We start from the raw sequence: 144,179 nt of genomic DNA on the forward strand, positions 1-144,179 counted from the left end.
TTAGTCAAAATGGATGATTAAGTTCAGAATAAAGGCAACTGCCGATGAGGACAGTGTGATACAGTCGAAAACTGTAGACCAAGCAAGTACGTGGATCTTTGAGTTCAATGTTTTTCAACTGTTGTTTCCAAGGATTCAAGCGTAACATGTATTAGAAGTTTCAAAAGAAATATCATCAAAATAAATCCCTTCAGTATTTCTCAGAATATTTCTGGATTAGAAAAAAACTCAAAACTCTTTATATTATATATATGTAAACTATATATATAAACTTTCGCAAAACCCCCCACTGGATAAACTTGAAAATGCATGCTGATTCATTCAGCTTGTTGCTGAATAGGTACAAGGTCCTCCTTAATCAACATGCTCAGTAAGTTGAAATCAGAGTCAACATTCAGTCAAACACAAACCCTCCACTGATTGCTGAGGTGTGAGAAAGTGGCTGACTTTGACATCTTCTCTCACCTTGCTAAAAGAGTAACATGACATCTGAACGTCTGTGTCTCAGTAACCATTGCAGGCTGATGTAGAAGCCTTGAACCCAATGATATTGTACTTTCAGGTGAGATGCCTGAGGCTGCATTTCTACAGGAATTCTGTGCAATACAATTATCTTATCTGTGCATAGAAAAAGAGAGTACACTCTGATGTGTCATCTAAAGACAACATGTTTAGAACCAGGGTTCCTCAACAATGTTTTTATGTAGTGCATTATGTAAAACACTTTGGATTGCCATTGTGCTACACATGTGCTGTACAAACAAACTCCGCCTAGTGCTCTGAATAGCCTTGTGGAGTGGGTGGACAAAATGACAAAAACACACACAATAGCCAACATAATTTATGAGACCATTATACTGTGATACATTTCTACCTACCACATAAATGTCTACCATCAAGTGTGATGACTCAACAAACCGAAAATGAAGATGCTTAGATGTTAATTATTGCGCTGTTGGGCTTGCTTTAATTTCTGAAATCAAACAATTGAATTGCTAAGTAAATACCAAGGTAGTAAAGGTGGGAACATGTCATTGTAATAAGTACGTGTTATGACTTGACACTCTCAACCAAAGTCAAGTCCCAAATCCTTCACTTTAGGTTCTAGCTAGAATTGATCATGTATATATAAATAATCATCTTTTTTACACAAGGTTTACACAAGACAAACAAGGATATTATCCCACAGTAACCAATCCCTATTGTTTCACACCATCCCTCTGTCTTTATACCCCTAAATTAAGCCATAACATGATGACAATTAATATATTATTAAAAATCAATATGTTAGTCTGTTTCACAACACTTGGACTTCCCTACCCTGGCTGTCTGTGACACTGAGCCCCAAGCCCCATTCACTCCTTCTGCTGATGTAAATCTTTTTAAACAAAGGCAGTCTTCAAATGATTAATAAATGTCTGTTATAATATAACAGTTACCACCCCAAAAAATAATATTACTTTTGTAATCCAATCACATCCTTGGATTAATTGTTGTAATCGTGGAGGAAACTAGTTTGGAAGATGGAAACGCTGGAAATATTCCCATTACTTGGGATTTTAACAAACAAAAATGGATTTAATCATTGTAAGTCTGAATTTGGGGAGAATTACCATTTTCTTGGGAAAAGTTTTATAACTAGTGGTGTAACTAATTACTTTTGGCAAGGAGTAATAAGTAAAGTTATAAAATTACTTTAGAAAAGAGTAATTAGTACTAAGTAATAAATTGCTTTTTTTGATAACTAGCCCAACACTGATCACTGATATGTTTTTTAATATTTCTTGGACATCAGTGGAGCATGGAGGTCTATGCCGCAAAGGAATAGGCTAGCCTTTAGCTACACAGGCAATGCTGTTCAATAGGATCAGTTCATTGGTGACCTTGGTCTTTTCATTGAAGTTTAACAATAAGAACAATACAGATTATTAAGCTTATGCTTTAAGTCCAAAATTGGAAGTCTTTATTGATCTGGTCAAGTTTGATGCCATTAAATTTGTGACTTTAGTTTGACTCAAGTCTAAGTCACATTACTTGACACCACACCTCCTCAAAGTACAGAAACATTTATTTTGAAGTGTCACAGCAACTAAAACATTATGTAAAATAAATCCTAAAGTGAGGGAGTCTCACTCACCGCGTGTTGCAGTTGCTGCTCATGTTTTAGCTGACTGAGCACAGTGATGAGAGTCGGCCAGTGAGCCATTGTAATTGGTTCTCTCCTCTCCCGTTCTCTCCCTCTGTCTCCTTAGCTCAGCACTGCAGTGTTGTCAGTCCCACTGGGACTTGTTTCATAGCTGTTCTCCCTCCCACGTACACCAGGACACACACACACACACACACACACACACACACACACTCACACACTAACACAGTACTGTACGCACAAACAAACCAGAAATACACACAACCTTACACAAAGCCACCCCAATCACTGGCACGTGAGGGTGTGTGTGCGCCCCACTAGATTCTCATAACTCTTTCCTTCTTTGGCAAACACTATCACTACTAACTCCCACGCATCTCAAACACACACACACACACACACACACACACACACACACACACACACACACACAACACACACACACTGGCACCAGTGGGCACGTGACTGTGTGTGCTGCTCATTAGGCGATGATAGATTCAGTTAGCTTGACTTTAGGCCCTGGGAGAGCCTTGAGGTAAAGTACACCTAATAAGAAAGTATGACTGAAACACATACACATATACACACACCACACTCCAATTCCCAAAATGGTGTTCATCACTCTATTCATTAGTCAAATGTGGGTGTCAAAGGGAATTAATGTTGTTTACTGCACCTGTCAAAAGTCTGCATTTGCTCGCAGGTGGCAGTCCTTTACTAACCCTCACTCATCCTGATACCATCATACACACACAGACACACATTTTTGTCATCAATTTATAGCTTCGTCCTCAGCCGTTGCAACATATTTGCTTCCTGAGATTATTCACACTAAACAAATCCTGTCAGTTTGCATAAATGCTAACAATCTCACACGCAAACACCTGCACAATGCACACACACACCTATACAGACTCAGATATGGACACTTTTTTACTCAGTGACTAATTAGAAGGAATCGGGAGCTTTGTGGCAACACGTGTGCAAGGCAGGGATACTTTTTCAGCATGGGAGAAAACTTACCACTGTTGGTGTATGAGAGAAGCACTTTTCCCTATAGATGCTCTTTGCTGCAGCTTGTGGAAGCAGAGCAGGAATATGTTTAATTTATGTCAAGAACAGCTTCTGTGGACATGGAAGACAGTGGGAGAAGACAGTGAATGTGTCTCAGAAATATAGAGATGCCTGAAGTCAAGTACACATGGTGGAAGAAATTCCTAGTGATGAGGTCACCTCTGGGTGACAGGGGCTAGTCTGTCCCTGTTCCCTGAAAAACCCTTGGCGAGACGACCACCCATGACCCTGCCTTTCTGAGCTGACAAGGAAAGCTGAGAAGGACAGCAGCAATCAATTGTGTTTGATACAGTGGAGACAGGTCAGAGGGCAAAGACAAAAAGAGTGAGAGAGTAAGGGGAAGATAGGCTGGCAAAGACCCATCTTTTCATCATCTTCTCATCTGCAAAGTTGATTTGCGCTCGTCTTGCAAATGAAAGGAAGGATTAGCAATTTGTTGTAAATGTGAATGCTGCACTGTGTATGGCCTGTAGAGCAAGGATCAACAGAAGCATGATGATCATATTTAGCTGCTCTTTACACTATGATTCATCTTTTGGCTGCATAGAAAAATCTACATTTTTATATTGCAGTGGGTTTTTTTTTAGGAGTTTTAAAGGTTTAAAAAGACCAAATAATGTCATAGAAAAATATCTTCTCACTGCATTTATTTAGTTTTCTTTGCTATATCTCAGTGCACTGGTATCATCAGAGAGTCAAGTACATTCAGGTTGTTATTTTTTCTTTCTAAAAGGGCTGAAAAGGATTAGCATTAGGATTTTTTTCTTTTTTTTTCTTGTTCGGTATACGATCAAAACATGCCCAGTGGACCTCATTAGCAGTCTGAGATATAATACCTCTGACCATCACATGGGCTTAAAACAGCCTCACTTGGCTTTCTATTAGAAGTTCCCGGTCTGAAATGTACTGTCTGATTATTCTGGATAAATAATAAGCACAGAAATACATATAAACACCAACCCCCATGTGGTTGTTACAGGCTTTTTAAAAAAAGAGGGGTAGTTATATATGATACTTTACTGCATGTAGCCCACTTTGAGGAAAATCCATAATTTATTGACTTTGCGATCATTTTGGCAATTCTCTGAACCATTTAAAAAACCTTGTTATTAAATATTTATTGGCTGCATTTGAATCCACAAGAGCAGCGGAGAGAGATCTTTTGGGAGATCACAGAATAATTTATGTGCCATAGAGCTATATATTTGAGTGAGAAATTGTTGCAGTTATGTAAGGGTGTTGCTGCTGTCAGACTATATAATAGCACCCTGGAGCCCATGCAGCTCTATGAGGAGATATTTTGCCAAACTAGGTTTTTGTCTTCTTTTAGTCGTATGACTGAATTCAACAATGCAAACCACTAGTGCTTAAAAGCCAAAATAAGCTCTTCTTTCTTTCTATTCTACTGCCCAGATGCAGTGAGGCAAGCATTAAAAATCAACTTAATAGCTCAAACAATCTTTTATATATTTTGCGCTATTTATGTATAGCCCACGAAATTAAGGCCACTGGAGCGCTGAAGTTAAAAACAACTCTAAGGATTAAGGATGTTGTCTTGGTCAACAGTAAAAAAGTTTGAAATAATATTTTATAGGCAAATTAAACTTTAAGAGATGCTGGTAAAACCAAATAACAAAGAGAGCTTCTGTGGGTTAAGTGCAGGCCGCCCTCAGTTTTCATGCAGCTGGATGCAAAGCTGATTTCACCAATCATTGTTCCGTGTCACTACCGCTGAGTCACTGTTGATTGGGCCTCTGACTGATCTTGATTACAGTGAATACTGCACAGTCATTGTTTCCCTTTCAAGGAGAACTACATCTTTCTCAATATGGAGCTGAGGCAAACCTACTTGCTAACTGTGTAATATGAGTAATTTCTGAATGCTTACCACATATGCCGTGGAGTGTTATCAAGAAATACCTTTTAATTTACACAGCGAGTGGAGGTGGTGTCTGTTCCCATTGAATTATGAGGTTCTTAACCTTTCCTTTAATTGGTTCTATCTTGATCAATAGGCTACCATAGCTCCAAATGTAATTGCATTGTACTAAATAAAACACTCCAGCAAACTAATTTATTTCAATAGGCTATCTTTAATTTCATTGCATTTCAAACAAATTGTGGATTTTCTGTTGTACTTCAGTAAGTTAACTGACACTGGAGCACATCTTTTCACTGAACTATTCCATACGGATCAAGTAGCCTTGGTACATGGGGGCATCAGCTCAACCAGGTGAGCTATCCTGGCGCCTAGATGAGAGATAGTTGATCTGGTAGCAGGCAGCTAGAAAGTTACTACACCCTTGTAGTTCTCACCTTAAAACCACAACTTGTTGTTTTTACACTTTGCTTTTTTTAGAACGAGAATATGAAACTTAGATTCCACTGAACTAATGCTGAACTCAACTCAACTTTTTTAGCATTTATCTAAAATGAGATTGCGATAATAGTACAAGCATGGATGTATAAAGAGAACTGGAAACAGCGTTGGAATGAAAGTTGCTCAGTTTCACATGAAGTCAAAAAAGCCACCTCTTCCACATGAATGCATATAGTGCATGCTCTATGGGCCACTGATGGAAACCATTGCTGTAATTATATGGTTCGGCCACTATGTCAAATTGGCTTGAAAACCCGGCACTCTTTATGGGCACTTACAAGTACAAGCGGAGAAAAGTTGGTGTTGTCCATATTACAGCAATATTTACTTAAAGCTTGCTTACATTAGCTAACATTAGCCTACATAAGCTACTAGTCATACTCTGATACAGAATATATTGAGACCTGCTTTAAATAAACAAAATATTAAGGCTGTCCCTGACTAAAGATTTTTGTAGTCGACTAGTAGTCATTAAAGTCAACAGCGGACATTCATTGATTTAATGACTTAGATATATATATATTTTAACAGCCGCTTGTTAAACGATAACGTAACGGTTATAATTTTGAATGTGTCAGAACGACCAACAAGGAGACTGAACATTTAGTTAATTTATTTAAGTATAACATCACACAAGTAAACGTGTAAATGACAAGTAAATCATCACACAAGAGTCGTTCAAAACACGGAATAAATAACTTCCAACTTCACTAAAAGAAATACTTGCAGACTTATTGATATGATGGATGATATTTAATGTTAACACTAACTTACACATGAACTGGCTACAAATTCACCCCTTCTCCCCTCACACCTTTCCTCCCCTGGCTGTCTTCTGTCCCAGTGTGAGCCTGGCTCCATTGTCCCACTCAGGCTAAGCTTCCGGCCCCACACCCCAGCAGTCCAAAACTCGTGGTGTAAACGAATGTCCTCCGGTACTTCGAGCTCGCAGTCCCGGTACAGTCAGCTGATAGGACCCATACACTAGTGGCAGAAGCTCATTCGCAGTTAGCACATGCAGCAGCACAACATAACACAGTTACAAGAGAAAAGGTCTGTTTGATTCAGTTTTTTTTTACTGTGAATGTCAGGGCTAATGAAAAGTGCGTTGATTAAGACTCTTCTCGCTGACTAACAGTTTACTCGATTATTCGGGGGCAGCCCTCCAAAATATAATGTCAAGAAAGCGTTAATATTTCCCTAAATGTCAAACAATTCCATTAAAAATTCTGACATTTTTGGGCTAACTCTTAGTTTAAGCCATAGCAAGTCTACAGGTTTTCACTCCAACCAGTTATGATTAAAACTGATCTCAGTGACTCATACCAAACAAGAAGAAACTAGAAGTTTGTTATATAAACAATGCCTTGGATCTAGCTCCAATTATAATTCAAGTCACACTTTGACATTAGCTGCTAGAGATGCCTCAGGCCATTTGAGTTTGTTAGCTACAGCAGGCAAAGGTCAAGTTCAAACTAATTTCCTCATCATGGGTGAAATCACGTCAGTAAACATCCGCATTTAATTGATTTGTGAAGAAGACAGACATAATACAAGAAAAACATTCCAAACTTGCAGAATTTCCTTCAGTAATATAAATAAGTGAATATGAAGACTAAAGGGTTGTAAAAGAATGAAGCTGTTATTTCTTTTGGCTTAATATTTCATGTGTTACTATTGATTTTAAGGCAATAAAGCCAGCTCACAACTAGGAAGATTATTTTATTTTTGTTGCCACACTCACTGCACACGTGTGGTGCATGGATTCATAAAAGGAACGTGATTCAGCTTTATAGTTCATGGATGTCACATCAGGAAATTAAACTAACCCTGTGTTATAGGTACAGAGGCAAGGGCATACACACAAATATGATGAGATGTGTGTGTGTGTTTGCTTGTGTGTATCAAATCCAGCTGGACCAAAGCTGTCAGGAAAGATTGTACACTACATTAAACCCTCACACGCTTACTGTGGTGGAGACACATATTTTAGGTGTCCTCTTCAGTCCTCACTGGGACAATTTCAGAGGGATGAACTGTGAGGTGAGGTAGATTGAAGGAGGGATACAGAGAGAGGGAGAGAGAGAGAGAGAGAGAGAGAGAGAGAGAGAGAGAGAGGAGGTGCAGCCGTCAACTGCAGCAGAAGAATGAGCGAGCAGAGGAAAAGGGGGAGGGCAGAGTAGTGATGAGGGACAGAGAGGGAGCTGGAGAGAGAGAGAAGGGAGAAGAGAGAAGGGGAGGGGAGGTAGCATCTGCTCACTGCAGAGCCTTTCATTGATAAAGTAGCGCTGGTGTGAGCCAGAGGACTGCAGCTGGACACATCACACACACCTCATCATGCTCTCACGCACACTTCCCGGGTGTTTGTTTACAGACTGACAGCGAGGCGGCATCAACGCTTTCACTCGCAGTGCACTCCACACAACTGCACCACTGAGGACACACACACACACACACACACACACACACACACACACACACACACACACACACACACACAGAGACACTAATCATACAGTGACATGCTCTTATTGAAACGGACAGCAACATCATCGCAGACTCCCCTCTTTTTTTCTCCTCCCTCTTTTGTGGGCTTAGTTCAGTGACAACAGGGGAGGGACACCTGTAACTGAGGAGCAGGAGTGGGTGCATCTCATCTGGGACCAGTTTTTCTGAGGAGTCCTCGGGTGGAAACAGGCTGTTAAAGCTGCAGCGGAAGCAGGCAACGCACTGGCATAAAGGTAGGGAAGGATGCATTTATATACACACACACACACTTTGGAGGGATATGTAAACATACACAGCATGCAAATGCACATACACATGCGTGGATAAACTTCACACACACACACACACACACACACACACACACACACACACACACACACACACACACACACACACACACACCAGGCAGTTCAGTGAGATGCTTTCTGTGAGACTGTAAACAGTTTCCTCCTCACAGCAACAGGAGCTGGTACCTTCCTCCTCCTCTTCCTCCTCTCTCCATCTGTTTTTGTGCATCGCTCTCGCCCACTTTCTCTCTTATTTCCACCCTATTGTATCTTCATCTCCATCCTGACACCTAGTTGTTCCAGTAATCTCGTTCCCATTGCAGCGTCCTGCCTCTCTCCCTCACATTTTGGTCCATCTGCCTCCTCCACCTCCACCTCCTCTCTCACCCGCTCTCACTCGCCTCCTCGCATCCTCTTTTTGCCACCTCTCTCCCTCAACACAAAGGCATCTCTCACATTTGCTGTCCTGCACTTGTCTCGGCAAAAGCTACAGCTCTCTCCTCATGCCATAGACAACTCTGTCTCTCTCTCTTTTACTCCCTATCAGTCTGGCCGTCATCCTGGGATCTACAGAAGCAAGCGGAGTGCCGGTGTCGGCCATGAAGCTGGTGAACGGGGGAGGAGGAGGAGGAGGTGGCGGGGGAGGAGGTGCAGGAGTGGGAGGAGGAGGAGGAGGAGAGAAGACTGCCTTTTCCTTTAAGAAGTGCTCTGCTTTCCAGTTTGTCAAGAGGAAGGTGAGTTTGGATGAGACACACACACACACACACACACACACATTTTGGGATGGATTCACATGCACCTACACAACCACAGAGGTATATTGGCTGAGAGAGGAGGTGTCACAGCCGGAGTGTTCCCTCTTCTCTTTGTATGTGTGTGTGTGTGTGTGTGTGTGTGTGTGTGTGCCAGAGATGATGTCATTGTGAAAGCTAAGCCGTGCTAATCAGGCCCAAGATTCAGCTCCCTGCGTATCTGTGTTTACTGTGTGTGTGTGTGTCTTTCTCTGTGTATGTGTGTATGCTCCAAAACACTGTTGCATTACAGAACCTACAAGTGTCTGCTGTGTAGAAAACATGACATCATTGAGCTGGCAAGGTCCTATAGTTTAGGATCTACTCAGCATATCCTGCATTTTGCTGCAGTGCTGTCACAAGGCTCATTCCCTGTATAATGTTAATGGTTTGCATTAAATGCCTTGGTTGGTGTGTTTGTGTAATGAGTGTGTGTGTGTGTGTGCTGACTTTTCCAAAAACAAAAGTACAATCCTGTGATTTAATGGACTACAAAACTGCACTTTGGAGGACATTTGGTGCAGCCCATTGTCTTAACTAAGACTTGTTTGCCCCCCCAATCCCAGCCAAATAATAATAATAATAATTTATTCTAATAACAGTAACATAATCCCCCAAAAAAATCCATTATAATGTTCATCTTGGTGACACACTGGGAATCATTGTGCTCAATGCTTATATAAGCAAATTAAAAACATTAAATCTATAAATTAGAGAAAAAGAAAAGAAGAAAAGCAACAACAAATTGCTGCAAAATTGGCTGACACAATTGAGGCTTTGTTGGGCTTCAGCATATGCTGTAATCTGTCTAAACCTCCACTAGCGTTTGTTACAGTCACTCAAAACATGCCAAGCTTGACAAACAGTTCAACTTGTGCTTCCTCAAATCTGAATAATTTGTAGACGATTTACATGAGATCAAAAGAAAACGTGGAGCAATATGACTGTGGGGTATGACAGGAAGGAAATGACTAACATTACTTCCAACTTATGGAGGAGAGGTGGGTTGATGCATTCACTCAGTAATCACTGTATTGCTTTGGGAATATGGGACAGCATTATTTTTCCCATTACCCAAACAGCGTAATATAATAATGATAAAGTAAGGGTTTATTGCACACGTTATTGTGTTCAAGTTACCACATTTTCAGCCTTAGGAGTGAGTATTTTCCAGGGTAACAACAAATAGGGAACAATCAACAATCATGAATGTATTTATTCTATAGCTGTAGGTTGCTGGGTAGATACTTTTGTAGTCTGGCTGTGTCATCTATGGGTGATCCTGCTCGCAGTCGGGTTTTCCAAAGTGTGTGCTATTGTGTGTGTTGGTCAGATGGCGTACAGTATGGTGTGGATCACTGATGACTCGGCTTGTTAATATGGGCAGATTGTGTTGTGTTAACACCCACGCACAAACACACATGCACTCCCACAGGCACATTCTGCTGCGATCCCATGGGATTTCTTTAAAAAATGTATTAATATTAATCAGTAATTAAGAGCCTGAGGATCTATCTATCTATCTATCTATCTATCTATCTATCTATCTATCTATCTATCTATCTATCTATCTATCTATCTATCTATCTATCTATCTATCTTTTGCATATTTCTGTATAAAACTGGCTTTCCTTCCACCATAGCAAGAATAAAAGCTTCCAGATATGCATCAACACACAGCCCCAAGAATTAATGCCCGCTGCTGCTGTTTCAGGGTTTATTTGTCTCTCTATTTGTGTCTAAATAAGCCTAATCACATAATGGGGACCATGGAGTCCAGACAGAGCACTGTGTTATACAAATGAGTAAGGGAAATGATGGTAGGAAATATAAAATCAATGGCTCTGTGCTTGGGTTTATGTCTGTGAGTTCGGACATTTGTACATTTCAGCTGACGTCTGATGTGAAGATACACCACCTCAGAACAACATGAGTCTTCTTCGTATCAGACTTTGAGACATGCCATTTGGGCAATCAGGGAAATTTTGAAATGAAGTTTTGGGATGCAACACGCCTTAAAAGTGTTACACACGGACAAGCAGACCTGTCAAAAACATGATGTCATGTATAGCTTTTCACTGAGTTTCAAAAAAACACACTGCTGTGAGCGCTGTGTTTTTGTGCCTGAGGTGAATAAGTGTTAAGCATTCGGGTGACACCTCTCATCAGTTTCATCGTCAGCGTGACATGTTAAACAAGAGGTATGACAGCTCAGTGTTTGATCCATGGGGTAATGCCGTAACATTTCTCTCTCTCCGCTTTGAACGCGATGGCAAATAACAAAGGAAAAAATCCTCTAATTGGATGTAACGTCAATCACTCAGTTCATGTTCTGTGTAAAGAAACTAGTGTTCTTATTTTAACTGTGTGTCATCGGACTTCTGTGCTAGTCCTACAGTGGCTGGTTTGTTTTTGCTTTGACCTGCTGGAATGTTTTTCCAACTCTGTTTTTCTCTAGACCCTACATGCCTTGACATGCTGTCTGGCTACCCTTCGACTTAGGCATTCAATCCAGTGTGTGTGTGTGTGTGTGTGTGTGTGTGTGTGTTTGTGTCACAGCTGTCTGGCTGCTCAGTCACACAGGCTAACTGCCCCACGGTGTGTGTTTGTTAAATGTTGGACCCACGCAGCAGGACAAGGTTTTATAGGGCTTCTCATGAAAATGTTGCCTGTCTGTCTCCCTCTGTCTCTCGTGTGTCACTTCTTTCTGTTTCATCTCCACTTTCACCACCTCTCCTGCATGTTTCTTTTCCACACACAAACACACACATAGACCGGATTTTACGGTTAGTGACGGTGCATTCCTGGGAAGTCTTAGTCACTGTAGGAGCGATGTGTTTATGCAGTGTGTTTGCATGCACCAACTTGCACATGTGTCAGTGATTTTTCACCATTAAACATAATGCCTCTCTGTTTGTTGGTACTGTATGGCTGCATAATATCAAGATCTGTTAGTGAGAAGGAAGTAGAAGGGTTTTAGTTTGTGATAATTCATCATAATAGTCACACATGGATTAAAGTCCCTTTCTGCGGAGACTCTCCTCCATGTTTTTCTGAAGTATTGTTGACATTAAAGCAAGTCAAGACAAAGAAGAAACAAAGATTAGACAAGATAGACCTCATTTTTCATCATATTTGAGGATCAGCTTTGTCTCATCAACATGCAACAGATGTATGTGTGCATGTGTGTGTCCCCTCACTGATTCATGTGTTCAAAGTGTGGCTGAGCGGAGAATCAATCTGTGCCTCTTTGAAGTGCAACTGTGTGTGTGTGTGTGTGTGTGTGTGTGTGTGTGTCCCATCTGAGCTGTCATGTAATCAGGGATAACATGAGAAACTCTTCTTTCTCTGATCAAAGGTGCAGCTGGCAGGGTTGACAGTGTGTCTGTATATACTGTATGTGTGTGTGTTTGTGGAGCACCTGTGCGAGTGATCCCAAAAACATGTGAATAATAATATGAGTAAAGTAAAAGTGAGATTAAACCAACCATTTTTCTTCAAACTGCTTCTGACATTTCTTTGCCGCGCAGGTACGAAGATGGATGAGGAACCCCAAGGTGAGCGTGGAGAAGGCCCAAGGGAAGGGCCTCCTTTACCCCTGTCCAAAGTGTCCACTGGCCGATGACCTGTGGTACACACACTTCCCCTCGCCTTACGGCTGCTGTCACTATGGCGGTCTGCAGGGTGGCCAGTACTACCACCAGGAACCGTGCTCACCATGCCCTGCCAGTGGGCAAACCAGTGGCCATGACAAAAGCAAAGGCTGCAAGGTAAAGGGAAAAACAAATAGTGAGAAAGAGTGTGTGTGTGTGTGTGTGTGTGTGTGTGTGTGTGTGTGTGTGTGTGTGTGTGTGTGATGTGTGTCTGTGAATGCATTTGTGTCACTACTTGTTCAGTCACATTCAGCCCTGTAACCTCTACCCAATCAACTGCCTGTATTTGTCACATTCATCATACACACAACTGTAGGCAGTGAATAATATGCTCACACTCTGTATGGAAAATAACAACATTGTTATTGAATTATAATAAAGATCACGTCAGATTTATCTTGTGATTCCTTCGATCTGACAGATGTTCAAACAGGTTTGACAAATTATAAACCATGTTATTCTGAAAGGTCTAACAGCTGCAATGTTACCGATAATTTCACAGAAATAATACTGCACATCAAAGTTGAAACTCTTTCTGTAAACTCTGATGTATATTTACATCAGAGAGCTTGGCTCCTAATTTCAATGTTCGTCCTTGATTTCTTTTCCAGCTTGCCAACCTTAGAGTTTGTTCAAAAACATCAGACTTCTTTTAAGCAATGTTGTCACATTCCAAGCAATTAATTTAATACAACAGTATTATTACCAGTAGGAATGATGTTTAGGACAATGAAACTAATACAAATGTCTTTTATATCTCAAAACCCTGCTTGACAAGATATTTGTAGTGGATATCTCAAACTCTGCAAAGATGCCAAATATGAAGAAATATGTATAGAATATTGCCAAGACATAGAGTATTCCATCTAATGTAATTGCACAATCAAGCCAATGAAATGAAATACACTCTAATTACATTAACCTCGTCATACTGTTTAGTAAGGTCATAATATTTCTCATGTGGTTTTGAATGAGGTTTTCTTACCTCTTGCACAGAAGTTCCAGTTTCACTTCAGCTTCCTATACTGCAGCCTCAGTGTTGGAAGTCCAAGAAACTGCATGTGATGTTCTTATAAGGTGTAAAACAAAATTTTCTACATTAAGTCCATCCCCTCTATCCTGCCATCCTCTCACCACAAATCTCCCCCTCTGGCCTGCAGGTGCAAGTACATCCACACACTCCATAACATCACTTGACTCATTTTACAGACCTCCCTCTGTTTGCCCATTAGCGCTCATTGAGGGAAGTCAAAAAAGCAAATTAACAGGACCCTAGACATTGTTCTGTTTGTCTTTATTCCCTACTTAAGCTCTACCATGAGCGTTGTCTCCTAACATAAACACTAAGGCGACTGAAGACTGGGGCGCTTTTTTTCAAAGACCCCGTTGTTGCTCACCACAGGCTGGTGTTGTTGAAATTAAAGCAGAGAGCATGAGCATTGTATTAAAAATTAAACAGAAATGAACAGCATGCTGTCAACAAACGCCTTGCCCTAACACACACCGGTCCATTCGCACCAATGCTGCTGTAGGTTGTCCTTGGTTATGCAACTGCAATCATAATAGCTATCCTACTCCTATCAATCATCATACCCATCAATTGGTTCCCCACTCATGGGTGTGTGTGTGTGTGTGTGTGTGTGTGTGTGTGTGTGTGTGTGTGTGTGTGTGTTTCTCCAGTCCCATGGGCGAAAGGAGAGAATGAGTCATCACTGTCCCAGCGAGACAAAGCCACTACTGTGTGTGTTGGTGTGTGCACTGAGAAACCATGTTGAAGTGTGTAAGAATATAAAACAGGACTGTGTTGTTACTCCATCACCCCATTCTCTTTCCTGCAGCCCTATAGTTTTTTTTTTTTTTTTTGTTTCATTTGCTGTTCTGTCTCACTCTATCTCTCCATCAATTCCACCTCTTGCCTTCACAACCAATAGATCTGTCACTAATGTCTCACTGGAGATAACCGGTGTGTGCGTGTGTGGAATTAATGGGTGTTGCTGGTGAGGTGGGAGCAGGCTAGGGGGGTTAAAGGCGGGCTCTGTGGTGAGTCATAGCTAGTTTTTTTACTGCGGAGAGTGTGGTGTATGTGCATGTTTAAAGTCAATGCAATGCCAATGTGGAGTTAAACAGGACTGACCTACAGTGGCTCTTCGTGTCTCATATGTGTTTTGTGATCCCAGACTCCATAAATGATTGAAAACTTAGAACATACAGTAGCAGGTGGATGCATGTTCTAAATATGGACAGACTCTTCCTGTATTTGACTTTATGTGGCATTGCCAAATTGCCAAATACTCCATGACAAAAAAATTCAGCACACAGACGTCATGTTCTGCACTGTTCCCATACTGTACTATATCTCGGCACACTGTGTCCAAACACTTACGTGTAACAACTCAGGTCCTCAAAGTTGGCCTGCCAAACACTTGCAAAGCGTGACACTTGTTTAACAAATGGAACAGTAACAGAAACATTTCCCTTGCATGCCAAACACACTGCTCTGTTCTCGAGGGGGCCACCCACAGCCTGACTCAAATGCAAATGAGCAAAGCCACACTATGAAATTTGTCAGCCCATCAAAGTGAACAGTATCAGTCGCCGTCTAACAAGTGTCTGAGACTTGGACTTAAGAAAGTGGGGTGATGACGCCGAGAGGCTGCTTCTTCAGTTCTTGTGAAGAGGAGATGAATGAGACACCAGACGTTGACAAGAATGTGTCAGCTTAATGTGCAGAGACAGAAGGGAAAGCTCTGGGGACATTTCTCATGGTCTGATACAATGCTCTTTACTTTTTATGCAGTTGTAAATGTAGAAGTATATTAGTTTGCCTTATGTGTCCTGAATTGTTTGAATAATGAATGCTCAGCTTTTTGTCCTTTTGTGAGCAGACTCTTTTGAATTTGTTCATCTGTACTTGGCTGCAAAGTTCTCACCAACCCTTTAAAGGCTAAAAATTAATAAACTCTCCAATATTTGAATTAATATGGGAACATATTTTGTTTGCTTTTCAAAAAGGCTTCCATGACAGGGTGCCAACCCCCTCCTCCTCCTCATTAAAAATACATCACAGCACCTTTTTTATAATTACAAAGCATCAGCACCATTTAGATTGCAGGTGGCCTTGACCTAGTGCTTTGCATAGCCTACCCAGCTTCTACTTTTGATGAGTCTATCAGAGCCAAAGTTAAATATAGACCAAGTTTATGGCACTGATCTTATTATATAATATGAAATGTATGAAATCGGTGTAGTAAATTTATGACACTTGCATTTTTTCCATGGGGTGATAATTGCAGACAAAACACGGGAGGAAAGTAGGCTAGGAGGAACTAGGGGGAAACGGGAGATTAAAATTAAAAAAGGACAAAGGGCAAACAATAATGACTGGATAGGAAAAAATGAGAGCACTTGAGGGATTGGTGGAGCTGAGGGGAAAGACATAAAAAGGATAAACAGCCGTGATAGAGAGAGAGAGAGAGAGAGAGAGAGAGAGAGAGATGAGAAGAGCTGAGAGGACAGTTTTATTAGAAGATAGAGGATGAGGTCAGAGCATCTGCCCAACTGCCTGAGCATGACCAGAAATCAAAAGCATATAAATCCTCCTGATAAGGACGTCCTGTACTGTCCCATGTGCACAAGACCAGACACACACACGCACACACACACACACACACACACACACACACACACAAAGCTAATGCAAACGCAGCCTTTCCACTAATCTCTTACATCAAGCGTGTGCTGTTCTTGATGAAGACTTAATCAAAAATGAAAAGAACATGAACTTCTGCTGACTGCTGGTTGTCCTGGCATGTTATCTCTCTTGTCATACAATTTTAGAACTTTTCCTGAATCTTACAGGAGCTTCAATGACACTTTATATTACAGCCTAAATCACAGTGCAAATATTTTGTACATACAAGGTACCAAGGAAATACTGACTGGAAACTAAAACAGTGCAATAGGGACAGCTTTATTTGACAGACCACAGACTTACACCATAATAAAGGAGCTTTCTCTTTTAATTTATTAAATCATAATACTATTAGCAGTTCCTGTTAATAATAAGCAATAGTACCGATGGATCTACATACAACTATCACAAGATACTGAAGAAAACTTAAAAACGTGAAAATTCTCAGGCAAGTTAAAATGGTGTAAGTGTAAATCACACTGAATATGTGTACCACGTGTATCAATAAAAATATAGACTACAGTGTAATTTGTATGCTGTAATCTAAATTGTTCACTTTTCACAACGTCAGATACAACAAACACTTGAATTATAAACAACACATAACAGCCAAATGGCTCTATTATATTCTATTTTTATATTGTGTATTATATAAGCTCATAGCCATTACTTAAGTTGCTTACTGGCATTATTCCCATTCCCCAATGGCCTGTTCTGGGTACAGGTCAGGTGATAGTGTTGTTAATCAGTCAGTGTATTCAGTATGGTTTAAACACCAACTTTCCACCAGAAAGACCTGACCCGCTCTGGTTCCATTTGTGTTGACTGTCCCAAACTCATTCATGCAGGATAAAAAAAAAGAAAAAAAGAAAAAAGGCAGGAGAGAGGAGGAAGGAAGGAAAGCAGGAAGTGAAGACTGGGAGGTGAAGAAATCTAAAGAGATGAGAGAAGCCAAGCGTGTCCAAGAAGAACAGCGATTTTTATCTACTCCTGTGCAGCCTGTGAGATGTCGTTGACTATTGATTAGATCTCAGCTGAAGAAAAGTTGTGGTACAAAGTAGAGGGTGAAAAACTGCATATGAATTTTTGGAAATTTGCTTGGATGCAGAAAGAAGGCTTACCTCATTTGTCAGTGAGGTAGGCTCACCTTGTTAATGTTTTGTTAAAGTCAGCATCAGTGAGGTAACCTTACCTTGTTAATGTTTTGGTAAAGTCAGCTGGAACAAAAGCTTGATCATACTGCTTTTTGTTTTTTACTGCACCTTTGTCACAGTCAAAAACGCCCAGCTCAGATGATCAGTTGGTCACATGTTTCTCATGTGTAAGTTGTCTGTTTCCGTTTCATTCTCAGCAGAGACAAAACAGAGGGAGACGACCTGTGAAATCCACCTCTCTTGTTCTCCCTCAGCAGTGACAGGCCCTGCAGGCTAAGCTCTGCTCCACGAATGCTAATGCTTCGTGTCTGAGTTGGTGAATGAAACCGGGAGGAGGCACTGATGTTGGGCTGATTTCATTCAAACATCCTTTCAAGTGAGACTGCAAGTCGATGACAAGTACAAACACAATTTGGCTATTTCATCGGACAAGTCAGCAGGGTTTTTAGAAGGAATGGCCAAACCTTTGGCCCGCACATTGGCTTACATTGTATTCTTCAAAAAAGATTTCCCACTTTTATGGTGAATTATGTTTTCTCTACAATGCGAGAATAGATTTCTGCTGGACTCTGAACTCCAGACTTTGGTTTCTTGACATAGTCTTATCTGTGATCTTAGCTGTGTATTCTGAGAAGCAGTAGATCTCAGGCACTTCACTTCTTAATGGAGCTAATGGTTAATGACTTGTGTGTCATATTTGAAGATCGCACCACTTTACTGGTGACCTTTAACTGGATCTCCACTGACGTTTTAGAGCCAAGGACACGAACTCTGGACTCCAGCCATCTCCCACGCAGCTGTTTAAATTTAAACTGTGACCACTGGGTGGAAAATCTTGATTTTCAGCTGATTCATCCAAAGAGTTGACGGTTTTTCACCAATATTTAGGTCAATATTTTGGAGACTTATTTCAGCATAATGAAATCCAATACCACACCACAAATTGTGCACAGCCGGATTACTACAGAATCTGATACAGTCTCAGCAAAAACACATGATTTATTGCAGGTTGTATTGGATGACTAGGTGCATTCAATGAACTGGTGAACTTTGTTGCCCATGTGTCTCCTGACCAACAATTGGTCCTGTCCTCACTTTCCAAACAGGTTGCACAGCCTTCTTGCATACTGTAGTTGTGTTTTCCATGAATTTCATTACAGTCAAAGCAGTTTTTAGCTTGTATTGGGAATAACAAGGAAATAAGAGGAACAGCCCACAGGTCCAGTTATATTTGATACAAAGAGTTAAACAGAGAGTACTGGGAACCAAACAGTGTCATGTTGTTGGCTTGTGTCATGCATACAGTACCAATACCAAAGGAGAAATGCCTCTCATTCCAAACTTCTGCTTGTACTCTTTTGAATAGTAAATTGACTTTACTCCTTGTTAAAGACCTCAGCACATATCCACATTCACTCCACATAAAGTCAGAAACACAAGTCAGAAACACTTGAGTCTTTCAAATTCTCCGCTAAGTAATGAAACTGGTGAGGTGCCAGTTGGTATAAAGCCAGTTTGTATCAGTTGCAAACTTCCAGCTCCTACTTGTCCTCCTGGCAGTGATTAGAGTCAGCTGGTTAGTTGTTAAGAACCTTGACTTGCACTTCATCCCTGTTGAGGTTCCTCTATTAAAATCATGCCCTATATCCTTTACAACCTTGTTATTTCCCTGCCAACATCCATTGCCCTACCTATTGTTGTGACTCATATTTTTCCCTCCTCTGATTTAAACATATTTAAGAAGCATTTAAATGAGGGAACTCTTCCAGGGTCTGGAAAGTAGTCCTAAGCTACCGCTGTTTAGCATACACTTAGCAATGGAAAACTTCTAATCCTTTGCTATTCTTTTGTTCCAAAGCCAAGTTCTCTGGCAGTGGAAGAATGTGGTTGAAGTAATAAACTTGGAATTGCTTTTCTTGCATGATCTCTCCTCTTTGCTCACAGTGGATGTATACACACATCCTAAAATGGCACAGTGCATTTGTTCCCATTGCCACTGCAGCGTTATACAGGCTTTCTCTGCCAAAGCACAAAGAAGAAGATAAATAAGCATAGAGAAGGCACTTCATACCTTGGCTGTGGTTTCCTGGATTTGTCGTGATACAGAGGGATGTGTAAATTAGCTTTGTAGTGTTTCACCCAACCCTAGCTATAACAAGCAAGAGGGGAGCTGAAGAAGGAAAAGTAAGGCAGGTTTTTTTCTCATCCTGACTCATGTGTGTCTGGTTTCATACAGATAACAAAGGCATTCAACACAGATATATGGACAGGTATGACTACAAGGAAGTAACACAGCTTTATTTTTGATAATACTTTCAGTGTTCCAATGCAAGAGTGATTAAATAAAGGTGATGAAGACAATTGATAAAGAAATAGTAATTTTGACATTTTGAGATGTTGAGTGTTTTTCTTTTACCAGTTAAAATATAAGGTTAGGTATATTAACTGAAACAAAATGGACTATTCAGTGTATAATCAGTGACTTGAATGTACAAGACTCAAAATATAGGTAAAACATTCTGTATCAGTACCTACACCTTCTGTGGAGGGAGATCCGCTAGCATTGATACATCTCCCTCATACTCCCCCTCTCCTCCCTCCCCTTTCTCTCAGCTGACCTTGGCACACTCGAAAAAAGGGGAGCATCCTCTCTTCTCCGAGTCTCATTGTGAGGGAATTTGGGAATTATTGTTGTTCTAATCTACCCTGAAAGCCTGGCTAATCCCTTCTTCCATCTTGATGTTCCAGAGCTAATGCCAAAACTGCTGTGCCACAGAGGCTCAACGTCACCCTGACCATGGATTGCAACTTTTTTTTTTTCTATTCAAACTCAGCTCTATTGAATCTGCTTTGTGCACTTGGGGTTTTGGGGTTTATGGCTCACACTTGACAACTAAGCTTAGAGTTGACCTGATCTGCTTCCACATGGACAATACACTTACTCATGGCATTACTAGTGCACAACAAGCAACTGTAGATACGGTTTGTGACTACATATTGCATTCTGTTGTACTGTAAAAGGCTCTGATCTGTTGGTTTTATAATTCTGTTTAGTTTTGGGTGTCTAAATCCTTGAGATCCATGAACAAAATCCAGTGTGATGCACTAACAAAAAAAGTAAATACTGTAACATTAATAGTCAAGAAGCAAAATTAGTGGCATGCTGTGAAATCCATGTTATGAATGGACACTTAGCACTGGTATCCAGTTGCAGAGATGACGCATCTGTTTTGGGCCAAGTTTTGGTGTTCATATTTGGTGGTTTGTTTGAGCTGTTGCTTCACCACTTGGATCCAGACTGAAATATAGCTATGAAATTTTGTACAGACATTCATGTTCCCCAGAAAATGAATCCTATCTACTTTGATGAGTCCTTGATTTTTCATCTAGCACCACCAGCAGATTGATATTTGTGGTTTTGAGTGAAATTTCACAACTAATGGATGGATCACTTTGAATAATCTCTTGCATAGGTAGAAAAAGTACTGTCTCAGCTAAACTGTATGTTTAGTAGCACTAAACAGCTGATGTTAGTATGAGTAAAGCTAAACTAAGATGTTGAACATGCTAAATATACCATGCTATACTTGCTATATATATCTGCATGTACAGTATTATCATTGGGAGCATGCTATCTCACCCCTGCTCACTACTATGTCTACAGCCTCACAGACCTGCGATCATGGCTGTAAACTAATTTAAGAGCATTGTCACAGATGTGTGTGAAATGAATATCGTTTTTTAATATACAAAAGAAAGCTGGCTTCCAGTAACTTTTGTCACATTAGGTAGTCAAATAACTTGAACCTCAAACATGTAAAATATCATGAACCAGATCTGTGAATATACTTAGCCATGTTTTTAAAGTCAGTCCTCCAGTGTTTTCATCTTTTATAAATTTTAGTCAAACTGTGCTCATGCGATATGAAATGTTTGGTTTGTTATGACTATCTCAGTGAGACACAAGGTGATCTAATAGGCCCTGCGCTACATAGATATATCCTAAGAAAAGGATAGAGAGTAAAACATAGGGGAAGATGGTACGAAAGTCCAGGTGAAGGGCCGCTTTTTCATTTCCAGGAAACTGGCAGGGGTTGAGGCACAGTGGATGACCATGAATATTAATGTTTTGCCAGGAAGTCAAGATTCACAGACCTCAGTATTCCTCAGGATTTAGAGATGAAAAGAGTCAGAGTATGACCCCAGTGGATGAAAATGGCCACAAACCTGGAAAGCAGCTTAGGTTCAATATCTCAATCTTGAAATCCCAAACTTACCCCTCAGTCTGTTTAACAATAACATTACAGTTCCCCCCTGTCCTGCTGTTTTGTTTTTTTTAGATACTCGCTCTCATTTTTCAGGTTGACTCTCTCTCTCTCTTTCTCTGGCTCTGAACAGTATTTCTGAGGCTTAATCTCCCATGAGACACACTGTAGTTGGCGTTTGAATTCCATTTGGACGGCCTGAATCATAGCTCTTTGCCTCTCTCCCCGGTTGGATCTGACTTTCCCCACTCCCTCATTCATTTTAAGACCTGTGCTTGCGATCTTGGAACAGAAGCACAGAAAAACAAAGGGAGAAGAAAGAGCAGTGACCTTGGTGTTAATGAGCAAGTCTTATCTCTAACAGAGAATGCAGTACGTATCTCACACTCTCATTCTCTCTGTTTATCCTTTTCTCTTTCAAAAATATTGTCCTTTTGTCTCCATATCTCTGCTCGCGCCTCATTCTCTTCTTCTACTTCATGATTCCCCCCCACCGATGATCTCTCGCCTCTTCTCATTTCATTACTCTTTGATGCTCAGACATATGTGGGACATCACACAGCCAGTTAGAGGTAGAGTAACACACCAAGGGTAGCTGGTAGAAGGACAAGAACAAGGCCAAAAGGGGGTTACCAGGAAAGAGTGCAATAGGCTGGCTAATGACACCACCATAAACACTGTCCTTATCTTCTACGTATTGTACAAAGGCCTTAGGTGGAGAGATTGCTTGTATTGGAAAGACAGAATAACAGAAACGCCCTATAACGCAGTAAAGCAGCTGTAAATAGAGGCTCACTGTAATATTTTTTGCTTTAATTTTCAAGAGAATGGTTTGTTCAGCAAATATCCTATTACATGTCTTTCGGTCACTGATGGTCTGTTTGTGACCACAGTAACTCTCTGTCAGTGCCGTTTTTCTGTTCCTGCAAATGTCATCATGATTTTTCTGTCTGTAAATCACAATTATAAAGACATCTACATATTCGAGTCATATTTTTAAATGTATTTGGACTGCCCAACTCTGAAACTCAACCTAGTCTTTTGTTGACTTACATCAGTCTATTTTGACAGCTTAATGTCCAATGATTATTACCACTATATAGCCACCCATAACTAGCATTAGCCAGTGCCTTACGGTACAGAAACACTGGATCTGTTGACTGATGTCAATGGATCCTTCTAATTTTCTATGGAGAGCAGGAGATCCAGCCACATAGCACATGATGGATACACCGAGGCAGGTTGAGTCAGTGTTCGCAGTATCTGAATGTGCATAAACATGACTCCAACTTTATGCAAAGGAGGTTCGTCCTGCCCAATCAAACTGTAAAACTAGGCAGTGCTGATGAAATATGAATCAAGATTCTGTTACTGCATTGTCTATTACTCGGCTCAAATGTTTGCAGAAACATACTTTAGTGTTCTGTTCAATCATAATATGTAAAAGTTTCTGGGAAGGCAATTGCCTGACAGTAATACTTAACAGGGTAGTCCCAGTGATTTGGTATCGCACTTTGATAAAGTTGGGAAACCCACAAGAGACAGAATGAATGAAGAATGATCAAAATCAGCAGAGGCCTCACCTGATCTTTAGCCTGTATATAATGGGTTAATCTCCAAAAACACAGTATCTTACAATTCCCATAATGCACCTCAACATTATCTTCCATTGATCCATTGATCTTCTATTAGATCAATGCTTCTGTATTGTACTCTTAAGTTTCTGTTATTTTGTCTAACCCTGTATGGAGGGACTTGTTATGCATATGTTTATCATTACATGTGTTTGCAGTGTACTCAGTGTTGTGGTGAGCAGAAGTGTGAGTAAAGTGGTGTTTTCCTACAATGATTGTTTTCATGTTATCATACAGTACTGTACTTTATGGCTGGGTCCACTGTATGAGAGTTTTACGTAACAACGCTAATGTGTAGCCTACACAGACAGGCAAAGGGGAGTTAAAGAGGTTAGCATGGAAGAGGCAGAGGAAAAGGGTCTGATTAAGTGTGGATATGGTGCATGTGATGTTTTTATTTCTTGATTTATGAGACTGTGTGACTGATGTGTACATCCGGGCCTTATAGTATGAGGCTTTCCCTGGTCTATATTACATACTGAGTTTATGAGGTGAAAGGACAGCTCTTATAGGAGGGGCCTTATGTAACCTAACTAATAGCAGAACCACTGTTGTCTTAAAGGGTCGTGGCACAAAACCAGGTCAAAGGGCAGGGATGGGTTGAGAGGAAGGGGAGTCTGGAAATGCCATTTGTGTGTGTGTGTGTGTGTGTGTGTGTGTGTGTGTGTGTGTGTGTGTGTGTGTGTTTTGTAATACTTCCTGTGCACATATTTTCTTTACCACTGAAGGAATGCATGGCACCTTCTCTGGAACAAGGTTCAGTAAGAGTCCATACAATAAATTATCATTTGTATGATAAACATGTAGTTCAGCTGCTGGGTCTCTATATACATAACTATGATGAAATGCTGCCTAAAGAAACAATGTTTATGACCCACATACCTCCACTCTGTCTTGGGAGGTTCCTCAGTAGCTCACCTGGTAGAGCTGGTGCCCCATGTACCAAGGCCATGCACAGAGTCCTACCTATGGCCCCTTGCCATCTCTCTCCCCCTTACCTGAATCTCTTCAGCTGCCTCTATCCATTAAAGGCATAAATAAATGTTGTAATGTTTGCATGTTTATAAAATGTCAGTAATGTCACAACAAAAGTCTACTGGGTGTGATATTGATTCAAGTATAGTAAGATACAGCCAACAGCTGGTTTGCTTAGTTTATACTGGAAAAGGGGAAAACAGCTAGACTGTTTAATATACAATCTTTTTCATGTTTAAGGAAAAGATTGTATGTTATGTAAGGTACATAACCTAAAAGAAGTCAACTTTGATTTTTGCTTTTAAATGGGACACAAACAAGGTTCTCCTGGAGTCCTGTGTTTGTTTGAGCCATCCATCTACCCAACCTCCTCATTATGAGGACTTTGTGGCTCTTTATACAACATCTAAGTCTGGTGGGTGTGTCCATAACGGATGCTCAAGGCTGGAGCACCTATGGGTCACTTTTTGAGGTAGAGGGTATTTGAGTTGGGAGTGAGACCAGGCTGTGTCAATACAATTTTATCAACTTTGACTAAATGATACAATAACAATAGGTGACAATTTATTTTTTATTTTATTATAGTCCTTAGACACACACACACACACACACACACACACACACACACACACACACACACACACACACACACACACACACACAGTGTTATGACAGAATGATATCATATTGTGTTTGACACTGTCAGTAATTGTTTGGATCCATTCTGTCCTTCCAGCACTGAGCTATAATTATAGTCAAGGGAGCAACCATTCACACAGGAGGAAAGTTTTTTTGCCGAGCTGCAAGTTTGGACTCTAACACACACACAAACACACACACACACACACACACACACACACACACACACACACACAACTACACACACAGTCTCACTCACACACATTTCCCCCCTGCCAAGCTGTGGCAATGTAGAGGCAAGCAGAGCAGCAGCCACTGATAGAAGCCTTGATAAGACTCATTTGAAATGGCTGCAGTCACTGAACCTGTCCGCTCTGTGTGCCAAGGACACCATTTACCTTACATAACAGCCATTCTGGGTCACTGACACATCCATCTATGCAATTTGTTTTCCTCAAGAACTATGTGCACCTTGACCTTAGCTTCCATTGTCCAATGTATCTCATGTTTCTCTCCCACACCTTCTCTCTCCTGGGCATGCTTTAAGAGTATTTGTGCTTTTTTCCCTATGATATGTATTCAGGCAGTGTTGCTAGACACATGCTAAATGATGATTGAGAAGAAGTATTTGTGGTGAAATGTCTTCAAGAGAGTGTGTCACTGTGCAGCTGTCACATGAGAGAAGATTACTGCTAAAGCTAAGACTAACTCACTCTTGTGAAATGCTAACGTGACCCTCAGATATTTTACTTAAAAAGTGATGATGAAGACTCTAGCTGTGTTATTTATTCATTTTAACTGATGTGACATTCAACTCTTTTGAAGGATTAAAATGGCCGTCATATAAGTATGCTACAGAACTTCCATATGTGTTTCCCTCAGCTTGGCTCATCACTTGTCACTACAATGAAAATAGTCCAAATTACTAAAATAAGTTTTTACATAGTTTAATGTTCAAAATTAAAAGATAGAATAAAGACTTTGAAGGCTTTGAAATCTCCAAATAAATTGCAGTGTGTATTAGATTTATGAATCCACAGCAAGACCAGTTAATACCGTAAAATGCTGAGGTTATGAAAAGGCTCAAGAACAATACTTGTTTATTATTTAGGTATTAGCTGTTAAGAGAACAGCTTGAAATGTTAAGTTTAAGAAATGTATCAGTTATAGGGTTATGATATATGGTTGTTGTTTAGGACTCCTCCAAAATCACCATTTTTGAAGATACATGGTAGATGGTAAATGTTGATAATTAGCTTAATAAGGTATTACACCACCTAAACAACATGTCACTAAATTCAATCTCTAACAGACACTTTGGATGGATGATAAGGCTCAGCGTGGGTTATGGTTATGGGTTTAACAGAATGATTACATAATTAAATACTGCAGGCAGACAAATGACCCTTTCTCAAAGAGGCTTTTATTACATGTGATGTATTTGCTTTGAAACTTTAGGCTGAATGAAAAACAAGTTATCCTTCACTTACAGGTCAGGAAGTGGAAGATGCTGGCTCGCCATCATGGCGACGGTACAGGCAAGCAGAAGGAAGCAGAGTCAGATGTTCACCTGGGGGGTTGTCAGTCCTGGGGGATCCACGCCTCGCCTCTCCTGGCCAGCCCTGTCATGCTGGAGTGCTCAATCTGCAGTGGTCCCTACATCAGCTACGCCCTAGAGGATACCTGGCAGCCACGTCAACGCACACAGGCAAGTTCATTCTGCCTACAGTTAATTTAATTAAAGGTAGCAAACATTCATTTATTACAGTAATCAGTAGATCCAGGTGTGGAAGATTTCAGGAAATTGTTAACGTCTTTGTTATATTATACAATAGATATTCACAACAAACAATAAAAGATTATTATCGCTCAGTTTTCTCAGATGGTTAATTATATGATACTGGAAGTTGACAAAATAATGAGTTGAGTAAATTGTTATGATTGGAAACACAAAAAAGGTGTACAAAAGGTAACATGACATTTGTAAAGCCCAACATGCGGGACAGTTTGTGTGTGCCATAAGTTGTCGTGATTTTAGAGGACTACTCTATACACATTTTTTTCTTTTCCTAAAGCACCTACAGTTTAGCCGCAGATCATTTGGCTCTGTAAACTGCAGTACAAAGTGCTGACTGCCACATCGATTTTATTGCTGACCAACGCTGTTAATTGTATTCAACATAAAATGACCCACTTTTGTAGCAATGCTTGTAATTGTCCTGCAGTTACTTCAAAGTTCATTTCGGATTTCAAACATTTTATACAATATTCTAGACCCAATGGTATTATTGTGGCATCAACATTTTTGAGTGCCATTGAAGCAAGCCAACAGTTGCACAAGGTAATATTTATTATGCCTGCACCTTCTTTTTTCTTAGGATCTTATGTCATAACATAGGAAATCCTTTACAGTTCAGTTGCTTTACACAAATGGTTTTTAATGGTTATTCAAAATATAACATCAAAATAAACGATATTATAACGCACTATGATTCGATCTTTGTTGTAAATATGGGAAACTTCGGAAAAGCAAGAATTTTAACATTGAAATTAATAATATATGGTGAATAATATTATATTTGTATTTTGGTGCACAGAAACCAAGGAAAAACACCCAGAGCAACATACTAATTTCTTTGATGTTAAAGGCAAAATATTCCGAGCCCTTTCACTGTCAAATTCTTTCATCTTATGACTCACAGCCAAGTCATACAAGCCTCTACCTCTCCTTGACCCTTACACAAACTAAAAGTCTCTCTCTCTCTCTCTCTCTCTCTCTCTCTCTCTCTCTCTCTCTCTTTACCTCTGCTTGAACAACCAAAACTTTCTGACTTATTTTGGAGACATAAATCAGTCGATGAAATATTAATGAACCGAAAGCCTAGATTTACCATCACTATGGATACAACTCCATCAGGTCTCTATAGTGAATCAATGCACAACCCGAAGATAGGGAGGGAATGAGCATAGGAAGAGAGGACAAAGGGGCATGAATGGTAAAGTTTTTTTGACTGCAGAGAGACATTGACAGTATAAGAGGATATGAACAGCAAGCAATATGTGTATGTGTGTGTGTGTGTGTGTGTGTGTGTGTGTGTGTGTGTGTGTGTGTGTGTGTGTGTGTGAGAGAGAGAGAGAGAACAAACTGAGAACAAAAGATGGATAGACGAGGCTGCTGTCAGCTATATTAAGACTTATATGGAGATGAAATGACCAGCATGATAGGCAGATTGTTGAGAGTATTGCCTCTGAATGAAGAAACAAACTGATGAGGTTGAAACACACACACTCACACACACAAACAGACATGCCTCAGCTTGTCTCGTTCTCAGAAAACACCCATGGGAGAGTACTGAGAGCTGCGATAAGTTTTCAGAGCTGCAGCGTGGAATAGCAAACTAGGCTAAGACTGTATTTAATAGACACTTTGAAAAGTCGATGACTGACAGCGACAATCACTAAAAGCCAAATATCTGACACGACAGCGCAGTTTCATGGGAACGTCCTGAGATGCAAATGCTGCCGGTCCTGTGACAGCTGCCAATTATAATGCTACTGTATGTGAAAAGACAAAAGCGGGACAGTCTTGACTTTGTGCGCGTGTACGTTTGTGCACATTCACTTACACGTTGCTGAGCCGTTCACCCTGCCACATACAGAGCCATGTATTGACTTTTCTAACCTGATGTGGCAAGTCAAAGGTCAGCACTCACAAACAATTACATAAACAGCCCTCCAGTGATGGAAATCTACTCAAGTGCTTTACTTTGATTGTACTTTATATGAGTATTTCAAATTTATGAAATATTGTACTTTCTACTCCTCTGTATTTGACAGCATGAGTTACTAGTTCCTTTTCAGATTAAGATTTTACATTAAACAACATTTGATACACTTATGAAATTAAATGCCTTGTTAAAGATTAAACCATGTGGTTCCCAGCCTTTATTGTTTGTGGCATCTTACAAAAATCTGTATCTTGGGCTCCCTTATTATCAAACATTTAACCATAAAAAGCAAACCTGATAGTACCCCTAAGTAGGATTCTGTAATGGAGTATTTTTACATTCATTTATGGGTAATTTTACTTAAGTAAATTATCTGAATACTTCTATGTGCTGTTATCAATTCAAGGGAATGTTACATTTTGCAGTAGATTCCTAATTACTGAAATAATTGTATGTTTAAGTTTGCATTCAATTATATGTTGCAGTTAACTTAGGCCAGCTTAGCAAGAAGCTGTTCCTTAATAGACAGAAAGTGTGGACAAGCACACACTGTAATGTCAACAGAGCAGAAGTCATTTCTTTGCCCAAGGTAGAGTAAGATCAGTTTCATCCTGACGTTCAGTCTCACTAAAGCACAATAATACTCTGTTGTCATGTTGTTAGAGCAGAGCTTTCTCACCACTTTCTGCACAGGACTCAAGTGATTTAATGCAGACTCACCCTGGAAACTCAGCCCCATTAAAAGACGTCATGTGGGGGACCAACTGAAAACTGGGGAATGAACAAGTCTGGGTCAGAACCAGTGCTTTAAGAAATGCTGATTTAGAGTGCTGCTGTTCAAAAACATCTCTTAAAGTCATTGTACTCTTTTCAAGAGCTAAGAAAAGCATCAGCGGTTTCTAAACTTTTTTGCTTGTAACCCCTTTAAAACAAATCAATATTTGCCTTATTTGTTTATCAGCAGTTCAACCAAGAAGTGCTCTCCTATCCTACAAATCATCTTGCAACCCCTTAGACTTGTCTTGTGACCCCTTGTGAGGGGTCCTGACCCCAAAATTGGAAAAGCACTGACCCTGACTGTATCTTGGCCAATTGTATCTTTGAATTTGTCTAATCCACTTTAAAGAAAGTCATAAGCCAAAGGGCTGTATAGTTTTCACAAGATGTCAAACACCCATTATCACTCAACTGAACTGAAACAAGAACTAAAGAACAAGAACCAATACTGGTGTTACAGGGTTGCTTGAATACAGTTCATGATAAGTATGTTGTATTTTCTGCAAGTCATTTTTACTGTATATGTATACTGGAACATGGACTTTAGAACACTTGCATTGAGGAAAATCAATCTGACTTTACATTTTATACTTTCTATTTGCATTTCTTTGTTGCAGACATATTCACATTGCTTTTACTAAGTGATGCCATATTTCTCCCTCAGGCGATGGACCTGTACTACCACAATGAGTCAGACCCAGACAGCTACTGTTGCCCTGGCGACAACGGTAAGTCACCAGCAACTAAGCCTGTTGTTTTGTATTCCTCTACTTCCTCCTGTCTTTCCTTCTTTCCCATCAGTCTTTCACAAACTCTCATTGCTCTGTTACCTTTCTCCATCATCCATCCCTCGCCATCAGCCTCACATCGTTTTATTATCTGCACTTTGGTTTATTTTCTCCATCAGTCCAAAAATTATCTTCTACCATTCATTTTCTGTCTATTTTTTTTTCTTGTTTGATGTTTCGTTTCCATCCAAATCTTCTGGCTGAATGATTCAGCCTGCACACACACATTGTAACTTTACCTTACCACTTGGCTCTCTGATCCAACCTCTAAGCTCCCAGGATAATAACTGTTGTTCATAAACCAAGATGACTATTTTCTGTCCTGTGGAAACTGACTTGGAAGGCAAAACAGTAGTTACAGACACAGTATTGATCATCATACACATGACACAGTGACCTTTTCGGCGTCTGTGTACAACTTTTGCCACTCTCTGCAGCAGAAATACGAGTGTATGATTCTGTGCTTGTTGCATACTGTACATGCGTGCCACTGGGTCAGAGTCCAGTATGAGTTTATAGCCGACTGTAAGTGGCTGTGCTTTAATTTTCCGTCATGCCCTTTATTTCTGCCACAAATCACGGTCCAATCCAAAGTACACAACATGTGTGCGTGTGACATTTTGGCATAAGCCTATCTATTCCCTTTTTTATTGTTACCTTTACCTTTGCTTGGAATCTTTCATGTACCAAGACAGAAGCTCTTCTCGTGAGTGTGTGAGTATTTTTAGTAACAACCTTAATATGTCCTTTTACTTCAGGCTCAAAAACATTATCGAATTCTGTGCATTTTAAAATGTAAATCATAATAAGCAGATGAACACTTATATTTAACATATTATAATTTGTGATGCATTGCATTGTTGTAACATTATTTTACTTTCCCATGTAGGAACTATTCCTTTCCACTCTTGGATAGTATGCACATATTTGTCACTGGTGGGGGAAGTATTTAAGTAGAAGTAGCAATACTGCAACATAAAAATACTCCTTTACAAGTAAAAGTCCACTGAAGATCATCTATAGAACATCTATAATATTGCATCGTATTTTATAAGCTATGTTTTTGTATGTAACGTCTTCATCTGTAAAAATTGAAGTAACTAGTAAGATGTATGGAGCATAAATTGAAAATACTCAAAGTACATGTGCTTCAAAATAGTACTTGAGTACAGAACTGGAGTAAATGTACTTAGTTACTTTCCACCACCGCTGGTCGTTCTGCGCTACTGCAGTAACACTTTGTGGCAGATCTGCAGGTACCTGCTGCCTACTGGAACATCTCCAAGAAAGAAATGTGACAAGAACCATATTGTGATGAAAATGTTTTTCTCTGGGAGTAGTCTGCCTGTTAATTATGGGAGTTTTCGGCATACGGAGAGAAATCTGAGCAATTAGCCGAGCTGGTGACAAGCTGTTCCTGTGGTCTCGGCCATGATGCTGTTACACCCTGTTGTTCCTAGTTCAGCAATTAGTGGCTGCAGGAGCGCTTAAAAGTTAAAATTTGTCACATATGAGTCATTTACAGTGATGCAGCGATGTGTGCGGAGGGACCAGTAGAGAGCAATGATGGAGAGCGAAGGATAGATCCAGTAGTAATAATTATAGTGAGCAGAGTTCTGACCGTCTAATTTTACAGAGGAACAAAATGGCAAACCATGTCTATGTTATTTCACTCCTCTCAGAAAAAGTGGTCTTATGTAACAAAGAGCATCTGCTGAGGATACCCTTATTAAACGCATTAGTCTGTTCATCAAGTTGCTGCAGCGCAGTTAATCAGCATTTACACACCAACATATGGAGCTTTCCTTCCTGAGACGCCAACAGGTTTATATAACGTGTGATTACAAAGCCTGAGTGTGTGTGTGTGTGTGTGTGTGTGTGTGTGTGTGTGTGTGTGTGTGTGTGTGTGTGTGTGTGTGTGTGTGTTCTCAAACTTAACTCTTTTGTTCTCAGTGACGCAAAATAATATCAACATTGCAGCTCCATTTCTGAAGCTGTTATTTACTCTTTTCTCGTACCATTCATAACGCGTTGCTCACCTGTGTCAACCTGCCCTTCAAAGCTAAACAGGCAAACATACACACCTACACACTGACACGCACATATTCAGATACAACACAAACAAATGCATAAACTTTATAATCCATGGAGACACTCCCAAACCAGAGACTTTTGACAGTTTGGAGAAAAGTGTGTGAACGTGTTTGTTTCCATTATATCTTGACGATTTACAGTAAGTGCTGTAATTTAGACAGATTTGGGTGTGTGTACTACATTCAGAGCCAGGAATGCCAACAACATAATGTACTCTTTGTCCTCTAAACCTACGTTTGACCATCACAGCCTCGACCTAATTCTAGCCTTAATCCAGAAGCTAAATCCGAGCCCTTGAGTGCACCACTAAAAGAACGTGGATCATTCAAAATCTCTTCTCTTTTTATGTTATTTTCTAAAAGTCACTTTTTCTGTGACCTAGAAGGCAACTTTCCCACTTTCTGACGGGGACCTGTGTTGAATGTCATTCCCTATCTTTCTCTCATTTCCTGTCATATTTCTACTGTCACTATCTAATCGAGGCATAAAATGCAGCCCCAAAATACTTGCCATTGTCTTTTGATCTTTAAAAGCCAAAAGAGTTCCTTCAAAGACAGAAGTACTAGAACACACTGCAGAGCTTTATTTTATGAATTCGTAATTTCCTGATAATTTCCACAACCCATAAAATATTTCCCGGAAAGAACAGCAACTCAGTATTAATTAGAAAAGTTTGATCTCTAGAGGACGTTCCTTAAAAGAATCATTCTATTATAACCTAATTCTCTACACTCTACACATTTTTGCATTTTAGTTGACCTGCTTTGCACTAGTTGTAGGTTATGCTAGCAGTTAACTGGAATGTGATAATATGATCCCTTCCAGGAACTTTACAAGGAACTGACAATTATGTGTCAATTAATTTCTGGGAAATTATTATGAAACGGGGACCTACAAAATGAACACACACGCGCAGAGTCCACTACAATGGTGATCGATGACAGTCTATGGAGGTAGCTGAAGGCATAAATAGGATTGGTAGTGCCAAACACTCCACACACACACACTGACAGTCCACCGTGGCAAAATAAAAGCCTGGCTGTCCTCTTTGAATAGCCGAGGCCTTTATGTAACAGTGTCATTTGGTTCCTCACCACCGAGGCTCATTCACATTCATCGCCAGATCAACTGTAGCCACAAACCCCCTCATCATCCCCAGCACAGAGCGCGGACATTACAAGATGGAGGCATGGGAGAATGAAAGGGATGAACCGCTTTAAGGGATGGATGTCATCTTCCGGAGACAGCGTGAATATGGGCATACGTTGGTCTTTGTGTATGTGTGGGTACACAGTAGGTGGGTGGGCTGAGGGAGTGTGTGTGTGAGTCTTTATGTGTGTGTTTGTGTTTGTAATACAACTGTAATATCAAACTCTCTTTTGCACTGCCTCGTGACCCTCCTCCTGTCCTTTCACGAAATGGCCCCATAAGAGTGTGTGTGTGTATGAGTCAAAGCTGCCTTTGGCAAAGATGGCAGTCCCACTAGTGGGTTACATAATGTACTAGTGTCTCTGTCACACATACATACACACACACACACACACACACACACACACACACACACACACACACACACACACACACACAAAGGCAATAAACACACAGCTTGAATATTGTGGAGGCTCCTCTTGTTCAGGGCCCAAATGTGAGCCTTTTAATCCAGACGGGAACGAGGGCCAGATAGGAAAAACACTGAGTGGACTTTTTGTTAGTATTGCTCCCTCTCTCTCCCTCTTTCTTCCTCTCTCTCCTGATCTTCTCTCAACGCTTCTCTCTCATTTCATTCAACTCTGGGCTATGACCGCAGATGCAGGCGCAAGAGCTGCACTTACATCCCAGCGGAGGTAAAGTCTTCTTCATCCCTTTTAATCCTCTCCTCTTACGTGTTTGAGTTCTTATTCCTTGGATGGAAATGCAAAGTAGCTGCTCTTCACTCAGAGTTTAAAATCAGTCTCCTTGTGTACATTTGTGCAAAAGACTGCAAAGTTTTCAAGGTCAATGTTTTTTTGTTTTTTTTCTGTATATAGCACGTGATTTCCCTGTATTCTTTTTATCTGAGAAAGCAATATGTGAGGTTTCACTTGTTTGGCGTGTGATGCTTTCAAGTGCTGATAAGAGATGTCGGTTTTTGTCCCACGTGGAGCGCTGCTGTAGTGTCAGTGGTGACATATTGTAGATTAAATGCCTCTTGAAGGATGGCAGTGCTGCGGCCTATGCTGTCTCAAGGAGAAATATCTTTTTCTAACAAACTGCGCAAAAGTTCTCAGTGCTGCAGTGAGGGAGAGGCACGTTGGACACCTTCAGGGAATTAAGGAAGTACCTGATGTGCCCTTTTGCTCTCTTGGTGTGCATGTTCTGTCAGTCTCTCTGCAGGTTTGTTTTTGCCCTCCAGGTTGTGCGTACGTGTGAATGCGTGTGTGTGTGTGCTGTCAGACTTCCTGCAGGTTTGTTTTGCCCTCCAGCTCTGCGTGTGTGTGTGTGTGTGTCCCCGTGTGCATCAGGTGGCTATGGGGGACAGATTAATAATAGATTTGACCTGAGTTAAGGGAGAGACAGAGACAGCAGTAAAAAAGTTGAGGCTATATTTAAAAACTGCAGCATCACACATGAATGAGCACAAAGACGTTCTCTGAGAGAGGCCAGGGGTCAGGAGCAAAGCACTTTCTCTCTCTCTCACACACACACACATATATAGAGGCATAATCCTGATTCTTAGTAATTTGTGGATGAGCCTTAATTGCTGCCTGTCTTTGGCTCTGTGTTTGCCTAAAAACAATTCACTGGTGCTGTGGCACAAAAGCACAGAAGCAGACATGAAAAATGTAATCTCATCATCGTCTCATCTCTTTTTATTCCCTGTCAGACCCACATTTCCATGATGCTTTCTTTACTGCGTCATTGGTGTACATTTCACCTGTCCAGCTCGATGCTTTCTCACGTCTATGTTTCCGTTCGTATATTCCCTCTGTTCTCCACTTTCTCAAACATTTGCGAAGGCAAAAAATCAGCAAAATATTATCTTGAGTAGGAATGCACTAACTAGTTGGAAGAAGAGAGCAATTCATCAAGAGATATGGTTAATTAATATGGCCTCAACGTCTGGACAGCTCCCAACTTTGAATTAATGTGAACTCAGTGAATTTCCAAAGACGGGTTACTTTTTAATTCAGGGCTCAGTGAGTGAATGACCTCAGCTAGCAGACTGGAGTGGAAAAAAACTAGTGAGGATGAAACTGAAGAGTTTAAGAAAACCAAATGCTTGCATTTACCCTTTATCCAAGCCAGTTTTTGCCTTTATGTTGATGTTGAAAGATGACAAATATGATGATAGTGATATGTTGATAATGCAGGTTCACTGCCATTAAATAACATTTTTGTATAATAAAAGTTTGATTCCATTTTCCAGTATTTTCTTATACTTTACAGGCACAGAAATATTAATAATTTTATGGTTCATCAATCCATTAGTCATGTGTTTAAACATTTTTTATCGATTTAGTTGCAGGGGAAAGTAGCTGCAGAAATACAATTAAATAATAAGAATAAATAAATACATTACTTTCGTTCATTTTATAGTGAAATAAAAGTTAAGTCTATATTTTCAATGACCTCAAAAGTAGGAGCTTATGAGGAGCCTTTGAAGGCAGCACAGCCTACACCCCCCGCCCTGAGGAAAACTCATGCAACCATGCATGAAACACACAACTGTAGAGTGGAAGGAAATAGAGGCGGGACGTCTCCGCCCTGAAAAGAAAGGAAAAAAAGAAAAAAACTTCTGGATGAAAGTCTCCAAGAAGAGGAATGCGGTGTAGTTCGATTACCTGCCTGCCGAGGAGCCTATAGCCTATCTGCTTGCTGTGATTCGGAAAATAAAGCATCCCTATGAAAGACAAAACGACCGCTTTGACGTGTAAGTAGTCTGCATGTTGGTTTGGAAGACCCAGAGATGAGTTTCTCCAATCGACAGAAATCTGTATGATATTCCTTTAAAAGCGCTGTAGAAAACTGCGGATCGATAATAATATGATTGTGGGACGTAATGCTATGTCTGCGTTTACCAGCATATTGTGATATTTATAGTTTCTCTTGTAAAGCTAAAGCTCCCAGCCAACTCTCTCTCTGTGTGTGTGTGTGTGTGTGTGTGTGTGTGTGTGTGTGTGTGTGTGTGTGTCTGTGGTGGGGAAGAAAGCACTGGCAGACATACTTGGGGGGCGCTCCATTCACTCCATAACATAATCCAGTGACCTGGATTTATGATGCTGTTATCTATAGAAACTCCTCGCTGATAGGGGGTCTGTTAAAAGTGCCAGAGAAAGCTTGGCAACTCTACTTTTGCAACTTGTTGAACTCTTGCGCTGCAGGCAGCAAAATGAGAACTCCTTCAGATCTCAAAGGTTTGTTTGTTTTCCATGGAAACTGTGTCTGATGTGGGGTTTTTTGGATGTAGAACAGGCAATTAAGACACGTGAAATTATACAGCTTTTTGTGTTTTTACGCAAGACTGTAAATGTTTGTATTGCGCAGGTAAAGTTGCCGTTGATTACTTACATTGTTACATCTTATGTTTGTTTCTATAAGCTGTTAAAACAACAACAAAACTGCTGTACTTACATTTGGATTAGTCTGTATGTTTCTCTTTTTACGCACCGTGATCAATATGCAATAGGCTATCAGTTGAGTTTGGCCTTCATAGGTGATAGTCTTGCATAATTTCATTCCACTCAGGGGTGTAGATAAAACTTGAACCAGGTGACTTACATAACCGAGCCTGACTGAGCCTGTCTGTGTGCCAGCGCACGAAACGCAGCACAAACTGGCATTTTTTTCCCCTCATTATTTCATTCTGATCACCACATTGAAGTGTTTTGGTCGCTTCCGAGAGGTTTACCGGTAGGTTAAAACAGAGTGTGGGTCTGATCTCTTTCTCCCTTTTTTTATCCCCCCATCTGAGCTGGAAGTATTTAGGAGTTTCTGCGTCTGTACTTTTCCACTACCAGCGGCTTTTTTCTTGGCACGGGGCCTCCCTCGGCTCAGGCTCTCCCTCTCGTCTTTTGTATAGGCTACCGAGGGGACCTGCGTCACTCCCGGCCGTTTTAATTGAGAAGCAGCCAAACAGTGAAGATGATAGGCCTAGTTGAGAGGCTATCAGATTATTTGTACAGGACCAAGCTGCAAACTCGGGGGGGGGGGGGTTAGATGGGGGGCAAGGGTACACTGTTTCAGCAAGGATCTTGGAAAATAATAATCCCGAATCTCAAGAACTCTCTTCAGCAGTTTCACCTCATGTTCGCCTATGTATACAATCTGGCGTTCATTCTGCACCCCTGGAACATTAAATGGCACCATATGTTTCTCAGTGGACACATCTGGATGTCATGAGCCTATAGGATTTGTTGCTGTCCTGCTGTTACTGTGACACATGGGATGTTAAGCAAAGTTGCTATGGTGTTGCACAAACATATGTGCAAATAGTGAGTGGTGGTGAAGAACTTTTTTTTTTCTTCCTTTTTTCTGATGTTTTTGACGCAAGCACACATTTTGAGGCGCGGCTATGACGCGTTGGGAGCGCAACGGCCTCTGATTGGTCGAGAACGGGATCGATCATCTTCTCACGCTCCACTTAGCAGAACGAAATTTTTTGCACAGGATCACACCCACCAGGGGGTGTGGGTTTGTGTGTGGGCCAGCTCCTCCCTCCCTGCCTCCCTCCTCCTGGCCTGTTATAAAACAAGAGCCAAAAGCAAGGTAGATTATATTTTGCATTGGGCAGTTGAAGAGTGCAGGGCTACAGTTCAACTCATCACATCATGACGATCAAAACAGAAACAGAACAGCCTGTCCTGACTTATTCGAAATCTAGAGGACTAGTGGCATTAGTCACCGGTATGGAATCATGGCTGGATATTTTTAAGCTGATTCTTCATGGCATGGATGGACATCTTTTTGCTTTTTATTTCAAAATCTAAACTTTATTTTTGTTTTTTCTCTCTCGTTGCAGCTTTTATGAAACAAAGGAAGATGGGGCTGAACGACTTCATTCAGAGGCTTGCCACAAACTCCTACGCCTGCAAGCAGTGAGTACCATCTGACTCATGTTATTGTTCTGAATTCACTGGAGGACAAAACATTGGGAAACACAACCAGAAATGCCAGCTATCTGTCCTCTGGGGAAACTTTGTGACTCAACTGGTTCACATAAAAAAAATGCAAACATGCTTTGTTATTAGATTAACTAAGTTTGAACTCTTTGTGTTTTTTCAGTCCTGACGTTCAGTCTATTCTGAACTTGAGTCCTCCTCAGGATGCTGAGCTCATGAATACAAACCCGTCTCCTCCTGTAAGTACATTTGCAATTAACTTCCTTTGTTTACATTGTGCCATATGCAGGGATACGCACACATCCTCTGTTTACATGTTTACTGTCCATTTTGTGGCTCATACTACGGCTCTAACTCCTTTTCTTCTTTGCTCCCCCTCTCATAGCCCAGTCCATCCCAACAGATCAACCTTGGTCCGTCCTCCAACCCATCGGCCAAACCCAGTGACTTCCACTTCCTCAAGGTGATCGGCAAGGGCAGCTTCGGCAAGGTGCTGCTTGCACGCCATCGTACAGATGACCAGTTTTACGCAGTCAAAGTCTTACAGAAAAAGGCCATCCTCAAGAAGAAGGAGGTAAATGCACTTCTGAATCAGAGTCAGGTTTCTTGCAGGAGGTTGTGTTATGGTGCATTACTATACACATAGTGAGCAGAAAATATAAAGAAAGTATGGAAACACATGCAGACGTGCCTTCAATTTGAAAAAAACGAAAGTACACAACAAAAGGTGTCTTCTCGTCAACCCAGCTAAACCCTTGCTCTTTGTATTCCTCAGGAGAAACACATCATGTCAGAGAGGAATGTGCTGCTAAAGAATGTCAAGCACCCGTTCTTGGTGGGCCTGCACTACTCTTTCCAAACAGCAGACAAGCTCTACTTCATCTTGGACTACATCAACGGAGGAGAGGTGAGTTACTGGCTGGGATTTGAAGCAGAGATGATTGAGGAGGAGGGAGCAGCTGGGCTATTTAAAGAAGGAGCTAAAGATGAATGAATAGGGTAGATGGGAATTTTTAAAGATGGATATAGTTGGAGGAAGGAGGGAAGAGACAGACCTTTTCGTAAAGGATTTATTAAAGCGCCAGAATCAGAGATAAAGATGAGGCAGAAACACAGACAGACAGGGGGGATATCCTGTCATGAGAAGCAGAGCAGAAGCTGCCGCTCTCCTTCTTTTTTTCTGTCTTCATTTCTCTAAAGGAAACACCTCTCAGGAAATCACAGGGTGGGCTGGGACAGCGGGAGAGACTCGGGGGCCAAATTTAGCAGCGCCATTCAGACTCAGTGTGTGTCTAATCGAGCTAATTTCCTGTGATTGTTGGACGAGCAAAGACAGTGCTGATTAAATATGGGCCTCATGAGGAAACAGGATGCATTTACTCTCCTTTTCCCCTTTCTCTTTTCTTCCCCTCTTTTTCCCTCATTCATCATCCCCTCATGATCTCTCACTCCACCTTTGGCCCTCATTTCATCTGTCTTCTCTTGTCAAACTTTTTAAGTTCTCGCCTTCCTGCCTCTTTATTTCCTCCCATCCGGTTTCCTTTCTGTCTCTGTATGTGCCTTTTTACTGTCTGTCTTCCCTTACCTATCTCTGCTCATGGGATTTTGTAGATATTAAATAACATAATCAAGATATTAAATTGTTGTTATTACAAACACTTGTTGCAATAACATTTGTTCTGTTTTTTCCTTGTTTTCTCTCTCTTCCAGTTGTTCTACCATCTACAGAGAGAGCGCTGCTTCCTTGAGCCAAGAGCCAGGTTCTACTCGGCAGAGATCGCCAGTGCTCTGGGCTACCTCCACTCCCTCAACATTGTCTACAGAGACCTGAAGCCAGAGAACATCCTGCTGGACTCACAGGGACACATCATTCTTACAGATTTCGGCCTGTGCAAGGAGAACATCGAACCCAAAGGGACCACGTCGACCTTCTGCGGTACGCCAGAGGTAAGGACACAATACCCGTCGATTCAGAACTCCCTTTGACAGCTCTCTGTAATACTCAGTGACTTACGTCTTCTCCTCATCTTTCTCTCTTTAAAGTATTTAGCTCCTGAGGTTCTACACAAGCAGCCATATGACAGAACGGTAGACTGGTGGTGTTTAGGAGCTGTTCTCTATGAGATGCTCTATGGCCTGGTGAGTAACATTCAATTTCACCTGACATAATTTTATAGTAAATATACATATATTTTATATATTATATCATATATTGTTAAATGCTACTATGCTTTTGAGTTATACTGTCCACTGTGAATAGCAAAGATATAATTGTTATCTCAGTTGTGTACCATGTGTTTGAACATGAATCTATGCATGATTTCAAATGATACTATCAGTGTTGGTTTTGTAGATTTCTTGCTCCTTGTTGTTGCCAAGATGTTAATCAGCTCTTTTTTTGTCCCTTCCCAGCCTCCGTTCTACAGCCGTAACACAGCGGAGATGTATGACAACATCCTCAACAAGCCGCTGCAGCTGAAACCTAACATTTCCAACGCAGCCAGACACCTGCTGGAGGGCCTGCTGCAGAAGGACAGAACCAAGAGGCTGGGCTGTGCAGAGGACTTTGTAAGTGTTTGGTCATATGATCGTATGTGTGTTTCTGTACACGTATTTACACCTTGTGTGTGTTAAAGGACATCATTTAATTATTCTTAATTTGTCTCTCTTCACAGATTGAAATTAAGAACCACATATTTTTCTCCCCCATCAACTGGGATGACCTCAATGCCAAGAAGATCACCCCTCCATTCAACCCCAACGTGGTATGTTCCTTTTAAATTCTACAATAAGTGCTGATGATGGATATAGTATATAGTATAGTAGCAAAAGTCCACAAATACAGGATTTACATTTACATAACTATATCAAGAGCATGGAACATCCTCCCTGTGAATTAAAACATTTCCAATTATGGAAAGGTATTGTGACTATTACAGCTTGACTAATCTCTGCTTGTCTCCCCTCTCCTTCCCTCCTTCCTCCAGACGGGACCCAATGACCTGCGGCACTTTGATCCAGAGTTCACAGATGAGCCGGTGCCCAGCTCCATTGGCTGTTCCCCAGACAGCGCGCTCGTCACGGCCAGCATCAAAGAGGCTGCCGAGGCCTTTGTGGGCTTCTCTTACGCCCCATCTATGGACTCCTACCTATAGGATTTAAACACAGGCACTCAATACGGACACCAACGCAGACTTACAGGAAATGAGCCGTGGCATGTCCATGGACTTGCATCTTGACCCCACCTTACGTTTCCAATCAGGGTGATGGATTTTTCTGAAGCCTACCCCTGCAACAACTCTGCATCTACAAAGAATTTATCCACATGTACTTGCCATAATCTCTCCAACTCTTAAATGCATTTAAGAAGACTTGCTACAAGAGGATGCCATAATTAAATGACTCATTGGGGTTGAAATCCACCATTTTACTCTGATGTAACAACGCACAAATTCTTCAACCTTCCACAACAGACACAAACGCTCTGCAGCCTTCAATTTCCCATCTCTTACCTGGTAGTGGAGGTCATTTGCACATAGCTCAGGCAGCTTAAAAGCCGACCTCGACCCTAAAGCCACAACTGAAAGCACACACACCAACTTCCATCTTTTCTCAAAAGAGGAAGGCTGGATCGTACTGTACCAGTCCTGAAAGGGATTCCCATCTTCTTCTATGTAGCGAAACATCTTCCCCTCTTCCTTTTGAGATTCTGCCCAACCACCCACAGGGCCCTACCTGAGTTGAGTTTGACTGAGTAGCTTGGAGATGACATTCATTTTGGTGCTTTAGTTTCTTCTCATCTACTTTCCATGTGTTTGAAAAAGGGAGTCATTTTAAGCTGAATGTTACAGAGAGGGATGTTTTATTTTTTCTCTCAAATGTGCCTTTATTTTTTTCTCTCCATCAGAACTCACACATCTTTTGGGTTTTGTCTGTGTCAACCTTAATGTCTCCACTCCACACCTGACTGCAGGTGGGAGGAGCTGTTTTTTGAAGTCACCAGAGAAGAGCGATGTAGCTCTGAATTAATACACCTGTCTTTAATGTGTGAGACGTAGGAACTCAAACGATGTTTCATATCTTCATTTGCACATAAAACGATAATGGTAATGCTGATCGAGAGAGAGAAAGAGAGAGCACTGCTGCTAGGTGAGAAAGAGAGTGATGTGTTCAGAAGTGTTTGTGTAGTTCTGCTTGCCAACTGTGTCCCCTTCACGTAGTCTTCCATTTGCCTCACAATAATGTAACGGTGGCCTTCAGCCGAGCTGACGACATCGGAACTGAACATTCCATTTTAATATTGCTGTAATGCAGTTTGACGGTATTTAAGTTTGTTTGTATATTTGGAGTCATGTGTACTAGTTTTAATGTATATTGAACAAAAAATGACTAAAGGTATGCTTAAATATGTATATGTAACAATTCATGTTAAATGTACTGTAAATTGTAAAATTGTTTAAGATTTATGTGACCATGTTTGGTTTGCAATAAAAGTTTAACTTTATTACACCTTATAACTGTGTTTTTGATCATTTATAAATGGACTACATGTACATGAAAGTGCTTAATTTCATTAGTTTTTCTTTTGTCTTACATATGCACATTTTTTTAGTTTTTACATAATCTTGACATTGCCAGTGAATCAGTGGCCACAGAAAAAAAAAGCACACAAAGTTAGATAATAAACTGAAAAATTTAAAGAATGAAGATCAAATGGTAATCATTTACTAGTCCTGGTTGAAGAGGGCTTGAGCTACTGACCACTTCCATCGTACAATGTCCCACATAAGTGTAGAGTGGACTTTACCCTGGTACATGCGTCAGCAACCTTACACAACGATGATGGTGACGTCCAAGTGTGTGTGTGGACCGGATCTGTTTGCAGGCAAATTATTGATTGATAAGGCTATTGCAGGTCAAACAATATTAATGAACCCAATTCATTTCAGCAGCTCTATATTGCACAAGAGGAGCATTGATTTTGATACAAAAGCAACATGGATGATAAATAAAGCAGGAATGACATACAGTGTGCTCTATAAGATTACAGCTGGGTGGTGTGTTGATGAGGGAGAATGTCCTTCTACTGGAGTTCAAGGTTGTGTCCATGGTTAATTGAGTCTGCTGGGGTGTCTTTGAGGAGGACACTGAATGTCTAACAGATCCAGGGGGTTATTGTGTGGGTGACCTCTGTCCTCTAGCTTCCAGAAGGAGAAGGTAAAGTAAAAAAGGAATTTTGTAGCCACAAAGATTTACATTATAAGAGGACTGCAGGGAAGGTGTCCTAGTGGAAACCCATAAACATTTTAACTTTCTGGACTTGTCTAGCCAATGGTTTGTTGGTCTGAGAAGTTCCTTTAAAATGTCTCAGGTTTAAAAATAGAAATATAATTGGGGAAATTATTCATTATTTTTTAAAGCCACTACAAAGTGTTCTTCAGAATGAGAAAATCCTGATAACATCTTTTGGAGCTGCTATTTATCTAAAATGAATGAAAAACCTGCATGTGTTATATGTGAGACAGACTATTCAAATCTGCTCTTTGTGTCTATGCATGCTTATTACTTACATTTAACTACTGCTATAGTAGTTTTTACCATCACCATCTTACTCATTATAGTCCACTGGTCTTAGCTTATGGAGAGGGTAAACAAAGTTACTTACTGCTGGCTGCTCAGGGCGCCCTATAGCTCACCTGCTAGAGCTGGTCCCTCATCAGAATCAGAATCAGAAATACTTTAATAATCCCAGGGGGAAATTACTATTGTTGCAAACTCCAGATATACATACATAACATACATAACATATATTATGAACATATATATATATATATAAAGATAGAATGTACAGTATAAAATGTGCAAAAAGTGCAAAAAGTATTGCCCGTGTTTGAGTCAGATTACAGAGAGGGGCTGTCTGACTCTCTGAGGGAGGCGTATAGTTTGATGACCCCAGGCAGGAATGATTTCCTGGGGTGCTCTGAGGTGCATCTGGGTGAGAGGAGTCTTCTGCTGAAGGTGCTCCTCTGCTGAGCCAGTGTGTCGTAGAGAGGGTGTGAGACATTGTCCAAGATAGATTATAGAGGGTCCAGCTCCTCCCCCACGACATCACCAGCCCTCCTGATCAGTTTGTTTAGTCTGTTGGTATCTGCGACCTTCAGCCCGCTGCCCCAGCATGTGACAGCGAAGATGATCGCACTGGCCACAACAGACTCATAGAACATCCTCAGCATCGTCCGGCAGATGTTAAAGGACCTCAGGAAAAAGAGTCGGCTTTGGCCCTGCTTGTAGACAGCCTCTGTGTTTCTGGTCCAGTCCAACTTATTATTAAAGTACACCCCGAGGTACTTGTATTCCTCTACGGTGTCCACAGGGACCCCCTGGATGGAAACAGTGGTCACTGGTGTTTTCACCCTCCTCAGATCCACTATGAGCTCCTTTGTCTTTGTCACGTTGAGTTGCAGATGATTCAGCTCACTCCAAGTGACAAAGTTGCCCACCACAGTCCTGTATTCACTCTCATCACCATTTTCAATACAACCAACTATTGCTGAGTCATCAGAAAACTTCTGAAGGTGGCAAGACTGTGCAATAGTTGAAGTCTGATGTGAAGAGGGTGAAGAGGGTGAAGAGGAAGGGAGCGAGGACAGTCCCCTGTGGGGCCCCAGTGTTGCTGACCACCCTGTCAGACACACAGTTCTGTAGGCGTACGTACTGTGGTCTGCCCATCAGGTAAACAACAATCCAGGACACGATGGGGGCCTCCACCTGCATCGCAGCCATCTTCTCACGCAGTAGAAGATGGCTGCGATGTACCAAGACTGAGTCTGAACTGCAGCGGCCATGGGTTTGAGCCCAACCTTTGCTGTGTGTCATCCTCTCTCCTTCTCCCTCCTTTCCTGTCAATCTTTAGCTGTCCTATCCAATCAAATCCAAAAATGTATAAATAAAATGAATTGCTAGTTGCCCACATAATGTATAGGTATAGAAAATGTGGTCACATGTGTGGAATATTTTGGATAGTATCAGAATACAGTGTGATCGTTATTAGCTCACATGAAGTTTATAGTTCTCTGTCTTTTGTAAAACTGATTGGGCTTGAAGATGCACTACAATTTCTCCAGTTCTGCTCAGTAGTCACAGTAAAACACTGCCATCTGCTGGCTAAGCCTTGAACTGAAAGTGGAGGCAGAGGAGGGAGACAAGAAGCATGGAGCAGATAAATCCAGTAAAGCTTCATTGTGACTAAGAATTAAGGGCTTTCATGAGGAACTGCCATTACTGCCATTTTATTATTCTATATGATATAAAAAGTAAATAAATACACATTTGCTTTGCTGTGTAAAATACAGTAATATATTGTTTAATGTTATATGTGACGTTACAGTCTGAATGGACTTTCAGAGCCACCAATCCCCCTGGAAGTTGATCAAATGGGAGATGCAGCCTACCCACTTATTCTTGGACAAGATATCATCACATTCTTTCAAAGGTGAGTTTGAGATGACTCTGACATTGTCATTATTGATCTTGGCAGTTTTGTCAACATTAGATGATGATAATAACAATCATCAAGTTGAGGATACTGATGCAAATGCTAAGCACGTAGCAGAAGTAGCAGAGGATCTATGGCCTGGAGGATCCAGAGGAAGTCTAGAGAGGACAATAAAGGTGAGGAGAGCAGCAAACGTTTCCAGTGGAGGGATGACTTTTCTGCAAGTAACTCTGAAGAGGACTCTCTGCCTTGAGGCTCCTGCAAGTGGGACATTTTAAAATAGAGATCAAACTTTATTTGTTGCTTTTTAGAAACCAGTTTCACAGTTTTAGAAACCAAAGTATTTTTACAGAATACTCAAATAGATAAAACATTCAGTTGTACCATCCTGAAAGTGACATGAAAGGATGCAGTTTAACCTCTAAGACACAAGACACTGAAGCTTAGAAACAATGGCAATCAGTGTTCAAAGGCATGTAAGAAGAATTTTCAAGTAAATAAGGGACATTTAGAGAGTCTGTGGTCATATTGATATTTATAGAGGCATTTCATTATGGGATTTGACTGTTGTATGGGGAAATTATGCAATTTCTTCCCACATATTTTGTTTTATTGCTTTTTAAAAATTTTTTTATGAGTGTTCTGTTTGCTATTTTAGATTAGCCTGTCATTTATTTAGGCCTCATGTAATCCAGCTGTATACTGCTGTGTCATACTGGCCTTTTTCATAACTCAGTCTGCACACCTCTACAGAATTGAGTCTTCGCCACATGACAACCAGCAGTTTGAGTATATATATATGGGGCTTCTGTCCCCACTAGCAGCAGAGCCTGATGATGACAGCGTTTGTTGCTATGATTATACTGTGGCATTTGCTTTTATGATGGCTGGAGTCACTGCAGCACTCTGACATTTTCTATAACCATTTCCATTAGGCTATAGAGCAGGCAGCCAAAACATGAAGAGATGCATTCACAGAGTCCATTCTCAGTGATAAATGCAACAAAATAAAAAAGAAATACACAGGCTCAGGGAAATGTGGGGTTTTTCCCGTTTTTTTTTTGTAGTGTTGTGTTTGCGGAAGGATGAAGAATCATGAAAAAAAAACATTTAATAAATTTATAGAAGAGGTGTCTCGTGTATGACCACAGTTAATTACTAGTAACATACTAACTAATAACATACATACTAAGTAATAAATTAAATAAACTTTTCTAAAACTTTATTTATTTTAGTGGTGAATCAGGTTCCTCTGTTCTTATACTATTACTCCACTAGATGTAGGGAAACAGTAGTTCCACATGGTTGCACTGTTTCCCTTCCCTTCATCATAAAAACCTGATTGTGTATGACAGCTATCACTGGATCATCATTTAATCACAGCATTATCATTTGAAGCGTTGAACTATCAGAACCCATCCTGATGATAAACACTTGTTAGGTCCAACAAGTGAATTCAGTGATATTAATTACTTTTCAATAGTTTTAAGACTGGCAGTGGAAAATGCGAGGTACTTTATTGTATGAATCTTATCTTTCTTGTAATTCTTTGTTGCATTACTTGCATTTTCTGTAATTTGATTGTGTGTGAGTTACAGCATATGACATCTGACTAAATCAGAACTTTCTCAAAAAAAAAAAAAAAAAACACCTTCTTATTCTTAGGAACTTAACCTTTGAATATGTGGATTCTTGCCATTACCTGGTTAGGGGTAGTTTTAGTAACTTGGTAACAGCAGATATGACATGTTGATTTTCCAACAAATTTTACTTTATATGTGTTTGAGTGTGACATGGTGAGAAGGGGAGAGAGCCAGAGAAAGGAAGGTGTAAATGCCTTGTGTATGTGATCGTGTGAATTCAAGCAAAGCATATGCATCTGTATTTGTTGAGTTAGAAAGTTAGAAAGCCATTTTTGGGGGATTTGTTGTGTTATACTGTATGTGAACTCCATATGTCATTTAGAATAACGAACCCTTCCACCTAATAAAATGGTCAAGAATTAAAACTACTTCCAGTGCCAGAATGTAGTTAAGCATATTTAATCAAGCACTGCACCTCAGGTACTTTACATGAGTATTAACATTTTCTAATACTTTATACTTTTACTCCACTACATTTCAGTGGGAAATTGTGTAATCTTTACTCCACTAAATGTATTTTCCAGTTACTAGTAACTTTGCAGATCAACATACAAACATTACATTACTTTACAAAATGTCATGCACTTATTAAACAATATTCAAAATAATTAGAATTAGCTTCAACTCGAACCGCTACAGCATTAAAATGTTTCTTGCAAATGTATGAATAAGCAGTCAAATTACATAATATAGTTTATATAATAACATTCTGTTGCATAATGAGTACTTAAGTTGTAATATATCAAACAGAATTTACTATTTATTTTTGTACCTCTAGTATGATTTTGAATACAGGACTTTTACATATAATGGAGTATTTACTAGTAAAGAATCTAACTACTTCTTCCACTACTACCTACTTCAAATTAAAACAAACCTAATCATTAGTTTGTGTCTATTTGCACAACCAACATTATGCATGTTTGATTTTTGGACTATCAGTGGGTGTGTCTGCTGTTCATATTGTCATTACTTTCCAGCTGGGTGAATAAAACGTCCTCTCTTTAATAAAACTGTGTCACTTCAGGGAGCTGTCAGAATATAAGCATATGACTGTGTGGAATTAAGGAAGAGAAACCTTGCCAACACAAAGCAATTGTTTGATGTGTCACATGATTGTGTTTTGGTTTGTTACAATTGTGAAACAACATCATCATCACATAATTGTGTTTAAGCCCCAGAACTAAATCTAGATAACAGCTAATCACGTGACTATTTGCTGACATGGTAAATACCATGCAGTCTCCAACAACCAGGCCACCCATAGCTAGTTATCTTGGTTAGTGGGCTATTACATTACACACACACACACACACACACACAACACACACCACAAACACTGAGGTTCAAATGACAGTAGTTAAATACAGGTCAAACTTTGGATTCTATAGGCCATGTCTGAACATCTAAATACATCTCTGGCAAAATAGGCCAATCACTAACAGGCACATAAGGCTACATTCAGTCATCTGTGAGGCAGCAGGGCAGGTGTGACAGTTCAGTGCTGCTGCATTCATAGAAATGGGACATGGGAACCGAGCAAAACAGCAGGTGGCCTCTCCCGTTTGTTTTCACATGCAGTATGAGAGAAAGAGCATTATTGATACAGGTGTATTTTATTGCTGGTTTCTTTATAGTGAGAAAGTAACATCATAATAACCTAAAATTGCAACTGGAAGTTATACAAAAAAAAACCCACAGAGGAAGATAAGAAAGTTACGATTTTTTTCATACCGTACTACAATGAATAAATATTAGCCCACATGAATACATTGTTTCACCATAAATACATCAGGCTATATGAGCTACCTGATAGACACTTTTGGACCAATAGGATTTTACGCTGGGCGCTCGAAGACCGAGCTCGCGTTTTCTATTGGTGGTCTGGGCAGACATGGGCGGGGCTAAACAAGTGCTTTACCAAAACAAGTTGCGTGCGTGCACCGACACGAGCGTGAAGAGAGGAGTTGGGAGAAAAGTGTGCAGTAGAAAGCGAATGGACCGACCAACGCGAACCTAAGCTAACCTACGGAGACACAGCTGGGTCGTCAGGTAGGGCAGTGTCACTGCGTACAGCTGTTAATGACACTTTAATACTCGTCTACTGAAACTTTTCATGTGCCGAAACCAGCTTTAATTTGCACGTAAATAGTGGACAAGCCCGTACTTGAAGTGATTGTATTTGAGAAAAGCTGCTAACTTTGGCTTTAGACGTTATTTGCTTGGTGGTCTTTGGATTGTAAGCCTTTCGCAAAATGACCTTGCAACATTTCAAGGAGGACTTTCAAGACAAAAAGAGAGAGAAAAAACACTTCATTGTAGAAAGTGCACTTAGCTGAGAAAAAGTCTCCCAAACCATTTCCATACGCCAAAGACAAGAAACCTTTAAGTACTTAGAAATGAACATCTCTGTATCACAGAACCAACTGCAGCTGTCCACTCTGAGCTTCACGCTGCTGGTATTTATGACTGGGCTTTCATTTGGAAGCTTGTTTGTATCCAGGGACACCAAAAGGCATCAATTGGTGTACGTTTAACCCAGGACTGCACAGAGAACAATAAAAAAGAGGGACTGGTGTGATGATCATTTAAAATGTCACCCCCTTTTTCCTGCACAAGGATTGGTTTATGCTGTATTTTGAAAGTAAAATAATCCTCACCTGTTGGGTATGGTGGTTAGTCTTAGTTTAATGTGTTAAGTTGATGATATAGTTTATGAAGCCATTATAGGGGCATAATTAGGCCTGTTTTTCCTGAATCAAAGGTGAGTAGCACACTCATGTTTGTTTATTCAGGATATGTACACTGCACAAGGATAAACTAAACTTTTCAAAGTATCAAACCACAGTACTTCTTTGGCATCAAGCAAAAAGTGTCAATAGTGCCAAGTATTGAAGGTTGCCATGTACCAAGAGCTGGAATCAAATGTCTGGTCAGATTTGTAATCTTGTTTACTTGTTTTGATCAGATAATTCTTGCAGATTTTTAAGTTATGTTTTAGGCAAAGCACCAATTATCATTTGAGAACTTGTTAAACAAAAAAAAAAGAAAAGGGTTTTGTAGAAAGAATAGGTTCATATTTCTCAAAGTGAGGTAGAATTTTGCCGTACTTTTTTTTTTAAATTTTGGTATCAATACTCACTATTAATGAAAGCTTGAAAACAACACTGAGATCTATCAGTAAGATAAAAGTTAGATTTCCATCTGCTTCAGAGAAGTGAGGCGTTTCCCTCTTGAAGAATCCATTAACACTTAGCTCAGGACTGATACTGCATAATTGTCCTACTGGGTATGCTTAGTCCTTTATGTCAGGGACATATTTCAACATCAGGTGTGTGTTTGTGCAAAGAGAGAAGGCTCTGTTTGATGTTTTCACGTTTATTTTATTCATGCTTATTTTACCTAGGCCTACTGTTAGAGGTGGTTGACGATGGAGGCCAACAGTGAAACCAAGAAGATGACCTCTTACCTCCCGGGGAACCCCTGCTCTGAGACCCAGAAACTGACCCCACCCAGAGGCCCAGGTACACACAGACACAGTAACATTCTTTTACCCATAGGTGTGTCAGTGTTTTGGTAGAGCTTACTTAGTACTTAATTTAGATGTGAGGGTGTATCTGCTTAACTCAGGTACAAATGGGCTCCTCCCTTTAGTTTACATTCCTTGGCATTAAGCCTCCATAAACACTTGAGTTAAACAAAGAATAAGTTCAAAGAAGCATTTTAATTGAGTTATCTAGATAACTTTCCAAGTAATAGCCCCCCTCAAATATGGAATTTGGACTGCTCTGGGTTTTGCACAGATAACTCAGTAAACCTGCTTCTTGGAATAGATGTATGAATTCTGATCAGCTAAAATAAAAAGTGTAATTTGTTCATGACTGCTTCCTCAGACACTTATTAACAATAATGATGAAGCCAAAAGTTGTTTATGACTTTGTGTCCCAGGTCACTCTGACCATGGCGGTGTGACATGCTCTCATTACAAACTACGTGCCTGTGAATCTTAAAAACAAACAAACATCAGATGATTTAACCAATTACCTTTAGACTTTATTTTCGGTATGACTTCAGACCTAATTGATATTTTGAATTGGGATAGTTAGAGTAAGTTATGGAAAACAAAACAACATTTCCCAATAGAAAAATCTCCACCCATGCGAAATGCGGTAAATGTTTTAAGGTACACCAACACACGGACTAAAACAGTACAGTGTAGTTGTACTAAGGTCCCAACTTGTAGCTAAGAAGAAGCGATGTGACTGTAAAGCCTCAAGTTACCTTAAACATTAGATTAGTTATCCTAATCATTGCCACAGAGTAAAACACAGGTATCAGATTGATCGTCCTTGTGAGTCAGGTATCAAAGGTAGAAAAGGGTTTAGGTATCAGAATGGGTATAGGGAGTTAAATGTTAGGATATAACACGTTTATTACCAGAGTATTATACAGCTATATAAAACTAATTTTAAATGTTTCAGAAAAGAAACCTGAAAACACTGTAGCTCAAAGACTTATTACAAGCGAGTACAATTTAACATATTTAATACTGTAATCCCATTATTAGATAATGTTACTTATGGGAAAGGATTGTGGGGTGGTGCAGTCTCTATAGACCTTATAGGACCCTGCAGTTTGCAGCTGTGTCACTGTTTTTCTTGAATGTTGCGCCATGATAATTAAATTAGAACAAAAAGAAAAAAGTCTTACTAGCATGATTATTAAAACAGTTGCAGTCATATACATTAACATGTAAGTCTACAACCTATGATAAAAAACAGAGTCAGCTGGTTTGAACAATAATTCAATTACAGCGTCCTTTAGTCAAACCTTTTAAAGGAAAAATGCACATTGAAGTCAACGGCAATGCTTCAGCAGTATAACAAAACAATTGCAAAGATCCTTGATGATAAAGTTTATGGTGGCCCATATATAATCATTAATTGAACTGAGTTTGAAAAATATATATGTAAATAGTGTCGATGTATGCATGCTAAGCTCATCAGTTTTTTATTTGTTCCTTTCCTATCTGTCTAGTTGTAATGATAACGGTTGTCTGTTAGCTAATGCAAGACAACGCATGTATGTTTAAACTCCTCACACACACACACACACACACACACACCGACACACACAATGCCTAACAAGATTGCTTTAGCATTCTTCTTGTGAACTTCCGACCTCTAATTCCACACAGTCAGCGCTGTTAAGGCGACTTCATGGTTGGGAGAAACCTCCGGGGATAAAAGTGGTGGTCCTGCCAAAAGTTATAGCACACATTCCTTGAAATACGCTGTGTCAAGCTGTCAGTGACAACCTTTCTCCTCCCAATGTGTATTGTGTAATGGCCATTTCCTCATGTACTACTAACTGCTTCCTGCTTTTTACTCCAAACCAACACTGAATCTATCTCATGATGGGTGATTTCAATTCTTCAACTTCTACTTTAACTAATTTCCTTAACTGAAAGTTTGTTACTTGAGTTCCTGCACTATGACATGGGATGGACACAATAACACATATTATATTTTGCATTAATAACCTACTGCTGCTAGACAACCCTGATTTTGGTCAGCTGGTCATAACCTGATTACAGCAACTTCACATGAGCCATTCTGCTGCTTTAAAACTGTAGCTGTAAACAAAGAACACAGTACTTGTTTGATGACCAGAAAGAACAAATGGTTGTATTGTTGGCCCCACTCCAAGGAGGTTATAGTGTGGGATCAGCTATATGACATAATAACCCTGTTAGATCTGAAAGAGGTTCAGTATCTTGCTCTTGAACACCTCATGGCTTCACCGCTGCCCCACTGGCAATAGAAGTTTTGTCTTAAAAATGTACTGGGCAAAGCCATGTTTGAGCATGACACTGGCTAACCTTGTTCCCATTGCTGAGAATATATTTATGTGGTGGTGTGTTGGTTTATCAGTTCACTAATAAGGTTAATTTAGTTCCAGCGTTTAATGTTTCTTGGACATTCTTACTCACAATAGAAACTCATGAGTTACTAGATTTTAGGCCTGCCTGAAAGTCTGACCATGTCTACCAAATGAAAGGGACAACACAGTTTTCCATATTGAGGTTTCAAAAAATTAAAACATGAGCAGACCAGATGTCTTACTAGGAAGAAAATGCGCAGCTACAGATACACAAGCTACAGCACAATGCATTTGAGTAAGAATCCCTTGATGTACATACGACAAAAAAAATTAGTATGTCAAGTAGAAATGCAGTTATCTGCCCACTTGAAGCCCTGAACCTTATCATCTTTACCGACATCACCTGCGTGATCAGCATAAGCCTGAAATGGGCAGTTGCAAAGGCTCCAAATGCTGCGTGATGAATGGGACAGCACTTTGTAAAACCATGTTAACAGTAATTTGTGTGGTCATTCTAATGTAATCTTAACTTTTAGGTTTAATATGTACCTTAAGCTGTGCCCATTCTGAATATAATAACAGCCTATATATGAAAAATTATACACCGTCATGTCTTCATAGGACAAAACTAGACAGTTGCTTTGAACATGTCACCTAGTCAAGGCCTTTTGTTTAATAGCTGTTATCTAATAGTATAGTTTCTGTGTTTCTGTCCCTCTCTCCAGGCTGCAGCTTGCTGGTGGTGGTAGCGGCTGTAGCGGCCTCTCTGAGTGGTCTGATGCTGGGCTATGAAATGGGCCTGACCTCTGGAGTCCTGCTGCAGCTGCGGGGCCTCCTGTCCCTCTCCTGCCGGCAACAGGAACTGCTGGTCAGCTCCCACCTGGTCGGCGCTCTCCTCATCTGCCTGGCTGGAGGTCCCATTCTGGATCGCTACGGCCGCCGCTGCTCTTTGCTCCTGAGCGCTGCCCTGGTGGTTGGTGGGAGCGTCGTGCTCATCGCCGCCACCTCACTTGTTGCACTAACACTGGGCCGGGTGATAGTTGGAATGGGAACGGCGCTTTCGGGGACAGGAGCGTGCCTTTACATCGCGGAGATCTCGCCGAGGGAGAGGCGGGGTCTGCTTGTGACGCTGTACGAGCTGATGTTGGTTGTGGGTGTAATGCTGGGATTCAGCTGCAGTTACGCCTTCGCTACTCTGCCCCACGGTTGGGCATATACATTTGGACTAGTAATCCCTCCAGCACTGCTGCAGATTAGTGTACTCATATTTCTCCCACCCAGTCCACGCTTCCTGGTTGCACAGGGTAAAGTGGAGCAGGCCAGGATAGTGCTGGCCAGACTGAGAGGTGGGGTTCAGGAGCATGTGGAAGTGGAGCTCAGAGACATCCAGGCAGGACTTAAGGAGGAATCAGAGCATAGTTTCTTGGAACTATTCAGTGCCAAAGCCAACTTGCGTTCACGGCTGCTAACAGGCGTGGCCTTAGTCTTCCTTCAGCAGGCTACCGGGCAGCCCAACATCCTCTCCTACGCTTCACCACTTCTCCGCAGTGTTGGCTTCAACAGCGACGCCGCAGCGACCCTGGCCTCCACAGGGTTCGGAGTAGTCAAAGTAGTCGGCACCATCCCGGCAGTGTTGCTGGTTGACCGAGTGGGACCCAAGAGCTTTTTGTGTGTGGGTGCTGTCGCAATGGGATTGTCTCTAGTTGCACTCGGTACATTGACACTGCAAAGTCACACTCACCTCACCAGCCTGTGTAAAAGTCAGACTATACTAAACCACACACATACGCCATGGGATTTAAACAGAACCGCTATAGACTTTGACAGCAGGGACATTTTTTCTACTGACCTCCCCCGCCCATCCAACAGTGAGGAGGCACAGGGGACTAACAGAGAAGATTATGAGATTGGGGAGTCAGGAGGACGACAGATTTACGGAGAAGTGTCTCCATCACTCAGGTTGGCGTCATTGATCAGCTTGCTGGTGTATGTGGCAGCCTTCTCCATTAGCCTCGGGCCAAGTAAGGATCAATTCATTCAGTTTTATTCACCCACTCTCTTTACACACACATGCACACAAATTAAAAACCTTCAATTGCTGACCTGCAATGTATTTACCTCAGGCTAGTTATCTTAAATATAACTAAAAGAGGGATTGCATATTTGCATTTCAGTGTGCTCAGATTACCAGAGTACACCAGGTCATTTCTATCCACAATATGGAACAGCAGCTATATATCCATATGCACTCACAGGCACTTATTTGAGATAATTTATCTAGTTTATCTGGTTTATCTGGTTCTAATAGCTGCAGCTTGTGACACATTGTACTGTGAAGTACAAAGTACAACAATGGTTATCATACAATAACTAGGCATTAGGTAAAGTTTAGAATGATACATAGAGTATAGAGTGAACAGTATATGCCACATAGAAGGGATGTACATCATCTAAAAGCTGGGAACGTGAAGATTCATTTGAGATTTGTCTAAGCACTGTGTGAAATATTTGTAGTCATACATCTTTAATAAACATTGTGTTTTGGTTAGGTGCCTATTAAAATTGAGAAAGATAAGAGTGTATAAGGGCTAAGAACATTATGATATAATTATATGATGGCCAGCCCTATGCTTTATTATGTCTCATAAGTTGTTGCATGGGCTTTTGCAGTCATTTTTGGGTTAATATCATTTGTTACATAAATTTGGTGCAAAATCTAACCATTTTCAACCCCTCAAATTTATTTTCAAAAATGTCCTCCAAAATACTGTATTAAGACATCAAGACCTTAAGGAACACCATGAAAAAACATTCTGTGATTTGGTATCAAAAACGTTTGACATTTGGAGAAACACCCGCATTGTCACAGTTTTATGAGGCTGTGATCATCCTAGAGGTCACAATAGGGCATTTCATACAGTGAGGTCAAGTTTTAAAAAAAATTAACCAGCCACCATGGGGACTAGCATCATCATCACACACGAATATAATTGGGCTCATCGAATCCACAAAAGTCTCAACTTTCCAGCCATACCCAATTTATAAAATTCCAATACTGTTTATGCAGAAATATTCAAATAAACCATTTTCAATAACACATTTATACTTCATGCAATAAAAACTGCACGTTTTTTCCCAAAACTGCATGGGATTAGCATAAAGCGGGCATGGCTTTAAGTGGCTTCCCGTAGAACTAATTTTCATTCAGATATCTTGAGTTCAGAGGTCAAAAGAGGACCGCTTTAAAAATGACCCTGCCAGTTTTCCCCTCGTTATTTAGCACCCTTCCCAAGAAGATAACGTGACACGGTTTAATTATATATATATTCACTTGAGTTGAAGAGGTTAAAGCTGGCCTACAATTCTCCATACAAAATAACATATAAAAATGATACCGTTATTCTGGATCATGTTATTTGTATTTAGGCCTTAATAATCATGACCACTGACGTCCTTGTACGTGTGTTTGTTTTCTTTCCTTTCCAGTGGTGTATGTGGTTCTCAGTGAGATCTTTCCAATGGGAGTCAGAGGCAGGGCTGTGTCTGTAGTGTCGGCTGTAAACTGGGCCACTAACCTGCTCATCTCCATGACCTTCCTCACAGTTACAGGTGTGTGTGTGAGTGTGTGTGTGTGTGTGTGTATTGGTTCTAATCACTGACAGTATATATAAGGTTTGACTTGATTAATCATAGGTTTGACCTATTGTGGTAAAGCTATAATGCGCTTTATCCGTACCTTTTTCTACAAACAGGTATAGAAAGATAAACATCTGCAATGTTTCTGACAGCAACCAGGAAACTCAGTACTATATAGAGCCGGAGATTTCATGCTAAACACGTTTCACTTGTTGACTTCCTGAAGGCGGTGTCTCACATTGTTCCTTCTACTAGGTCCAACTGTTGTGAAGTTATCTTACTATAGGATTAGCAGAACAGGAAGAGTAGACCTAAAACAGTTAGGCACTATTTAAATTCAGAATCTTTGTTATTTATCTTCTTGAACCCCAAGTCAGTTTCAGGACCTGATTTGCATAGTTTGCAAATCATTGTCTATCATCTAAACTTTGCCAACTGTAGCAGAGCAAAAGAACGAAAAAAAGAACACACAAGTATCCTGACTGAGGTTATGTTGTTGTTTTTCTAGAAAAGATTGGTGTTCCCAACGTGATGTTCCTCTACGCTGCCATGAGCTTTGTTCTACTGGTGTTTGTCATCCTCTGTGTTCCTGAGACCAAAGGTCGCACGCTGGAGGAGATATCCAAAGAGCTGGCTAAGAAGTGAGCGGCAGCTTACATGTAAACTTACTGTTATAATCAATTTGTCTAGTAAACTAGTTTGTGAAATGGATTTCTTTATCTTCCATCTCTCCTGTCTCTGCTTTACCAGGAAGCATTTTGAGGCGAGGCTCTGTAGGCAGGTTCAGCCTCAGGAGAGCCTGATCAGCAGCAGCAGCACGTCCACAGAGACTCCGGCAAACGTCTGATTCCTTTAACAGACCACAACTGTACACCTCATATGATGGAGAGTCAAGAGCAATGACCCATAATGACAATATATTAGCACGAATGTGGGTGACAACTCTCAACATCTCACGCAAATCTCATTTTCTACCTACATCTTCATCCTCCACCTGGTTCCTATAATAATGTCCTATAGTTCCCTTTAGCTACATTCTGTATATAACGGAAGAAAACAGCTCAGGGTTCACTGTTGCTTGTCGAAGGCAGTAAAGAAGGGTCAACAACAGGGATTGAATATGTGATTATATAATATATATGTATAATATTTATTTAATTCCTTCCTTTCTTTACCTCTTTGCTGTTTAAGAGTACACCTCCAACAATGCAGAAAGGGACAGTTTCCCTTAACTCCAGGAAATAATTGATTCTCCACCAGCAAGTAAAACTGACTAAGAGTGCTGACACTGTTCTATTACAGTTTTTTTTTTCTTCAGATATTGTGATGAACATTTACAAAGGATTGCCTCTTTTGGATAATCATGGGGAAATCAAAGATGAACTAAAAACACTGTGTATATAACATTTGCTTCTTTGCTGGATTGCGAATTAATTCTTAAAACATGACATGATGTGTATGCTGCTCCCTGTTGAATGTAATGTAATAACACTAACATGGCTCAAAGAAGTCATAGAAGTTACAACATGGTATGCAGAAATATGAATGGTTACAGTGGCCTTAGGAAGAGGAAGGTGTCTTATCCTTTACATTTTATGGGGTGAAGCAGTCAAGAAAAAGATAATCAACACACTGAACTCCACTTTATGCTGCTGAATCCTCAAAAACAAGCAACAAAGAGAAAAAGACTAAACTCATCAGGTCTAGTGGTAATATCAGGGTAGTTAATATAACAACTAGGATTGTTGTAGTGTAAGAAGAAAGTGTGAACAGTGATGAACAAATGCTTCTTTTTCTTTTTTTTTTTTACTTGTTTCAGTGATGCCAAAATTATACTTAGTTGATTAACAGGTTGAATGTTTAAATGCAAGAAAGAATAACTTGTGTTTACCTGTTCACAATTAAAATTGCACATTTTTAAGTCTACAGTGATGCACATTCTCTTTTTTCATGTCGGAAAATGTAGGGATGTATTTGCAAAGACGTTCTACTGAAACTGCTTCACAAACAGAAAAGGAAATAATGAAAATGAGATAAGCCCTGCAGCGGTCTCTTTTATCATTAACCTTTATTTTTATACAAAATACAAAATTCACGTGTCACAAATCTTCAGTTGACACCGGTTCAAAAAGTCAATCCCACATACTTGAGACAACATGTCAAAGTTTTCGTCATCATCTTTTCCATCAGATGCCTTTTATTATATACATAAATATACGTTGCCTCTCGCCAGGTTTTTGGCTCCAGTTTAAAAACACAAAAGCCTCTCACTGTTTTTCTTATAAGAGAATGGTATTCTACGACGGGTTTGTTTTTCAGACAATTGACTGGACTGGTTAATGCTGTAAGTTAACCTCTTTGAATATTGTTCATGGTTTGACGCATGAATGTATCACCAAACCTATTGACAGGTGACGATGCAAACTTGGAGTGACTTCCTGTGCCTTTACAGCAATTTCCAAGACCAATTGTCGACAGTGTTTTTATAATTTTTTATTCCTCCAGCGGCTAAAAAGCTAATTATGAATTGCTAGCCATGTCTCATTACCACTAGCCTACGCCAATTTAGCAGTTGTGTCAAGTGAAAATGAATGAGGGGGTTTATGGCTCAATAACACTGGAAAAGTAAAACACCCTTTCAAACGTTTTCATTACATTCCAAAATATTTAGGACATCAGTGATGTTCTGTACATTGTCCGAGCCAAGAAAAAAACAATTATATTTGCAAGTTTGCCTTAACTATTATTAGGAAATCACAACAAAGGAATCAAAAAGTGTGTGTGCATTCTGATCCAATGCAGCAGTCGGGAAAGGAGAACAAATTTCTAGTGAACTGGAAACCAAACAAAGTAAGGAAATGTGAGGAACCAACAATTAAAATCAGAGATTAATGCATATTGTGAATGGATATGTGTATCTGCATAGGGACCTTCTCTTACTTTGTGTGTGTGTGTGTATGTGTAACAGCTTAGACTCAGCCTATGGTTTGACTGCTGATTTTCACCTTGGGCAAAACTGTTGGTAATACAGTGGATGCCTTTTATTTTGCATTCACACACGTTAAAAAAAAAGAGCCATGGACGGAGATTCTTCCAGAGGATGGAGGGATGGAGGGATGGTGGATTGTTGTGTATAGGGTTAAAAGGTGAGGCTTCTAACATATTGACCCTTTGCAAAGGTCACCACTGTTGAGCATTAAAATGGTTAAACTTGTTGCAAAACTGGTCTTTCTGTGTCCATGCAAAAAAACCCAGAGCAAATAAAAAGCAAACAACTTCCACCCCCTCCAGTGGCGGTCGGGTTTGGAGGAGCTGTTTCCGCTTAAGTGTGAAAGACGTACTTGCAAGTTTAGGCTGTTAAAATCACGAGAGCCACACAATGCACAACAACAATGAAAGAAGAAGAAGTTTTAAGACTCCGACTAGCATTGTTGAGACTTATTAAAAATCCAGGTGATTTCCACTCTGTTGATAGTGTTAGACGTTTGTTGCTGTTGCTATCATGTAATGATAAAATCAAGCAAAGAAATCCAAGGATAAGGTGCTTCCTCACTTGTGGACGTGACTTCTCCTTCCATTTATATCTTCTGACTTTAACTTTTTTCTTTTTTTTTGAGGGGTTTCTGAACCTCGAACAGTAGTGGGTAGACCTGCTCAACAGCTGTGGCCACATTCTGCACATTTGGTCCTGGATGGTAGGGTGGGGGGGGTTGGAGGTGGGGTTAAAACAAAAGAACAAGTTTTGAGTACAATAAAAAACAGGAAAGGCAATTAACCCCACATACGGATAAATAGAGAACCGCAGGTAGCATAACAACAGAGAGAAAATGATTTACTCCTTGTTTGGGTCAAGCTCAGCCTAATGCATGACATGACATACAAAGAGGGCATAAACTATTTCACTCTCAGTAAAATTCCTTGAGGAATTGGGTTATTTACAAACCGCTTTTCTGGTTGTAACAGACTATAAAAGTGCTTTACAATGTGACCTCAATCCCTTAAGCTGGTGCGCCCTCTCCCTGTACGTAAAGGAGAGCGTGAGAGGTTAGTGTCTGTCTGTGTGTGTGTAGACACAGATGTGTGAGGTACCTGTAACTGTGATGCTGCCAGTAGAGAACACCTGTATTGTAGCCTTGAGATGTTTGATCCTGTACGTGGCAGCTGGATGGAGCTCTGGTTCATAACTGACAAACACATATAAACACGTGGTTTAGTACTGTGCACTAAAGGCTTTCAGCACACACATCTAAAAACAAGTTCATTCACAGCTTTGAGGCTGTTTCACAGGATGCTATTTGCCAGTGCTCCGTATGTTTTTATATAAACAAGTGAATCAGCATCTGACTACTCCATCGCCTTCTGTCTGCTTGCTTTACAGTAGTGCCAAATGCACACTAAAGCACTGACCAGAGGTTCCACCACTAGAGGTCATCCTGTCCTTCTAAATATGGAACCACTAAAAGACTACTAAAAAAAAAGAAGCTATTTAGCCTACTTTATAATACATGTAGTGGGGGGTCTCAAGTAAGATTTTATCAAAATAAATGACTATGCTAGTTAATTGTGATCATAAAACATAAGAGATCCTAGACTGATATGTGAGGGGTGAGGGCTGCTACAGGATGCAGCAAAATCAGAAACATTATTTTTAAATGTTTAACTAGTGTGATGATAGTGGTTGTGGTGCACAGTACTTTATTACCTGGCAATGGGTCGGTTGTTCTTAGTGAAGTCTATGAGGTGGATTGCAAATGGCATGGAGCACACTGCCAGCACATTCACAACTTTGAAGGCTGAAAACCTCACCTGAACAGACAACAAACACCGGCACAGACACATGTATGAATGCAGTTACACTTACACACTTTTACATTGAAACATTAAGCTTTTTTTCTTTCAATCCTGATCTTACAGCCTTAGTGTTGGCAAGTAGAGCTATAGGCTAGCCTCATCTGCACATCTGCAGTCACGCCGGGTTTAACAGAAATAGCACTGACAAGTGGTTGGCTGAAAAAAACTTTAACCCAAGCAAATAAAAATATAAGGCAGATATTTGGATTGCAGATCTGTTGTGCGTGAGGTTCAACCTGCAGGTTGACCTGGTTGCATGCCACTGTTTTGATCTAGCTAAAGCAAATGAGAAGTCAAAACACATGGGAGTCGTGTACACAGTCTAATGAAGAATAAAGTTCTTCTTTCTTTCTTTTAAGACCTGTGCCTCCCTGGCACAAAGGGACTCTTATTATGCTAATCTTCAGGCATATTAGCCAAACCGATGAACAGGATTGTAAACACTCACCTACAATCTACTGACACATCACATGCTTACTTAAAAGGACTATTAACAATATTTATAGATTATTACAATCACATTTTTTATTAACATAGGTTTGAAATACAGTGAAATGTGATTTTGTTGTCCAAATTAATATTACAATGCAAAAATAAAAGATTTCTCCACAAAATTATCTGAAATGCAATACCTCACCAGATATTACGATTAACTCTAAATCTGCATGAAAAAGTTACCTAGCTAGCAAGTTATCTGCACATTTTTTCAAAAATAAACAACCTGGTTTCTGTTATACTGCTGTTAACCAACAACCGAGTGATTATTCTCACCTTGAAGCCCAGTTTCTGCAGAACGCGTGCTAACCTGCGAGCACCCAGCTTTGCATCATCCTCACTGAACAAAAAGGAGAGCAGGATGAGTGCCAGGTTTGTGGTAGCTGACTTACCAAAAATGATAACAGCTTGCTCTAATGTAAGCATTGTATCTTTGACAGGTGAGACAAATGGTAATGCATAATTAGCAGTCGATGTGGGATGTTGCTCAAACATTCACCTGAAGGCACCATTACTACACCAAAAATAGAGAGGCGAGACAGCCAAGGCCATCAGCAGCCAACACTTCTCTCACCAGAGAAAATTAATGGCCCTTTGGCAAACAGCAACTCCATTTGTTATGTGCAGTAGCTCTTTTTGACACGTCTTCCAGTTAGCTACTCGTTAGTGTGAGTGTGTGTGTGTGTTTCATGTGCAACATATCTACCTTGTTGCTCCAGTGCAAATGATTTTCCCTGAGGACCAGATTGAGGCTGTAATCTTGGGCTTACGAAGCTTCATTAGGACTTTCTAAGAAGAAAAAAAGCGGTCAAACATGGCCCATATCATAAACCCCTGATAATGCTGTACATATGAATGTGTATTTCTTTTATCTTGGCAAATCCATTTCCCTCTTTAACAGTCTTTGACTTCCTTACCCCTACTTCGGGCTTATAGATGACATTGGTTCCCTCTAAGGCAATGGTGCGCAGGTTGAGGTGGCACCTGGTCCTGAAGGTTGCCACCACATTGGTGATAATGATATCAAGTGCCTCGTCATTGCTGGAATCCATGAGGAAGTGTGCGGTGCAGCAAGAGGACCACGGGGGCTTTCCGCTCACACATTCATCATCAACGCCACCAGCACCACCATTTTACGGACGGTCAAGGAGACAAGATGAGCTGGAAAGGGGGAAAAAAAGCCAATGGTTTAATTACTATTTTGAATTACAAAATATAAATGTTGGTTTACGACACACAATCTCTATTGTGATTAAATATACTATATAATGTAATGCAATGTCCCCTTTGATTATTTAGTTTTTCAGAATCACTCTTATTGGCCAGGTATGTGCACACATACAAGGAATTTGACTTGGTTTTTAACGTTGCTTTCAATTTACATACACAGAATAAGCATGCATAAATAAACAGAACAACAAGCTCAACAAAATAAACTTGTATAAAACAGTTATACATATATATAAGCAGATAAAAAAAAACCAATATAATTTGTAGACAGTAGACAATAATGCAATGGTGCAGAGTGCAAAGGGCATATGAATCACAAATTTCAAAAATATTTCACAAATCAAATGAGCTAATTGCACATACAGTACAATCGAGTAGCACACACTGTGTTTAAATTCTGATCTTGTTACCTTAGTGGCCACAACACCTATTCATCTGATTCTCCAGCTATGTGGTTCCCTCCTGCTGCTATATCTTCTTCTGAGATACAGGAGTGTGATTCAAAACCCAAATCACACAGTCATCTGCAAGACATTAAAGCAGTAATTTAAACATTTCAGAAAACCATCCGTTTTTCATGTAACGTTAGCCACCGCTATTATTACTCATGTAATAATTAACGCTAGCTTACCTGCTAATGATACAGCCTGATACGTTAGCAACTCTCTGTTGCTAACGTTATTAAACTCGTAGCAATATAATAGTTAGTAAAGGAAATCAATTCACTGGAGGCTAAATGAGACACACAATGCATGTATCAGTTGAATCAATAAGGCTTATTGGCGTTACAGCTCATGCATCGCTCATCCCAGGGTTGTATCGCATAGTAACGCCACTGATAAGCTTGTTTAGGGAAACGATGCTAGCTAATCTTTCCAGCCTAACAAACCGGCTGTCAACTATTCACCGCACACTTACGTTAATCCACCATTCACTGCATATACTACAACCTGTTTTTGTGACCATAACTCCAGTGAAATAAACAACTCAATTACAAACCACAGTAGCGATACATCACTACCGCCCGGCTAGTGTTGTGGATAACGCTACCTAGCCGTCAGCTAGCAACAAAGAAAAGTGTAAAGGCAGTAATGAATGAAAAGTTGTTAGCTAAGCTAGCTTGCAGGCTAGCTGTCTATCGTTACACTGAGGACGAGGTAGTCCCGCTGTTTCCAGCTGGGTTCGCGTGTTAATGGCAAATGTGTGTATCTGAAATGTTTGCTTTAATTCTTTAGCTACCTCTTCAGTTCCCTCACTGCTGCATAAACAATCCAGGCAACGGTAAAAAAAAAAAAAAAAAATGTGGACAGACTTCTTCCTTCCTCCGCCGACAACAGACCAGCAAGTAAGCCGTTTTCCGGTTTCAGCCTTCAAAATAAAACTAGGTGACCTAGTGAACTTCAAAATAACAACAACTTCCGGTTACAACTTTCAAAATACAACGATAAACTAAACAGCCAACACGTTTTACGTCTTTACACTACAACTATACACACCCCGATATATAGCTGCAAAACAGGAGCCGAACAACAAACATAGGCTACAGATGGAGTTTCTGGAGTTAAGGTATCCCAGCTGCAAGGTGTGGTAAAATATTAATATTAGTTTGGGTACAACCATATAAGTCCTGCAATGAACTGCAGGGCATATTTGCTGGCCTACAGATCATTGCAGGACATAGTTCCATTTTTATGTGTTAATTTAATTCCTTTCAATATCAGGGTACCCAACAAAACTAATATCATTTACCCCACAGGGTAAAGTTCCCTTTCTTCAGATGATATTTAATGAACTGCAATAAAGCCTGTGGAAGTGCTTTAATAATTATATTGAATGGCAAAGGAATATTAATTATATAGTTAATCATGATTTTGTTCACATGACAAAATAACACCCAAATTCAGACTTGTATAAGCAGACACATGTATATTGTCAAATAGATCAACATGATTAAATAGTTCTGCCTGCCTACACAAATACTTGACTTGAACAGTAACCAGTAAGTTGATCTAAAGTTTGTATCTTGCGCCACCATGTGGACAATGAGGGTTGTCTGATTGGAAAAAATAACTTTAATTTTGACATAATTTGAATCAAGTTTTCTACATCATATCTCACACATTGCACTAATAACTGAATGCCATTGAAAAAGAGTTTTGAATGAATTTATAGTCATTAAAACTTATAATTTGCTAATCCAAGCAAGGGTTAAAATGCTCATTGACTCCAGCCAAATTCTGTGTCCACAAATTTGTCTTTGTAATCATCTACGTCTGCCAATATTACACTTAACAGGCTTATGTTAACACCATTTCCAGATAACAATGTGTAGTCTTTTTTCAGTGTTTATGGTGTATTGACATTTAAGCTATGTGGATTAGAACATCTCCAAAGCAAAATGAGCACATCTGGTCAGTAAATGCTCCTCAGGGAATTCTGGAAAGGCTACAAAAGAGAAGAAGGAGTAAAGTTTGGAGGCGGCCGGGAATGTTTGTGTTATCAATGAGAGAATTCACAGCCGCTCTCGTGGCTCATGAATGAATTTAGTGAATGGATGCTGTCCTGAAGTTTCTATGCACTGTCGCATCCTGCACTGATTGTGACCTTTACGCAGACTGATCATGATTATATTATTAGTAATTATTATAAGTAAGTGTTTACTTACTTTCTTGAGCTCATTTGACCACCTTGTGTAACTTTGCACAAAACTGCATGAAAGGTAAACTGATAAGAATGACATAATCTTTATGAGATAAAGTTAATAAGTAAACAAAGATTTGAATTTGTGTGAGTCTTTGTATGTATGTGTACACATGCATGTGTATTTGCTTATGCGTGTTAATATCCATGATTTATTGCTTGCTTATGCACATTTGTGCATTGTGTCCTGTAACCCAGCTCAGAACACTGCAAACCCTTCTCCCGCCTGTCCTGCGCCCAAACAAAACAGAAAAATAACTTCTTTATGATTCAGCCTTGTTGTTATTGTTCTTCCTCCCTGGTTACCAAATCGTCTCTTTTCCCTCTCATTTAATCCTCCTGGGCTTCTCCTGGTGAAATATAGCCTGGTGATTCACATCCATTCTGCACAAGAGCCTTGTTCAGATGTCCCAAGATGTTTACTATAAAGGTTTAGATTTAGAGCAGGTTAAGCAAGTCAGACCACTAGCATTGATAGTGTGCGTGTGTTTGTGTGCGCTGTGTGATGGCTGACGCAGGGCGCAGGAGTATGTTTACAGTTTGTTGGAGCTGCACATCACTGGGGTAGTCTCTTCCCAGGGGAACAATGCTCTTTTTCTCATTAGGTCATAAGATGCAGCATGTAAACACACAGATGTGAGCACTTACTGCTGAATAGATGCAGATATGTCTAAGAATAAATAGACGGTCCATCACTGTAACTACTCTGTTTGTGTGTCAAAGAGAGAGTGACTTAGGGAAAGTGAGGGATAAATCATTTTTTCATGCTTCTGGGAAAATTTGTGTTGTTTGTGTGTATGTATGTGTGTGTAACAACAGTTTTGATCTCTGAGTTGTGGTTGATTGGCTTTTGGCTGACTTGAAAGTTTTACATTTACACCTATCAAATATGACACAGAAATAATGAATGCATTAAAGTGTTTGCTATTGGGTGGAGCAATATTATCAACCTGCAAGTGTGAATGGAGGCTGCATATCCATGCATTTGCAGGCCCCCAAGAGTTGTGTCTTCTTCTGAATGTCTGGATGATCTGGACAGTTTGGTATGCTTATGACAAGGTCACATAATCTTCTCAAAAATATCAAATAAAGAAAGAAGGACTTGAGCCACCCGTGTCAGCAGACGCATCTTTGCAGAGATGGTCTGCTGGGGTGACCTCACTGTTGCCTGTAAACTAGACGTGTTTGTCAGGACCCCAGTGTTCTGTTTATGTTGGGCGTACATCACAGGCCTATTTCAAAAGGACTTAGAGAGCGAAGTTAAAGCTTTTGAGAGTCTTTGCGGTAGTGTTGTAAAACTGAGTTCAGCACTGGTTTGACGGGTTTGTGGGAACTCTGTCAGATGGCTAAAGCTTTACCAGTTTGAGTTTTTTCAGCAGGGATAGAAAAGGATGGGGAAAGAAGAAGTCTGTTGGGATCCAGCGACAAGACTAAAAATGAAAAAATAAAAGGAGAAAAAGATAAAAATATGGGGAAGAAGATGAGACAGCAAGATAAAGAACTAAAGACCAAAATCTCTGTAGCCGGTGTGCAGGTCACGTTTTGATTTGTACATGTCTTAAAGATGCATGTCTGCGTTCCTGCATTGATGCACATGTACTGTATCTGCATCCTCATGTAGTGTACTGCATGTGTGTACTTGTGAGTAAGTGTTTCTGTATAAGACAGAGATTAATTGTGTGTGAGTTTGCCGTGCGGAGGGAATCCAGTGCTCTGGTAGTGCTGCTCTGGGGTCTCCCAGTGTAAACAGAGACGTGGGAACGACCAAGCCTGTTTATATCTGCTCCATTCTTACTGGGCCCAGTCAGCCAGGCATCAGGGGCACGGCCAACACACCGGTCTCATGTGCGTATACAGAAGTCCACGTAAGCAGGTTTGTTTATACTTGCATTCTGAAAATCCTAGATTCAGCAAGTGATGTTTGTGTGGATTGCGTTTGATTCGTTTTTCTTGATGTAAGAGAAAATGACTTATTCACCAAAACAGGGATGTAATGAGGAGTAAACAGTTCCAAATTCAGTTTGCCATTTTGTTTTTTAGACTGAAATCTCTGATGTAATCGCTTTAACCTATTAAACAAAATTCATAGCACTTAACATGGAAAGTAGTTGCCTCAAATAGGATAAGTTGTTTTATATAAAACAAACATAAATCTGCACATTTCTGTACTTAGATATTACATGTGTTCTTGAAATGTTGATGAAAATACCTTGATTTACCCAGGATTTTATTTGCAATGCTCTAACCCTATTCTCAATAACAAAATATCACAGTTAATCAACTTATTCCCAGGTCATCAAATACAGACGTCATCTGTGTTCAGTTAGTTGCAATCTGCAACTAGATACCAGTAAGTCCTACACACTGCTCCTTACTGTTCTTATTGACTTACTGAGTCTTATAATATATAGTGCCAGAAGACTACGCACTTTCACTCACCTAAATTCGCACTATGTGCACTACAGAGACAATGAAGGCCAAAAAACCTTTGACATTCAATCAAACAAAAAGGAGTTCCTACAAAGACGTGAAATCTTCATAGTCAAGCTCAGACAGAGAGACAATCACTCCCAACACTCATCGTGCCAGATTTACTGGCCTAACATTAACACACCTGCACAAATGTTATGGAGTTCCCTGCTAAGCCATGTTTAGACTAGTTTTGGAAATGATGACACTGCCATGAGCATTTTCTGGTGCAACTGCAGTCTGCAGAGAAAGCACCTGCTCTTTTCGGAAGAAGATAATTGAAATAATGCAAGTCTCATAAAGGAGTCTCATATAGATACATATTATTCTAAATGGCAGAATGGCAGTTTGTAACTTGCTCTTTACTTTTTTGTTTTTATTATTCTCATACAAACCGATAAAACTGATTTTATGCATATTTTTAATACTTTTTAATGAATTAGGTCTGATGTTTTGATTGCATTTCTGTCTAGCTGCCTCTTTAATTGGCAACATGACAAATTAGATCATTCTACTAGAGCTGAAGCTTCATTTACAGGTTAATTATCCCACCCCAAGTACACCCATCATAAAAAACAATACATGAATCTTTAAAAAAATTACCATTTCTGATATACCTCATTTTCGGAAGAAGGGATTAGCAGCAATATAAATATTTCATCCTTTTTCAATACAATTCAAGTATATCTAATGTTGTCTCAATCTGTATACCCTCAATTTAAAAAAAGGAAAAACTCAAAAAAGGCATGCACCTTACAAAAAAGAGTGGACAGAAATGATATACATGATGAGAAAATCTTGAATAATAAATCTCATTTTTGTTGGTTATTGACAATAAATCAATCCCACTTTGAAAAGCTGCATAAAACCAATGCTTTTGGAATTACATGAAATATCTTTTTGTGACTCCTTTCTGACAGACATGAACAAACAATACATTTCTGCCACAGAACCAGGGGCCCGCTGGCCACTTAGTCAGCACCTCAGAGAGACAGACAGCCAGTGTTTGGCAAGAGAAGGAGTTGCTGTAAGCCTTGTGGAGTGGATTCTTCCTCCCTCACTAGAAAACAGAGCAATCCAAAAACAAACTGCTGTAAGAGTGTGGAGGAGTCATCTGAACGGCACCTAACAACAGCAAAGGAAAACCCACACATGCGTTAGCTGGTCAGCACAGGAGTCAGGGGGTGGCATCAACAGAGCCCCCTTCAATTACACACCTGGTTGCCCTCCGAGATAAAGTATGTGTTTGTAACCAGGCGTGAAATGCATCATTGTCACAGTGTGTCTTAATGTATATATGATGTTAATGTATGTAGAGGGTGGGTGCCAAAATAGTCAAAATTTTGACCCTGTATCTCTGGGTTTGTCTGTGTCTGTAAAAAGTGGTGCTTATACAGGTCTGAATTTGGGTTGAATGGGGGGGGGGGAGAGGTGTTGACATAGAAGGATGTTTTGGGGTGGCGTTTGGGGAGCGAGTTGGGGTGAAGGTGTAGAATGATGATAGGAAGGAGGGATACATGATAAGGCGGTGTTGTGTGTTAGCGGCTCAGAGTTTGGGAGTTTGTATGGTGTGCTGCGCTGTTGTATGTTTGCAGATATGCACACACATTCTAATTGATCTGCTTTTGCTCATACTTGTGTCTGTGTGTGATAAAACAAAACAACAAAAATCTCCCACTCATATTCAAGCAGCTCACACACAAATGCATGCCCACGCACATGTACACACACACTCACACACACACACACACACACACACACACACACACACACACACACATGATATCTAAATTAATGGTCTCCTTGGGGAGTCATCCAAAGGCCACGGGCGTTTGGGAGAAAAGATTCTTGGAAAAAGGCTTCATCATCAGAACATTTGCTCATTAGTAACCCCATCTTAGCCATCCAGAGAGAGAGAGAGAGAGAGAGAGAGAGAGAGAGAGAGAGGTACACTAAGGAATACATGGACAAGGTCATATACTTATCATGTTGAAGAGGCATTTACTTTACAGTCTCTCCAAATGACGATAAAAGTGGTAGATAGAGAGAGGCAAAGGGGGAATCAGCCTTTGGTGTGAGGAGCAGAGACATGGGTAATGAGGAGCATAAACAGTTCAAACAAAGTCCAAAAAACAGAAAGAAAGAGTAAAAAGAAGAAAGACCTCAATTCTCAGCGAGTTAGACTCCCTCTCTCTCCTTCAGACTCACTCTGCGCAGGAAGTCATTAAAGAGTAAGCCAATAAAGCTGTGTCAGATATATTGTATCCCCGTCCTCCACAGAGATATAAAATATTGGCCTCCCGTTCTCATCAGACACGGGGATCAGCATTTTACAGGCCCACAATGTCCTCTTTTGGAGTTCAGAGAGTTTACTAAAGTTATCAACTGTCTTGTTGTTGGTTTTCAACATAAATGTTTCCGGTTTTGTTGACCATGACTCATAAGAAAAGGGCATCCTGGGTAACACACACGTTTTAAAAGTGGGAATGTTTGTCAAAGTCAGCAAAAGAACAATAATTTAGTTTTCACAATGATCTTAATCTGGGATTTGCCCTTTTTTTTAGCAATGCTATAAGACTTAAAGCTGCATTAATCAAATGTTGGCACATACACATTAAAGCAATTTGACACATATCCCAGCTTATAAAGTTGTGTTAACATGCATTTACATGCAGTGCACTATTATATTAGTTTGGAGTCATTTTTCTGACTACCTCACAAATGTAAGTCCAATATTTCATCTTCCGTTTTTGGTCACCAACTCCTGAGAAAAAATATCTGGGTCTTTCTAGATGATCAACCTGCTCCTTCAACTTTCCCTATCTGCTGTTTGCCGTCCTGGGCTCATAGCAAACAGAGATAGAAGTCAGTGAATATCACAGCTAGATTCACCATGTGGCCAGAAACATGAGTTACAATGAATGCTAATGTTGCTCCATAGATGTGTAAAAATACATGAACATTTTTCCAACTATGTTAAGAATCAATGCAATGACTCATGTTTCGGGGAACTCCATTGGAAACCGGGAAACATATTATTACTCAATACTGGATTACATGATTTGATTTTATGCTCAGTAATTGTGTGTATGTGTGTGGGTGCAGTTGACACCCCCCACAAGGGAAGTGCTTATGATGATATATGCTGTTCTTTATTCTCTGTCCCTCTTGTTTTTTCCTCTCAGATTCAGTTTTTAACATATTTGGACAACTATTTTATATCTTATGCAAACAGAGCCTAGTTTGGAGGGAAAATAAGCAGCCCCTGTTGCTTTTTCTGTTGATAAGACAAGTTCATGTTCTTCCAAAATAAATATGCAACATATTAGTAATCGAACAAGAAAAGACTACGTAATTGGAAAAAAGAAATTGAAATGTTAGTATAGTTAAGATGTGTTTTTCCTTTATAGATAGATAGATAGATAGATAGATAGATAGATAGATAGATAGATAGATAGATAGATAGATAGATAGATAGATAGATAGATAGATAGATAGATAGATAGATAGATAGATAGCAAATTAATGGTAGGAAAAGGAGAGAGCAATAAAACATGATGGAGGGATAGAGAAGGAGGGAGATGGGGTGAGGAGATGGGGTTAATCCAAACAGACATGTGCCAGGTTATTTTTACGACAGTCCCATCAGCCATTATCTGCCTGCTCTGTTATGGTTAGGGATAAATACAGACCTGGGCAATACCAAGAGGAGTAGTTTTGTGTGTGTGTGTGTGTGTGTGTGTGTGTGTGAATGGTTTTGCATCAGTGTAGTAATGTGTAGTTTTGGGAGCGTATGTATGTGGTCTTTCTCTCTGGCTCTCCTCCACTGTAGCAGCCAGTCGAGATAACCACAACAGTTTATTCCATTTCATCAGACGCTCTTCTGGCCATTTTAGCCCTAATGGACACAGAGCAGAACTCGCCTTTTTATCTTCTTGCTCAATAAAAATCTTAAGGCCAGTCTGCTCATGAGACTCTGTGTCTCTGAACTAAATAAATATCTGCGTATTGACTGAGCTGGTGAGTGGGAAAAAGGAAATGTTTGAGAGAGTCTGTGTGTTTGCGATAAGTGAAGTAGGGGGGAATTTTCTGTGGGAAACAATTGTGTGTGTGTGTGTGTGTGTGTGTGTGTAAGAGAGAGAAAGAAAGACAGAACTCGAACATAGTTAACATGATATCATCATATCTGGCATCAGACTCTCATCTGTAAGCTCTCCAAACACCTGTGTTTAAGGCGTGGAGTGAAGATTAACGAGGGGTTTAAACTTAGACATACAGAGAAATTAATCTGTGAGTGTGTGTGTGTGTGTGTGTGTGTGTGTGTGTGTGTGTCTGCGATTATGCATGCGTATGCAGGCATGTGTTTGAAAGATGTAGCGTTATGTGTATTTAAAAGCCCATCACACTATTTTTATCATTCAGTGCTTATTTAAACATACATTTCAGTGTTGCCTATGTGACTATCTACAGCATTTCAGTTTACACTCACCTGCTGCCTCAGGGAAAGCCAACAACCATGTGTTTAGGTGAGTGAGTGTGTGTGTGTGTGTGTGTGTGTGTGTGTGTGTGTGTGTGTGTGTGTGTGTGTGTGTGTGTGCACGCTCGCTCTCACCCATCTGGCCATGTGTATGTGTGGTGCGAGAGGAGCAGAGGTGACGGTGAGTTTGGAGCAGCAGAGAAATGATCTGCAAGGTTTATTATCTTTAATTAGCATCCGGGGGAAAGAGATAGATAAGGACCACCATTTCGCTGATGGATATGCTCTGTGTTTTTTTCCCCAAACCAAGAAATGGCAGTGTAGTAAAAAAAAAAAAAAGTAGGAAAAACAGACTGAGCTATAATCAGTCCTGTAAAAGCACAGATGACTCCAGTTATACATTCTTTTTTTTTTACCTTAACATGGCTGGGTATACTGCATCTCTAATGTAATAGGTGATGGTCTGTCTCTGAAGCTGTGCCCAACTACTGAACTCATCATTTGTCAAACATACCTGAACATTCATACGAAAAGCAACTACCATTAAAACATTTAATGGTAGTTTTAGTGCCTCATACTAGAAGGTAGCACAGAGAGATTCATTTGAGCATCCTCACAAGATTTCTGTTGCTGGAAGCTTGGTGACATTTTAACTACTTGGACAGTAAGTTAACGCGGTTAATTCAGGGGAATGTGCACCATCTACTGTCTCACCACTGATGACAAACCATATTTTTTACTCCAGCAGAATGCAACTAATGCGATAGTTTACAATTGGTCAACAGTGCTTATTTGCATGCAAGTTCACCAAAATTGAACTCTACATGAAAGCTCTACATGGTTTCTCTTTGCCTCTTCAATAATTATTTAATTTGAATATATTAATCAAATTTCAGTGTTATGAATATGATTAGACCTTACAATATTAATAATAATAATTATTGTAATTTATTACTGCCAATAGATTCTCCTAAATGTTACACATTGAATCTTTAAGAAATGTTGAGCATTTACATTTAGCCAATTTTGGAGGAAGAAAAACATTTAAGCAATTTAATCACGACACAAATGTGTCATAACATAATAGTACAAATGTTACATTGTTCTTAACAAAATGGTGGAGATGAAGTTGAGTTTTAAAGCAAACACATGCCAACAAATCATTAACAATTAAGGTAGTTAATGATGATGTTGATGATGATGATGATACTATAAGACTAACACAAGCACGCACAAACACATACACACTTCTCACCTCTTAACATGCAGATTGCTGCTGTCAAATAAATAAGCCAAAAATAAATACACATCAAACAGCTGGACAACAGCTGACACACCACAGTGACCGAGATCTTTTGCGTAACTGTGTCTGTGTCTAAGCGAGTGAGAGGATTAGCAAGAAAAAAAAGATTCAAACACATGCATGTGTATAAAATATGTGTGTATGTTTCAGAAGCAACAGCACTTATCAAAAAAAAAAACATAAAACATCTTGAGGAGCAGAGCAGAGAGAGTAAAACTGAAGTTTGGCTCTGTGTAGTATGTGTGTGGTCATCAAGGCTTCATAAATGTAAGTAATTGAGATTAATTGATGGCATAGCTTCTATCACACCTAACCATAAACAACTCAACAACCCTCTCAGAAAACAAGAAGAAAGGCAGCAGGAGAGAAAGAATAAAGGAACGTGGAAAAAGGGGACAGTCTGGCAAAAAACGCAAATCCCACTGTTGGATTTTGTGACAAATATCTTACATAGATAGATATTCCAGTGACAGTGTACGGAGTCCTGATGTGCAATTCAGTTCAAACAGTCAAATATCAGAGGATGCGTAAAATGTCCACACATCTTCGGAAAGAGGTTAATTATTATCAATTCAAACTCAAATACATATCACCTAGGAGTTTGACCTAAATACATACAGAAAAGTTCCTTTGAAATATGTCACTACAAATAGAGACATTGATGCTTCTATTTGGTCCAGCTTATAGAAGCTCTTTAGACTTTTTAGGCAGAGAAGAACAATGAATTTTTGAAAGAAAACTACTGAGACTTCATCAACTTCTACTTCAGAATGCAAAAACATCAGTGTTAGTTTCATGAGAGAACATGCATCATCCCAGCTAAGAATTAGAAATAGACACTAAATGTATGCAAAATGCAACTTGGATTCATTGAATTCTGCTATGGTTGGTAGAGTAACATACCCCTGCCCCTTTTATAATGGATATAAATGGATATCTCTCTAAATGATTGTGAACATGGTTGCAGTGGTGACTCATGCCCTTGCACTTTAAATCAGTTGCAGGCAAAAGCAATGATGCAAAATCATTTTCCAATCATTTAATTTTCTACTTACAAACACAGCAAACCTGCTAACACAGGGACTCATCTGTTTAGACTCTCATCCACTAACATAATACCAAAAGTAGTAGTGATACATGGAATTATCATTGTTTCCTAACATAATTTTTTCTGAATGGATGTACAGCATTTCAAACAAAACTCTTCAAATGCTGATAAGAGGCGAACTAGCTAAGAGTTCAAAATGTCTATTTATCTGGTGACGACATTGTAAAGTTATTTTTGTGCAGAGTTCTCCCATATCTGCCTGCAGTCGTTTTAGCACGATAATCCAATAATTAAATGCTAACATTTAGCAGATAGGTCGACGGACATCTGTTTGTGATTACGCTGTAAAGGTGCGGTGCTGTTGTGACTGTCCTCTGCTACTAAGTGGATCTGTCTGTTAGCTGCACCGGAGCTTGGGTTACACTCACAAACAAATACATGCACACACTAATGAGCTAATATACACACACACACTTGTCCGCTTCCTGCCTTGGGATTTGGGGTTCAGAGGATCTTAATGGTCTCTTGAGATTTGATGTTAGATGTTCGTGTGTGTGTGTGTGTGTGTGTGTGTGTGTGTGTATAAGGGGCACTTTTATCGCAACTCACATCTCACCTCTTCATCATCTCCTGTTAGCCTCCGGTAGCATTATGTCTGTGTCTCATGGGAGAACTGATACACATACTCGCGCAAACATAGATTAGGCTGAAATGAGATGTGAGAAGGTGCTGCTAAGGTCAGCTACCTTAATCTTCCACACACACACACACACACACACACACACACACACACACACACACACACACACACACAGCCAGACCATCAGTTCAGTGATATGCAAAAGCCAAGCAAGTCAGCTCCATTTCATAATTTCACATTCCTTTCTTTGTCTTTCTCTTAGTTTTTCTTCCCTCCGTGTTTCTGTCATAAATACAACCGATGCTTTTTTCATGTTTATATTACAAGAGTGTAGGAGATTTGTTGTTGTATATTCTATGCCTGGCTTTCTCTGGGTGTACCTTATGTTAGTATGTGAATGTGTGTGTGTGTGTGTGTGTGTGTGTGTGTGTGTGTGTGTGTGTGTGTGTGTGTGCGAAAAGGATTGTACACATAAGTCAAATGTGCAATGTTTGTACATGTTCCCTCCCTGTACATCAGACCCACTCCTAGAGGGGGTGGGGAGTATGAGCCGAGTAGCCCAAGAGGAGCCTTGATCCTGGGCCTGGCGGGGGCGACGGTTCCCTGTGGGACCTGGAGGGAGATTGTAGGCTGGAGGGGAGCAGCCGGGGAGGAGGGGGATATGCGTAATGTCTTCGCCCAGGAAGGCAGAGGTTTTCCTGCATTCGGGGCAGTCAACACGTCCCTGGCTATCAGCAGCTCTGGATGGTTTATCCAGAGATATCGGCAGGTTATGTGGGTGTATCTTACTCAAGCCTGGAGTTTGTTCATGTAGACACGAACAGGCTAACACCCCCTTCCACAGAGACACATGCGAAGAAATACATAAATGCAAAAACTCACATACACACAGCTCACAGTGAAGTTTGGGGTGTGTTTCAACAGTCTGATTGTGTGGTGTCTTTCGGGACTGCTCATATCTCTCTTCCTGGGTTCTGATAATACTCCCAGTGCACTGTGAGCTACAGTAATTACCAGTGAGTGCCATAGAAAGTTATAGATAATCAGTGTGTGTGTGTGTGTGTGTGTCTGTATCACTGGTCTGTTTGTTAGTGTGCAACTATGAGCTAACCGGACCACTGAGACAGAGGAGATATGATGTGGTGAGATCATTTAGTCTGCAAGCGGGAAAAAATGAAGTATAGTTCATTTTTCAAACCAAAATAAAGGTGCTGAACTTCAAATATTTGTGATGAGTAAAACTGTTTATAATAAATACAATACAGATTACTCAACAAACCAATTTTTCTCCATTTGTGCTCCTTACTTTTACGTGTTACAAAAATGTGCATATAAACAGACACACACACACACCTATCATTCTCCCTTGAGTAATGAGGAGGAAGGAGATCAAAGCACATAACTTGATCCATCCAATAGGAGTGCAGCACTGTTTATCATCCCTCTCCATCATCGTCCTCCATGTTAACAATAGCCTGACTAATCAGGTGTGAATAAAATCAGCGACGGTCCAGCATTACGCCGCTAATTAGGTGCGTGTAATGATAATACTGACATTAAATCTCCCTTCATTTATAGAGATCAGGCAGGGATTAGACCGGTATGGAGATCTGTACTTTGGATATACTTTACTAAAACACTTGAACTTCAGTGATCTGTGCATTCCTCCTTTCAGTCTTAAATCAGTTAAATGTAATCTTTAAAACCGGCGTTGAATCTCTATAAGTTGCATTGAAAATTCTAAAATCTAAAAACATTTGGTAACATTGCAAGCATTACAGCACAGGTCTTGAGTATGATACAATTCTAGTTTTCATTGTTGAAACCATGTAACCTTTCAAATCTTAGTTTTAATTCCATGAAATAAGAATGTGATTTTACTTCATAAAACTGTGATCCGTTTTTCTGTAGTGATTGCCCAAACCTTCATTTTAAATAAATCAAAGTCATAGACACACTGTTGTATTTTCAAAATATGACCCTGACTTTACAGAACAAAATAGCATTGTTATTTATTTAAGACTAACTGAAATGATGGTCTTTTGTGAGCATTATACTGAAAATGTCCCTAAGAAGCTTTTCATTACTTAACAGGTTTTAACATTTTTGTCCTTTTAATTGTCTGGTTTTATTGTGAAAAACTCTCACTGGACCAACCTGTATGAATATGGTGAAAGTGAATGAATGCATAAAACCACAATCTAAACAAACCACACATCCCTGTTTAACCTGGCCTGTACCACTTTAAAATACAGGTATTAGTGTTTAAGCGTGGTTGAGTGTGTGGCTGCGTCTTGGCTGAAAAGCTTGTTTTTGCTGAACTGTTTTCACTCTATTTGTTTTGGCTAGACGGAATTGACCAGACATCCAACAACAGAGAGTGGAGTCAACAGTGAGGACAGTGGAGGGAGGCAAAACTGGGTGATGAGGGGGAAGAAGGGGGAAGGGGGGGACCAAAAAACGGCTGCTGTGAAGGATTTAGTAGGGTGCTGGGAGTTCTGGTCTGTTGGAAGAATAAACCACACACACACACACACACACACACACAATCCAAACGGTACCACTGTCCCTCTGCCTCTCTCTGTTTATAAACTGTAGCCTCAATCACAGTGACAGAGACCAGATCTTTGACTCTGAAACTGAGCACTGTCCCACACTGCCCTGCTGCCCATTGCTGCAAAGTAAAGCCACAAACACACACACACACACACACACACACACACACACACGCACACACACACAGGCACTGTTTTTATCTGTGCATCCAATCGCCGGGCCACAAGTTAGACCAGAGGTTGCAGCAGAAGGTTAAAAAAGTGCCATACTGTAGAACACATGTTCACACACAAACACACTCCAACTGCAGCTGCACCAAGTCTCACTTACTTCCGACAGGCCACTTTGGGCACTCAGCCAATTCAAGTTCAAGCCAATATGACTTAAGTAACGGTGTGTGTATGTGTATTCTGAGCAGAGCCATCAACACAGCAGTTGGACGTTTCTCCCACAAACTCAGCCCAAAACGCTGTTCATTTCTTTGCTGGTTTCCCTGCCTGTACATTATTACTTGTCTGTTTCTCTCTCCTCTCCTTTCCCAAGGTTGATTTGTTATTGGCCTCCATCCGTCTGTCTTTTATATGTCTTCTTTTTTTCTGGCTTTGAGGAAACTGTTCTTCAAGTAAAGCGACAGCACACTAAAGGTGTGTTTAGACAGACAGCATCATTTGTGCAACTGTGACACAGTACTGTTTGGTTTATTTGCCCCCAAACAGCCAGTATGATTGCACAGACGTAAGCTGTAAACTAGCTAGCATAAGACGCACTGACCGTGTGTGTGGTAGTGACTCAGAGTAACTCACCGAAATTCACCAGAAACTCCAGTTTTTTTCTTTTTCCAGAAGCAGATTCATAAACACTCCAAATTCTTTGCTCAAGTTGAAACATTTTGAACTTATCACATCTACTTGCGTCTTTCTGTGGACTTTGTATGCAGTCGCACTGGCTCTAAAACTTGCTTTGCGTTCTTTTCTCTTGCTTTTGGCCTTCCATTCATATGGATCTTTTATACCCGAAAGCACAGCTTTTCTAATGCGGTTGTAAGACTGGATAAATCTGAAAACGCTGGCCCTGTGGTCGAGTGGAGAACTAGGCGTTTGGAAGACGATGACCAGGTCAGAGGCTGTGTAGCAGTTAAGGAACAGACAACTTTCTGCTGCGTCTTAAGGGGTCAGTATGCTTTAAACAAAGTGCTTGTCTGAAACCTCTCACCAAACAGAAGCATGCCCACTTCACTCAGCATTTGGCAAGATGTGTGGAACTTCTGTTTTCACTAATTTTTTTAATATATCACACCATTATTCGTATGTACCATTATTATTATTACGCCATGAATGCCTTCGAAGAAAGATTGAAGTATGCTGCTAACCACATTTAAACAAGTATTGCCCCTCTCCACCCTCTTTTATTCAGGCTAATAAAACTGGTAAATTCTGGTCTAAACAGTTCCTGTTGTCTGGCTGGTCGGTGAGGTGAGGAAAGGAAAGCAGCCCTGCAGGGGCACTTTACGGATTCTAACATTCTCAAAAGATTTCTTCACATACGTTCCACAACATCCGCCACAGACATTGTGAAACACAATACATTTACCACAGATGCACACACTTATGCACATAAGTGTGCATGTGTGCCGCATTCCAGAGACCAATACACTCCAACTCCCTCACACTGTAAGGACAAGACTTCCAGGTCATTAACCTACACTGTGACACAGAATCAGTCTTATTCTGAAGAATCACTGTTTGCCTCCCCCCGGATGTTCCTGTCACTGAATATCAAAGGATTGTAGTCTTTTTGAAATATAATATGATATTTCCACTCCCATAAACATCTTCATAATTCTCTCTTATTGCCCAGTTTGTCCACCACATCCTTTTGCCCCGTCTTTCTCCACTCCCTGCTGTATCTTTGCACTTTCTGCAACCTCTCTTTTAGTTATTTTACTTTGATTTTTCTTCTTTTTTAGAGGTACTTGAACTGAGGCAAAAAGCAATTTGTGCATGTGTGTGTGTGTGTGTGTGTGTGTGTGTGTGTGTGTGTGTGTGTGTGTGCACGTGTTTGTGTGTGTGAGTAGGGGGAGTATGGCTGTGATAAGGGACAGGGAAGTGGAGTACTTAGACATAGATGGATGATGTTTTTCTCACCCCAAGCCTCACTCCAAGATTACAGTTTCTCATTCTGTTCTTTACAGCCACCAAGCAACTAGTTTCTTTTCTTTTTTCCTTTTTTGTTTTTTTATTTCATACATGTCACAGGAAAAATACAAGTGGAATGTTTTGCTAATAAATAAAACAATATTATGCTTCAGATTATGCTCCCTTTCTCTCACATAATATATTGCCCCCTTGTTTCTTTGCTTTTTTCAGTTAACACTCATAAGGTTGGAGAAATTGGGTGAGGAAAAAAGATGAGAAAAGCAGCTTTTAAGAAAGTGAAGGCTGACTGTGAGAATATATGAATCCACTTAAAAAACAAACTCTGATAGAGGTTAAAGTGAATCTTAATCATAACCAAGTTAAATATTGTAAAATAGCACTTTTCATAACCTATTGTCACATACAGTAGCTTTTTTAGTATTTGTTCAATTTAAAATCAAAATAAAATGTCCTCCTACAATCCCGCCTTTTTAATCTAATGTAGTGACTGTTTTTACCTTTTAAAGTCAAATTGAAATATAAAGTAATGAAAAATATGCACAATAGCCGCAGTTATTGTGCATATTTTTCAAAAAGGGATAAAACTGTTTATGGACATATTTGTGGAAACAGCAGGCCTCAAGCCTCTAGGTTTCCATGGCAGCATGAGAGCCAAGTTGCTAGGAGACGCGTTGTGATCATCATAACCCTTAGCGTGCAAACAATCAAACAGCCTGAGTTGTGTGCCGTTCATTTTTGGAAGAACTCCGTTGTGCTGTTAAATTTGTACTCTGTTGCAAAGTGGAAGCTAGCAAGCTAAGCTAACTAACTTATACCTTGTTAGCCTAGCTTGCCAACATTACCTGTGGTACCGATTCTTCCCACAGCTGCCAAGTCAAATAGAAATCGCATTAATCAAAGGTTTCAGTGCTGAGAGCGTCCATCAGAACAAATTCACCCGGCCTTGAGTACACACTAGTGTAGGAGGTAGATGTTTTTTAGTTTCACCTTTTAGGTAATAAAAGTTTTGACCAGATAAATACACCATGGATAAATATAAAAGCTACCAACCTTTGTCTTAAAGCATCATGCCCAGTGTCTTAGTCATAACAATTTATATATATGATACAATATAAGCCCATTTGTTCGACAAGACATTCCCATAAGAATGTAACATGGTAGATCCACTGTTTCTCAACATATGCAGTTGTTTTAATCATTTAACAAAAGTGTTTGTGTGTGTGACAGAGAGAGAAATGATAATGATCCGGGGCATCAGGTGTCCCCCTCGGTGGCCCTGCGAGCAACATCTGGAACCCGTCCCTTCGTGGTGACATCACACATACCAGCCTAACCTTTGACCCACAAACCGGCTAATTAGCAGCATGTCCCTCCATAACTTCCAGGGTCCCGTCTTTTCTCTCTCTCCATCTTTCTCACTTACCCCCCTCTCCACCTGTTGCTTGGTGTCACTTTTTTGGGAGGGTGGGGGGGAGGAAGCAGTCACTGAGAAGGTTTTTCTAAACACCCGCAGTACATTGTTTTACCGTTCATATGAAGGTCCTTTAGAAAACATGTCTGATGACTAAACAGGCTCAGAACGGGAACATTCAGATGCGCAATTGTGTTATCAAGTGACAGATGTTAGCTTTAAACCCATGAGAATTAAAAACCTTTGTACAAATGAATGTTATGATGGTATTACATCAGGGTCTGTGTTTTATTGACGCACAGGGCAGAGTAGAAGGGCTGTGCTCTGTTTCACAAGCTATTTTAGTTCATCTCCCTCTCCCTGATTCTCTCTGTTACTCTCTGGTGGATCCATGTATCTCAGAGGTGATCATCAATCTAGCAGACTCTATTATTACTTTTCCACAAAGTGCTTTGATTTCCAGCCCACCCAGGAGATTAAACCCCTCCTTCCTTTCTTTCCTCTCCCTCCATCCCTTCACCTATGTATTCCTTTATCCTTTCTGTCTTTCTGTCCACTCTGCATGGCGCAATCTCTCTGTTTTTCTTTCAGTATCAATCCTGTGAACTTTTTTCCAAAATGTCTTCTTCTCTTGTAATATCCATTTCTAACTGGGTCCAAAATGTATCTCCATGTTAAGTATGTTTCTGTATTGTGTAAATACTAGTGGATAAAACACAGAGGTGGTGCCTATTTAGTGCACTGTGACACCGGAAGCAAAGGGGTTATAGGTCAGCTCTCAAGAGACACACCTCTCATCCTTGCACACACTTCAGCTGTGCTGGCAAAGGCGTTGAGTTCACAAACACACACACACACACACACACACACACACACACACACACACACACACACACACACACACACACACTCTCTCTCTCTCTCTCTCTCTCTCGCTCTGTTACACACACAAACACACAATCCTGCATCCCAGCAAGAAAGAACTGCAGTTTAATGCACATGTGCACACAATATTTCAGGCTCTCAGTATCACTCACAATGAATCTATATACAAAGTAAGTCAGCAAAATGCACACAACTATCATCACTGTTCTTCTGGTGCAACCCAGCGTTTTTCCACTTCAAGCAGCTCCAGAGAACTCCGGAGACTTGGTTGTTTGGACTTGGCCCTGAGTGGACCAGTGCATGGAGCATCGGTGTGGAATGATGTGGAAGGCCAAACAGGGGATTGTGGGTGCTGGGTATCCATTACATCAGAGGGGACCAAGGCGCCAGTTTGCCATTTGAGACGTGACACCGCCCTGTCCTTGCACTTTATCCTGTTAACTGGCAAGATGTGCTGAAAGTTACACAGGCCCTGTGGGTGGAACAGGCTAATACCAAACACTTAGAAATTTTAATTATAAGGTAGTGTGTATAGTATAGAAGAATATAATTGATTGATTCATGTTTTAATTGTAAAAAATAGTACATTTTCCCCAAAATATTTTAGATTTAAAACTGTGAATTCAGGAGGCGACACACTCGTTAAGACAACAAATTACTCTTTGGTTCATTTAAAAAGAACTATATGTAAAAACACCCTAATAACACAAATGAGCATTTGTTTTACCCAAATTAAATGAAAATAAACATCTTTATACCAAATTATAACTACAACATGATACATAAAAAAACAGTGATTTTATTTTGAACCCTAGTGTTCTGTATTCAGTAACTGCTGTTACTGACAGAAAATCCAATTGATCTCCTTCACGTAAAGGTGCAACAAAAATGGGCCTTGCTACCAGTTCACTACACATCTTTAGAACCTGCTATCACTCCTAATTGATAGATTTGTTTTAATGTTTACATCAATAATATATCTAACCATCAGAAGTTTAAAACCCTGAACATGTATGTGAATATTACAGTTTGAGGCTATGTGTGTTTCTATAGGCCCCAGACTTTTAACAGACAGGCCTCAATGTAAAGTTTAAGTTCTTGAAAAGGTTCCCACGTAAAAAAACAAAAATAATAATTCAGTTAGGAATCCATCTTCTAAAAAGGAACGAATACTTTTTGAGCAAAACGCTATTTACACTATATATTCTGCATTTCACTGGAGACACATCCACTGTCCCTTGGGGTCCTCCCTTTAGGAACCAGCATGTTAGCTCAGCACCAGTGTCTCCTCCCAGCATGAGGTAACGCCCTCTTTCGCCATGGAGATAAAAACTCTGCTCCGTTCATGAACTCATCTCCAAATCGTGCGTCCGTCCACCCTGTTCATTCCTGTCCAGCCTAAGCTTCCTGCTCCCATGTTTTGAGCCCGCTCCAGTCGGAGACAGTTCACCATGTCCACCGGGTCCCTCAGCGATGTCGACGACGAGCTCCTGGACGGCATCCTGAAGTTTGGCTCCTCCGGTAAAGATTCCAACGAGAGCACAGAGGAGAGCTCCAACTGCGAGGGCACTTGCGCAAATGACGCGCCGGGCAAGAAACGGAAGACAGCGTCCCGGAAAACGGCACCCAAGGGTGTGGCACAGCAGGAGGGCAAGCACGTGCAGAGGAACGCGGCCAACGCACGGGAGAGAGCCAGGATGCGTGTCCTGTCCAAAGCCTTCTCCCGGCTGAAGACTACCTTACCCTGGGTACCACCGGACACCAAGCTCTCCAAACTGGACACACTGCGCCTGGCGTCCAGCTACATCGCGCACCTCCGGCAGATACTGGCCAACGACAAATATGAAAACGGATTTATCCACCCCGTTAACCTGGTGAGACTGGGGTATGGGGGGGGTATTTAAAAATCAGACTAAGGGAAAGTTAAAGCGAGGTTTAAAAGGTAGGCCTAAACTCTGAAAGGTAGGCTGAACTGAATTTAGTTAAAACCATAATACTGGTTAGGTTTGTTTGCCTAATGATATTAACATAATGAGTGATTGTGTTTTATTTAAGGCTACACCACTAGAATGTATATATATATATATGTATGTATCTGGATTCTAACCTGGGTTGTAAGGCCCCGTATGTTCGTTAACAGCGCCAAAGTGACAAATAAGGGTGATAGCTTTGCGAAGCAGGTGCATGAGAGGGAGAAAAGCAACAATTGATGCTTTTTAGTCACAATCTGACTCAGAGCAAGTACCAACCGTTATGAAGCATCATGATCATGATGCTGTAGGCCCATCATTTATGTGAGAGAATAATTTAGAAATAATGCAGCGGTTGCAGAACAACACTGGGGCCTTAAATCATTACCTGAAAATAACTTTATTAATTGTGCCAGATGTCAAATATTATTGCAATGTTTTAAAAATAGAAATTCGACAAAACACTATAAAGTCACTGTTATAATAAGATTATAAGAGTATTACAGATCAGATTTTTGGAGCTGCAGAGCCAAAACTTTTTTTTATTCTGTGCATGAACATCTGGTGATAGTCTGTTCTTGCCTGGAATTAATTATTCAGCAGATCCTTGCAGGTGATTAATCGACTCATGGTCTGAATTTCGATGTATTTATTTAATGCATTAATAGGCTAAGAAGATCTTTGTCCTAATTGGCTCTATTTTTCCTTTTTTTTCTTCCGCAGACGTGGCCTTTCATGGTCGCAGGTAAGCCGGAGACCGATTTGAAGGAGATGCTGAACACAACAAGGTTATGTGGAACAACGGCCTCCTGACGAAACCAAGCGGACACCTCTATAAGTCTTTAAAGGAACAATGATTTTCCACGAAAAAAGAAAGATTTGTGACTGAAACGCACGTCTCATCTCCGCAGACTTTGAGTGGGAACACGGAGAGAGAGAGAGAGAGAGAGAGCATCCCCCCTCTCCTTCGTTCCCGTAAAGAGAAATTAAATTTTATTTAAATGCATTCTGTCACCTGTTGTTGTCTTTGCTGGTTCAAAGATAAATGCTTTAAATCGCTTTTTTTTTAATACTCCGCAGATGCATTTTTTTTTTTTTTTACTCATGCAGGCCTGCATGGCGGCTGCATTGTGATGGATGGATGAGCACATGAAACGTTCAAGTGTCCACTGTCTCAAATGGTTGTACAGATTACATGTATATAAAATATATTTGTATCACTTTTACACCTCGTGTACTGAATGTTTTCTTTTTCTTTTTCGTTGAAATCTGTTTTGACTCCGTGTGTGGGCCAGTGCTCTGACCCAGTAACCCCTCTTATCGCTCCACTCCTTCAGAAAAAGCAGAACCTGAGCACCAACGAAGCGTCAGCGCAGATAAGTCTCTCTCTGTTGTTTCTAAAAGATAACACTGGACGTGGTTGTCATTACATAAACAAACTTTTGCCTTCAAAGATTATTTGGGACCCAAAAGCAGTTAGTCCTCTTGTAGTTTAAACAAGTCAAATTAAGTTTATCTCCCTGCCAATTTCACTGATAAATGTGGGCCTGAGAAAAGGTGTGCGGAATAAACTACAGTGCGAGATTTGTAGTTTACTAAAACTGGTCTATTTCACCTTTAAATATTCAATGTAACACTTAATTGCGGACTTTATTTATGACAATAACACAGCTTGTTTATTTCTGAAACAATCCTTTCACTACCGGTGTGTCCAGCAATGTGATTTTCAGTCAGCATAACTACATTTAGTCTGATTAACCATCAGGTGTGCAATGATTGGATAGTCTATTTTGGATTCAGCCAATCAGAAGTGAGGACCAGAGCAGCGCGTTGAGGTCATTTTAGACATTTTGAAAGTTGTAAAAAAGAAAAAAAAAGAAAAGAAGCTTTAATCCCGCCCAGACCAGTTGTTTTAATTCGCTCGGGTTATGACCGCTATGTTTACATCATGACCGACAGTTATTTATGCAGTCTGACACGCGGCCTCTCTCTCTCTCTCTCTCTCTCTCTCTCTCTCTCTCTCTCTCTCTCTCTGTCTGTCTGTCTCTCTCTCTTTCTGTGGTTTGTTGGGTTTAAGTGTCCACATGGTACATCAACATCACCAGCATCTCTCTGCTTTCTCCTCCTTTTTGTCTAGATGTGGTTGAATGCTAAGAAAGCACAACCTGCCAAAAGCTGCAGAACTCCATTCACATTCAGAGGCTGTGCTCTAAAATAAAACACACATTTATACTATTTGAAGCACAAGTGAAATTGCATTTGTTTGCACATTTAAAGAATAAATGCACATTCACATAGGCCTACTGTCTTTTTCTTTATACAATTCTTAGGACCATGTACTATTATACCTCTGCCCCATATTTTTTTAGAGGCATTGTAGCATATTCATTTGCATTGTTCTGACAGCTATTAAAGTTACTTTAAAGATACATTTTACATACAAACATTTTGATGAGTTAATAGAATATGATAGCCTGCATTGTCATGGATCAACCTATACCCAACAGAATACGGTCAATCATTACGAACTACAGTTATTACAAAGCCATAGCCAAGGTTGTAGAAAAGAGAAATGCTGATTAATTATGCTAATTTAAATATCTTCCATCTATAATCCATCTAGCTAACCAGACTAAAATACGCAGGCTCCCTTTAGGTCATAACAGTAAAACCCACATATTTCCAGAAAAAGTAGAGAGGACATGCAGTGGTAGCTATGGCACAGGGGTTAAAGCATTAAAATGCTGTTTACACAGTAATGCCTCGGTAATGATAATCCAACAATTTTACACTGACTTCAGTCATTCTGCTTCCGAAATGAGCATCATACTTCTGTTTTTGATACTATGGTAAATTTTGCCAGTAAAACATCTATATGTTTGCTTAAGAATATTTTGTATGCTTGACTTTAACTTCTACTGGAGTATTTTTTAGATATTTAGAGATATTGTTACTTTTACTAAGTAAAGGATATGGATACATGTGCCGCCAAAGCACAAACAAAGTTTCACTAAATTAATATTCCTTTCTTCCCATCATTAATTTTTGGAATTTAAATTGTATTTAAATAGTGTTTTTACAAAAAAAAGTGCTCTTTCAAGGTCCTCTTACCTTTTCTCAGCTTTCAACGCCATCTCATGGTTTTCAGCTGTCATGGAGATATTTACATTATTTAGGCCAATGTGCTAATTTTACTTTACTTTTCAGTGAGTAGCAGGAGGGATGAGGCTGACTTTAATCACATTTACTTGTTCACTCCACTTTGCCTCATGCCTAAAGAACAGTACCATCTATCCTTTAACAGGAACAATAAGATTGAGTGCTGTGGTAATAAAAGAGTCCCACCGACATCTCTTCAAGGACCCTCACCTAATACATCAGTGGCGGCGTGGCAGGGGCCTCGCCGCCACCTCAAAGGGACCACCGTGGAGAAAATAAACTTGGCCGCCTCTCTCCCAGGTCCAGCTGCAGAGAGCGAGAGAGGAAGAGAGATAGAGAAGGGAGGGAGGGGTCTGTATGAGAGCAGGGCCGGGATTCCCATACTTGCTAATTGTTTTGTTGGACGGCTGCCCAAACTGTGATGTGAAAAAGGTCCACGGACTGAGGGGAGGAAAGGAATCACATTGTGTTCCAGCTGATCCCATAAAGTTTCCCATCTACACTCAGGTTCCTTCAGATCACTGGCTTTATATTGGCATAACTGTTTGTCAGGGGTGATATGGCCAATGCAGTATAATAGTGTGAGGGCTAATAGTAAACAGTATATACTGCACATTCCAACATCTCTCTCTCTCTGTCTGTGCAGAAATATTAGACATATAGAAATATTAGACATATATATATATATATATATATATTAACCAATGGAGAGACAGGTGTGGTATATTATGTTTTTTTTCAGTATTCTTAATTATTCCGATTCTGTGGAAAACAACACATCACTCCTTCTCCTATGTTACATCACTACATCTAATGTCATTACTCCCCCGAAGCTCTCCCCAGGCCCCTTCCTCACATCTATCTGTGCATTTAGTATAAGACTGCCATCTTCTGGACAAAATACAAAGTGTTTTTGGACATCTTGGAACCTGACAACCATCTGCAGGCTTCCCATTGATGGCCATTTTTCATGCTGCAAAATTTTACGCATAAGTTTGAACACGTGGAAAATACACTAAAAGACACTGGTTGGACAAAAAAAGAGTGAAAATATTTACAACACATACATACATACATTTAGAGATTTATTTGGATTATTATTATTTGATTATAAAGACATGCTGATTGTAACACATTGTAAATATTTTAGATTGACGGCATAGGCTTCACAAAACAGAGCACACATTAGACTTTTTCACAGCTGCAATTTTAATATGAAATAGTGGGGTAAACACAGGTTTTACCAATGCTAATACTAATTAAGGTTCTGTTCCATTCAGGTCAAACAGAGTCAGGGTGCTTCATGTATTACATTTTGATGGATTGTTTCAAATTGGATTGGATTGACATCACATATTGAAAAGCAAGAAACCACTGAATGTGCTGTGATTATTAACATTATCATAGATTGCATTCTGCTCTGGGAGGACCAAATGTAACTCATCACCGACATTCAGCTCTAGAATAACAGCATTTGACAGGTACTGAAAAGCCGAAGTATACTTGCTTTGCAAATTAAAAACAATGGATTTCCCGTTATGAAATAGTTGAACTCCCATGCTTCCATCACTTGTATGACCACATATAGTAAATCTGAAATAGTACACTCCTTTCACTGGTGCAGTGAAGTAACCAGTTCTTGGACTGTAGCTGTTACCAACATTGGTGAAGACCTTGCTGAACTTTAGGACTGTTGCAGTATTGTAAGGCCCTACACCTGCTGAGTTTGTCAAAGCAGCATAAAATGCCACCTTTGCACTTACATTGATTAGACTATCCAATCGGTGCTCAATAGTGTTCATCCTGCCTGTTAAAGATGTAACCTCAGCTTCTTGAGCTGTGTTCTGAGCCTGCAAGTCATCCATCTTACACATTACGAGCTGTAGCTCACTGTCACCGACTGCCACTCTGGCTTCTAGGGACAAAAGTTCAGCTGTCTGGTTTTTAAGATCAACCCTCAGCTCCATGTTTACTTTCTTCAGCTCTTCCACTTGCTTCTCGCTGGTCCTCAGACTCTCCTCCATGGCAGTGTAATTTCTCTTCAGCTCCTCCAGGCTGGTTTTAGTGAGGGAAAGATCCAACTTCTGCTCGTCTGCCTGTATCTCTGTCACCCTCAGTCTGCTTTCCATGTTCAACAGCTCCATCTTCTGCACCATCACCATGTCTCTCAGAACTGTCATCTCCTCCCAAATGTCAGGGTTGTTGCTGGTCTTGCAATTTGACTGATCAGCTGTGGTATAAGGGTCCAGAGGCTGCTTTTTGTTAGGCAGGGAATTGTGGGGTTTGGTCTCCCCTCCTTCACTTGCTCGCACCTCAAGAGCCCATGAACCCAAGAGGCAAAGCATGAAAAACAGCGAAGATAAACCAGCCCTCATTATTGCTGTCTTCAGGGAAAAATGATGTATGGGTCTTGGTTACCTTGTTTTTACAAGAGAAGTAGCTGATGTCATGAAAGCTCCAGGGTGGGTTTTTGAGATACAGGTCGACAAACTCTGCTTAAAAAGGTAAAAGGTGGCACAAAGATAAATAGAGACAAGCGATAGCATTTTGGAATAAAACAAGGCCATGTGAAAAGTCCCAGGTGGTGCTTCACTGAGGAGGGTGGTGTGGTGGTGGGGTTGTTTTGGGTCAACTTGTTCCTCTGTCCTTTAAACTGGTTTTGTGTTTTTTACCCCCCTATGTTTTGTTATATCAGAGGATTTAGAACATCTTTTAAAATGTTTGTTAAACCTTTATATTTGTAATTGGATATGGATTATTTTATTGTAATTAATAAGTAAGTAGTAGCTGCCAAACATCAATAAGGAACAAAATGTTGCACAAAAAAGAGAGACTTGAGAAAATTGAAGTGAAGTGAATGAAGTGTCAGTTGAGTATTTTATGTATTTTGGTATTTTTGTGTCATTTTCTGTGTGAGAGAAGAGAAAAGAGTTGTGCTGCTTCAATCTGTTTTTTCAACTTTTTGGTCTCTGCAAAGTATGCCATGTCTGCCTATTTTTTCTTTTATCCTTTTTCTTTTTTCTGCCTATATGTTCTAAGTTAGTGACCTTACTCCCAGAAGGTGTCTTCTTAAACAATGTTTGCAATGCAGAATGTTCGCTACAAGCTGACACAGAGAGGACACAGAGAAACACTTCTGTCATGTGTTCATATCACCAATTTAAAATTCTTTATAGTTATTGGTTACAAGCGCTCTCACTTGTATACTTTCAAATATAGTTGTGGTTATGGATGGTGTTTGTTGAGGTGGGATTCCTAGTGTTTATGTAAATGTATGAAAAATGCATCATTTAAATTGTCCTTTATTTAGATTTAAACTTCTATTTAAATTAGTTGAATAAATCCATGAATTCAACTGGCACCTTGGGATTTCTCCCATAGCCCTTTTTTATCTCATGTCTCTTTCGTCCGGGCCAGCTTGTACTGTTTAATTAGAAACCCTGCCAAATGATCTATCAAGCACACATGCTGCGGCTCTCACGACAAAAGTCCAGTTAATGCTTTGCTTTGTAGAAGGAAGGTAACCAAGCCCCATACGTCTCTTTTTTATCTGTCGAGAAGAACATTATTACTATTTCAAGTAACAGTAAAACTCTATTATAGTTAATGAACTGACATGGAAAAGGTTGACCAGATATTTTTAGCAGAAGGTGGCAGCCTTATGGGTGACAAACATCATTTTGAGCAGTGGTTGGAAGCATGAAACGTTGTGGATGAATGGCTGCCATTTGACACGAACTGACATCACTACCAGCTGCGCCTCAACCTCAGTCTCTCAGTGTTTCTGTGCAATTATTTAATCTAACAGTGGATATGTAGCTTTGCACACAGATGTTGCAAAAGGAGAAACAGTGTTTAAAAATAATTTTCAGGAACCTGCTAACTGTATCTATTTGAACCAGTAGATGGCAGCAGAGGATGATATATGATAGAAAAGGTGTGAATGTCAAAAAGCTAAATAAATATGGAGAAGTGAGGAAGATGCATTGCATGGATTTTTTAGGATTTAGCGACAATGTAAGATGATGACATGGCGCAGTGATTAAATGGAGCGTACAGTATTTGGACAAATTGGAGGATCACAGTGCAGGATTGAGGAAGCGTCAAAGTAGAAACATTTAAGATTGTTTAAATGTTTTGGTAAAAGAGTGCTGACTGCTGTGGCTGATTTTTAACATTAGATATAGTGAGTGCTTTAGTGTGTCACACTCATCCCGCTCATCGTACCATTTAAAAAAATTGCCAGATACACTAACATGACTGAGGTTAGGGAACAGCTGGTGGTGGTGTCAATTTGTATCAGATGGCATGGTAGCCTGGCACAGCAGCGATCAGAGCAGAGAAGATGCCAAAGATAGCTGAGGCCTGCCCAGATCACCTACCCATGTTTATTGGCATGCTTACGTGTGTGTGTGTGTGTGTGTGTGTGTGTGTGTGTGTGTGTGTGTGTGATGACTGGCACCAGTTTGGGATTATTAAAAGGAGCACAGCAGGTGTCTGCCATGAGACTTCTGGCCTTTAGATTATTGCCGGAGCCATGTATGCAGTAAATTATCTGTATTTATCTTCCACGTTCTTCTTCTCACAGAAATAAAATGCCTTTTGCCTTTTTGCCTTTTGAAAACAGCTGGTCCAATAGGAAGAGCCTTTTTAATTGTGTTGAACCCCCTTGACCTTCCCATTAACAAGATTAGGTGTGAAAGAAAAAAAAATCTATACAGCAGCTATGTCTTCAAGAATAAATTGAAACGAGATATTATAACTGTTCTGCTATGTGTCAGTTTGACCTTTTTCTAGCTTATAGTCCATCACTGAGGTTGTGTGCTATACATAGTGTGTATTTTAATTAATTTGTTAAAATAATAATAACACCAATGGGGAAGAGCCACTGAAATACCATTAAGTATCAGAGTCACTGGTGTGTGTTTAAATTTTTTTGACAATTTGGGAAATAATAAGTGACTTCTTGAAGTCTCTGCTGGTGGCCTGAAACCCTGAAGAAATAGCAGCACATAACTCAGGTAAACACAACTAAATCTTTTTTGTATGGATTTAAAAAAAACTTTTTATAACGTGTTAATTAGTGAGCTATAGAGGTGGATTTTGTTACTTTTACACAGAGCCAGGCAAGGTGTTTCTCCCTTTTTCTGGTCTTCAGGACAAGCTAAGATAACTTGGTTCCAGCTTTATTTTAAATGGAAGCTTCTCATATAGCCCTTGGCAAGAAAGCAAATACGCATATTTTCCAAAATGTCAAGCTACTCCTTTAATTATGTAATCTTGCTATTTGCTTAATACTTATTGGTGAAAAGATAGGTTTGCATTTTATTTTGCTGGTATTTGTGAAAACTCACTTAAAAGCATTGTGGTTTTTGTTTTTGTCACTCACATCAAAGCTCAGAAAACATGCTCACACAAACACACACACACACACACACACACACACACACACACACACACACACACACACACACACACACACACACACACACACACACACACAGCTGTCAGGTAGACAAGTAGAGCAGATGAGTATCCATCTCTGCTTGGGTGCTTTCAACCATTCTCCTCCTCCTGAGCCATTATACATAAGTGAAAAACAATAAATTTCACTTTGAAACCCAAACATAAGCTCAAAGAGGTGTTTGTGTCTCAAGCCTTGAAGTACTTGCTTGCACACACAGATTTATGTAGCCTAAAGTACTTCACCGTCAGCAGACTGTGAAGGAATTTGACCTAAACATGGTGGTTGTCAGCCCATGCTTTAGCGATTACGTTACAATAATTAAAATCACTAATGTATGTGGAGGCCACTCATTTTACAAGGTAGGCAGGGAAACAACTGAAATTTGAAAGTTTAAAATTGTATTTGCAAGTGTAATTCTCAGACTAAATTAAGTATTTATTTGATATGTGGAAGACTGAGGATGGACGGTCAACTTTACTACAACATGACTCTGATTGAAAGATGATTGTTAGGCCTCCATAGAGAAGTAATTTTCCTCAAAGCCTTGAACTGCTAAGCTTATAAAATATAGTATTGTAATTGGACAGTTTAGGTCTTAGGGAGTGTTGATAGTCAAATGCAATTTGGGATCAAAGAGCAAGCAAAGGGTAAAAGAGGTCACTCTTACACACACACATCCATGCTGTAAGAGCAGTGTTAGTAGAAGGAAGGGGCGCCCAACTAAATGATGTTTTCCCAGGTGGGCACAATTACCTGTGTGTGGAGTGTGTGTGTGTGTCTCTTACACAAGCCTCGGTATGTGTGGGTCCACGTGTGTGTCTGTGTGTGCATAAGAATTATCCACATGTTGTTTTAAGAGGATTCAGGTCTATTACAATTAGGAAGACATGAATCAAAGTCAGACTCCCACAGTCCTCCGCAGACCACTCGAGAACCATCAGCTGAGCGGCAGAGAGTCAGACAGTGTCCTGATGCTTTTCTTATTATTACCACTTAGAATAATATCGTGCAGACAACTATGATACCTCAGCAGCGTCCCGGGTTTATTTAACAAGTGGCTATTCATTCACAGTTAGAGCAGAGCACTCACAAAGCCAGAGGGAGCAGGATGATGATGGGTCACTGCATAGGGGAGCAGAACACAAGCTCTCACTGTTGAGTCATGGAGTTTATGAGAAGCCGAGGCTAATCCTCAGTGAGTGTATGTGTGTGTGTGTGTGTGTGTGTGTGTGTGTGTGTGTGTGTGTGTGTGTGTGTGTGTGGGACAAAAATCCAGTCCCAGTCTGTTTGTGTGGAGGCATATGACGTGCAGGATTTCACTCTGGGAGTGATACAAACACCTGCTTTAGTGCTTATCAAACCTAGGCGGTGAGTGTGTATGCACGCGTGCGGCCTTGCGTGTGCACATCTGAACTAGCGAACATGTGTCTCATTATACGCTGAAATCACTCACAGGTGACTTTGTTTATTTGATCTCAATTAAGCCTGTGCCTCTTCCCACATGGAAATCTGACCAAGACTTTCTTCTTCTATTAATTCCAAACAACGTTCCAAGGGTTGTGGTGAAAACCCAGAAGAAGAAGAAAAAGGGAAAAAAACACATTTGTCAAAACTGTGCCCGCCCTGATGGCTGTAACAACGTGCCATTTTTATCCACACTCCACCAAAATGGGAATACCTTGGAATGCCAAGCACACATGGGCTCAATTATCATCCCATGGAATTCCGTAAAAAGTAGAGTCGACAATAAGGAAAATATTCCTCTAATCTGGGGTCTTCCTCAAGCTGGGTGTGAAGGAAATTTAGGGGGTCCCCGTTTTAATTGGGTCCAGATTCGACCACCCTATGGAAAGTGGGCCGGGACAGTTTTTTTAGTGGGGTTATTTTGTTGAAAAAAGGGACTATTTTGGTTGTATGTGAATAAATGTCTGACTTTTCAGAGGGGGTTTCTGCAAACCAGATCAGACTGCCCCAGTGTTATAGGAAGCAGATGGACAGGACCAAGGAAAGAAAACAGTGAGTCCCATAAGAGAGGAAGAGAGAAGTTCAGAGTGAAATATAGACATATGTGTTATGTGAATATGAGAAGAAAAAAAAAAGACAAAATGTTCTTAAATTCAGACTTATTGAACAAAATGTGTGAGTACCAGAATTAAACTACATTGGACAGTAACAGTACATTAAAGTCTGATCACCCTCTTTCTTAATGAGTTTAGCATTCAAGACCACAAGTTTGACACCATGAAAAACCACTAATCTCCATACACTCACAGACTCTCTCACACACACAGTCACACACGAACACCTGTATTTTGACAGATTTATCTGGTGAGCAGAGTGACGCAACTCAACAACTGCACTTTTATTCCAATGACAGCTCAGAGAGGCCACAGTAAAAGGAGAAGTATAATACTGCACACAGTGAGGGAACGGGAGGAAATTGAGAGACTGGCAGATATGGGGAGTAGGAAAGACATTAAATTCACTCACATCTTTATTTTCCCTGTTAAAACATAGGAGGCAATGCAGACCACACAATAATACATCTAGAAAAGATCTAAAGATGTAGGATTTAGTGGCATCTTGGGGTAAGGTTGCAGACTGCAACCAACTGATAATCCCTCCACTCACACTCCCCCTCCTAGTGTGTAGGATAACCTACAGTGGCTGCAAACCTGCCGAAAACATGAAAGGCCCTGAGCCAGTGTTTGATTTGTCCGTTCAGGGTTACCGCATAAACATGGCGGTGCAATATGGCGGACTCCATTGAAGTGGAACCGCTCCCTCTGTAGACATAAACAGCTCATTCTAAGGTAATGAAAACCATGGGAAGAAAAGGTTCTTATTTTCTGGTGATCCCTAAATCTCGCATTGGTCCTTTACCAGAAGAAAATATAAAACAATGACACCACTGTAAAGTTCTAACAAAAGTACAACAAGTTTTATAGTAACAGACATCAACTAATACGTAAATGCAGACATTGCAGTGCAGCAAAAGTTGTTGCCTCATTTCATGTGCAAATTAAGTGATCTAATACTTCATAGAGTTATTGATCCTTTGGTCCTGTTACTGTAGAGTTGAGTCTGTAAAAGGCAGTGCAGAGAAGGCATCAACTCAAACTCTGACAAGGATGTCAGGAATGGCCATGTTTTTCCTCACTATTATCAATGTTTTTATTGTGCTTTGCTCAAAACTTATTGGCTGTTCCAGCTCTGCACTCTGTTTTTGTTGCCTAACTAGATGCAGTTCCAAAAGTTAAAACAGATTCAATAAAACTCTGCTGAAAGGTCAAACACTAAAAGGGTTTATTTTGTGTAGGAAAAACACACACACTGCTGCGCCTTCATACAGATTACATCTGTATTTCTCTCAAAATGTTCTCTGAGCAACGTTTTCATATTTATAACTGTCCACCAACTCCCTTGCTTGCCTTTACGGTTGGCGCAGAGCGGGTTACAATCTAATATAACCCATGATCTTAGTTTTCAAAACATTTAATTCAAGTATCCAAATTGCAGTAGCATAAAAACATATTGTCTACAAAAGATTAAAGGCTCAGTCACACCAGCATTTAATTTTGTGGGGAAACAAATTTGTAATGAAATTGATGTGTTGAGTGAATAGAAAGTTCAAAATGAAGTTTTTGTTGCATTTTGCATCATCCACATTTATTTAACCTCCTCTAACGGAGCTCCAAAGAAGAGGAATTGTTTGCAAACAGTAATGAGACAGGAGTCGATGGTAAATCTGTGTTTTGTGACCCCGTTATTAGCAACTGAGCAAACAAACTGCTAGCTTGATAACTGAAAATTGATAACTTTGAATTGAAAAAACGATGCCCCGTCCTGAGGAAAAAAAATCAGGGGAGATTAAATGACTCAGTAATGCTCAGACAGTTACTGTGACTGACTATATGCACTAGCATATCACTAGCACATCCCAGTTTGTCAGCCATTGACTCCCTTAATAGTCCGTAGTCTTTTTCGTTAAGACAAGGAGATGAATTTTGCTTTGTCACTTTTTGGAGGCAATTTCTACCACATCGCCTGAATTCACACTGTGATAGATCTATATATCTATGATTTTAAATGTATTTATGTGTGTATTTGAGGCTCACAGAGAGAGAGACTTATACTAGACCTCACGAGCTGAGAGTTTCATCAGCATTTTAAGTGTGTGCTGTCTGGGGGAAAAACACAACACCCACATACTCACCCATTCACTTCACCCTCACTCACCCTCTCCATCCCGGTCTTTCTCTCTAGATGCCATTTGTCCACCTTGGTACTCTGATGCCCTTCCGGAGAGCCGAGTATCAGCTTTCTTCCCCAGCGGCCCCCAGCTCCCTCCACCATGCATTTTTAATGGACACACTCGTGCAGCGGACAAATGATTTTTATTTTTGACAGGGGAGGGCTGGCTCCAGTTACATAGGGATGGGGAGTGAGCGAGTGTGCATGCACCTGAGTGCGCATGGTGGAGAATACACACACACACACACACTACAGAGACAACCAAGAAAGAAAGTCAAGAACAACCCAGCTATTTCATAAGTGCTTAAAGACTAGATCTTTCCTCAAAATTCATATAGACAGCCTTATTAGACCATGTATTTATTTCTCATACTTTACAAAACACACACACATCCTACACTTACCAAAAAGTGGTTTATTAATTCACCACTTGGATTATGATGGGCTGAAGTCCAGAATGATGAAAGCCCACCAAGGCCTTCATTAAACCAGGATTAGAGCCAGTCTAAACCCATTAACTCTGGCTTAAAACCACTTTAATTCCAATCAAATCAGAATTAAAATTCACACTGTGAGACACTGTGCACCCTGCACATTGTGACAGCATCAACCCGTCTAACCGTGTGTGTGTGTGTGTGTGTGTGTGTGTGTGTGTGTGTGTGTGTGTGTGTGTGTGTGGTAACTTTACATTATAATCTCCCCTGTACTGGCTTTGCCCCTGTACGGTGTAATCTGTTCATTGAGAGAGGAGAGATATTACTCTTAATAGAAAAGATAGCATTACCAATAAAGGGATATTCCTTTTAATTTAAGCAATAGGAAGGAGGGGAAGAGGGATGAGTTAAGATCATACAAATATAAGGCATCATATTAAAGGAATAGTTCGATATATTGAAAAATAAGCTTATTGAATTTCATGCTTGGTTAGATGATCAATGCCACTCTCATATCATTCTCTTGAGGCTGGAACCAGCATAGTTAGCTTAGCATAGAAGCTTGAAACAGGGGGAGACAGCTAGCCTGGCTCTGTCTCCCACCTTCCAAGAAATAGCTCAAATCACAAAACTTCTAACACAGCTTTTATAAAGACTTTAATTGGTTTTATGGCCATTGTTTGGAAATGAAATATTTTAACCCTATCAGAAAGTTACAGTACTCTGTATGCTTATTCCTACAAAGTCTGTTTAAAGCTAGAAGTAAATATAAGTTGAGTAAATGTAATTTGTTAGTTTCCACCTCCAGAGAAAGGAAATGATGGAGAGAGAGAAAATGTTAGGCAGGTTAGCTAAAAGAGCATTCCCAGGTGTGACCACAGCATTCCCTCCATACACTAACAAACCACTGTGTGTGTGTGTGTGTGTGTGTGTGTGTGTGTGTGTGTGTGTGTGTGGTCTGAGGTTAGTAGCTCCCAGCCAAACTGGAGCTGAACCTCAGTCCTGCAGCCAATAACAACAACTTCTAACTCAAGCGCACACACGTATACACACAAACACAGACTTGGTTAAACACATTTGCACTTTGAGAGGTGACAAGTGAGGATAAAATGATTTTCATTTGAACACACATCTTTTTTAAATATTTGATGAAAAAGTCATTTAATCCAGGGTGACAAATTTACTGTGTCCTTGAAATAATAGCGAATGTGTGTTTCGGTTGTGTGAGTGAGTGTGTAGCAATGAATGTGGTTGAGGCCTTAAAGCTTTCCTGTCGGTATGTAAGGACATGAGCTCAGTTTCACTTTATTCCCCTTCTCTTAGCCCTCTTTCTTCCTCGTTTTAAGCTCCTATTTGAAGCCGGCAATGAAAAAGACTCGGCTTAATATCTGCTGAAAGTGTGTGTGAGTGTGTGTGTGTGTGTATCATATGATCAACTGTATTTGCATGCCTTAATATTGAGTATGTGCTTGTGCATTTAAATGAGCCTTTGTGTTTAATTATGTGAACGAGTATGTGGTGTGTATATGTGTGTGTGTGTGTGTGTGTGTGTGTGTGTGTGTGTGTAATGCGAGCCTCTCTGTGACACAGCAGTTGGCAGATAGAGGGGACTAAGTTACCCAAGCTCCCTTGGGGCATTCACATTGTGGAGGGCTGTCTGGGGCACCGCAGTGGTATGTATAGGTGAGTGAGTGAGTGAGTGTGTGTGTGTGTGTGTGTGTGTGTGTGTGTGTGTGTGTGTGTGTGTGTGTGTACATCCCCTGGAAACATGATGGTTCAGAGATGACAGGAAGGGAGGATGACAGCCTGAGACAGAAAAAGAGTTGAAATGAAATTGGGGGCATGAAAGAGTGAGGAGACGATGAGAAGGACAGAAGAACAGAAATAAAGAACAGAAACATGATGTGTCAACTATAAAGCAGGAAAAGAGGAACAGATTAGAAAAAGGAGTCAAAATAAAAACATATTGTGACCATGTTTTAAAAATAAATCTCAAAAGGGTATATTTTGTAATAATTTGTCAGTACTCCTGATTGATTAGCACACCACACCCAATAAAATGCATCAAAATATCTTTTGTCTGTAGTTGCTTTTGACATTTTTTAACTGTGCAGATATCAATTTTCTATGCATCAATTTCTTTTTAATCTGAAAATTGTTTTGTAAAGACTGCAACTTGAATTAAAAGCACATGATCTTGGAATCTGCCTGTAAACTCTTATTCTGAAAATAACTTTAAAGCTGCATTAATCAGTATTTTTATATCAACAACAGATTTAACGACTATGTGTAATGTGAAAGAGGTCGTTCGTAGCAAACTCAAACAGAATTCTTACCTGACTCTGCTGTGCGTTTAAGCATCTTTATGCAATTTTTTTTGGTTTTACAGCCTGAAACTTTGATCTTTTGGTTCACTCTCACCGCTCTCATCAAATTTGGGCAGCTGTTCTCTTTGAAATACTAAAATAAACCTATTGTAAGGTACTTGCCCTGACAGATAATGTCTGAACATGGTGAACATCATGCAGCTGTAGTTGGTGGAGACCAAAACAGATCTAAAAATGAATGAATGAAAAAAGAATGAATGTTAGACTAGCATTTGTCAGGTGGCCAGAAACATGACTCTAAATGAAGACCATGGTTGCTCTGTGTCTGCTGGAGGTGTAAACAGGCAACTGTTTGCTAATGCATTCCATTAAAAATTTTATATGGTGATCATATGTCAGTGTAGTGTTTTCAGCTGCCCCCAAGTGCCCAAAAAATGAATTAATGCTGCTTTAAACAGATCACTAGAAATTCCTCTCGGAAGACCATAAATATATCTTTTGATAATCTATGTTTTAGAATTAGAGTAAAGTACATCTAGTTTAATAAAAATGCTGCTTCGAGGAAACACTGAATTAGCCTTTATGTAGGCTAAACACAGTAGCAGCTGCTGGATGTGACCAAACAGATGGCACAGGTAAGATACAAACACACACACACACACACACACACACACACACACACATAGGGTCCACTCACCTGATGTGACGCATTAGGTATGCACACCTTACCTGTTGGTGTAAGATATGAATGAACAAGGATGAGATTTAATGGCTGTTTTACATACCCATTATCTTACTTTCTCTCCATCCTCTTCCTCCTGCTTGTTCTTTCTCCATCTCCCCTCTCAGCGCCAGCTCCATTCAGCCCAAGCTTGTTGTTTGAATGAGAGGAGCGGACCACCCTGGGGAGAAATGGGGGGATCACATTACGCCCAAAAATGTAGAGGGCCTACAAAAGGGCCATGAGACATCAGGGTGAGGGAGAGAGGGCGGCAGAGAGAGGGAGAAATAGGAGAGGACATGAAAGAGTGCATTAGTGCGGGGGGAGGGAGAGATTGATTGGGATGGAGAGATGAGGGAATGGATAAAGAGAGGTGGAGGTGAGAGAAAGGAGGGGTGGAATAGGGTGAAACACTTTTTTCTTTTACTTATAACGATCTACACTCTTGTATTCAGCATTGTATATACTTACACGTGGCAATTTCTCTTCCTAGCTTTTTTTTTTTCAATCTGGGTCTTTATTTTTGTAGATTTGGTCATCATTCCTATCAGTAACAATTAGATGTTCTTGCTAAATTACCTGCTGAGAACCCAGAATGTGTCACACGAGAGGAGAATCAAAAAGTCGGGCACTCATAAAGGTTTTAATCAACATTACAGGGCAGTCACACTTATTTAGAAGAAAAAACTGAGAAAAATGTTGAAATTATTGCTTAAATTGAGTTTACAGACCAACTTTGTGTCTCTTACAGATTTTGTTTACATACATTTATATCCTAACAGCAAATGCATTGAGTAAAAGACACACAGATTAGGATTTTATCAACAAAATTAGGAGACATTTTACAAAATGTACTGAACATATCTGTAAAACGCTGACTGAATGATTTGCGTTCCCTACAATATTCACTATTATAGGAACCAAAGCCTGATAAAACTGTTTTATCGTTATGATTAGATACTCACTTGGTTAAAGTTGGGGAAAGAGTATTGTCTTGATTTACTACTGGAAGATTCATCACTGACTTGAAGCAACAGACACAACATTTTATATTTACTATTATAATATTGAATCAAACTATGATGTTTCCCTCACTTTAACCAAGAACATTTAGTGGCCAAAACCCCTAAACCCCGGCTTCCAATTATAAAGTCCTGCACCGTGTTGCCCGCCATCCACCCAAGGTACAAGACTGTAACACTTCCTGGACCGGAAAAACTGTTGCCAGCAAACATAATGCAGGCAGAAATCACATTTGCTTCAAAATGTAATTTTTAGAAGACAGATTTATTGTTTTTCAATACTCACAATTACAGTACTGTAGCTTACCAGTAAAATGAATCATTGCTGATATTTTGACTGTGCTCAGTATCGGTTTTACCACCAAAGAACGTGGTTTGGATAATATTGGACTGCTCATGCTATTCCCAGATCTCTGTGAACACTTTGGTGAGCACATTGTTGTCATAACCAATAGAAACTATGTCCAAAACTACGAAAATAGACGGAGTGTTCCTTTAAATCAGCTCTGGCATGAATGTGACACATACACACATTTTTAAATCCTGCAAACCACTAACCACACTGATCGCTATCTAGAGTATCTATTCAAGTTAATGTATACCTGTTGATTCAGCAGGACTGACATATATTATTAATGTGTTAACTATCCTGTATGACTAAGCAACATACGTAATTGTAGATGTGAGATGGAGGCAGATAATGGATGGAGGGTATATGAGGCCTTCTCGTCATTAAAGTTACACGTTGCAAGTCAAAAAGTAGTGATTCACACACATCATAGCTTTTTCATACCACTGAATTCACTGAATTCAAGCAAATGCATTCTTTACTGAAGCTGCAGTTTCTAGTAAATGTCCTTAGGGGGCGCTGTGAGTCAGGGCTTTGGGATTTATCTGCAGAGTATAACTCTTCCTATTGCCTTCATTGACATTTAATGATAATTATAACTTGGGTCACACCAGGGGCAGATGTACACACACACACACACATACACATACGTTGCCTGGTTAAAATCATGAAGACATTAGCGGTAACTTGATGCTGAGTGAGTATTGATCCGCTCTCAGGGGGCTTAGAGAGTGAGAGAACACTAGACAGCACTTTATCACAGCACTTGACCATCTAAACTGGCCAGTGCTATATATATGTGTGTGTGTGTGTGTGTGTGTGTGTGTGTGTGTGTGTGTGTGTGTGTGTGTGTGTGTGTGTGTGGGTGTGTGTGTGTGTGTGTGTGTGTGTGTGTGTGTGTGTGTGTGTGTGTGTGTGTGTGTGTGTGTGTGTGTGTGTGTGTATGTGCACGTGTGTGTGAGATAGAGAGAAAAGGGAGCTTTAACAAAGCAATTTGTTATGCACAGATATTCATCAGAAAATAAGAACTGTTCCTTAACTGTCAAACCTGTCTATAAAATCAAACCTCATTTTTCTCATACCAGCAATCTTTTTTTTCCCTTCCTTCCTTTCCTCTTTCCTCCCTTCCTTCCTTAACCATCTCTCCCAATATCCTCCTGTGAGGTCCTGACTGACACATTCAATCTGCATCCATAACATTATACAGACCAGACTGAGTAGCAATCAGGCCTGTGTGTGTGTGTGTGTGTGTGTGTGTGTGTGTGTGTGTGTGTGTGTGTGTGTGTGTGTGTGTGTGTGTGTGTGTGTGTGTGTGTGTGTGTGTGTGTGTGTGTGTGTGTATGAGAGAGACCAGTAGGGATTTCATGATTATGATTGCTGAGGACACGTGCTGCTCAAATTCTTCAATGATTGCCTCCAAACGCAACATAAATGCCAAACAAAACAATAAACCCTTCGAGAGAGAGAGAGAGAGAGAGAGAGAGAGAGAGAAGAGAGAGAAGGAGAGAGAGAGAGAGAGAGAGAGAGAGAGAGAGAGAGAGAGAGAGAGAGAGAGAGATGACAACATCATATACTTGGAGTCTGTTTCTTGAAGATATCCAGACCACAATAACATGAGCAAAAAGTGACCAAAAGGGACCTGAAAACAAGGAGCAGATGGAAAAACAACCACATAAAAGTGCACGTGTGTGTTTCCATGCATGTGCGCTTGTATCTATACATTATGTACACTGCACTAATTTAGGTAATAATTGTGGTGTGCTTGTACAATATGTCATGCTCATTTTGGATTACATTCTCATTACATTTTATGCTTGTTTTCACCGAAACATACGGCCATCCTCTCTTCAGTCCTCCATCGATATTGACAAATCCTTTCTAAACACACACACATGTCCTCTCCTCAGAAGCCAAGCCAAGTCAGACTACATAGGTGCTGATCCAGACAGGCAGTTACTGTATATCTTCTGTCTCAAACCTTGGGGCCATTTGCACATCTCTCCCATCCTTCTGTTTGTCTCTCCTGTATTCTTTATAATTGTGTCTTAAGTTGATATCTGCTTACTGTTTTGGCTGCAGTTCAGAGCCGTGTTGTCACTCTGATCACTGGTCTGCCTTTGATCTCTCTATCCTGATTCATTCATTTTCAGCATCTTTGTCACTCACACATGTGATTTATGAGTAGCACACTCACATAAAATATACGACACAAACATCAAAATGCTAAACCCATGTACAGTATAAACACACAAATAGCTTTTGAATGCCTTTTAGTTCATGAAATTTAAATCACTGATGTTAAAAGTGATTGATTCTCTTTGTAAAGTTTTGGGACAAAACTAATTTCCACACAGTTACAAAAACAATTTCCAGCGCTTTGAAATTCCTCTGATTAATGTGTTTATTTCAGTAGAAAAATGGGACTTTCAGTAAAATAACATCTGATGTATTCTGCTCAGTGGCTCCTTGGTGCTCTCTGGTCAACATTGAATGATTGATCATTCAAAGGGGATTTTGAAAAAAAACAATAAACGTTGGATACGCTGGTTTACCGTCATTCCTTTGAGCTAAAGTAATGGTTTATACAGGGAGAATGATGATTTGTGGAGAGAAAAGTAAAAATTCCTAAAATGTGAAATCTGCCAGGTCTTTGCTCAGTTGCATTAGAATTAGCACACTTAAGGATCAATTTTAACTTGATAGCTTTGAATCCTCTAAAGACTTCGACTCACAAAATGACACATTTATGCCAAGCAGCCAAATTCCCTTACATTCTTGAATTAAATCTTGGATAGAGGTATGAAAACATTTAAATGTCATGTATTCTGAATGTCAAACCAGGAAAGTATACTTTGCCTAATGAGTAATCACTTAAGCTGACCCTCTAGCTTTCTCTAATGACAGACTTATAAAGTTTGAAATTTATCTTGGGTAATCGGGGGGGAAAGTCCTCTCATGACCACCTTTGAGTAAATGTTGTCAGTCAATCTCTGATTCATTAGCCCTGAGAAAACTGGACTCAGAAACACTCATCATGTAAAACATGCAGAGGAATACAGAGTGAATGAGAGACGCCTGTATGCCCGTTTCTCCCTCTATTTCCTTTTCTTCCCTCAATCCTTTTTCTCTTTTAATTTGGCCCCCTTGGTTTGTTTTTCTTCATTCTTTCATTAGTTGAAAAAACATAGCAGGCATTCCAGCTGTAATACCACTGAGATTCAGTATCAGTGTGGGGATTCGGACTCATGTGTGTGAGTGTGTCAGCGGCTAACAGACACACACACACAGAGAGAGAGAGACAGAGAGAGAGAGAGAGAGAGAGAGAGAGAGAGAGAGAGAGAGAGAGAGATGGCAGTACACTGGAGAGACGTTAGGCATTGACTCATAATGATTCATCCCTGTGCTATGCGGCAGACACATCAGCCGCACTGGGGCATTATGGGAATACTGGAGATTTCTAATGAGGACATTCAGACAGGCTGCATTTTGTTTATTGTAATTGTTTTTACCTTGCTGACAGAAATCAGAAGAACCATGTTACTGCAGAAACCCTGGACCCGGGTGCATGATTGATCATTGCACAATATGGATGCTATATCATCAGATAACTTACACACAGTTAAGCTCTAGAACATCAAGAACTCTTGAAGGAAAAATTCAGGTACATGATACATTTATGTTTGAAACATGATACATACTCAAGATACATTTGACTTGATATACATTTTCATTTTCATATATATGACCCATACAATAATCACACATTTGCCTCAACAGGTGTGTTGTCCAGATAAGCAAAAACTCCCCCAAAACAGGTAAGCATGATGAAAAGAAGAAAACTGTCTTAGTCTGATGATAGTAAAAGATATTTACATGATTGAACTCTAAAAGTCTATTTGCCTCTAAAACATACATACACCCATTAGCTATACCTGCTTATGCTTAAAGCAGCTGAACATGAAGTCAAATTATTACACTTTTTATATCTACAGTATATCATAGGATGAAACTAATAATTATTAAACAAACTCATATATAAAAAAGAAAAGAAAAGTGACATATGTAAAGTGTCAATTAGTCCAGGATTTGCTAAGGTAGGTGATACTGTAAATCTTTAAGGTTTCAAGGCCTCATCTTGTTGTTGAACCCCTGCAGCAATGCAGGATATTTATCTGGGTTGTCTTCTCCCCACTGACAATTCAGCTGGAAGGATTTTTATTACGTCACAAAAATACGGAAAGACTGTTTCTGTGAAAGTGTATTTGATGGTGTGTACAAGTGTTTTACTATCAAGGTCTAAAAATGATAGTATTCCTTGGTCATAATCAAGCTGCACTCTGACCTTACAGGGAAATAGATCTTTATATTCAACTTCCTTATAATTGTCTGGAGTACGTTCATACAGAAAGAGAAAGCAAGGACATATGTAGATGCTCCAGATCTTTCCATAGATTTGATCCTTGATTTTAGTAGCCACACCAAGAGCCCCAAAACCCCCCACCTCCACATCCCAGCTGTGTTTTCCAGAGCTAAAGCCTTCAGAGCCGAGAATGGCTGAGCTACGCATGCTTTCTAGGTTTCCAGGCTCTGGATAATAGTTGTTGCTTGTTGAACGGGTCATCTGTTCTGATAGAGTCAAGTGCGAGCCACTAGTGTTGGGGTCCAGAGTTACAGGGGCTTCAGATAAAAAGAAAAAACAAGAAATAAAATGGAAAGTTTATTAAGGTAAAGCTTGTACTGAAGGCATTACAGTGTTAAACAGCTGTGCTGTGGTGATCAGTGGTTTCTGTACATGCCAGTGCAGATGTCAAAATATGGTGAGACAAAAACAACATTGCTTACTGTATTGGATTATATTTTTCATCTTCCCCCAGACTGTGAACAGCAGGTTCCCAATGTGTTTGGCCTCATTGATCAGAGCTCCTGATGGAGTCTCTGGTTGTCGCAGGTTGCTTTGGGATCTGAAAGAATATTAAGCAGCCACAGATTACCAATCAAATATTTTACAATTATGTGACGCATCCATCACTCTGCTTCTGCAATGAAGTCTGTGCTTTAATAGTGTACCAGATGAAACTTACCGCTCCATAGTGGATTTGACATTCTGTCAGATAAAGAGAAAACAGAATAAATCAATACCTCTAATGTTGTTAAATATTCAATATTAAGATCAGAATCACCAAGCACTACCAGAATAAATGAGATGTCCTCAGCCTTCATCTCCTCATTTATGGTTTTGATTTTGTTGGTGAGCGAGGAGATCTCTGCAGTCAAATGAACAATCCTGATGTTCATTGCTTCACTCTTGAGCGTCGCCTCTTTCCTCACTGCATCAATCCTGGAAGCCTCTTCTGCTCGCAGGAACTGGTAAAGCTTCTGAAACTCCTCTCTGACTGTCTTCTCTGTCTGCTGAGCCTGGAGCTGAGGAGAAACACTTTCCTGATGAAAGTAGACAACACATGGTGCTTTCTGACTCTGCAACCATTATGTCTGGGATTTACCTTGATGTGTCTGGCCAATTCATCACAGTTGACTTTTGCAGTTTTATACGACCCCAGTTTGCTTTTTAAGTGCGTCAGTTTAACCTTGAGTTGGGTCTACAAAAAAAGGCACATGTATGGATCAAATACACAGTAAACAGTGAATCACATCTGCCTGGTTTCAGTTGTTTAAACTCTATAGATTTACTTACCCTATGGGCCTCTGCTGCTTCATTGATGGGGATGCAGTTGTGTTTCTTATGTTTTTGTGCATCCCTACATATCACACAGATGAGCTCTTGATCATCCTCACAGAAGAGCTTGAGCTTCTCAGTGTGCAGACTGCACATCTCTTCTGAGTTAACTCTCTGACTCCTCCCTTGTCTCAAGGTGTCAGACAGGTTCCTCAGTGCCAGATTACGTGGAGGCTGAGCCATTGGAAATAGTTCCTTACAGACCGGGCATGTCTGGAGTCTACTTTGTCTCCACCACTCCTGAAGACAGCCCTTACAGAAGCTGTGACCACACAGCAAGACAACAGGATCTTTAAATATGTCACAGCACACAGGGCAGGTGCAATCCACCTCAGATAGTGATGTGCTAGCAGCCATTCTGTTGATTTCTCCGGTGGTTGTCAGTTCCTGCTTGTCTCACACAGCCAACTTACTTTCACTTTCACAGTGTCACTCGTATTTTTCCCAGCCAGTGGTAAGTTTCAGTACTTTTAACTCCAAATGGTTTCAATAAACACTCGTAAATTCTTAGTTACCTAAATAAGGGTCCTCTTCACCCGATTGTCCTCCCTTTTATTGTTTACAAATACATTAGCCCGAGTAGCTTTAGGCACTCACAGCCAGTGAATTCTTCCGGTTTTCTGTGTAAAAGGGGAGGACGTTTGATTGCTTTCCTTCCTGTCCGCAGTTCTGTCCTGTGCAGTGAATAGTAACATCTGGTCTAGGCTGCAGCATACAGCATAATCCTTCCCAATTTGCAATATAATTCAACAGTGTTCCAACACAGGAGGTACTGATAAATACATGTAGCTACAAGGAAATAAGATGTGTGGAGTTACGGATTTAGACAGTGACAATGTGGAAATTTAAGACTTTATACTGAAGGTATTTTTTAACCACCATATTCTAATATTACGGCGTACATGAACGTGATCATCCTTACGAGCTGCACACAGGTCATAGATGAGCGTCCGCTATCATCGTTTGTTAGCGTGTGGCTGCTGTTGTTAAGAAAACGTGCGTTTCTCAAAACATGTTGTATCAAGAGAAATGTTTGCTTGTGGTTTTTGCATTAGGTCTGCTTTGGTTTTCGTTAGTAGAGACATTTTGAATTTCAAAGTTATGAAGTAATCCATAGGTTGTCTATAATTTTTTTTGTTTTGATATTGTGAAAATCTCAGGTTTTTCCAATGACTGTAGTTCATGTATTTTACTGTTCATGACAGTTACACTGTAACACGACTAATGATCAGTTATCTTTTACAGCTGCCTTGTCTGTGTGGACTTCAGCTGTATCTTACTGCAGAAGCCTCTCTCTGTACTCCAAAACAACAATGAACAGCCCTCTGTGTAACAACAGTGTTAATCCACATTAACCACCTCAAGCTGCTGAAGTCCCAGCTACTGAACTGCAATGTTGTAGCCTATACTGTAAGTAGCCTACTTTACAATATACACAGTAACTTATAGCTCTACAGTATGCTCTTGACAATACTCTTTTCCTTGGACCTCTGTTTGTTCCAGTGTAAAAACATACATTTCCACTGTAGTTATTTTGAAACTATCTAGTTTGCCTATCCTTTTGTTATTACCTGTACCCTCCAGTGTAGGTATTTAGTATTATTTTGAAATAAATCAAAGCAGATTTTTTAAATGTTACAGAACTAATTACCCCATCATCCTCCAAACGTCCAGCTTAATGCTAAGCAATTATCAGAATGTACCCTGAAATTATAGAATAGGTATGAATTCTACTAGTATGAGTTCTGACATTTCCCCCTTATTCTCGTTCCTAAATGTATTGATAGGTACATACTGTACTAGTGCACTGTACCTACAACATTTACATTGTAAATTGGAAGGAATTGTGCTGTATATTTGGGCAGTAATTTAAACTTTTTGCAAAATTATCCTGCTAATCTGATTGCTTTTGTTTTAGTGGTTTTGGTGAAATTTTCTTACGTGATGAGTAAAAAAAAGACTGTCAAATTAATTCAGACCAAATACTCAAACCAAAGCTTGTAAAGATCAATATATTTTCCACCTGTCATTTACATGTGGTGTGAGAAGAACAGTTTTGGAACCAAAAGACAAAGAGACCAGATAGCACCTTTGTAGAGCACACTTCTGTAAGGGAGGAACATTAAGCTGAAAAGCGCTATCAAAAGTCAGAACTGACCAGGTGCAGGTTAAAAAAGTAATCGGTCCAAGTGTCAGGCAGGAAGTACATTTAAAACACAAAAACTCTTTCAACTTAAAAGCATGAAATAAAATCAATCAACATAAAAATCAACACAATGTAAAACACGTGTCATCGATGTATAAAACATGCAATAAAAAAGCACAATTAAAACACAACATAAAAAGTTTGAAACAATACTTCCTCCCTGTGACATTACTTCTCGTGATTAATACACATCTCAGGTTCTTTTTAACAAGTCTTAAAGGAAAATACTTTATTTTTTTTAATGGGGGTGGTTAAGTCAAGTTAGCTCTAATTTTATTAAGTGGTGAAAATGAAAGTGAGCGCTGCCATACTGTCACTAATAATTCTTCATGAACAGGAAACTGTGACTGCAGAAAACTGCTGCACTATAGCAGGAAAGTGTGGTAGGTCGAATATGAACTAGGAAGTTGGTCTGTAACTTTGAGGGAGACTCTTATGGGACCGCTGCAACTCACAAGGTGAGGATCATGTGACCAGTGAGGATAGCTCTCAATGGTAGGGCACTACTTCCACAAAGTTAATCTCCTAGCATGTTTACTGACGGCTCTGCAAGCTGGTATTACAATGTTATACCATAGCCCCTGTATTGCCTCACAATAACTGATGAATCATCCTTGGGCTATGTATGCATGTAGGCAGACATATCAGCCACACAGGGGCATTTTGGAAATACTGCAGATTCCTAATGAAGACATTCAGACAGGCTGAGAGTTGCATTTTTGTTAATTTGAATTGTTTTTGGCTTGCTTACAGTTTTCTTTCTCAACCACATTCACAAAGACAGTCATCAGAGCAGCCATATTATTGCAGAAACCCTTGACTATGTGCATGCTAATTGCATAATGGCCCACATAGATAACATAACATCAGATAACTTTGATTATTTCCTTCATTATACAACAGTTAAGCTGTCATGTACCTGAATAACAACAACAGCTCTCTAAGAAAAAAATCAGGTACATGATACATTAATGTATGAAACATGATACATACTCAAGATACATTTGACTTGATATACATTTTCATTTTTTATATATATGACCCATACAGTAATCACATATTTGCCTCCACAAATAAGCAAAACTCCCCCAAAACACGTAAGCATGATGAAAATAAGAAAACTGTCTTAGTCTGATGATAGTAAAAGATGATTGAACTCTAAAAGTCTATTTGCCTCTAAAACATACATACGCCCATTAGCTATACCTGCTTATGCTTAAAACAGCTGAAGATGAAGTCAAATTATTACACTTTATATATCTACAGTATATCATAGGATGAAACTAATAATTATTAAACAAACTCATATATAAAAAAGAAAAGAAAAGTGACATATGTAAAGTATCAATTAGTCCAGGATTTGCTAAGGTAGGTGATACTGTAAATCTTTAAGGTTTCAAGGCCTTATCTTGTTGTTGGACCCCTGCAGCAATGCAGGATATTTATCTGGGTTGTCTTCTCCCCACTGACAATTCAGCTGGAAGGATTTTTATTACGTCACAAAAATACGGAAAGACTGTTTCTGTGTATTTGATGGTGTGTACAAGTGTTTTACTATCAAGGTCTAAAAATGATAGTATTCCTTGGTCATAATCAAGCTGTGCTCTGACCTTACAGGGAAATAAATCTTTATATTCAACTTCCTTATAATTGTCTGGAATACGTTCATACAGAAAGAGAAAGCAAGGACAAATGTAGATGCTCCAGATCTTTCCATAGATTTGATCCTTGATTTTGCTTCCCACCAAAAGCCCCAAAACCCCCACCTCCACATCCCAGCTGTGTTTTCCAGAGCTAAAGCCTTCAGAGATAATAGCTACCATGCTTTCTAGGTTTCCAGCTCTTGATAACTTTGGGTCATCTGTTCTGATAGAGTCAAGTGCGAGCCACTAGTGTTGGGGTCCAGAGTTACAGGGGCTTCAGAGAAAAAGAAAAAACAAGAAACAAAATGGAAAGTTTATTAAGGTAAAGCTTGTACTGAAGGCATTACAGTGTTAACCAGCTGTGCTGTGGTGATCAGTGGTTTCTGTACATGCCAGTGCAGATGTCAAAATATGGTGAGGCAAAAACAACATTGCTTACTGTATTGGATTATATTTTTCATCTTCCCCCAGACTGTGAACAGCAGGTTCCCAATGTGTTTGGCCTCATTGATCAGAGCTCCTGATGGAGTCTCTGGTTGTCGCAGGTTGCTTTGGGATCTGAAAGAATATTAATCAGCCACAGATTACCAATCAAATATTTTACAATTATGTGACGCATCCATCACCCTGCTTCTGCAATGAAGTCCACACTTTCAAATGCTGACTATTATTCAGCTGTGCTTTAATAGTGTACAAGATGAAACTTACCGCTCCATAGTGGATTTGACATTCTGTCAGATAAAGAGAAAACAGAATAAATCAATACCTCTAATGTTGTTAAATATTCAATATTAAGATCAGAATCACCAAGCACTACCAGCATAAATGAGATGTCCTCAGCCTTCATCTCCTCATTTATGGTTTTGATTTTGTTGGTGAGCGAGGAGATCTCTGCAGTCAAATGAACAATCCTGATGTTCATTGCTTCACTCTTGAGCGTCGCCTCTTTCCTCACTGCATCAATCCTGGAAGCCTCTTCTGCTCACAGGAACTGGTAAAGCTTCTGAAACTCCTCTCTGACTGTCTTCTCTGTCTGCTGAGCCTGGAGCTGAGGAGAAACACTTTCCTGATGAAAGTAGACAACACATGGTGCTTTCTGACTCTGCAACCATTATGTCTGGGATTTACCTTGATGTGTCTGGCCAATTCATCACAGTTGACTTTTGCAGTTTTATACGACCCCAGTTTGCTTTTTAAGTGCGTCAGTTTAACCTTGAGTTGGGTCTACAAATAAAGGCACATGTATGGATCAAATACACAGTAAACAGTGAATCACATCTGCCTGGTCTCAGTTGTTTAAACTCTATAGATTTACTTACCCTATGGGCCTCTGCTGCTTCATTGATGGGGATGCAGTTGTGTTTCTTATGTTTTTGTGCATCCCTACATATCACACAGATGAGCTCTTGATCATCCTCACAGAAGAGCTTGAGCTTCTCAGTGTGCAGACTGCACATCTCTTCTGAGTTAACTCTCTGACTCCTCCCTTGTCTCAAGGTGTCAGACAGGTTCCTCAGTGCCAGATTACGTGGAGCCTGAGCCATTGGAAATAGTTCCTTACAGACCGGGCATGTCTGGAGTCTACTTTGTCTCCACCACTCCTGAAGACAGCCCTTACAGAAGCTGTGACCACACAGCAAGACAACAGGATCTTTAAATATGTCACAGCACACAGGGCAGGTGCAATCCACCTCAGATAGTGATGTGCTAGCAGCCATTCTGTTGATTTCTTTCTGGTTGTCAGTTCCTGCTTGTCTCAGACAGCCAACTTACTTTCACAGTGTCACCCGTATTTGCGCAGCCAGCGATCAGGTTCAGTACTTTTAACTCCAAATGGTTTCAGTAAACACTCATAAATTCCAAATGACATAAATAGACATCCAATGTACTGGATTGTCTTCCTTACTAACAAATGCATTACCACGAGCAGTTTTTATTGCTGACTTCTCGTCAAGTCTTCCTGGTTTCTGTGTAAACAGGGAGGAGTTTTTGCTTTCTAATCTCTTCAGTTGTGTCCTGCCCTGTGCAATGAATAGTAACACATTCATCTGGGTTTCCAAAAGAATGAGGAAAAAATAAGTGCTGATCTGACTGGTTTCTTAGTCATAAAGTGGCAAACCTATATAGAAGCTTTGTACAACCACATAGCACTAGTGGACTGGGGTGGGGGGCAGGGGTAACAAATAAATATGTATAAATATCTACTACAGTTATTTCTCCTGAAACCAGGACCAGAATTTGGAAATAAATTCCCATGAAATACAGGGATCTCCAATCCTGGTTTTCAACTGTCTCAAGATCTCTCATCAATACTTAGTGGTGGGAGTGGATGGCACATTCACCAGAGCAGGCAGTAACAACAGATGAGTACAGTATTTCAGAACAGTCTTGTGTACGCCTATAACCAGGTGAACCGTTCAACAGTTAATTTTACAATCTCATCAGTATCATTGTACTACATACCTTTGCCCTCTGGCAACAAGAAGAACGAGAAGTGTTTTATGATATGTTGGCAAAAAATCGAATGAAGTGCAGGAGAGGGAGATCCTTTCAGAAAGACAAGTGATGTGACTGCATGGTCTGAGTGAATGATAAAGATAAAGAAAGATAAATGTAATTATTTTGCATGTTTAAATAAAGGTAACTAGACAATAAAAGTACTTGTAAAATATGTCCACATGTATGAACCTCTATAGGAGAATATTTGATAGGTTGTTGTTGTGTAGCTAGGCTACTTCTCATAGTAATAAGGTGCTTGTAATGTAATGTAATGAAAGTCAATGTTTTCATGAACATATACACTGAAATTCACAGGCAATAGACACAGGGACATTCTATGGGCGAAAGAACAGTTCAGATCGATGGGTTGATTAAAACTGTGCTTGCTGCACAATACAATTGTTCTGAATAAATACTGCTTATTTCTGATCTGAATTTCTTTTGTGAGTGACAATTTTGATCACTGATTCTTTATCAGAGCTCCAATCTTCTAAAAAAAATAGGTTGACTTTTTTTTCATAATGTGTGCAGTAGAAGGTCGTTGAGGTCATTAAGTGTGTGTGTGAGGCCTTATAAACGGGTAACGCATAGAGATTTGGTCATATTTTAACACACTCAGTTTCTTTAACCCTATTTCAGCATATTCTTCTTTGCAGCACACATCTCTCACTCTCTCCTTCTTCCTCTCTTTTTCTCACACACATAAGCTACACATCAAATTCACAGCAGTGAAAATCACAAGTGATTTGCCCCTTGACCGCTGCAGCAATAGCATTCAAAGGCTAACTGTTTTAACATGACAGCATACACCACCATGTGGCCAGCTAATGTGGCTACCCTTCTCTCTCTCTCTCTCTCTCTCTCTCTCTCTCTCTCTCTCTCCTCTTTTTTTTTTTTTCTTTGCCTCACACAGACTTTAAAGTGGGTAACTGAATTAATCTGGCTTGCACTATTCAAACTGTGACCTCCATTTTTCAGCCCCCTCTGCCATCACAAGAATGTCTATATAGATGAAAGCTTAACTGTAGAACCTAATTTCTAGCGTCTCTGCACCAAAATGAGGGAAATAGACACGCTACTGTTTTGACTTTTGACAATTGCATCAATAGGGAGAACATCATTTTTAGGTTTTGCATATTTATTAAGAAAAAAACAAAATAATGTGTGACATGAAGTGGAGTTTAAAACGTTTGTTGAAAAAGAAAGTAATTCGTTTTTTCTATATGTTGGCAAAATTCAGCCTAATTTGTGGCTCAGTTTGGTATGACATGGTGGGGGTCGGTGTTGGGGTTGGCTATCAAATTATCTATCCATATTTCTCACAGAAGAAACACTTACCAGTAATAGCTCAGTTACATAACTTCATGTCTCTACTGCAGTATACAGACTTTTCCCACTTACCTTTCCTACGCTGGTGTAATTATTAGGGCTGGGGATAGTGGTGCGGGGGTGGATACTTGTGAGACTGTTCCTATACTTAAATATTATGTCCATAACCATAAAACATTCAATCCACATAAAGCCAAGTGTTCTGGATCTGGCCACAGTAGCCTCCCAAGGGTGGTGCAGTAAAACCGCCCTGAGCCGCCATTAGGTGGAGGGACCTGGAAGAAATACTGGACAGAGGCTGGGACTGAATGAGAGCCAGAGCACAGCTGATGGTAAACTAATTTTGTTGGCCTGATACCCCCCCCAAAAAAACCACACACACACACACACACACACACACACACAGTGGACATGTCCATGTGGGACACGCATACTGTACTGTATCATGCTTCCCCCCAAGTGCAGAGCCTCTTAGGACGCTCAGTGTGGGACAATATCACTCTCTCCCTCTTTCCATCTCTTCCCTCTACTGCTCTCGCACACACTTGATCACCATCTCACCGAGTAAGGCATATGCTCCATCATTTGCCTTGAGGGACAAAAGACTGGGAAGGAATTCAGCGAGACACTGTAGCACTTCTCTGCAGACTCTTGGAGAAGAGTGCTGTATGTGTGTGTATTAAAAGTGTTCAGCTGCACAGCCTTCCTGCCTGTGAAAAAGAAGAAACACTATACAAGTCTAAATCTGGACTTGCACAGTAAATGTACATTATTTCAAATGAAGAGAAGAAAACATCAGTCATGGTCTTTACATGATAAATTGCTCCAATTATATCTGAAAGGGGTTACATGTCAATGCCAGTAAGCATTTTGTAAAAGCATATGTCAGGCTTTTCAATGTGAAATGTCTTTATTTAAAATTGAAACAGCTTTTTCCTCCACATGAAGGTTAGAAGCACCTGAGACTAAAATCACTGTCTGTCCATCTGATGCCCCCCTTTCACCCTCTGAAGGATAAAGGGATAAACCGTTTGCAGTGATTACAAGAGGCCAAACACAGAGAGACTTTGAACATAGAGAAAAAGCCTAACTCATATTTTGATATAACTGTATTTTACTGTATTATGTTTGTCTCTTTCTGTCACCGGACACTAATAAAGAGTCAGCAAAAAAAAGTTGCAAGTGTAACCGGAGCAGCAGCTCCTCGGCAGGACATTACAGGAATTTACGATGTGTTAAATGTTTCCTTTGTTCCTCCCTGTGGCAGCTCGCTCCGGCAATTAGGGAAGGCAGCGGCCTGCAATGAGCTCATTACCCCCCCCCATCACAGTGTCTTCATCAAACATAATTTTTGTGTGGAATTACTTGATTGATTGATACTTCCAGCAGTAAGTCATATCACATGCCTTGCAATTCAGCACCATTTTAACGTGTTCATAAAAAATAAACCTGCAATTGCATCTTTGTCTTCCTGAAAGAAACATGACTTCTATACCACCATCTTACCAGAAGAGATTAATATCACTTTTGTTTTTCTTTCAATATTGTGGTAAAATCTGAAACCCAACTGTGGCCCTTTGCCAAAGTCTAAAATGCCAGCAGACCTTTTTTCTGTGCACTCGAACCCTGAAATAAACCCCATGCGCCATTCCATTTGGCAAACCAATTTGGGATTGAGGGTGGGGGCAGGAAAGAGAGAGGTATAGGTTAGCTGTAGTAATAATCATAAATCACCTCTGAAATGCTGCCATGTCACATGCCAGACTGCGCCACTAATGACCAGCCCCATCTTTCACCGGGTATTTTTATCTGTGTGCCCTGACACTCGACTTCTGGAAGCGTCCTCTCGTTTTACGTCGTCAGCACCTCAGCCCGGCCTGAGCACAAGTTCCTCACATATCTATAAATACCAGCCAGCTAAATGGCATTTTCTCTCACCCACCCCCTGCTTGGCAGGAACCAGGGGCTCTGTGACTTGGCAAAGGGACCCGCAGTCCTTTGCCCACTAAACATCTTGGGGCTTAGCCCCCCACCCCAGCGTCACCCTCCGGAGAACAGCTGGCTAAAAAAATAGATCCATCTGCCACTGCCTTCAGATTCCAAAGTGGTTTGAGTTTAATTAAACGAGTTGAAATTGGTTTTCACAAGGTTTAGTAAAAGGTAGCAAACATTAGTTCACTTAAAGACCACTTGTTGGATTCATTTCTGACACTGTAGGTATAATTAAAGCATCAACATAGATTAGTGCTTGTTTATGTAAATACTCTCTCTACTCTCTCTCACTCTCTCTCACTCTCTCTCTCTCTCTCTCTCTCTCTCACACACACACACACACACACACACACACACACACACACACACACCAGAAGCGCACAAACACCTGTACATGCTTCCTTTGTGCAGAATGTTCTGCCAAGTTTTTTAAGCTTGCTGACATGTGGCACTAGAGACTGCAGGTCAGCGACAGCTTCCTGCTATTTTGGGCTCTGTCACAGCTTGAGGTTTTAATTTATTCTGCCAGAATGTGTCAATCACTGAGTAGCAGGGTTCAGACCGGAGTCGGCTGCTGGAGACTGCTGCTCTTTCTTATTGAAAGAGTCAAGCAGGACTAAAAACACACATATATTATGACAGAAAGTAAACTTGTCTACTCATGGAAACTTCCTGACCACGCCCGGGCAGTCCACATAAACAATTTTCAGGTCATTTTCAAGGGTGGGAACCCAGAGAGGGATCACATCCTTTTTGCTGCACTAGTGCCTATTGGTTGGTTGGGGCATTTGTATGAAAGGAAGTTGAGACCTGGATTGTATAGTATGTTATGCCCTCTTCATGGCAGGTGTAATGGGGCTCAAGCAAGAACCATAATACAAAAAGATTTGTTTTTATGTGAGTACTTCAACGTCTACTCAGGCTGCATACTGAAAGCAGCATGTTACCTGAGCAGCAGCTTTAGTCCTTCATCACAGTCTACATGCAGTCACCTGCATGTTGTCAGTGTTTAGAGCCCAATACACAATCACTGTCGTTACGTGCATTAAAATGGAAGAAAATAGACCTGATGCCTAAAATTACAGTTCAGATTGTAGTTAAAAGTAAAACGCAGCCTGTGAAATGCCATAAGAGAACTTGTCGCATTCATCTATCTTCTAGGGACTTTCTTTATGCTAATGATCAAATCTGATTTGGAACACTCGTACAATGAAGCCTCACAGAAAAATAGAGATTTAGGATGATAACACAAAAATGTTCTTGCATGATGCCTAATGAATCACAGAGGTAAATATCTGTAACCAACCAAGCAACGGAGGAGTTAAGGCCACAAACTTGGATGTGGACCCTCACACAGTTCTGTTTACGATATTGGGTCTAAGAATAACATTTTATTTATATTTATTAAAAATAAGGCTAATGTTTTCAAATGCATTCACATTGGAAGTTTTTTTGTCTTTGGTGGTCAAAAACCCTAGCTGTGTGTGATGTGTTAAAAATGTAAACATGTTAGTGTAGACATGGAATGGACTTCATAATAACTTACTTTTCCAACAATAACTTCATGGAACTATTCCAGCTGAGCGTCTATGGCCATTTCACCTCACTGGTCTGATGAAGACAGTTTCAGCGACAATCTAATCGAAACTCCAAGCAGCAGTTAGTGAACACACTGATTATTCTTCTCTCTCTCTTGCTCTCTTTCTATGTCAGGCCACTGTTTGCCATGCCAGTGCCTGCCCACAGACCATGCCAAGGGTTTGAATTTGACCCCACCTCCCAATGCTGTGCCAAAACACACACACACACACACACACACACACACACACAGTCACACATCAGTCATCATGTGAGGTCATGCCTACTACGAATAGCATTATATGACTTTGCAGAGCTTATCCTGTATGATTCCATGTAATAATTGACGCTAAAGCTCTGTTGTAACCTTGCAAGATGACAAACCAGGGCTCAATTCTCTGCTGATTCTGTGTGGAATTTGCATCCCTCCCTAATTTCACTTACGTCTCCTCTCAGGAACCAAAGGCAGCTGTGCAATGCAAAGTGATTCTGTCACCCTGTGTTTTTGCTGATTAACTGATACCCTGTCTTTGTCACTTTCTTCCTACAGCGGCAATCGGAAATCACTGTGAATATATGTCATGAGATGGCTGCTACATGTTGACTTTGAGAAAGGTTTTGCTGTACTTAATTGATGCAAAAATCATTTTTATTTATTATTATTATTATTCACTTTGTAATATATAGTTTTGTAGACAATTACATTTTAACTTTTTATTTTTATTTTTTGGAGGATTTTATTGCCTTACATTGATAGCAACAGCTGAAGTGTAACAGGAAAGGGGGTAGAGAGGAGATGACACGCAGCAAAGGGCCTGCAGCAAGGACTCAGCCCTGGTATTTGGTTCGCCAGCTCCACCAGGTGAGCTACCCGGGCGCCATACCTTGATTTTTACAAAGAAAATCATCATCATAATCATCATCATCATCATCATCTTAAAGTTCACTTTGTTTTTTGTGTCCCATCACACCCAAAAGCAAGAAAAACTTACTTCTAACATGGTGGGAAGCCAGATAGGGATCCCTTATCACTGGGCTCCCTCGTCCTCTGCCAGAAAAACATCGGACTTTAACACAGAAAACCTTCATTCTCCTGCTTCCACCAACAAAGCTCCACTAACCTTTACCAAGTACTTATTTTAACCTAAACTACAATCTTCCCCTAAACCTAACCAAGTTGTTTATTTATACCTAAATTTAACCAAATCTTAACCATAGTTAAGGCTAAGTCAAATGATGGCCTGCTGCTGGGGGCGTCAAATCAGGAAGCTCTTCTGTGTCAGTCTAGAGGGCGTGGACAAACTATAGGTCCAAGTTGATGCTCACCCAGCCTTGGCTCCACGCACACTTAAATTTTCTTGTTCCCAATAACTGACAAGATAGTGACAACCTTGACAACTCCAGAGTTGTGTGGGTGACATCACTAATACTGCATCCATGTTTCCCTGCAGCTGGGATCGGCACCCAATTAAACAGACACATGGAAAAATGAAATTAATGAATAGGGAAATTAAAGAAGTGAGGTTAAACACAGCACTGAGGTAAGAAAATGAATATGACAGCTGCCTTTTGACTCTCTTGCTCCCTCTCTTTCATTTCTGCTCTGCCAGTATGTCAGTGGCTTTCTCTTTCTCTCGGCCAGCTGATGTGCCAGCCAATGCCACAGAGAACAAACCTTTTGTTTTTTTTCTCCAATGTTTGTGTGTGTGATGCCAAGGAAACTTTGGCTCTTTTCATTCTACATAATATTACCAAGAAGCCTTCTGACTCATGTAAACAAATTGCATTTGTGTGCATGAGAGAGACAGAAAAGCTGGGGGAAAGGATGTAAGATGTGTTTGCGTGTATTGTGTGTGTGTGTGTGTGTGTGTGTGTGTGTGTGTGTGTGTGTGTGTGTGTGTGTGTGTGTGTCTGTGCGAAATGTCAGCAGGATCTCTAAGCCAACAATCAGGGATCAGTCAGAGAGGCTGCTGACATCATCATCCCAAATAAATGACAGCATGGTAAAAGAGCGCTGGTCCAAGGCCAGCAGGATCCAACAGTCTCAGAATCCATAAGCCATAACAAACATTCAATTTTTCAAATAAACTACACTCCATGGCCAAATCTGTCATCTTTTTGCGGCCACTGTGGAGCAGTTCTGTCTGACTTTACTTTCAAAAGATTTATTTGAGCCAAGCTGATTTATGTTTGTTATTTTGTTTTGTTCACCCAGCATGTTTTCTGGCTTTAATTGAAACAAATGCTCTCCGATTCTCAGTCTATAACTGTATACAGACTGACCAGCACCGTGTTTTCCCTCTTTCTGTCTGTGATTTTCTGTTTTGCTATGATGTTTGCTCTGATATATGTGTATATTTCAGTATGAGTACCATTTTCAAGTGGCTCTCTGTCAGGGGCATGTCTTAAGTGGAATAAGTCATTATATGAACTCAGAAGCTGCCTATGTTGTAATGTGTTTCCAATGTGCCCAAGACTCAGTTCACCCAAATTACAAAGTCTGATTCTGATTCTTAGATTTGACCAAATTTCATGTAAGTATTGTGTTGTTTATTAGGAACCATCTCTTCTGGTAAACCTGAAGATATATATATATATATATATATATATATATATATATATACTGTACTGTCTTCTACTGTACTGTCTTCTACCTCTTTTTTTGCCATTTCAGTGTCTTGTGACTCAGTCTTGTCTTAAACTGAACAGGATATACATTACTTTAAAGATACCTTGTTTTTGTATTTCTCTATTTCTCATGTGCATTTTTTCTTTAATAAATGTTAATGTGTAAATTATGTCCAATGTATACTTGTGTCTATTAACAAAGTCCAAAGACTGGCAACTGCATCAGCAGAAGCAGTCCTATAAACAATGAAAGGTTTTGACAGTTTTAGGCCAAACAGCAATTCAGCACATAAAATAAAATAAAATAAATGCAGTTTTACACTGGATTTATTGACTGCTCCAGGGGGGGGGGGGGGGCACTAGATCTCAGTATCTCTAAAATCCTGGCTACGGCCCTGGCAGCAGCAAGAAACAGTGGCACAGTTAACCACAGTGTGAGTGTTGTTGTTTTTTTTACTGTAACTACTAACAAGAAACCCCTCCTTATGTGAAAATGACAACTTTAATCTGTTATTTTTTCTTTGGGTTTAATGATCAAAGGCTTACAGTGAAGTCATGAGGATCAGGGGAGGCATTTTCCACTCTATGAAGCATTAAAGGAAGAAAAAAACAAACAAACAAGCACACAAAATCATACTTGAAATTCTTTACTCATGCGCAATAAAGGCATCTTATCATTATCATGAGAAAATAAATAAATACTTTAACAAAGAAATAAATTAGATAGATAGATAGATAGATAGATAGATAGATAGATGCAGGCTGGTCAGTGGGTGCATGTTGTTTTTGCTCTGATGGGATAAATAAAACTGTGAGCTCGTCATTTGGGCCAAACTATTAATAAGAATGTCATTTTGGTATCCCCCTCCCCCTTTCCCCCCCTGAACCCCATTAGTCCTTTGGACATTTGCCCAATAGTGTCCGCATGGCAGCTGGACGCATGCGCAGCGACACGGTTTTCAATAATGAAGTTGAGTCTAATGCCTCTGAACAGCCTGGTGCTCAAACTTGGACGCGGACTGAAAATAATGGTGTTTCCCGCAGAGTTGAGCGGTCCGGTCACCGAAACTGAGAGCCGGGACTTGGCTTTGAGTTTTTAAATCACTTGAATCGAGTGTGAGTGAACTCCTCGGGCTTGCTTTTTTGGGACTCTCTGCTGGTAATGGCCAGCAGTGGCTGAAGTGTTTTGATCCAGTCAGTGACAGCGTGCAAACAGCAGGGAGAGCTGTGCGGCGACCACACTGCATTTGATCATGAGCGTCTAAGAAGTGAGGGAAATCTGGGAGCTGATTTCTTGCTGGGACGAAAATAATTTCAGCACAGGTATGTTCACTTTCTTTTTTTATTTACAGAACAAATCTGTATTTTTACTCTGCTAAATAACAGGTTTAGGACAGTTCAGATGGCTACAGTCCCGATTATGACATTATAACGGTAACTGATTCAGTCTGATTCATTTAATGAATTCTTATATAATAAACGAAGAATATCCTGTTCACATCATACCTTATCTAAAAGGATTCATCCAGTACAAATGAGTATAAACAGTTTTATTTTCACAATTGACAATAACTATATCAGTATTTTATTATTATTATTATTATTTATTTATTTATTTATTTATTTATTTATGCGTATATTGGCAGGCATTAATACTATGATAGTAATAGTAATTAATACTATAATAATAATAATAATAATAATGATAATAATAGTTTTTGAAAGGAGATGTGTGTAATATTTAAGTTAGTGTCCATTTTTCACACGAGTGAGTTTGCGATGGAGTCTGACTTCATTAAGCCCGCTTAAATTAATTGACTTTCAGGTAAACACCTTTTTATAGTTACAAACGTAATTTAATTTATAATATTTACAGTTTAATCAGCCAAATTCTTGTAAAACTGGTATTACATGAAGCTTCTCTTATGAAAAAACTGTTTTAAATGATTAAATGATGCCTGTAGGTCAGTGTGGTTTCTAAACATCTTTTTTTAATGCAGATTTCATCACACACGGAGGAATTGAGTCCCCTCAGTGCTCTGCCAGCATCCCTCCGTGTGTTCATGACTTTTCTCCCCATCTCTCCTCTCATCCCACGTGGAGTTTGTGTTTATATTTGATATGTAGGAAATGGGAATCTTATACCACGACCGGGCTCTCAGGGCTTGAATGGCCCCTGGCTATTGGCCTCCCCTAACAACATGACAGGTTACGCGCCGACTCAAAATCTGATAGGCCATACTGCGCCGTAATCCACACAGATTGGATTTCACATTAAGGACTCATACTTAACCAACGCGCATTAATGCGCAGGAGATGGATGGACGGGATTTGGTGTGTGGAGATTTGGGGAAATAATAAAGTCCTGTAGACATAGAGGCTGAAAATTAAATTATGGTTTTGGCGTTTAAAAAAAAAAAAAGATTGTGTAAATTAAATTGCAGCTCGGCTATTTTTAATAAAGGCCGTATATGAATTAATTTGAAATAGTCGATTTAGAATTATGATGAGGGGAATATTACGTAGCCTACTTGGTTAGTACATTTACGTCTTATAGAATATATTAAAACGTTTTTTAAAAATGCAATATTTGTTTATTATTGGCTATTTTTTGTACGAGTGAATTATTCCTTTTTATGTGGTATTTATTTTATATTTTATATTTTTAAATATATTTTTTGTTATTTGACTTTTCGCTTGCACAATTAATATATCTGGAATAATGTCTTTTAACACGTTTAAGATAAGATTGCGTTAAATAAAAAAAAGTTTTTAAAAAATTATTAAAAAGTGAAGGGTTCAAAACTTATAAAACTTGAAGCCAAATCAAAATTAAAAGTATCATTGTGTGCTAATAACAAACAAACCGCTTCACACACTGTAATTCACTTCACACTGTGCTCGCCTTTGTGCTGACATACATACGAGACTATATATAGTTATGCTAAAAGTCGGCCAACATGAGAAATGTTTCATTTTTTGACAATTGATTAAATGTTGTGTGTGTGTCATTGCTGCTGGAAATAGAAAAAAAAAAGTGTGGCCTCAGACATACGAGAGGTGACGCGTCTCTGCATCTTCAAAGTGAAAAATAAAAACATTTGTGGTTAAATAAATAAATACATTTTAAAAAAATCCTTTGCTGGCTTTTTAAAAACGGTGCCAGCTAAAAAATATCGATCAGTGCGTAAAAACGATTGCTAAGTCAATAAGGTTTGAATGGAATATGTCCACTTTCCACTACAGCCTCTCCAGCCAGCAGCAGGCTGCGGTTTGTTCTACATTCTCCTCTCTTCGGCTTTTATAGCGTGAAATTACCGCAGTGTAGCTGTGTAGTCCACTTTCTAATCCTCTGCCGGCTCATATGTGTTTCTTATGTCGCTGTCAATAGCCATAGAGAGAAATATAATTCTCTCTTCTGGGACGCTGAAGGAAATGGCAGGCATTATTGATTCCCTGTGCAGTGTCAGGTAACTTCTGGGTGGGTTTAGGGCCGTGCGAGGCAGCCATGTGTAGTGGGATATGAGAGAGGAGAAAAACCAGTTGAGCATCAGCAATTAAGTTTAAGAATATTTAAAAGCAATAATTTATACAAATATATTTTTTAAAAGAGCTATTTTATCCTTTGATGCCACTCTGAGTGCCAAATATGTTATAAATGTTCCACTTTGATGCCCCAAAAGTTAGACAAGCCCTTCGCCACTCATAAAATGATTAACAATCTTTACTTTAGGTAGGTTTACTGTCATCTACGTCCTGCTAAAGAAGAATAAATCATGAATAGGAGAGTGAAATGGAAACAGATGGAAGGCTGAGTCTGTCCTCCACAAAGGTGAGAGACAGAGAGAGGGAGAGAAAAAGAGAGAGGGAGGGGTTGAGGGAGGCTTGGGCACAAATCAATTCACCTGAGAGACGCATTATTGTCTTCGGTTTCAGGCGAGGAGGAGCTGAACGCTATGAAAAATTAAAAGGATGCCAGTTAGTTTAAAGGATCGAGCCAGACAACTCCACAGTGCGTGAGCGCGCACGCACACTCAGGCACACACTGAACAAACAGAAAAAGAAGTCTTGTGTTGCTCTAATTTAATGTTCTTGTTAGGAATCTATGTTTCGGGACTAATTTTAGATAAAGTTGGCGTCCAAATAAAATACTTTGTGGAAGAATAAACAGTTGCTTATCTCTTAAATATCAGACATGCATTGTTCAGGTACTCACATATACTCTGATATGAACCCTCTCAGCTGTATAACACAAAGCACTGATGTACAGAAAGGAGTTGCAGCTCACTCTTGGCTCAAAGTGCAGGTGCAGAAAAATGTTAATTTACTGAAGTGAAATAGAGCAAATGCATTCAAATTGTGATACTGCTATTTTTTTTCATAGGGAAAATTTGTTGGAAATGATTCAGTGGCCCTCCTTAGCACACCTTCTGGGAACCACAGATCTAATAACAAGGAAGGACTTTTGTGTTTGCATGTGTGTGCGTGTCTTTGCCGCCTACCCTTTTGTCCACCTGTCAAACTTTTTTCTGATGGCCTTTGCACAATATAGCAGAGAGGAGCCATTTTGTGCCATTTTGCTGGGATCCCGGCATTGTTATGCTATTCTTTCAGCTGGCCTTTTGTTGCAGCGTCACCCTCTGCGTGACAGTGGCAGAAAAAGGAAGGACAGACTGTAATTTCTGTCTTTGTTTTTCTGATCGCAACATTTAATCTCACTTAAGTTGTAGACAATCACCTCGGCCTCTCCATCGCTCCAGACTCTTGCGCCAACCTGTCTCCTGTCTAGTATTAATAGGGTCACTCACTGTCTTCGTGTGGTAGCCAGCCACTGTGTCTGTGGTCCAGAGCCAGCCAAGCAGTCGTATCATTTACACTTCTCCATTTTCATTGTTGATATTTACTTCTGCAATTATCTCTCCACTTCACCCTCGGCTGAAGATGATATGCTGAAGTTAACGCTGCTGCTTCCCTCCTTCAGTCTCCTGTTGCTCACACATAAACACACTGACAGAAGGTCTAACCGACAGATACACATAGACATGAAAAAAAAAGAAATTTATACAATATGGTTGGTGGTTTCATGCTCAATGTGAGTGTAAGCAATTACATTTAGCTATCAATTAATCCCCCCACGCAAGTGTCCAGGCAACATTCCTGGAAAAAAACAGTGTTAGCACAGGTGATGTTTTTCCATTAAAACTGTGAACGGGTGAATTGAAAAGGGTGACTTCTCCGTTTTCGATCCATTGACCCATGTTTTATTTTCAAATTTTTGCCCCTCAAGTGTGTGGTGGATCACACAACCCAAGAAGCCATGGAGGCCTCACAGGACCTCAACGAACAGATGGTGAGTTAAACGCTACTGTATGAATGCAAGTGTGTGTGTGTGTGTGTGTGTGTGTGTGTGTGTGGGTGTGTGTGTGAGAGTGGGTGGGTGGGTGGGTGAGTCTACCTTATATTGGCCACACAAGTCTGAGGTATGGGTGCACTGGAGAGATGTGTGTGTGTGTGTGTGTGTGTGCTCTAACACACAGCAGATGTGGTTCAGTGAGTGTACAGTAACCATATGGCAGCAGTCAGAGTGAATGAGACTTCATTAGAAGCAATGCTGGGTGTAGACATCAATTTAGGAACTGTGTGTGTGTGAGCATAGGTGTGCATGTAATACTAGTGAATCCACTGTCTTTTAAATAACTGATTGATTGAAAAAGTAGGTATTTTTTATCTCTACCGTGTTTTTTAGACCTTAATCACACACACGCACACACACACATACGCCTTGCCTGAGGGTTTGTTAGTGTCTCAGCACAGCAGGCCGTCTCTGCGTCACGTCAGCACAGCGTCCCAGTTCTGCTTGTTTAAAGATCAGGCTGTATTGTTGGGAAAATGATTTTGGCGGCGAGCGAGGTCCGCTCGCATTTCAAAGTCGTTAGTCAGCCACCAGAACAGGTGTAATTTCATCTCCTCCTCCTCCTCCTCCTCCATCAAGCTTGCTTCTCTCTCCCTCACTCTCCCTCTGACCTGCCAGCCTCCACAGTAATAATAGCGCAAAGTGGGACAGAGCACATGAAGTATGTTGTTTTTCCCCCACTTTTTGTGTTGCTCTGTCAGACTCGCCCTGGGTTTAGATTACGGGCTGACCCCAGTGGAGTACTGTCACTCACATATACTGTACAGTACATGCACGCAACAAAAACACACAGAAAAAGAAGAAAGAAAGAAAGAAAGAAAGAAAGAGGACGAGAGGAGCATCCATCTTGTCTTGCTGCCATCCAAATATCAAATATTGATGTCCATATTCCACAATTACTTCACCTGCTTTAAATAGGGCAGTGATATCATTTATAATGTGAATTTGAGCTGCGGCTCAAAGGCATTGATTAATTGTTCAGGTTGGAAATGAGACCTCAGAGCAAGGACAGAGATTTTAATCATTTCACATAGAGATAATAGGCTTATAGAGCTTTGTGACTTCTGTTTGGTCTTTACCCTTTTTACTAGAAATAGTCAAGTTTACTTTTTAAAGCTGAATGATATTAGTTTTCTTATTCTGTGTTTATTTTTGAATCAGTATCTGGTGTCTGATGTGATGTGATGTGATGTTGGGTATACAGTGTATGGTGTACAGTGATGATACATTATGTACACCTAGCTAAAATGAATGCATTCGAAAACAACAGCCCACCACTAAGTCCTACCTTCATTAGATTGTAATGTTCAGCTCTTGTTAAATGTGTTTTAGAGAAGTGTTGATTCAAGATTATGGTCATGTTGGGAGTTGTAGTTAGTGGTGATGTTGGATTATATTGTATTATACTGAGATGTGTTTCTGATATTCAGTCATCTCTCACTGATAACAATGGGAAGGACATATTGTAATTGTGTGTAAATGGCTGTAGAGCAGGGTGATGTGCTATACATGAAAATATCATTAGTAAAATAAAAATGTCACACTATCCCAAACCCCAAGCCGACATAATCGACTAAGCGTCCAAATCCCAAAGATATTTAGTTTAATATCATAGAAGATGAAGAAAACAAAATAATAATCACATATGAGAAAGGGACATTTGGCATTTCTGCTTAAAAACAATTAGCTGTCCATAAAGATTCCAATTAATTGAAAACATACATCCTAATAACCAAATCCAAGGTTATATGATACAACAATATCAGTATTGTGCAGTATGTCTTCTTGCTCTGTCTCGTGTCAAATTACTTTCTTTGCAATTTTGTGCTTATTGTCTCACTATGAGGACCTCAAATTAAGTACAAGCAGCTTTTACAAATTCAACTGATAATTTTCATTTGTTAAATTTGTTCTATAATTGTAATTAATTTCCTTAGAACCTTTTCCTCTTGTTTAATATTTAAACTGAAAGTGGCTAATTCTTTCCCCGCACTGCTGCATTGAAAAAGGCGTGTCTCGGGTGACTTAGAAAACAGCGCAGACCTCACACACAAAGTTTCGGGGAGTTGTCTGTTGATACCTGATACCCGCCCCCCCTCCCCTCTACCCTTTAAAGTCCCCCCCGTCCCTTATTTCCTCCACCCCGCCCTTTTCCCACCACATCCATCGCGCGTCATCTGGGTAATGGTCAGGCGTCCTCTCTGGCCGCCTGCCTGCCGAGGGCCAGCCTGCCGTCTGGGGTCCTCAGGGAGCCCTGGAAGGAGCCTGAGGCAGGGCCAACAGTGGTTAGCCCCGTAACACTACTTTTAGCCTGTTTAAGTGTCTCTCTCCACCTGTTGTCACATACTTGTTTAGCTTTGGAGGAAAAGGTGATAACTGTTTTTTTGTTGTTTTTGAGTGACGCTCTGACGTGATGATGAAGACACAACAATGGTTAGATCAAGTATTTTAGTATACATTTAATTAAATCCTACGTATGGATTTGCATAAGCATTGAGCAGATATTTCGCAAAGATGGATCAGCATGAGCCCTCAAGTATACACACACATACACACACACACACACACACACACACACACACACACACACAGCCCCTCAATGGCTTTTGATCCGACAGAGCTCTGATTGAAGTCTCCAGTCTGTTGGCTAGTGGGGGAGGCAGTGAAAAATGGTGGGTGTTTGTTGACCCCTGGGAGGCTTGCAGGATTTAAATGTATGGTCACCAGAAGAAAAAAGTGAGAGGAGGAGGAAAAAAGGATGAAAAAAGAGGGGAAAAAAGGTTCTTTTAGCCGTAGCCTTTTCCTCTGGTGCGCTGGGAGAGGCCCCAAGTATGGCAGCTGTCCCAGTCTGTGTGTGTGTGTGTGTGTGTGTGTGTGTGTGTGAGACAGAAAGACGAAGAGAGAGAGACCAACTTAGAGGAGGAAAGGGGTCAGGTTGCACCCCTCTTTCACCCCTACAACCCCATACAGACACATTCACACAAACTTACATGCAGCAGCAGTAGCTAAATACGAGCACGGCCCAACCCTGATTGCCAAGATTGCATTGGCGTCATAGACAGTCGTTTCAAAATCTGCCCGGCGACAAGGCATGTGGACAGATCACAGGAGTGTGGAGTGTAATAGCTACCCCCTGGCATCCCTCTAGTAGGCTGGCATCCTAGTTGTGGCAGCGAGGTGCACTTCAATTTCAGCTTAGTGTACAGTGATTCTTGTAAGATTTATGTTTAGTTGACAGCTGAGTGCTGCTGAGAGAGTCTGCCGTTCAGACTTCGAGTCACCTCCCTCTGAGCTGTGCAGGGGGAGGAAAATATTTAGGTTAATATTTAAAAGTCATTATTCTTGATGGAATTGCGCTTGATTGCTATGGCAAAGTAGGAGATGAAGTCAAAGAGAAAAAGACAAGTTAAAAAAGGAAGCAAAATGTGGAGTGGGCGAAAGATGCTGCTGACCGTCAGAAAGGTGTTAATGTTCACATGTTAAACAAATAGTACGACATTTTGGGGAATATTTGCTTTCCCGCTGGGAGTGACGGCCAATCCGCATAAAGGTGTGTTTTTAGAAGAGTTTTTGACATCCATCACTCAACTGAAGCGCAATCTCAACAGACAGCTGCTTATATCACACAAATATCTCGCTGTATATATGTCCTGATCTTATTAATGGTATGTGTAATGACTGATCGAGGTGCAACAAGCGACACTGGGAGCCTCACTAAAATCTATGAATCAGTAAATAAAAACAATGCTGATTTCTTCCCATGTAGCCTATTTCAAAGTATTTTTGTTAAGTACATTTCTGCTGTCAGTCAGCTTGGTGAGAACAGCTTTGCCTGCCGTTCTCCTCTCAGCTCCTCATGAGCTGCTGCTGACAGGACAGCTGTTACGGGCCGGACCGTCGAGTCTGAGTCGATGCGGATTGAATGGATACCTCTCTCTTTCTTAGCTGGTCAATATAACGCTTCAGCTGGGAGGTTAGCATTAGACTGGAAGCAGGGGGGAAATGCTAGTCTGGCTTTGTCCAGAGGTAGTAAAATCACCCAAGCAACATCTCTACAGCTTGTTGGTTAAGTCACTACCCTCAGCCAAGAAGCAGTCCAGCATATAAAACCACAGATGTACATTTTTGGGCAGATTAAACACATGAGACATAACACTATAATTAGTGAGCTACACAGGTCTGTGAAGGCAGAATTGTTGAAATTGGACAGAGCCAGGCTAGCCATTTCCCTCTGCTTCCAGTCTTTATGCTAAGCTAAATTAACTGGCTGCTGTATTTGCTGACAGCCAGGAGAACGGTATCGATCTTCTCATCTAACATTCCTTCAAAGATCAACAAGCGTATTTCAGGGCAAACTATTTCGTCAATATTCATAATGTTTCAAGACAAAGTCAAAGTCAAAGTCAGTCTGTGCTGAATTTTGGGAACTGGGTGGAATCAGCCCAAACAAATGCCGCGGATAAAGGATCCTACTTTGATGTGAAAAATGGAGAAAGAACTTCTACAGCCTCTTTGTTTTGACATGACTTTTATTTAAGATGCTTGAAACAACCAAACCATCTGTCTATTCAGTTCTTGCCTTGGTTCAGATAATTTATAACTCATATATAAGAGAGTTGAGAGTCTTGCCGGCCAGGGAAAGCCAGCTAGGTGTGAGGTGAGCAGGTCACAGACAGCCTGTGAGCCAATCGCAGTCTGACAGAGTCAAACCCCCCAAACAGACTGGAGAATCCATCTAGAAGCCCAGAGCAACCGGCGTGGGCTTTCTACAGGAACGCACCAGACAGGAAACCACATGATATGTGTGCTTTAGTGTCTGCTGTGCGTGTCTCTGTGTGTGTGTAGGTGTTTCTTTCTCTGTTATACACATATGCTTTCTGTGGTGTGGGACAGCTGAGGTCATCTGAGTCTCGTATTGTGACCATGCTTGTTTAATGGAAGTCAATCAGGGCACAATATTTCATGCCAAGATTCCTCACTTTATTGATTACTCAAAGAGTTTTCAAGGAAAATCACATTATTGCCAGATGTTACATTTCTCTCCACTGAGTTGATTCTTAAATAAAGTATACCAGTAACAAATTCAAACTTTTCCAAACTCCGAAAATTGCATTACAAGCACGGAAGTCATTGGTAAAGCATTAAAACACTTTATTATTTGTTCCCATGCTGCAACTTCCATAAATAGAGCCCTTGATAGCACAGCCCACCGTTTGTTCGGCCTGGTCTTCTGGCCAAACGCTCATCTGCCATTGGTTACAAAAAAGGAGCATATTTCCTCATTCTGCTGGGAAGGAAATGAAATTGCAACAATTGTGCTTTGGTTATGGAGGAACCTGCCTGCCCTGCCTGCCGCGAGAACTTCCTCTGCTGCTCTGCTGGGAGATTGTATTTCTCTCTCTGCAGCGTAGAACCAGAGAGGTAGCAGAAGGGTCGCCAAGGCCAGATGGGCCATGACCTGGGTCTCTGTACTGACTTAATACTCCAGACTAGGGCTGCAGCTTGTGATTTTTTTCATTATCGATGAATTTGCTGATGATAATTGTCATGGTCTTCTTGTGTTTAATGCCTGGCTGATAATAAAGTTGAAGTTGAATGTCCTCAGAATGTGTGCTTTTTCAGAGCACCAGATTAAAACCCAAAGATATTTGGTTTTCAATACAAAACATGGTTTGTTACACAGAACCACCTAGGAAGTTGTTGTTGGAAACCGTTTGGGAAAGGGCAGACACTTTCAAAAAATACTCTAGACCATCTGTCTATCACCATCTATCACGACCGAACTTCAACCAATAAGATCAACAAACCAAATAGTCTTCATACTTCAGAGAGGGGCGAAAACATTTTTTCCATCAAAAGCAATCAATGCTGTTCTTTACTCTTCTTTCAATAAAGAAATACTCTCCAGTTCTGATAACTTCCCACCCCGGTAGCTGCCAGTACTTACTCAAAGGATGCCGAACGGTACTGTACCAGGAACAAACACATAGACTGAAACCAGGCAAGATGGATTCTCACGTGATCTCCTAATCTTGCGAGTCCAATTGCTTTGCAAGGCTACAAAACATGTATAGAAAAGCAGCAAATATGAGAAACTGAAATGACTAATTGACTGATTATTAAGAACTACCCCAGACCTACTTAAAATCTGTTTTGACTAATTGTCTTGATAGGATTTGCCAGGTATCTGAGAAACATGAACCCCTAATCCTTTTTTGTAGTAATATCAATTGTATTTAATATTAGCATCAACATGTAGCGGAATAGAACAAACAAAGCATGATGCAAGCTTTCTAGTATCATTGAGACCATTTCATTTTTATTTTCAGTTTGTTGCACATTTATTGATCGATGTATTCAAGATTTCCTGAGGAAGTACATTTGTCCATCTGACCATGTTTGAACTGGATCTATCCAGCGTTGATGCCCAGAGAGACACATTTTACCCTCCCTGTCCTTGATTCTTCCTTGTCTGTCCCACCTTCTCTTTCTCCGCAGGCCTGCCCGACTCTTCGTCTCACACTGTGTCTCTCTAGCCAGAGTGATGATTCAGGGCCTATTGTGAAGTCAGCAATCCGATACAGAGCCAACCCGAGAGCGCGGGGGGGGTGGACGATAGAGGGAGGCAGGGGTGGGGGGAGGTATGGAGAGTAGAGGGGGATGAGAAACAGAGGGTATTATGGGTGCTCTTGTAGCCAGGTCCATGCTGTCTGGAGCCCGGGGCGCTTTGGCACCCTTACCTGTCCTTACCTTCCTCTGCTTTACCTGTTGCTCTCATTCTCTAATTTGGCCCATGGTCTTCTGTGTTTCTTTGTCTTCCTTTGCCTTTATCTTTCTCACCCCCCCCAAGCTCTTTATTGTCCCTTTTTTGGACTTTCTGCCCTTCCCTCTTTTCTTTTTCACACTTACGTACATCCTCCTCTCCCTAAGTCTGCCTTCCTTCTTTGCGGACATATGGTATTGTGAGTGATTTTATTAGGAAGATGATATGAAGTGTTTCAAGGCCTGGTATGATGGAACAGCTTGCGACTTTTGAGACATTCAACTCCTGTTTGCTCTCCTCGGCACGGAGGGCAGCAGTAACTTCTAATAATCGGCTACATATTGAATCTGAGAGCAGATGGCATGTGTGTGTGTGAGAGAGCATACCTATCTGTCTGCTGAATGTCTTTTTTTTTTCAGGATATCTACCTTATGTTGTACATCACATGCACACACACTGTGATGTCATGAGCAGCATTATTTAACAGGCAGCTGGGAGGCCATTCATCATTTAATTAAAAGCGTCTGAAAGGGATCTGAGGCCTAATGAGATTAGCTTTAATTATTAATGCCGCTGCTGCTGCCACAGACACACACTTCCACACACAGGCTCACAAACACACACACACACATACACACTCTAGTTATGACCACCACGGACACTCGGGCTCTCTTACAATTAGACTCTCGGTCTTAACACACAAACACTTGCATCTGCACTTTTTGCTTTTCAGTCCTTTGCTCTCTTACCTGATCCTTTTCCCGACACACACACATCTCATTGATTTGGCTTCACGGTGAGATGTGGAGGTGCTCAGATGGGGGTTGGGTGGATGGATTCGGAGGGGGGAGGCTTGCGGTATGGGGACCGAGCGGGGGGTGCGGTAGCTGCGGTCAGGTTGGGGATGAGGAAGGGTGAGGGGGGTGAGGGCAGGGGGTGCAGGAGGATGGTGTTGTGTTTCTTCAGGTCTCACACAGCAGCAGAGAGGAACTCTTACTGTTCTAGTCCACTCACTCCATTCTCCATTTCATCAAGTTCAATTCTGCCACAAAACATGGAGACCGTGTAAATACCAGTGGATGTGTTTTGAAAACCAGCTGCTTTAAGTGTAGTTAACCCTGTAACATATTAAATCATCATTTTCCACACTACTAATGGTATCATATATATTCTTGTCTCCGCTCTTGATTTTTTTATGGCTGTACCATTTCAATATTTTATCAAACGGAAATATTCTAGATGCCTTATAATTTTAGATTAATTTCCCCAGAATTCAGAACTCAGCTGCAGTAGAATTTGACATAAAGGTCTGTGGGTTTTACCTACGTTTGGCTGCACAGTAAGTTTATAATGACTGATTCACCTGAGACCCGCTGCTTGTGTGCAATAAAAATGTGTACACCTTACCTTAACTTGTTTTTCTTCTCCTTCTTCTTTTTCCATGTTTCTAAATCAAGCCAAGGTATAGTTCCAGAGTGAGGACATACTGTATCTGTAATATTATATCCTATATACTGCATGGAGCTGGGAGTCAAGTATTGACTCAAGCATTGAGTCATACAGATCAATTATTTATTTTCAATTTTAATAATTTGGTCTATAGACAAACTGTTAGTCAAATGATAATGATCAATTTAAGAAAGAAGAACATTTCTTTAGACATTTTGTATTGAATTGTGTATTCTTGAGTATGTTTCTGTGCCCCTGTGTGTGTGTGTGTGTGTGTGTGTGTGTGTGTGTGTGTGTGTGTGTGTGTGTGTGTGTGTGTGTCTGCTCAGCCATGGACTGGTTTAGGTTTCTCCCAGTTGTTTTTTTAATCACTCTCATCAGATTAGCTGAGCAGGGGCAGTCGAGGCCAAACGCTTCACAATTAACAGCGCAGAACCAACCTACACACACACACACACACACACACACACACACACACACACACACACACACACACACACACACACACACACACACACACACATCCATCAGTGACTTTTCATTTGTCTCCATTGAGTAAAGCTGCATTAAATCATGTCTGTGATCCCCTCACTCTCTGAGACAATGAGGAGCCAATTTAAATGGCAGCTATGAAGACCACCAGGACAGTGAGGAGGATGGAGAGCAGCCTTAGTCACTGTTCTCCTCCACTGCTCTTCCTCCCCAACGTGTATTCACTACAAGTTGATTAAATAAAATTTGGGATTCTAAAATTAGTCCGATGCACTGACATTAGTTTGCTTTGTTTGCCCATAGTTACTTGATGACTCATTAAACCTAGCAGGAATTACTTGCTATTTTACAAACTCCATGATTCCTTGCCTCCGAAACACATTTTGGACAGGAAAGCTAGTACCAAGCTGGCAAGAGATATGCGGGGTAGTAGCTAACCATTTGCCCTGTGTAAGCAGATCACTTGGTCTTAAGCGATCCATGGTCGGTCTATTGTCAGCAAACCCCTAATACTGCAATTGAAACAGGAGGATTTAACAATCATTTAGGAAGGTAAAATTGATTTCATGGAGCATGTGCGAGGCTTGTACTTTCTGTTTTATTTTTATGCCAAAATCATACAAGCAACACAGCCCAGAAAAAGCATCTGGCAGTCTAAGCAAATAAGCAGGCAGAAATTAGAACTATTAGAAGCATAACCAAGCATTATTTTCATTATAGAGTAATCTTCTTGATTATTATATTCACTACTAAATGTCAGAAAGTAGTAAAAGTATCTCTTAAGGGAAGTACGGGTAGTCTAGTGATTAAAGTAAATTCTATATAACTGACACATCCCGGGAGCTTTATTTCATGTTCTTCCCATCTCACTGCCCTCATTTCCCATCTCCCTTCTATCACTGTTAAAAATAAAAATAAAATCTAAAACCCAAAGATATTCTGTTTATGGTCATAGAAGACAAAAAACCCAGCAAATATTCAGATTTGACAAGCAGGATTCAGTAAATTTCTGGCATTTTTGTTTAAAAAATTGTTGATTGATTAATTATTTTTTTGTTGATTCTGGTCTTTTGTGGACAAAAGTGGTAGTGTTCACACCACTTCTCTTCATTGATTTTAAGGAGAATTCGACCGAATCCAACCCGGTGGTCAAAAGTATAAAACTAGTAAATCTTCTCTCTGATGGTTTTGTGTGCTTATGTAGGTCATATCGAGGCATTTGTCATAAACTGAGACTGTTTCATAACCAGTTAAAATCTTATTGTAGTAGGTTTAAAGAACCTAGTTAATGGTGTACCATGAAAACAATTTGTATGGTGAAGTATGGTGAAAACACCTAATACGCATTCACTGTGGTTGAAGACATCCATACTTGAATCAATCTTTGCTGTAATTTAAATGTATAAGAATTCAAAGATCGCAGCTTTAATCAGTTTTATTTCTTTGTTATCTGAGCAGTCATGAAATCACATGCAGGTTATTGTGAGCAGGAAATTCCTTTTTCAACCTGATAAACTCATGTAAGCCTTTTTAAATTCACTGTTACTCGTTTCTCTGTCTTGAATGGCGTAACGTGTCTACACTCTATAGCTTGGAGCGACCATGCTGCATGTTGTTTTCTCATATGTCAGATTGTTCATATTGTCTTGGGGGTTCAATGTAGAGGCCAGCGTCTAGTTTTAACTCTATTTTTGTTTTGTTTTTCCTCCCTGGGCTAAATGAAGACAAAGGTTTGAAGACATATGATACTTGTGCACAAACTGCGTGTGATTATACTTTCATTTCTGGGTCCTTCACATTGTGAACAACAGCAGGCTGCAAAGGCAGGTAAAGAGAGGTACACCTAGACAGGGAGAGAGAGAGAGAGAGAGAGAGAGAGAGAGAGAGAGAGAGAGAGAGAGAGAGAGAGAGAGAGATGTTTTTGGAGAGTACCTTTTCACCCAAACACCTCCTCCTCCTCCCTGCTCCACAGACTCACCCTGTTCTTCCCTTTCACTCCCTCACTTCTTTTTTCCCCTTTATAGCTTCCTACTACACCTGAAAAAGGGGCATTTTTGGAGGCATAAAGAGAGGGATAGTTTTACACCTCCCCAGGCTGGGGGAACTGGGGGTTGTAGGAGGAGTGGTGGAGGGAGGGAGGGAGGGAGGGAGGAGGCTCAGCACAATGTATTTTACATGAAAGGAAGAGGATAGAGTTACCACACCGATAACCACTCATACAAATGGGGAGAGCAGAGAGCTTTGAGCAGGGGACAGGTAAATGTGTGAGACACTGTGTGTGTGTGTGTGTGTGTGTGTGTGTGTGTGTGTGTGTGTGTGTGTGTGTGTGTGTGTGTGTGTGTGTGTGTGTGTGTGTGTGGAGAGAGTGAGAGAGAATGTGAAGGATAGATAGAGATGGAGGCCGTGTTTGTGTGGTGAGTAACATCCTTCATGAGTGTGTTTTGTGGTCGACACACACCAGCCGATGTCAGAGACAGGGATGGCAGAATGATCACATTGCACACGTGTGTGTGTGTGTGTGTGTGTGTGTGTGTGTGTGTGTGTGTGTGTGTGTGTGTGTGTGTGTGTGTGTGTGTGTGTGTGTGTGTGTGTGTGTGTGGACATGTGTGTTTGTTAGCTATATAATAATACAATTAATGTTTTTCTGTTTCTGACTTTTTGTCAGTTTATTTATTTATTTACTTATTTGTTTGTTAATTTTTAATCTAATATTAAAGGAATATTTAAACATTTAAGGGAATAAACTTATTAACGTTCTTGCCGAGAGTCAGATAAGAAGATTGACACCACTCTCATGCCTATACAATAAACAGGAAGCTACAACCAGCAGTGGGTTAACCTAGCTTAGCACAAAACAGCCAGCCTGGTTATGGTAAAACCACAACTTGTTTTTTTACACTTGCAGATTAAACAAACAAGATATGTGTTAGAAAAAAAAATCCACTTAATAAATAAAATTATTCAAACAGAGATAATAAATGCATTAGCAAGTCCATACAGATAAAATAAACAAATATCTAAGGAGCTTATGAAAAGAATCTCCTCACAAAATGAATGAAAAGAACAAAAACAACACAAAAGAGATGAAGAGGAGAAGAGTCTGTCTCCGTCTGTCTTACTGTCTGCTGAGTGGAAGATGAACTGCTGTTGTTCCACTTGAAGAACAAAGTTGCTCTCGAGGGCCTCTTAAAAGGGAGCGAGGCACCTTCGCCAGACACTTTTTTTTCACACTCCTAAAGTCAACAAAAACCAAAGCCGAGTCCTGTCATTTAGCTGTCTAATATACAACCCGCTTCCTTCGCTCAGGTCACTGCTCTGATGTGCCCATGCCACACTACAGTTTTGTTTTTTTCTGTCTTTTACTCTCTTTTTTTTGGTATTTCATCAGGCGTGTTTTGGGACACCTCCCCTGTTCCCCTTCTCCACTTGCTGTGAAAATATTTCATCTGGGATGTTTTTGGACGACCCCCTCCTGATGGGGTCCTGCCTGGCTAATAATAAAGTGCTTGAGTTGTCAAGCGCTTCGGCAACACCCTAATCTGTTCTGACAGCTAGTCCTCCACATACACTCTCAAACGTCCAGCACACACACACAAGTGCGTGTTGGCATGCGTGTATAACACACTTCGCACTGATGTATGCACACAGTCTATCAATCAAGGTGTTTATTGGGGTTTGGGGGATAAATGCTATGGGACGGGGCCGCATGCTGTCACCATGGTGACCGAGCTAAAGGTGGCTGGTGCACAGTTGGAGACAGTGGCCCTGTTCCAAATTGGTCTCTAGGCCTGTATATTTGGCACCCTTTTCAGCTGTTTTCTGTTGCCTTATAGATGTACAGTAACTGTATGTTGATGAAGGGTTAGGTCACCCAAATGAATAAATCTCCCGATCCATGCAGATATTTCTGGTTTTTAGATTTGGCCATAAAGTATACACCCACAGCTTTGAAAAATGCATGATTATACCAATAAATAACCCTGTATTAATTCAGTTAAAATCAATTAACTCATTGGGATATTTAGTGTATTTAAAGATGCAATACTAACGTGAAAAGGAAATAGATATTGTTTTAAAACTTTGCTGATTTGATTATTTTTTCCATTACACATAATCCACATTCCACAGACATTCAACAGCACAATGACCCCTAAATTGAATACCAGAGTGGTGCTTGAAAACTGTATAATAAACAAAGATCAGTAGAATTTCTTCTTAAAATAACATTAGGAGAGGCATTGAACTGTCAGATCATCTCCTGGCTTTGAGTAAACACACAGTCGGCAGTTCTTAGGTAGGAAGTAGTTCCAGTGAAATTTGTTCACAGTGAGGTATGTTGAATATCCTGAGTAACTGGGAGACTTTTTGCTGTTGAAGTTTCAAAGCTATGAGCACCACAACACCAGTATTTTGGATAAAATAGATCTGAAATTAGTGTGTGTTTGAGTTTGTGTGATCATTTTCCTGTCTGTGTCCAACTTTTTTGTTGGGCATGTGCCTCCCTTGATAACACCTTGGCGACCACAGTCAAAGAGTGCCATCTTCAGACCGAGGCAGCCGGGAGTCCACCTAGTTGATACCAAACCCCGCGCCGACCCCTCCGCCTCCACTACACTTCACATATGACACACACGTGCAGCCGGTGTGGTTTCAATTAACACAGATTGAGAGTGTGTGTGTGTGTGTGTGTGTGTGTGTGTGTGTGTGTGTGTGTGCTCAGGTGGACATGTGAGTCTCTGTGAGTTGTGGGTGAGATGGGGTGGGGGGGGTCATTTGCATGGTGTGAAGTTTATGGTCTGGCCTTTACTTTCTACTGCACAGCAAGACATTGACGTTGCATCCAAGCCAAGTCTTCATTTACCATCTTAGCCCTGTGAAGTAATCACACCAGAGCTACCATCAGTAGGATTTACTCCAGCATAGGAGCCATGCACAGGGATGTTTTTCATTTCACGGACTCAGACTTTTTAGAATTTTTTTTAGAGATTATTTATTATGTTTTCATGTTGAATTGAGTTCATTTGTGCCTATATTTAAAAAGATTTGACATACATTGTTACATTTTACATTTATTAAAGTTCTTCTTTAGCTTTAAATGTAAGCTTGAGTGAGTCTATAGTGAGTGACAGCCGAGAGAGAGAGAGAGAGAGAGAGAGAAGAGGAGGAGGAGGAGGAGGAGGGAGAAGAGAAAAAGAGGGGGAGGAGGCAGAGGAGGAGGGAAACAGGACGAATGAAATGTTCCCCATTACTAGAGTCGGAGAAGACAGGAGCTGTGCATGGATTGACCTCAGAGAGAGAGAGACAGAGAGAAAAGTGTGTGTGTGTGTGTGTGTGTTTGTGTGTACAGTTTGCGTCTTTTCTTCAGCTGCTACATGTTTGCCCAGAGTGAAAGAGAGAGAGACACGAAGAGAAAGAGAAAGAGAATGCATTTTCTCCTGTAGAGCAAAAACAAGAAAGACACCTGGAGTACAAAGTGAGAGGCAGGTAGATAGAGACGAAGCTGAAGCTGTGTGTTGGAGGTGTGTGTGTGTGTGTGTGTGTTTGTTTCTGTTTGTGTGTGAGACCAGCAAGCCTGTGTGTGAAGGGAAACTAGTGGATCGTAAAGCTCTGTAATGCTTTGGGGAAGTACAGGACTGCTAACTGACCTGATTACACCCTGAGGTAAGAATGCATCTCTAACTGTGTCTGTGAGAGTGTGTGTGGATCTAATGCGATAGTGTTTTTATTTGTATCAATCAATTGTAGTTTTTCCTGTAATAATATTGTATTTAAAATGTCTTTTGCTGGTCACACTTCTGACTGAATAAATGCTGCTGCATGTAAAGGAAAGATGAAAATTGCAGTTTAATATGTCATATAACATTAATTTGGCTATATGAGTCCAACATTCAGAGTCAAAAAAGGTTAGTAGGTTATGGTGGCAGCACTGTAATTGTTTCAGGGTACAATAAAAATGTATGTAAGTCAAATTAATTTACACAATGAATGTAGGCCTACTTAAAGTATAATTCAAAAATAAAAATACTTTATGTAAAATGAATGGAAGGAACTTCTTTTTAATGCTTGTATTTTATGTAAATAGACAGAGGTTTTTATTTCTTTTTTCTGAATTGTCATTATTAAATATGCTAAATATTCAACATTTGAGGTATGTAGGATTATAGCTCTGTTCTTGAATTTATCTGACAAATACCTCCATCATAAAAATGAACAATTTATAGCAATACATAACCATTTCAAATTATGGCAATGAACGGTAGAATTGCTGCATTTATGGCAAAGAGATTATTTGAAAAAGTTTTGTTTTTGAAATTTGGTTACAAATGAAAATGTTCCTTAAACACAAGCGGAAAAAAAACAGATTTGTTTCTTTAGTATACCATTCATATACCATTTGTGTGTGCGTGTGTGTGTGTGTGTGTGTGTGTGTGTGTGCCACTCTAGGCATGATATCAGATGTCCTATTGCAGATGGGTTGGGTTATTACCAGAAACACATAGCGCTGTTCTTCTTCGTCCCTTTCTACCCTTGTTTCTCTTCCTGTGCAGTGTTTTCACAGTTTGCCAGAAACACAAACACAAACCTTGCTGATGCACCTTTTATGTTGCATTTTAGATACTTGAGTGAGCTTGTTAAAATAAAAATACAGCGGGGAGGAAAAAAAAGAACAAAACACGTAAACACATCGAGGACCAGGACTACGACTGCTCCTGCTTATTTCTGACGTGCACCTACTATTGCTTACTACTCTACTGCTTATGACGCTATCTTAGGATCAAACCAGGCCTTGTGTTATCATTACAACCATTAGGTGATTAATATTATTAATAAGTGACAACACAAACATAGCAGTGTGTAATTCCCTTAAATAAATCATTGTTATTAGTGCTAATTACCTGGGGTACCTGTATTTATCCCTCAGGGAGTCCCTGGACCAGGCAGGTTGTGTTCCAGACCGGTCACCCGGCCAACTAGGTCAAAGGTCGCCTATTTAAGTGGCTCAGATGACACAAATGGGTCCTTCTGGCATTGTGGCCACCTAAGAGTACGCTTAGAGGCCCTTCGTTTTGTTATTAGAGATGAAATTGGGTCTTTTACTGCAAGATACGGAAAGAGGAAGAATGATGCTGAATATCTGACTGAGGGACTTTGTGACCTCTCTGGGTTTTTTGTAGCTTCATTGCTGCATG

General features: G+C 40.2%; 7 protein-coding genes and 1 pseudogene across 24 annotated transcripts in view; 4 read left to right on the forward strand and 4 right to left on the reverse strand.

Moving 5' to 3' along the window:
* Positions 1–7,898: 7,898 nt before the first annotated feature.
* Positions 7,899–43,199, forward strand: sgk1 (serum/glucocorticoid regulated kinase 1). Of its 5 annotated transcripts, XM_051408695.1 has the most exons (14): positions 7,899–8,341; positions 8,943–9,129; positions 12,717–12,956; positions 26,690–26,905; positions 30,367–30,430; positions 38,583–38,658; positions 38,846–38,921; positions 39,068–39,256; positions 39,458–39,589; positions 40,393–40,629; positions 40,726–40,821; positions 41,095–41,250; positions 41,358–41,447; positions 41,670–43,199. In XM_051408695.1, the coding sequence occupies exons 2-14, from the start codon at positions 8,995–8,997 to the stop codon at positions 41,835–41,837; spliced, it is 1,875 nt and encodes a 624-aa protein (XP_051264655.1). In that variant the 5' UTR covers positions 7,899–8,341; positions 8,943–8,994; the 3' UTR covers positions 41,838–43,199. The 5 variants fall into 5 exon arrangements, with proteins under 5 accessions (XP_051264655.1, XP_051264658.1, XP_051264659.1 ...); XM_051408698.1 differs by lacking the exons at positions 7,899–8,341; positions 8,943–9,129; positions 12,717–12,956; positions 26,690–26,905; positions 30,367–30,430 and adding an exon at positions 34,341–34,428; XM_051408699.1 differs by lacking the exons at positions 7,899–8,341; positions 8,943–9,129; positions 12,717–12,956; positions 26,690–26,905; positions 30,367–30,430 and adding an exon at positions 36,331–36,494.
* Positions 43,200–49,748: 6,549 nt separating this feature from the next.
* On the forward strand, positions 49,749–59,265 carry slc2a12 (solute carrier family 2 member 12). 2 transcript variants are annotated; one of them, XM_051408898.1, is made up of 6 exons: positions 49,749–49,872; positions 51,227–51,344; positions 54,429–55,724; positions 57,190–57,312; positions 57,848–57,998; positions 58,090–59,265. In XM_051408898.1, exons 2-5 carry the CDS (start codon positions 51,251–51,253, stop codon positions 57,982–57,984), a joined length of 1,650 nt encoding a protein of 549 aa, XP_051264858.1. In that variant the 5' UTR covers positions 49,749–49,872; positions 51,227–51,250; the 3' UTR covers positions 57,985–57,998; positions 58,090–59,265. The 2 variants fall into 2 exon arrangements, with proteins under 2 accessions (XP_051264858.1, XP_051264857.1); XM_051408897.1 differs by having other exon boundaries at positions 57,848–57,980.
* Positions 59,266–59,390: 125 nt separating this feature from the next.
* On the reverse strand, positions 59,391–65,281 carry tbpl1 (TBP-like 1). Of its 2 annotated transcripts, none has more exons than XM_051408899.1 (8): positions 65,155–65,281; positions 64,326–64,439; positions 63,603–63,846; positions 63,392–63,474; positions 62,962–63,025; positions 62,042–62,145; positions 61,429–61,523; positions 59,391–61,027 (listed from the first exon to the last, which is right to left on the reverse strand). In XM_051408899.1, the coding sequence occupies exons 3-8, from the start codon at positions 63,735–63,737 to the stop codon at positions 60,933–60,935; spliced, it is 576 nt and encodes a 191-aa protein (XP_051264859.1). In that variant the 5' UTR covers positions 63,738–63,846; positions 64,326–64,439; positions 65,155–65,281; the 3' UTR covers positions 59,391–60,932. The 2 variants fall into 2 exon arrangements, with proteins under 2 accessions (XP_051264859.1, XP_051264862.1); XM_051408902.1 differs by lacking the exon at positions 65,155–65,281 and adding an exon at positions 64,547–65,062.
* Positions 65,282–84,904: 19,623 nt separating this feature from the next.
* Positions 84,905–86,756, forward strand: tcf21 (transcription factor 21). The gene is made up of 2 exons (XM_051409618.1): positions 84,905–85,434; positions 86,254–86,756. The coding sequence occupies exons 1-2, from the start codon at positions 85,012–85,014 to the stop codon at positions 86,341–86,343; spliced, it is 513 nt and encodes a 170-aa protein (XP_051265578.1). The 5' UTR covers positions 84,905–85,011; the 3' UTR covers positions 86,344–86,756.
* A 3,005-nt stretch (positions 86,757–89,761) lies between these two features.
* Positions 89,762–91,144, reverse strand: LOC127368176 (multimerin-2-like). The gene has a single exon (XM_051408706.1). It carries the CDS (start codon positions 91,062–91,064, stop codon positions 90,039–90,041), a length of 1,026 nt encoding a protein of 341 aa, XP_051264666.1. The 5' UTR covers positions 91,065–91,144; the 3' UTR covers positions 89,762–90,038.
* A 15,594-nt stretch (positions 91,145–106,738) lies between these two features.
* On the reverse strand, positions 106,739–109,627 carry LOC127368486 (zinc-binding protein A33). Of its 2 annotated transcripts, none has more exons than XM_051409342.1 (6): positions 108,956–109,627; positions 108,765–108,860; positions 108,454–108,684; positions 108,345–108,367; positions 108,106–108,224; positions 106,739–107,940 (listed from the first exon to the last, which is right to left on the reverse strand). In XM_051409342.1, exons 1-6 carry the CDS (start codon positions 109,352–109,354, stop codon positions 107,432–107,434), a joined length of 1,377 nt encoding a protein of 458 aa, XP_051265302.1. In that variant the 5' UTR covers positions 109,355–109,627; the 3' UTR covers positions 106,739–107,431. The 2 variants fall into 2 exon arrangements, with proteins under 2 accessions (XP_051265302.1, XP_051265301.1); XM_051409341.1 differs by having other exon boundaries at positions 108,454–108,702.
* A 3,404-nt stretch (positions 109,628–113,031) lies between these two features.
* Positions 113,032–114,858, reverse strand: LOC127367927 (E3 ubiquitin-protein ligase TRIM35-like; annotated as a pseudogene).
* An 8,981-nt stretch (positions 114,859–123,839) lies between these two features.
* eya4 (EYA transcriptional coactivator and phosphatase 4) overlaps positions 123,840–144,179 on the forward strand; it is a 43,646-nt gene continuing 23,306 nt past the window's right edge. For 5 of the 11 annotated variants that reach the window (XR_007885549.1, XR_007885551.1, XR_007885553.1 and 2 more), the window contains exons 1-2: positions 123,840–124,195; positions 128,160–128,222. Coding sequence is in view for 6 of the 11 variants with exons in the window: in XM_051408050.1 (XP_051264010.1) it covers positions 128,190–128,222 (33 nt within the window). In the remaining 5 variants the exon portion in view is untranslated. Of the gene's footprint in view, positions 124,196–128,159; positions 128,223–142,223; positions 142,651–144,179 lie in introns of those variants that run through there. The other 6 variants (XR_007885550.1, XM_051408053.1, XM_051408049.1 and 3 more) reach the window with 4 other exon arrangements.

The sequence above is a fragment of the Dicentrarchus labrax genome, unplaced genomic scaffold (assembly GCF_905237075.1).
Source record: "Dicentrarchus labrax unplaced genomic scaffold, dlabrax2021, whole genome shotgun sequence".
Classification (NCBI taxonomy): domain Eukaryota; kingdom Metazoa; phylum Chordata; class Actinopteri; family Moronidae; genus Dicentrarchus; species Dicentrarchus labrax.

What these genes read in the sequence shown, in the direction of transcription:
- sgk1 (XM_051408695.1), top strand. Translation starts at nt 8,995, where the DNA reads ATGAAGCTGGTGAACGGGGGAGGAGGAGGAGGAGGTGGCGGGGGAGGA. An exon ending in AGCCACGTCAACGCACACAG is followed by an intron (nt 26,906 to 30,366) that starts GCAAGTTCATTC and finishes TTTCTCCCTCAG; the next exon opens with GCGATGGACCTGTACTACCA. An exon ending in CCTTCTGCGGTACGCCAGAG is followed by an intron (nt 40,630 to 40,725) that starts GTAAGGACACAA and finishes CTCTCTTTAAAG; the next exon opens with TATTTAGCTCCTGAGGTTCT.
- slc2a12 (XM_051408897.1), top strand. Translation starts at nt 51,251, where the DNA reads ATGGAGGCCAACAGTGAAACCAAGAAGATGACCTCTTACCTCCCGGGG. An exon ending in GACCTTCCTCACAGTTACAG is followed by an intron (nt 57,313 to 57,847) that starts GTGTGTGTGTGA and finishes TTGTTTTTCTAG; the next exon opens with AAAAGATTGGTGTTCCCAAC. An exon ending in TCCAAAGAGCTGGCTAAGAA is followed by an intron (nt 57,981 to 58,089) that starts GTGAGCGGCAGC and finishes CTGCTTTACCAG; the next exon opens with GAAGCATTTTGAGGCGAGGC.
- tbpl1 (XM_051408899.1), bottom strand. Translation starts at nt 63,737, where the DNA reads ATGGATTCCAGCAATGACGAGGCACTTGATATCATTATCACCAATGTG. An exon ending in AACAACCGACCCATTGCCAG is followed by an intron (nt 61,524 to 62,041) that starts GTAATAAAGTAC and finishes TGTGTTTGTCAG; the next exon opens with TTATGAACCAGAGCTCCATC. An exon ending in TGGCAGCATCACAGTTACAG is followed by an intron (nt 61,028 to 61,428) that starts GTACCTCACACA and finishes CCTACCATCCAG; the next exon opens with GACCAAATGTGCAGAATGTG.
- tcf21 (XM_051409618.1), top strand. Translation starts at nt 85,012, where the DNA reads ATGTCCACCGGGTCCCTCAGCGATGTCGACGACGAGCTCCTGGACGGC. An exon ending in TTATCCACCCCGTTAACCTG is followed by an intron (nt 85,435 to 86,253) that starts GTGAGACTGGGG and finishes TTTCTTCCGCAG; the next exon opens with ACGTGGCCTTTCATGGTCGC.
- LOC127368176 (XM_051408706.1), bottom strand. Translation starts at nt 91,064, where the DNA reads ATGAGGGCTGGTTTATCTTCGCTGTTTTTCATGCTTTGCCTCTTGGGT.
- LOC127368486 (XM_051409341.1), bottom strand. Translation starts at nt 109,354, where the DNA reads ATGGCTGCTAGCACATCACTATCTGAGGTGGATTGCACCTGCCCTGTG. An exon ending in AATTGGCCAGACACATCAAG is followed by an intron (nt 108,703 to 108,764) that starts GTAAATCCCAGA and finishes TACTTTCATCAG; the next exon opens with GAAAGTGTTTCTCCTCAGCT. An exon ending in AGGACATCTCATTTATTCTG is followed by an intron (nt 108,368 to 108,453) that starts GTAGTGCTTGGT and finishes TTTATCTGACAG; the next exon opens with AATGTCAAATCCACTATGGA.